Genomic DNA, 110,050 nt, shown 5'->3' with positions numbered 1-110,050 from the left:
TTTTGAAGCAATGATTGAAGTATAATTGTAGGATATACAATGCGTTGACATTAGCTTGAAAAAGGGCGGAATGCAAGACTGAACTTTTTTTGTGATAAAGAATATATCTTATACTAACTGCATCGATTCCCTTGTTTGAATTCTGCAGTTTGAAAAAAAGAGTGCAGTATTTTCTGTTTCTGAAGGTTTAAAAAAGCTCATGATAAGCATTGTATATCCATAATCATATATCCGAGTCTATATTCCGGTGTGGAAAAAAATTAAAAATGCGGACTTTCCTTGACTTCTTACAGAAATTTATTTAACTAATATTAATCAGATTGAGATATACCTCATAAAAACCCTGAAAGTGAACCGATAAATTGTAACCGACAGATAGGTGCAAAAGCTGCGCTTGTAAATAAGATTGTGTATTTTCGTTTTATTTACATTAATTTTATAAAAGATCAGTTAGTATGTGTATGAATATACTTAACATGCAAACATGATTCCTGTCAAATTCAAGCATACCATGATGACTACAGTTACTGGCCTTAATTAAAAATCAGATAAGGAGTATAAAATGCATACATGCATGCATCTTTTTTATGCTAAAGCAAATGAAACGCGCTTGTAGTTTTATACGTGAAAATATACTTACAACTGGATGAATTCATAAAAAATATCTAAAAATTAAATACTATTCAAGCACACCAAAGAATGTATTTGTACAACGTACTCAGTGTTAAATGGAAAATACTACAATTAAATAAAATTAGGGCTTTATAATGCCCGTTGTTGGCATGATTGATCATATATATTGTGTGAAGTCGATTTATTTATTACCCTAGATAATGGAGGATTTATACATGTACTTGTAAAGCAAAGGTATATGAATAGCGTCATTGAGATAACTTTAGTACATGTAGATGTTACATATTATAATTGACGTTTTTTTTTGGTATATAATTATATTATAGCAAGCAGCGCAGTATTAATGGATATTTCATGCATGTTTTCTACAGCCTTTCTTTAATAGGATAACTGTTTCTGGCATGAGAAAGCCATTTTAGGGCAAACAGAAGTGTATATAAATAGAACTGTGATATTTTCATTCCAAAGTAGGTCATACATAATAAAGGCTTTCAGGTCATTGCTCGAATCTGTGTAACATGCTGATTTGATAATTCTCCACCGTTAAAACGTGCCCATTGATCATAATGGGCGGGGGTAGATTGAATACTATAGTATAGAACACCTTTTTGGATAAAGTTATGCCATTGCAAACTTATTATAGATAAAATGAAGTTCACGAGGAGAGCCATTTTAAAAGTAATCTAGTAAATGGTATATTCTTTGAAAATATAGTAACGTTGCGGGTTTATTTTTTTATCCTGATTTTTTTCCATGTAAAATGTTTAAAAGGGAATTTGAATACCTTTCGGAATTTTTCACATAATTCTAAAATCAACTTGTAATATTTGTTAGCGTGTATCCTTCAGATATCATCCTTACATAGTTACACAAAGTTAACTATCCAGTCTATGAGAATGATCTACTGAATAAGTAGACCATTTATTAGACGTTGTAAAATGCTAAATTAAAGCATCAAAAAGACATAAAGATGACTTCTCTGTAGATATCGAAATTCTGTGGCCTCGCATAGTCATTGATTTTCTTCATATTTCGTAATTTGATACCCTTTGGTGAAAAAAGATGAAGGACCACCTTAAAGGGTTGCTATGGTGACTGGTTGCTAGAAGATGGTTGCCAACAAAAGCAAAAGCAAAATGGCCATTTTAAGCTTTTTTGAACAGCTTACCGAATAAAATAATCGCATACTAAATATTGAGATTTTTTTTTTAGATCTTTAATAAAAATTTAATGGGCAATACATATGTATATAAATAATTAATAATTTTATAATGCTACCATGGTAACTAAACAGCACTTTAAAATAATATATTTGTTGTTTTATTCGAACATTCTAACAGTTTGTTAATAGTTTTAAATAAAAAAACCTGTTGTTTTACTTTGGCGACAAAGATAATTTAACTGAATGTTGAAATTAGTTGTTATGGCAACAACAACTAAAAATCACAAAAATCTGCATATTTTGAGGGTCTTTTGAAGACTTTTTACTCATACCTGGATCATGATTTTTTTAAAATAAATTGATTGAAAAGGCTGCATGTGTCCTTAACTTTAATGCAATATCAGCTGAAGGAATGGCCGTTGCTATGACGTTTTGTACAACTAGGAATTTCTACATGACTTTCTTTGGTCCAACCGGTGGTTTTAATATGCTGAAAAATGCTTCAATACATACGATATAAACATTTGGCATATGCATGTTTCCTCGAATAGCAACAAAATGTGGTTCTTAATTGTATTTTAAACAAGCATTTTCGCTTGACAGAATCATTATGGTCTTCTTCATTTTTTCTCATTTTTAACCTTGTTGCCATAGCAAGGCAACAACTGTTTGTTTCAATGAAAAACTTTAATGATATCATAAAAATATGAAAAAAAAATCATGTTTTGAAAAATAAATTTTCTTTTCCATGGTAATATTCTATAGGTTTTGATTTGCCCACCAATGTTTTTCAATAATTTGAAAATAGACCATCTAGTCATTCCAATATTTTATATTTCATAACTTAGATAAGCTGCAATTACTGTCTATATTGCTTTGAAGTTGCTGAGTTTTGTCATTTTTCTATTTTGGACTCTGTTACCATGGCAACTGTAGACCTTGGCAACAAATTTATGGCAGCTCGCTACTTATTACATCAATTTGTATCATTGTATGCAATATTAAGAAAATTGGTGACTGGTTGTGTCGGAACCTCTATATGCAATTTAGATTTTTATATAGAATTGATCTTATGTACTATAAGTATCAGCAACACTTAAAGAGGTTCGTTCCTCTGTTTTTGGGTAGCCATTTTGGGTCACCTCTAGATGATTGCAAATATTAAACGATAAAAATACATAAACGTTGATAACAGTCGTCGGAGTATTATGCATCATATATTAATTCTACCCATAAATTCAAATTTTACAATGCCAATTAAACTATCTTAAATAAAATAGTAATGAAAAAATTACATATTTACAGAGTTAAATATGGGACTATATTTTGTGGCGGAAGGTTTTTAAGAAGAAATGAACATTTTTCATAACTTAGTTGTTTATAGTACCGTAACTTTAGCTTCCTTATTTTCAGTTTGTGCATTAGGATAGCTTCATTTTGTTACAAAAAACATAATTTTACAATTTTTCAATATTTCTACAACACTTATTGGCAAATTTAACTTATATTTCATAAAAGTCAAGGAAAAATGAATCCCAATTTTTGCCCAAAATCAGCTTATTTCATGCCATATCTCAAATTTTACATAAAAGACCTATACTTTTTGTTTTATTTTCTGAAATTTTAAGATTTTTCTGACAATTTTATCATAATTTGAAAAAAAGTTTGAGACTATGAAATAATTTCATTACATGTTGATTTGGTAATGGATAAAAATAGCGTTTTATCAGTTTAAAAAGGTCAAAATATCAAATAGGTGAAGAAATTGTAACATTTTTCTTTATGATAATTTGAATTTTATTTATTTTAGATAGTATAAATTTGTATTTGGTGCCATGGTTCATTCCGATAATAAAATATAAAGGAAAAAGCGATTTAGGTGCAATCTGCACTTTTAGTGCAGAAAGGTCATATTAAATAGACCGTAGCGCCAAATGAAGCATATAGACCACAAAAATTTTTTGTGAATTTTGGTTAAGCTATGTGTGTAGATTTTTAAAAAATACTTTAGGAAAAAACTTTAAGACTTTTGATCGCAGGATCCAACGTCCTTAAAGTGTCGCTGCAAATAAACGTAAGGTTTTCCCTGCTATGATAAATCTTCATTTCGGATATATTACTTCTGTTTTTGTTATACTGTATTTATTTTGTCCTCCATTCCTACATACATCAGAGATGTGTGAAATAAATCTATATTTAAAAGTACATAGAACAAGTCATTAACACTAACTAAAAACAAAACAACAGATGATTTATCACAATGTACTTTAATTGTTTTGGAATTTAATACAAGAGGAAAAAACAACGGAAGTTGCCCGTTAATCTTTTTGAACTTTGATAAAAACACATAACTCAAACACTGTACTTAATAAAAAATCAAAGCAACGGCAAAGAATATGATTAAAATAAACATCATATAATCATGATGTTATAGGAAATTAATTTGCACTTTAAGTAATAATTCTGTCAGCTATTTGAAAACGTTTATTAACAACACAACATCATGTCAAGTATTTCATAAACATGTAATTTATGGGAATGAAAATCCAATAAAATTCTTTGCTACAGATGGTTTTGAATTTGAATGTTACAATTAGAAAGCTTGTTTGATGAGTTCAGACCATTTGGATAAAACTACGTTCATTATCTTCATAACGATTTCGAAGACTCATTTTTTGAACACCTGCGCTTAATAAATACATTTTGAAAATATAAAAAAAGATGGGTGATTAAGGCGTATACAATGCCTATAAATGCTATGAGAATAGATACATGTAAAATACTGTAAAATTTAACAAATTAGATATATTCTTTTTGAAAAATTCATTCAAACAATGTACATTTATATTCAATATAAGATCGATTTTTTACCCTTATAAAAGTTAAATGCTTTGAGTATGTTGATTGAAAGTTGGCGTACGCGTATCAACACAGTTGATACAACGACAAAAATGTTATATGTAGCATTTTTTCTATGCAAATAATTCTGTCACTTGTATATATGAGGAAGCAGTGAAGCTTTGATGCCTAGTCTGCAAATTTCTTTCACATGGTTTTAATATTCTGCATACTTAAATTACTAATCAGTAATTACGCCAGTTTTTGTGCATAAGATATCCCCGATCTTAAATGATTTTGGCCATTTTTAGACTACACATGTACATCTAGCCGCCAAATACTGTCTAGAATCTTTTACTAAATTAAATCAACTAGGCAGCCATGTTACCCCAAATTTTACCCCCGAGTTTAATTCTACTGAAAATTATTGCATTTTAGATAAATGCATTAAATTTTCATGTTTTCGTTCATGGTTGTTTATTTTTTTCTGTTCATATACGTAACTAAAATATTTGTGTATTTTTTAATAATTTTATTATTTTATTATATTATTTTTATTATAATATTATTTTAACTAAAATAATGCCTAGTCCATATTATGGACTAGGCATACACGTTTTGTTAGAATTTGATTTGATTTTTGGGTTAACGTATTGACAGTTATAGCAAATATTTATGAATAATTTAATTACGATGAGAACTTAGTAAGTTGCTATAACTTGTGTTCAAACCCACTATATAATATATATTTGCCGTTAATGTGTTACTTTTGACAATTTTGAAATATGATAAATGTATAATATCTTTCATATTTAACCTCTTTGCAATTAGCGATTTACATGTATTTGATATTTTTCTTTTGCATATTTTATATGTTCACCGTTTTTTCAATGTTTTTGATACGGTCATTGTATATCCTGTCTGTTTTCCTTTGTTTTGGTACCGCTTGTGCTGTATGGGGGCGGTAACAAGCCAGCATGGTTGGTTTTATCTTTTTACACTGATGCCATCATGCTTCCTTGTTACGGTGGCAGATAACGCCCCATATTGTCATTTTTGGTTGTAAATGTATATAAGCTTACATCTACAACATGTTTTTTGGATTATACAATTTTACAACCCATACTCGGGGACATTTGTTAGTTAAATGTACTTTGTTTACTGTGATGCTTCTTTTGTAAAATGTATGTTTTCTAGTCTAAGGTTGGCACCAACCTTGTGTTTTCATTGCATAACATTTCTGTTCCCAGTCTTTTTATTGATTGTGTATATTTTCATTGTCTGTCATTTATTCTGATATGTCTTGAATAAATGACCATTCCTATTCCTGTTACCCACGAGTTACTGTTACGATTTTATAGGAGGGGCAAACAAACATAAATTATATATACAATAAAATGAGTTCAAACTTAACCAAATAACTTCTCTTTGGACACAGATTTGTGTGGCTAATATAGTGCATTTTATTCAAAATTTACGTTTTCAAGATATAAAAAAAAACATCAAGAACAGAATTACTATTGATGCATCATATATAATCCTTGCCTTTTATCAACGATTATACTGTTCCTGTCATGACAAAGCCATTTCAAGGCGAACAAAAGACGTATAGATACAACAGTTATTACCTTTTTATTCAAAAGTGGGTCGCACATGAAAAATATATATAAAAGTTATATCAAGTCATTGATCTGATCTGTGAATTATGGTGGATAAATAATTAGAAACTCTTATAGAGGGCTCATAGATCATCACAGGGCGGAGAAGGCTCGATATAGAACACATTGTAGGTTATTCATGCCATTGTCAATAGGACAATGCGCAAAGGTGCAGTATCAAAAAATTAAAACAAGAAAGAGTCCATACACATGTTTTGTTATTTTCGAAGATTTTGCATTAACACTTTAATTTTTTTATGGGTGAGGAGTGTACATTTAAAATTATGTATGTCAAGAAAAAATAGAAATATTTAAGTATGAACTGTGCAATATTCCATCATCATTATTTGATAAAAATGGATTTCCTCGTGAATCACAAAAGTCTTTGCTTGCAGATGTCCTGTGGGAAAATACAGTTAATGATGATTATTTACCGGAAGCTCAGAAAAATACCCACTACGTATTAGATTGGGGCTCACTTCTACACAGAATTCCTTGGCAGAGAGGTGAACAACTTTCCAACATTATCCAAGCATACATCACTTACGTACACAAACACTACCCATTTGCAACTGTCGTACTTGATGGATACACAGAGCGCCCAACAATAAAGGATACAGCCCGAATTAGGTGCACACATGGAATTTATCCTTTGAAAGTTGATTTCTCTGAAGAAATGCCATGCAAAATGAAGAAAGACAATTTCCTTGCCAACACAATTAACAAGCAACGCTTTATCAATATGCTGGCTACAAGGTAAACTAAAAACAGCTCCACAGTATTACATGCATCTGATGATGCTGATGGTAAGATTGTACAGACTGCTGTGGAGTATGCAAAGTCAAAGAAGGTGACTGTTATTGGGGAGGACACAGACCTACTGGTTTTACCGTGTTATCATGCTGATTTGAAATCATATAACATCTATTTTCGTACTGAGCCCAAACAGACTACAAAGAGAATGAGAATTTGAAACATTTAGAAAAACAAAGCAAGATATGGGGGAACAGATGTGTTCTTTGCTACCTTTTATTCATGCCATAAGTGGTTGTGAAACTACATCCCGTATGTTTGATATTGGCAAGGGAGCTGCATTTAAAAAGTTCAAATCATAAGTATATATTCAAGATTTAGCACAAAGAATCATGACATACTCTTCAAAGGAAGATGTTGTTCAAGCTGGTAAGGAAACAGTAGCATGTCTCTATGGAGGTGTAGAAAATGAAGGTTTAGATTTGCTGCGGTACAGAAAATTTGCATCTAAAATTGTGACTGGAAACATGTATGCTCAGGTTCAAACCCTACCACCAACTTCTGATGCTGCTAATTTACATTCCTTGAGATGTGACTACCAAACCCAAGTATGGCTCGGTCGGGGTAAGAACTTGGACCATACTTAATGGGGGTGGTATGAATCTGATGATCTGATGATCTGATGAATCTGAAGTTTTTACCACTGAAAAGTACTCTGCCTCCAGCCCCCGAAAAGCTTTTAAAATTAATACGATGCAAATGTAAACTGAACTGTGATACCAAGAAATGTACGTGCCGAAAGCATGGTATTGAATGCACACCTGGTTGTGGAGAATGTCATGGGGTGAACTGTTCTAACTCTGTTGGTTTGGTGTCCACTGATTTAGACGATTGTTAGTTGTTTAACTTCAAGTTGTTAAAAACAGTACATGTATATGCAAAACTATATGTTGAAATGATATTTGATATAACCAAATGACATGCAGTAATTTAAATGTTTTCGTCCAATTTTTGGAAAAAAAACCCATTCAAAATATTGTAATTCGTCTTGTAAGTAAAAATAAATTGACAGAAACATGACTGATTATAATAAAGTTGTAAATTGTACATAACAATCATAATAACAAACACATTTGTATGTTAAAATATCCATTTAAAGTACAAACAATATAAAAAAAAATTTCCAGTTTTCTACAATTTTTCACTAAATACTAAGGTTTTGACCCAAAATTTCTTCATTTTGCTGCTCTAGATTTTTTTTAATTTTCAGTATATCATTGTCTAGGCATTATACTGCCAAGCTGTACTAAAAAAATTCTGTTGCAATTTTGTTGAAGTTTGGCAAATTTAAGGGTAGATTGACTGGACTAAAATAGTTTTTTCAAGATTTTTTTTTCGCTGTCTGAAAAATACTTTTTTCATGAAAATTTGAATACCTTACAGAAATTATCTCCCAATTCCTGTAGAAATAAATCCTTTTCACTGAAATTAATCCTCAGATATATCCTTATTGCAAACTTTTAAAACTTTCCAACTTAGCTTCCATTTGAGTTTTCAATTCTAACTGTTCTTTTCAAATATGTCTGGATAATCATATTCTTTTTACAAGAAATGATACATGAAATAATATTGATATTGTTTTGTGAGATTACCCCTGTTACGTCATGCTTTGTGTTATGTGAGCCCCGCATTTTGTTAAACAGGACTTCCGAGTGTTTCAATAAAACAAACGTGTTGATGAACTTCTTGTTTTTTGTTTAAATATTTTTCAACGCCCGAAACATTACAATACAGATCCGGGACAGAGTTAGTTAGACATTATCAGCATTATGTGATCACGATTCAATTTGTGAAAGATTTACACAATAATTCAACTGTCCACTAGATGTACGTAACAATTAACATTAGATTTGTAACATACCCCTCTAAAACATTAGGCCAACACTAGAAAACAAAGTTTTTAATGAAAATACGAGCTCGAAAAGGCTTAAGTTTCCATGTTTTACATCTACAACATGTATATAATGAATTGCCAAGTTAGAACATCATTCACTGAAAGACTATTTTCTGCGTTCATTACATTTTTTGCTTTGCATATTTTTTTCATAAAGACATTAGATTGATTGCTTTGAAATGATTATCAAAAGTAAATAAAACCCTTCGTAACCACTCATTAAAAAGAACGGACGATTAATTTCTTTCAAAATTGTTGGAATTTATTACAAGGGAAATCGGAAGTCGCCTGTTGATCCTTAACTTAACTTTATTAGAAACGCATAACTCAAAAACTGACCTTAATAGGAAGTCAAAACCGCAGTATAGAGAGTGATTATTATAATAAACATCATATTGATATGATTTTTGACAAATAAGTTGCACTTAAGGTAATGACATTTTTGCCAAACACTTCATAACAACACTTTTTTTTAACCCAATATCACATAAAACTGTCTTTTGAATATTTTTTGCAATTAATAATGCATGATTTTATATTACGATGATAAAAACACTAATGCATTGTATGTACATTTAAAATTAATAAACAAATAATTTAGTTAAATTAAGTATATATCTTACATCTAAAGTAAGGTAATGGCTGATTATAATGTATATCTTTTACTCTGTAGTAAAACTTTTATACTCTTTTAAACAACTATAAATATCTTTCTCAAAGATTATAATATGTTTTCGTGCAGTGCATAAAGCAATTATGTCGTGTGGTAATGCATTATATTTAGTTTGCACGAACATCTAAAACAATAAATTACCGGTATTTATGATATAATTTTTTTTAGAAACGAGCTGTTTAGAGACATCTGTTTTTGCTATGTGGTAGGTGCATATCTATCTTTGATCTGGGTTCTTAATAATTAGCTCTTTCTGTAATGAGGGCGGAATACACATCAATCACGCAATAGTTAGACGGGGAAAATAGATTACCGGGATCAATCAATGTTACATGTTTTAGGGAGACAGTGAATTTGCTTATTAATTAAAAAGAAATAATTCATGATTTGTTGCAAATTATGACACTTTTCTGATCACTTGTACTGGTATATAAGGCTGCACAAGAGACCAGGCAGTCAAGCTCAGGAACTTCAACAGAAACATGTAAGTGCTTAGAAAGAAAATTATTGAAATCATTTAGTTATATATTGTAAAAATATATGTTTTAAAAATATTTCCAAAGACATGGTTTTAAATTCAGTTTTTCCCCAAACGTTAAATATTCGTAATACCCTGTATGTGTATAACTTATTTTATGTTCATGCGTAATATACATTTAAAGAAAACATCCGAAGTCGACTTTTATAACATCAAATCTACTAATGGTTTGCATCGAGCATTCTAAAGACGCTTTATCAGTGTCCTTTTATTTTTCAGATCCACACTGGCAGACAGCATGGTGTCCACATGTACAGTATTTCTGACTTCCCTGCTGGCTTCCCAGGCTTTCTCCTATTACAGCGAACTTGACCTTGGACCCAATCTCTCCATCAACGACTTTGACCTTGGACCCAATCTCGCCATCAACGACTTTGACCTTGGACCAAATCTCGCCATCAACGAACTTGACCATGGACCAAATCTCGCCATCAACGACTTTGACCTTGGACCCAATCTCGCCATCAACGACTTTGACCTTGGACCCAATCTCGCCATCAACAAAAACGCTCTTTGGTCATTCCCGTCTTACTTCGGCCAGACGGACCGTAGTCCTCGGCAAAACACGGAGGTCGGACTAAATTGGAGAGACACTGAAATCTACAAAAAGGTGTTCCAAAAACCAGAGACAAGCGGGAAAAATGTCTTTACACCATTGCGAGAATTTTTGGACTCTTTGCAGTACTCTCGGACACAAAATTAGGGAATAGTGATTTATTCTCAGGGACTTTGTACTCGTGGAATGTCAAACATGTGGTAGTTTCAATAAGGTACATAATTATACCTTTCTGTGTCGATTTATTATTATTGGTTTTATTACATGTTTTATATTATTGACGTTGTTGAACAAATCATTGTTGAATATGTTAAATCGTTCTAAAAATTAACCGAGTTATTTTTCTATGTTGCTCAGTATTAAAAACATTATAATCTTTACTTTAAACTGAAATGCGGCTTGATTTATTTAAGTATCTAAGTTATCGAACGTCACCTTAATTAAATAGAATATAAATAATGCCATGATTTATCATAACAACGCTCTCTGTTAATGTTTAGCGATTAAACAAGAAAATTTAAAGCAATTTGAGCTTCAATTTTAATGATGAAATTTGTTAGATAATTTAGATAATGTAATTTCTATTAAAATACAAAAATATCATGGTTTTTAAATGTCTTTTCGCCAAATTTTTTGTGAAAAGAGCCGTTAGGGAGCCTTAATTGGAGCGAAATTGAATTATTGTCGTCCTGCACTAAAATTGATTTGATGTATGTTCCTTAGAAGAGATATTTTTCCCCTGACAAAAATTAATGATTTTTTCCAACCTTATTTATCATAAAAGGTTTATGTTACATACAGACTTAGCATACTAGCAGGTTTTTACAGCAAAATGAAATTCTAAAAAATACAGCTCATATTGCTTTAAGCGATAAAACAAGAAAATTTAATAGATTTAAGGGAATTTTTAAACAAAAATTGTATATATGACGCATGCAATAGACACTCAAAGCTTAGTGTTGGTTTTAGTTTTTTTTCAAGTTTTAAGGAAAGTAAGTGAAAATGAAGGTGTTCATTTCCTTCACAAAGCTATGGTATCGCGTTTCTATGTAGTACTTGTTAATATGTAGTACTTGTTAATATGTAGTACTTGTTAATATGCGATACGAAAAATTTCTGCAGAAATTTTCTATTGAGGAAAACTTTGATTGTGCAGTGGAGTCCCACGCGGAAAAGCATTTTTTCCTGCTAATTACTGGGTGGTCTGACTGTCGTGATTCATTCCAAGAAATAAACATTTGTTTACGGTCGAAAATGGTTATTTCTGGGATTATCATTCCAACGTCAATTATTTAACGCGTTGGTCGAATAAAGGTTTAACCAGATGCTTTCATTAACTCTTAAGAGGAATATATTTTCGTGTTTTAAATTTCAGGCAAAATTAAAATATGAAAAATTCCCTTTTCTTATGAACTTCATCTGGAAACTACACAAAAGCTTGCTCTTGTGAAATTTACGCAAAGAGCATACTTGTATTACATGTATGTTAGAGGGATTACCCGTTCTTAATACACAAATATAGAGCTGATGCAACAGTTGAGAAAAATACTTTGAAAAGGAAAATATAAAAATAAGACATGCAAGCGTTTGAGTGGTCTTTGGTATTGTTTTTTTATCGATGGAACAAAGTATATACAATATTGAGAACAAAAGAACGGGGAAACATTGATGTACATAACCATACATGTATAAGCAAAGATAAAGAAATATAAACATGCAGATTATAACAGCCATGTACAAGTACATATAAGCAAAATTGTGATTGTAGGTTCAAAAATAAAATCGCCTCCAGAACTATGTCAACAAACTGTATATACATACACCCGTTAAAACAATGACAAACACACAATGCATGAATATGAACTATACTGTAAAAAATGTGTTTAATTGTTTGGCTGACTGAAAAAAATTATATTGAAGTGATGGTTTTTATCACATTATGTTGGGTATACCATATTGTTTGGTATACTATAAATACGGTTGCATGAAGAAAACAAGGTAAGGGAACTTCCAGTTCAGTATCACGCATAAGACAATAGCAATTAACACATCATTAACAGGTAGGATTTGTATGTAAAGTGAAAAATAAACTTTGTCAATGAGCATTCACCAGATTCCGGTCCCCTCACAATGAGCATTCACCAGATTCCGGTCCCCTCACAGACACATCACACACCTCAAAAACTTAAAAAAGAAAGGCAAGGTTTGTATATGATCTGTGTAGCCAAGACATTGCTTAAAACATTTAACACATTCATTTGATCCAGGTCAATGTAGAAGTTCAATTATATGATAAAAGACGTTTAACAGAATAATTTTTTCAAACAATTTTTTAAATAATGCGTAATTTAATCGGTATATGCATTTATGTATGGTAGAACCCTTCAAGTTACGTCATTAACATCCAATAAATTCGATTTTTAATTCATAACTATACTTACGTCATCGTACTGGAACGTGCAGTTTCCCGTCTCCTGGCCATGCAACATGGCGTCTCTTTTCCTAAAAGCGTCTGACAAAATAAGGGCATTTTGAAAACTTTACTTCGGACATCAACATTGAATATACGAGTTTGTTTGTGAATATTGCAATATAACCTTTGAGGTAGATAACTGCTGTTTAATCGAGGAGTAATCCAAGGGTTTTGTATTTTCAGCAATTGTTCTAGAATACAAGAACAATATATACTGTACCTGTGTAGGCCCTGAGTCTCACGCTGACTGACACGAAATCATCGAAGGCGCACAGACACGCCTCCCCACCCCCTCGCGGCAGCACGCGGGAGTAGCGCTTCAGGATCGTCTCCGTGGCCTGTGGGGTGATCCGGTAACCTGATAAAAAATTTAAGAGAGAATATACCAAATTGAGTAGGATGATACGCATAGCAAGATCTCACATTTTAGAACAGAGCTCTGTTCAACACATTTCTACAAAATAACGGGTCTATACATGTACATCCATTAACATCTAAACTAAAAGAAATGACAAACGGCTTGTGGGTCTATCATTTTGCTGTTTCGAAAAACAATTGCCTGATACACCCTTGGTACACGCACACTCACCGTACAGGTTGGTGATAACGTTGACCAGTTCGTTGGCCTCAATGAACCCTGACCTGTCGCTGTCGTACTGCTGGAATACACGGAACCACGCCACCAAGCACTGCTGCAGCTCCATGAACTCGTTCCACTGCATGAACCCGTCTCCGGATCGCTGAACACCGGGTCAAGGTTTAATCAGGTTCAAAGTTCATGAGTTTGACCTTTGTCTCGATATATATATGAACACCCACCCCCCTCTCAAGAAGGTTAATGTTACAGTAGAATTAATGATATATTTAGGGTTTTTTTTTTGGTTAAAAGATATTTATAAACAAGCGTGAAAATATGAAATCAAATATTTAGACTCCAGCTTTATCTACTCTCAGTGCGTGTTGAGGGAACGAGTGTTAGTTCTATTAGGTTATTGCATTGATGCAAAGAAATGTAAAGCAAACGGTATACATGCATGGTATAAGTATAGCGCAAACAAAACTACAAACATTAATATTGAAATTGGTACTTAAATTGAAAGGAAGATATGGTACAAGCAAGGAAGAACACATGAGTTGGGTTACAAAACAAAAAATGTTGTTCCAGCAGCATTATATTGATAAGAAAAATTAACACTAAAAGAAATGTGTAATTTAGTTCCAGAGTGGTACACAGTGGATTGTGAAATTCAAGCGTTTATAAAACTAGCTGGATGTGAGTGCATTGCTTTGATGCTGACGTGGCAATATGTGCAAGAGATTTTCTTGGGGTGTGAAACTCGAGTATCCACAAAAAAGGCTTAAATTGAATGTTTACAAAGAGGATACATCCAACATAGCAATCATAATACTGAAATAAAAATCATATAAAAACCAGATATTAATCAAAAATTGAAAGAAAGAAAAACGACAAATAAATTAAGGATCCTCGACACCCCGTGACTTCTACTTTTTATGACAGTACGTCACAACATGGCGATTTTGACGCATTGTGAAACAGTTTAAATCGCAACTTTTGATGTCTAACTCTGTGGCGCAATGGGTGCACCTTAGACCTACTGACTCGCATGTGCCGACTTCGAATACCACAGGGACTTTTATTTTCATGAATAGCGGTAAAATTTTAAAAAGTTGATTCCCCTCCCCCAAATTGAATTTTTCCTGTCATTTTCAATTCGAACGCTTGCTAGAAATCCATATCTTTAAGTAATTTAGAAGAATGGGGTTGTATGCAGAACTTTTCCCAGGTGTGTGGAGGACCTTAAATCTATCAATGAAATGCAAAATACCCCTCTCTTTCTGTCTCGGAATCAATCATAGTTCACTCAGATGTCATTAAATCTTTAAAGCATGTATTATTTAGAATTTTATTTTGCTGCATAAACCTGCTCGTATGATAAGTCTGCATATAGCTTTAACTTCTATGATAAATAAGACTTGAAAAAACATTATTTTTTGTCAGAAGAAAGATTTCTCTTCTAAGGAAAATATAGCAGATCAATTTCTATACAGGGCGAGAATAATTCAAGGCTTCTCAACGTCCTTTCCCACAAAAATATGGCATACATAAATTTTAAAACCATGATATTTTTGTCATTTTAGTAGAAAAAAACATTTTCGTTAAAAAAATTTCAACATGAAAATTGCAGCTCATATTGCTTTAATCTGTATTGTAAATTGTTTTTAATGAAAATCAGAACTTTGTTTGAAAGACATAAATTGTATAAATTGTATTTACTTCAGTAATGAGAATATATGTCGGGGGGTATTTTGCATGAGTTCTAAAATTCCAATGAAAAGCGTCATAAGTTGGAATAAAAAACACTATTTTTTTTTCAAACTAAAACGATAAACAAGAGAGGAAAACAAAATAAATTTCCATATCTCAAAAAAATGTTCTCTTTGAAATCATTCTAATATCACTACTTTTTCAATGTACGATTTGCTCTAAACTTAAAACATTTTCTACACTTATTGAAAAACAAAAAAACTTACTTTGTTAAAACTATTTAACTTAATGCGTACATACTTTAATTTTTCAAAATGATATGAAGAGACAGCGTATGAATTAAGCATACAGTACTATGTAATAGAAATCGTATTTAACTAAATACACACTTTTACTGTTACTTTTAACAGTCTAAATTAACAGGTCTAGAATAATTGGTTAAATCTTTGATCATGCACTGTACATGTAGATTTAAGTTGTTTTTTTTTTTGTTATTTTTAATGCTGATTGTTTTAAACCAATATTTACAAGGGATTCTACAGGTGTTTATGAAGGTGCTTGCAGAGGCGAGGGGTTAGAATCATCTATGCAAACTAGCACTATCAATGTTTATTCCACTAACTACGTAAATACGTGCAAAATAAAATAGATTTTTCTTATCTTTTACGATTTAAATTACTGATTTTGGATTACATCTTTGGCAGTATACATTTAAAAGCAAATTTCCAATACATTGTATAAAACTTTTGATACATTGTAACAAAATTAACTGGTTGAAAGAAACAAGGAATCCAAGATTGTTATAGAAAAAAAAAATTCGAAATATACATGAATTTAATTAGAATAATTGTCTAACCTTACATTTTGTTTTACCTTCAAAATTAACTATTTAACAGACATAGATAATCCAAGACCATTATCCATTTTTCAGGGCCTTTCGAAATTAATACGCATCTAATTACAATAATTGTCTACCCTAACATATTGTTTTACCATCAAAAGTAAAGGATACATCCAACATTGATAACATGATGCTAAAATTGAGAAGTTCATGAAAGTGACGCATTTCAGAACAATTAAAATTATATTATAGAAAATGCAAGTACAAGCTTGAAGGTTGAATCTCTCTCTCTCTCTCTCTCTCATGTGCGCGCGCTTCAACACTTAACGTACCCACAAATACCAGCATGTTTATGAACTCTCTCTCTCTCTCTCTCTCTCTCTCTCTCTCTCTCTCTCTCTCTCTCTCTCTCTCTCTCTCTCTCTCTCTCTCTCTCTCCTTTAATCGTACCTGCATAACTCCCTGCTCCAGTGGACTAGATAAAAAAAAACATACAGGAAATATTAAACACATGGCAAAGGACAATACAATGAATTCATTTATATATTAAAATTATTACAAAAGAAATAATGTGCATTGTTGAATATGCATGTACTATATATATCGCAACTGTTTATTATTTTCAATTATCTCTCTTCGTACAATTATGATACATTGTGCCCACTCGCTGAACATCACCCCCTCACTCCGGGCACCCAGCCCTTTTGCGTTCAATATACTCAATGAAAAATCAATCTGCCCTAGTGTCATTTTTTGTCAATTTTCTGGTTAAGTTTACATACATGTACATAAACAAAATTTAAAATAGTTTTCATATTGTATTTTTTTGTATTTACCGATCCAGCAAGTTTACACAATTTACAATATTATTAAAATTGAGTAAACTCTGCAACTATATAATAATACATACTCAAAAACACACCAGGCTATATATCTATATTTATAAAAAAAAAAACATTTATAAAAACCATTTATGTACGTACTCCTGAAGTAGTTACGGATGGTCTGGCAGTTGTTCATGATGTTCATCAGGTCCTCGGCCTGGATCGCCTGTCTGTGCTGTATAAGTAAAAGTGATCGTGATTATTTATTTTAAACCACTGTTGTAATGAAATTGTGCTCTAATGGAGTTGATGCGTAATAACATAATTAGAAATCACCTGTATTGTTGGAATACAGAATCTAAGCTATTTCCTAATCATAAATAGTAAGTTTACTTGTACATGTACGAATGAAAAGCTCGTGTTTTTTTATGATAAATTCTGAATTTGATTATATCCAATTTCAAAACCGCTAATACAACATCGAGACCAACCGCACTGATTTGAACTTTGACAACATTATTTTCAAGGGTTATAATTCAATTATATACATGTTAGCATGAAATCATTTCTTTGTACAAATGAAATTTGCAAAGAATTGGAAGCACTAAATTTTCAATAAATTTTCAATTAATGACTGTTATATATGACTGTTACCATGTCTGCTGGGTTCTTGGACATCTCAGCGTTAAACACGTGCCACAGGTCATCTTGTGAACCGAATTGGAATGCCTACAAATCCACCAGATATTTAATATTTCATTTATAAATAAAAGATAAATAGGTTTTTAAACTGACCCAAATCTAGTATAAAGTCGAAGTGCGTGCACACTCCCCATTATTAACGTAATATTGTATCCATTGTAATTTATTAATGCATTACATAATTATAAAATAGATGTGAAAACAAGGAATGGAATGGCTGTCAACTACATTCCATAAAAAATTCCTATGCAGACATTCCTTCTAATTTATACATATTTCAATCCTCCTCTTCACACATAGCCAATATATTTACCTGACCCAATCCATTATTACACTTGTGAAGGGGTCTGGAGGACCCCCCCCCCCCCGGAAATCAGTTCAGGTAAATTATCAAAAGTAATCCACACACGTAAACATATTTATCCCCCGACCCCCCCCCCCCCCCCCTCCCCCGCCCCATTCCCACTCACATATTCAAAATACCTGGATCCGCACATGGTGTACATACATTACACATGTACGAGTTTGTACGTGGATAGCTTACCTGCCATGCGTTGACAGAGAACACGTTCTGCTGGAAGTATCCGCCGTAGTTGCCGTACTGTTGGCTGGGCTGCTGATACTGCTGATACATCTGTTGTGGCTGATAGCCCTGCTGATAGCCGCCAGGCTGTTGATACCCTTGCTGATAGTAGGCCATGTTTTATTTTTTTATTTATTTACCTTCGTCGGTCTTCGCTTATAGGGTTATCCGATAGTCAATTTCTGACGTGATTTTTGCTGAACTGCACAACTCTAATTATTTTGCAATGCGTGACGTAGTAGAGAGGTCGAGGTTTAGGCTTTGTTCGTCCGTAGTTTTTTAAAACCTTTACACTAGTTGCTAGGGAAGCCTCGCTGTCGGACACCGAGTTTGTTTTGATTATCAGAGTTACCTCCCGTTTTGTTTACTTCCGGATTATTTCGAACAAAGTGGCGCGGATCCATTAACTTTAACCGCCCACAACCTTCTTAATAAACTGCGGAAAAGTAGTTGTTCTCTGCTAATATCAACCTTTTTTTAATCGAATAAAGTAAGAAAGAGTTGAATTGAAAGAATTTCATTTATTGATTAATTAATTGTCGATTTTTTACCTCCCAAAAACGAAGAAAAATAGAGTAGTTCGATGTTTATTATCTGCATGCATTTAATGTATTTTTAATGAATGTACGAGTAACCTGTATTGTTCAAATAAATTACCATCTGTGACACATGACTGCATAATATCGAATGTAAAATTAAGTCATGCATAACGTTTTTGTTGTTGTTTTTTTTTTGGGGGGGGGGGGGGTGAGAAAGTATAGAAACATTCTTCCTCATTATGTGTACGATATAGTATATATATGTTTTCAATCGTTCCCTCATAGACCCTACTATTCTTTATTGGAAATTTAGTAAAGTCGACAAGAAAATAATGGTCTAGCTATAGAGATATGTTTGCATAATAATTATGATTGGATATAATTGACGATTTAAATTATATAACCATGCTTGGGTCCAGAAAAAAATTCCATTGGACGGGGGTTCGATCGAAGGGATAATTGTGTTTGCCGGGGGGATGTCCTAGGCCTATTTTTGATCAATTTACAATGGGAATTGCATGAGTTTGACTTTTTAGGGAAAGGGGATCCGGACCCCAGGCCCTCTTCTGTATCCGAGCAAGATCACAAATATAGATTTTGATTAGTTATATGTATATACAATCAGTACGCTCTCAAACGAATTTGTTTGCGATTTTTTTTTTTTGCAAATGCCGTATAAAACAAACACTCTCCTATCCTCAGAGGCGACGATCAAGACTAGAAATTTAGACAACAGCTCCCCTCCTTCATCAATTATTGCTTGTTTGAGTCTTATATGTAGGGTACATGTTTTTTTTTTCCAATCATAGGCTTTAATACTGTATTAATATTTTTTTATTGAACTGGTGATAAAACTGAGCTTCCCACTGTTCGACAAAATTTTCCCATAAAAGACTCATAGCAGTTATATGTACAACAATTCTTAATATCATTTTCTTTTTTTTTTATCTAAACTCATTAAATCTTGAATTACTTTTCCGTGGATACAGCCATTACTTTAAGAAACAAAAGTAAAACTTTTGTAACTACGCTATTGAGCCCCCCCCCCCCCCCAAAAAAAAACAAACAAAAAACTAAAAAAAAAAAAACAACAAAACAAAACACCCCCCCCCCCCCAAAAAAAAAAACCAACCTGCACCGTTGTCTTTAGCTGTATGTCTGTTGCTCCCGGTGTGAAAAATTCGGATGGACGACCTGGTTTGTAGACCGGGAGCTACAGACCTACAGCTACGTTGTCTTCATCCCAGAAAAAAAAAGAAATCGGGTAAATTTGTCTTGTTTAGATTAGGAAAACTATAGACTTATGAAATGTTTAAAAGAATTTGTGGTAACATTAATCAACACAAATATGTCGAGCACACTTTTCTGTCACATTTTATCAACTCTAAGAAGACCAATTTCCATTCCATATTTATTCGGGGCTGTACAAAAAACATACTAAAAGAAAATGAATACAAAATTGTAAAATAAATAAAAAAATAATGCTTATAATAAACATAATCATATACAAACAGTAAATTACAGAAATATCTTAAGATATGGTCTTTTTGTTATGATGGCGCGACTGCAAACTGTACACAGTTATGGCGATGTGAGAAGTCACTGTGTTTGAGATGACGTTTCTCAGAGCTAGCCAGCATAATGACGTCAATCAGCCTTTTCTGTTTGACCTCGCGAAGGGCGCTCACCAGCGCATCAACCATTTCCAAACTGGCAATTTTCCCGCGCCATTTCCACAGAATTTCAAAGTTTGTGATGACGGGGGGCTGGTCCAGAGCCTTGATGTCCAAGATGTCTTCGTAAGGAACTCTGAGAGCGACACCTAGCGTGGTGGCGTACTCAAGGGGCAGGGCACCAGCTAACACTAGTAAACTCTGGTGACTCAAGACGGGCACATCCTCTGAAAAATACGTAACATATAAATACATGTAACGCATGAATGTAATGAATCGAAGTATAGTCAATTCAGTAAGTTATCTGCTATTCTTTATACATATACACATCTATATCACATAAAATATTATTTTTTAAGGAATGTTTTCCCCTTCCTTTGTTATATAACGAAAATACGAAAAGTCTCAGGATTGTCAAAACACTTTTACGTGAATGCACGTGAAGAGCGCACGTACCGAACATTGATCGGTAGGCGATGGTTGATCTGACGGAGCGGCTGGACCTGTGTGATCCACGGGACCACGTCACGCGACCCGTCTGGGAGGAGGCTGCCATAGGGGAGATAATGAATACATGCATATATAATAGATAAGTCAATAAGAAAATAAAGAGTCTTACAGTACATACGATTCTGAAATTATATTGTCAAGCAAATATAGAACATATGAATTATATTGTTTTACATTGCTAAGCGATTTTTTTGGTAATTTAGTTTAATGTTACGAAGTAAAACCCAACTTGAAAGCATTCGAAGGAAATATGTTTGAATTTTGCTTGATTTCTATTGATATAGACGTGAGCAGATTCGATTTTTCTATAGTGTCGACTCGAACAAGACTTTGATGGAATGAACTCACGTGGTTTGGCCTCGGAGTGAGAGGTGGGCAGTCTGGGACCGGAAATCAGGAACCGCTCCGTATCCACGGCAACTAGGTGTATACAGACATCCTCTTGGCCCGACTCCCGGTAGTAGTTTATCACGCCGATGTTTCTGCCCCGGGGATCCCGCCTCGGCTCCACCGGAAACGAACGATAGTTCTGGTTTGAACTGCTGAGGTACGAAATAAAATAATGGTCCGAAGACAGACTACGTATCTTCCCCATGTTTCCGTCCAAATCTATTCGAATGACGTCATAATCTTTCATGCGTATGTGCGGCGATCGACTTCCGGGGACTTCGTAAAGACCTTCCTTCATGCGCATGCGCAGAATTCTTTTAAGGAATCTGTTCTCCACGACTTCCGTCCAGAACTTGACGACGCCGCTCTGTAAGGAGGACTTGTCCAACATGGTAATGGCGGTACAGATGTGCTCTGTCTCGTAGTACAGGTTAAACTCGTCAATGATGGCGCGCCGGTTCTTCTTCAACTGTCGTTTGTTCGCTTTACCGAGTGCAAGTCTGTAACCATAAAAAATAACCATTAAAAACATACAACTTCATACAAAAAATACAGTTAACTGCAGTTAAGTAAACATATAAGTTTAATGCCTTTATTGTCGAGATGTGCTTGCATGTATTTTTCAGCCGAAGTTTAAGCTAGCTAGAGAAAAGAAGATCAATAGTTTGAGAATCCAGCATTACACGCAAAGTGTCAACAAAGAGCTTTACAGCGCAACCAAACCCATCCCGTGACAACGCCTTAACAGTGCGCACTAAAATAGCAGTAAATAGCAGCATGTGCAAACCAAATCCACACAATACCTGCAGCTAGAGGCGCCGTTTCTACAAATGAATACCATACTAAGTTCTAGGAGTGTTCTCAAAATGCCCTAAATATCCGCTGTCTGAAAACATCGTCTATTTTTTAAAAACATCATTTCAACCTACCACATGAATTTGTTATCGACAATAACTTCGTGGATTAGATAAATATAGAACTTTTTTCTGACAAAAGACGGGTTTGATTTCTTACCCACAGAACCGGTCGATCTGGAATGTATAGCAGTTTCCGGTGGACTCACAGCGCATGGCACTAGGTCGAGGGATCAGTTCCACCTCACCGTCCTCTCGCTTCCGGAAAACAACGAGTTCAGTCTCGTAGTCGTCCGTGTCGTTAATGATCGGCATATGAACAAGAGCAGGTTCTTTGATTATGACGTCATCATCATGCTTTATGAAAATGACGTCCGATATACAAGTGATGTATTTGCATTCGTCTGGGCATGTTTCCTTATACGAAAATATCCTGTTTCTGTTTAGTTGAATAAGCTAAAAATTCAAAAGAAGGAAATGTATAAGTTTATAGAACAATATTATCAAGAATTATATAAAATTTAATGTTATTAAGGAAGAACAATATGTTCCTTATACCAGGAATCAACTTTGTGTAGATTTCTGATTAATAACTGTGTATATGCACGTATTTTAAAGATGTTTTCATATAAAGTAAGTCCAGTGCAGCTCGTGTGTAAATTGTTGCTCACCCTGAACTGGACAATGCACGGCCGACTGAAACAGTTTTGGGGAAAATTGATCCTGATCCGCGAGTCGTCGTCTGACATGTAGGTGAAACCGGCAGGAGTTATCTCCCGATGATAGGGGCGGTAACCCGCTACAACCACGAAGGCCTCCATGTAACTGGCACGGAACTCACATTTACCGGCCTAGAGCACACAGAAACAAACCAGGTCGTTAACCCATATTCTAACTGTACATGTATAATGTATTTATTCACCATAATATGGAATCATATTTTTTTTTAAATTCATAACTCATTGAATAACAGACGCAATAAGACTCTGTTAAAACAAATGTGAAATACAAGAAAAGTTGTTAACGGTAGCAGTATACATGTCTTAATCTTGGAGATTTTTTAATCAAGAGTACCGACTGTTTGACACAAATAAATAGAGTAAATAATTGCTGCTAATCATTTCTATGCGATTATAATTGAGGAAAAGAATATTGATCTCACAATTATATCCCCATCCACATCAATCCATTTATCCCCAGATTTCGTTTTGACTCGAACAGTCGCAGACGCCGGAAATGACGAATGATGGATTGGTGCCCTCAGAGTTATCTTCGCTTGGCTGTGAAACGCATTTCCATTGACGAGGAAAATGTCGGAGACGTAGTGTTGGCCGTCGTTGAGCTGGATCCCCGACATCAGCAAGGAACGCGATTCTATTGGACACTGGACAAAGTCCACGTGGGAGATGGAACCGAGGCTCTCCAGGGGAGACACGGCGTGAACCCCGTCCCCGAGGTCGATATAGTCCAAGGTCCTGGAATTGTACAGAGATGATAAAATTAAAAATAATGTATAAATTATATCAATTATGATATTTGTGAAAATCGTAAATATTGCACACATATTTTGAGATTGATCGGGTCGTTAATCTATTAAAACTTTTAAAAACTGCAAAATGAAACATTCATTTTATGACAAAAGTCTCAATTTTTATCAAAGGTAATATGTTTATTTTTCAAAAGTTCATCTTTTATGTTATACAGTACTACGCACGCGCTAGTTTTGCCGATGGTGTAGAACGAGTCGGTACATAGGTTCCCAATCCTGATCATCATGTCACGGAGTTCATCCGCCGAGAAACTAAAAATAGAAATCATTAAAAATAATACCATTACGTCATATCATTCACTGCAATCCTCTAGATATCTATATGTACAATTTGGTTTTAAAAATTTCAATTAAAATTATTTGGTTTAGTAAGATGTCATAAACAAAGAAATAGATTGTACATTTAAACGACAGAAATGTGACAGACTTACGAGTGCAGACCATGTGACACTGTTGCGTCACTGACAAATGACGCAATATTTGTCTGGACCAGCTTCTTTTTCGCTACAGAAGCGTCATCTTCAAATCTTACAAAGAGTCAAAATTAACACATTACATAATTATATAAAACGTAAGCATGTTTGTTTTTTTTAATATATTTTCAGATTGAAAATAACTAAAACTTACTTGAGTCTCTTCAATAGAATTTTGGCGCTTCTAAATAGCTGCAAAACTCCTGATAGAAATCCAGAGAATATTCCAGCGGCAGAGTTACTATTTCTATAACAAAATACGTTTTATAATTGTTATAAAAACATTTCCATAGCATTCATGTGACAAGATGTCATCTGTGTAGATCATAGAGACCATGCATGATGATTTACTCCTTTTACTCCTACAAACAATGCTGTGTTACACGCTCCAAACATAGAACCATTATAACAAGACCTTGGAATTTCAGTAGGACTTAGATATCAATTCCTTGCATCATAGCAAATTAAAAAATAATGCGGTTTCAAGCGAAATATGCATCGATTGTGTAGGTTTAGCAATCTTGGGACATGACAAAGAGCCATGGCTGAAAGGCTAGCAATAAAATAGACAGGCCTACGTCACAGTGCTGTTTGACAAAACAATACCAACAGTCGAAGCTCTTGTTAACATGTGGTGAATAAATACATTATACATGTACAATTAGAATATGGGTTAACGACCTGGTTTGTTTCTGTGTGCTCTAGGCCGGTAAATGTGAGTTCCGTGCCATGCTGCATGCGCCTACATATTTCTGACAATATTTAATAGTAATTATGAACAAGATATGCTATAAGCAATTTAAAACATTGAGTTTTGACTTGAAATTGGCTTAAGATCATACATCAGGTCCTTATCCAGACAGTTGAATTTAACGTGAAGCCCTAGGCCATAGAACAGTCCGTGAAGAGGTTTAAGTAGGGGGACGATGTTCAGGTGGAACCGCTGCAGGAGGACCAAGAGGATCTCCCCTACGATGGAAGTGACGTCAGTAGAAAGCTCCATGACGTCACTCACGATCTCGTCCTTATGTCTACAATAAAAAATGTGCAATATATTGATTGTAAGACCTTGAAATACGCAATGAATGAAACATAAACTTTGATACATATGTCTTTTATCGATATATTGTCATAATTCATCATTTAATATCCCAAACGTATGATCCTGTGAGACCTCACAAAAATGACAATTTTCATGAATACTTAAGTACTTACAAGAAACAATTTTACCGATTGTCTGTGCGATCAATTGCCAAACATTTTGAACAATTTGTCGAAAGCAACCTTACGTTTGCATTTCCGCTAAATTCGTTTTCTTAAAGACGATCCAGCTCTCATCATGCACGTTACAGATAAAGGTAAGCAAAATGATCTTAGTTAGATATTTATTCACATCATATCAGAAAGTCTTATAATGCTTTCATCAACTAACTTGCTTGAGTTTCACTTCCTTGTTATTGACTGTAACACATTACAGGCGGCAGTGTCTTAATTTGATTTTTCTGGGTCGGACTATTGGCTGTAACACATCATAGGTGGTATCACTTACTTTGATTTCTGTGGGTCGGACTATTGGCTGTAACACATCATAGCTGGTATCACTTACTTTGATTTCTCTGGGTCGGACTATTTACTGTAACACATCATAGCTATCATCACTTACTTTGATTTCTCTGGGTCGGACTATTGACTGTAACACATCATAGGTGGTAACACTTACTTTGATTTCTCTGGGTCGGACTATTGGCTGTAATACATCATAGGTGGTAACACTTACTTTGATTTCTCTGGGTCGGACTATTGGCTGTAATACATCATAGGTGGTAACACTTACTTTGATTTCTCTGGGTCGCACTATTGACTGTAATACATCATAGCTGGCATCACTTACTTTGATTTCTCTGGGTCGGACTATTGGCTCTAACACATCATAGGTGGTAACACTTACTTTGATTTCTCTGGGTCGGGCACTTTCTGCCAGATCTCCACGATGTTGTTAAACAGGAGTTGTAGGCCGTTCATGTCTCTACAGTACGTCTCCACCTCCTGGTTAGTGAAGCTGGAACAGGGTCAAATACATATGTAAAAACACCAACGTCCATATCAAATAAAGTTTGTTTTTTTTTCCTCAGTTTTATTGACTTTATTTCAACTACCCCCCCCCCCCAAAAAAAAAATCAGTAGCGTATATTTACAATTAAAACGGTATTCCGGTATTGACAAAATGACAGATTACAGGAGATATCAAAGATATCAGTTAAATCAACCAGAGAAAGATATAACACATTAAATATAAACAGATGTACTTCAGTAACTGAAAATAACTAATGTCTTCACATGTTTTCCTCATCCCATCCGTAACTGCTAGAAGTTAATTGTACACCTAAAATTGAACTATATCGATAAGTGTAATTTATGGGTAATCATTGATGGCTTTGGATAGATTTACAGCATAACTTCTTAACGGAAAAAAATACCCCAATAAATCTAAATAAGAGATGCGCTTTAGAAGTAACATACGAAAGAAGTTTCTATAATTTTCATGAACCTTTTAAAAATTTAGATATTTGTCAATTAATCCTATCAAACAAAGTGGGAGAAGCAGGTACATTACATGTATGTATGTCAGGTTTGACATAACGTTTTAAGTCACGTGACTAACTGATACTCACTCTTCGTTTTCCCGGACGAGGATGCGCAGGCGCCCTGTCAAATCAAGCGTGTCGCTGATCAGAGAACGTAGCAAGGTGATTTCCTCCTTTGTGAATCTATGGTGAATTTATTTCAACATATCTTGAATATGAACTGTTTTGCTTTGGCACGCAATAGCATATACATGTAAATCTAACAGTGTAAGATTTAAACGATTAGGGAATATTGCTCTAGCGCTATCATTCACTAGTGTCGAATTTTACCAAAATTACTATAGTATGCAAACATGACATGAATTCAGAAGTTTTAAGTGTTTGGATTGGGAGAGAAATCTACTTTTTGTTAGAAACAGCTTATAATTTCCCCAAAATCCAACAACATTTCATCTAAGTGCACCATGTTCCCAGTTAGACCAAACTTATGATGTAGTTTAAAACTTTGTTTACTACTTTCTACGCATATCTCTAACTTTCAGGCAGGCAATGAGGCCCATATTATATATAATTATATATAGCATATGTAACTATAGTATGAGGATTCTTATTCCATCACGTGACATACTTTTCTTTTTTGTACAGGCTGCAGCGAATTTTCCACAGTCGTTCTACATCGGATTTGACCTTTGCTCCTGGATCCAACTTCCTGTTAAGAATACTACTGCAATGGGAGAGAAACACATATATTGAGACCTATTTATTATACATGAATCAGTTATACGTATATCTTTTATGTTGTCAGTCTATTTGCTATATTTCCGCCTAGCCGATGTATAAGCTTCTCTAAAAATAATTATTTATACCTCTATGAATTGCTTTTGAATTATTGCAGCTTCATGCGCGGATCAGGATGATTTTCCCAGTTGGGGTGTGGGGGCGTAAATATACTATGTGGATTTATTTTAAAATTTCAATTTTTTTTCGGCCGGGGTGGGGGGGGGGGGTCAGACCTCAAGATTTTCGCAAGATCCTCGCATGAGCCTACATCATTGACCAAATGGCATTATGTCACAAAGTAATAATGTCGTCAGTCCAATGTCGTATTCCAGGACATCGATAGCTAAAATGTTATATTTTTTCCAAGCCGTGCAATGCTGAGACATCTAAATGTAAAATTCAAGGGTAATACATATTTTTGCATCCAAAAGAATGAAAGTCCGAGGTATACGTGTTGACATAGTTACCTGTTTAAAGAGCGCGGGGTGTAGGCGCCTGCACTCTGTGATATCCCCATGGTTACCGGATCAAGCTCTTTTTTAATTCCAAATCAATCACTTATTTTCAAAAAATCATCTCTCGATTACGTATGCCTGTGCCATTATACATACATAAAGATTGCAACGGTCTTTAGTGTATAAGGGATTAAATTATTCTCTAATTCACGGATTACCGACGATAAAAACAATCCCATTCAACTGTTTCACTCCTACATGTATTTATAGCAAAGTCCAAAGGATTTTTTGTGTGTGTTAAAGGGCCAAGGTAATTTTTTTGTCAAAAATTATTTTTTTCCGAATTTAATGGTTACATTGCTTCAGTAAGGCAATTTTAATAGGCAACCAAATTTTAGTGTCATTCGCTGAGTTATAAGCGAGTTACAGAGCTTACACTTCTTTGCTATGGAAACAAAGCTTTTGTTTACACTTTAAATGTTGATGTGAAAATTCCAGTTTCAGACTTAAAATGCATGTGTTAAACTTTAGAACCTGTTTATCTATGTTTAAAATGAATAAGAAGATAGACAAATTAGCATGAAACATTTTTTTACTGGTATATTGAACCCATGTAAACAAAAACAGGGCACGAGCCTTGTTTACATGACAAAGAATTATGAGCCCTGTATCTTGCTTGTAACTCTACGACTGACTCTCAAATTTTATTTGGTCATTAGAAACGCATTCCTAAAGCATTTAAAATAATAAAACACATTGAAAATGGTCACATTGTGACCATGCCCCAGAGAGAGAGAGAGAGAGAGAGAGAGAGAGAGAGAGAGAGAGAGAGAGAGAGAGAGAGAGAGAGAGAGAGAGTCTCTAATATATTAATTAAAGGGAGTTTAGTTGTACCAGGGGTAAAGGTTAAAGACAATGGTATTAGTAGTTTTCTTAAAGTATATTTCTTCTCGCACTGACTTCTTAAGCATCAGATTAAAATCTTTTTTCATCAACTGGACAGATACGTTTCTTGCTTAAAACGAAGTGAATAGAGCGCTCACATGAAGCTAATGACGCAATTTCAAAATAATGCTCAATCCCTTAACTTCTGAAGGGTACTTAAATTATTCATTCTAATTAATTAATGTGCACATTGTTTGCATACTTTCTTAAAAGATTCATATCTTACCTTGTTTCAGTTAACTCCATTTATTTGAAAACCGAGTTTTTGCATTTAAAAAGCGAATTTAAATCAAAACTGTTTTTTAATTGAAATTAACACATGTTTTTGTCTTTTGACATAAGAAGGGGTCAGCGAGAGGGCGAGCACCAGAAGTTGAATGTCATGACGGTCTGATCGGCAGGTCTTTGAATCCTCCCCCGATAATCTCTCTCTTATGACGTAAATCTGAAGGAAATCCTATTTGAAATACATGTACCTTTTGACTGAGAAGTTGAAGGTTAAAAAACCTAAAACAGAAACCCCTACAGTGCACGGAATAAACGTCAGAGACTTCTCTGACTTTGCCCTGATTTTGAATAATGTACATGTACCCGATTATACAATTGTACTTTTTATCGTCTCATTCTTGTACCTTGAGAAAGGTCTTTTTCTAATTCTCTAAATCTAATAAAAATCGAGCTTTTTATTGTTTCATAAAAATGCTGGTATTTGTGGGTGAGTGTTGAAGCGCGCACAAGAGAGAGAGAGAGAGAGAGAGAGAGAGAGAGAGAGAGAGAGAGAGAGAGAGAGAGAGATTACTAATTACTTACCCTTTGGACAGTTTGAGGGCAATCTTTTTAAATACAGAGGCCTTTCGCTCCAGGTTAGCCTCCATTTTTTGAGATGCGCTCTCTGATTCGTCCTCTTCAAATTCTTGAAACGAAACCTTCTTTGTCCGGCCATTGGTCACTGTTCTCGCCACGTCCGCCAAGGTGAATCTCCGCTTGACCTTTGATGTTTGTGGTTGGTTGTTCGAATCCTCCTGTGGTTGATTTGTCGTTTGTTCCCCGAGGGAGGGCAGGCGATCGTTGTTTTCCGCGCCCTCGGATCCCCCACCGTTCCTTGCGTTTTTAAATGCTACCACGGTTTTGATTTTAACCAGCTGGACATTTGGGTTGGCAATCATAGACTTGCGTCGAAATATTTCGTGATTTAAGTTAATGTCGCCCAAGGATGGTTTCTGCGCCTTGGTCTCTGACGTCACAGGGACGGGCTCCACCACTCTTTGAGACGACCCCCGGAGACAGAACATTGTGCTGAGACCCTTCAGAAACAATTCAAATATTTGATTAACTAGCTATTGGTTCATTCAATTGTAGGCCAACGCGTTTCTCAATAAAAACATTAATTAAAACTGCACTAGTAAGAAGTTTAAGCTGCTTTTGTTAATTTTAGAAATTTTTAGAGGAAGAACTTGGTGGATGGTAGTGTTAATAGATATATCTATAACTGGTTGCTACAAGTGTATGGTGTGATAAAACCGCCGTTACGTATGAAACTGTGTCGATAGCAATGAAGAACACTTCATTAAGATCAGGCTCGTCTGTCATTCTTTACCTACATGTATATACCGTACGTTAAGTGGTTCGCTAGATTGTTTAAGTCTATTGGATGTCGAAGCACGCTATTTTGAAGTTTTTTTTTTAATACTTAAATAATTTAAAAGTTTATTATACACGTAGTATATCAGTTAACAAGTGTAATGACCAATTGAAACATTTGAACAATATCATTAATATGTTCATGAACATTGGTGAAATTAAATCTCTGTGAGGAGGGGGGCACATGAGCATAATGAAACAGGGGTATGTAAGAAAAGGGGGTTTGTGACTGATATACCGGTAATGATTATGTGTATCAGTTGTCAAAGTAGTTATAAAGCACATGAAAAAGACATTTCTATGTAAAAAAGTAGTAAAAACATGTATTCATTTCCATTTGAAACAAATGAACAGTGATTTGCTTACTAGGTTATAAGGTTAATTTTTTAATACTTATTTAACTTATCAACTTATTGCATTTCATTTTTGTAAATGTACATGTACTTAATTGTAATTCAAAAAAGTGCATAATGTTGAACGTTAAAGCAAAAGTGAAAGGAGTGATGGATTACAAACAGTGCAATATCTTACCGTTACGGATTAACAGTAATTAACAGTAATTGAAATCACTCCAAAGTGCACACTACAAATTGCATTTCCTGCCAAATTCAGCCATGATCACCAAAACAAATTACACACATGGAATAGTTGCTCGGCGAACCACTGAACATATTAATTCCCCGTTAATCCCTAGATTAGTGTGTATCAGTTAATCCTTCACGGTGAATAGAACAAGTCAATCACTGACCAGTCTTTTGTATCTTAGGAGGATTATCTGTTATAGTGTTAACTAATATACATACAACACAAAATTAAGAGTTACAATGTAGCTTTTAGGCATTTTGCGCCTTCTAACGAGATATTTTGTATTTCGAATCATAATTATTTATTTTGTAAAACAACACTGTCAACTGCAAAATAAGAATCTAACAAATATCAACAGCAACATTTAATATTAGAACAATGTTTAAAGAGGTATAAACCCTCTACACAATATAATATCCAAACAAAATTATGATATAAATTAATTAAATGAATAATTGAATACGTAAATGAATAGATAAATTTTCAATTTATTATTTCAATAAATTTCTATTTATTTCCTGGGTATATCGCAATTATTTAAGATAAAATCCTACTTGTGACGTTATTATTTATTTTGTTTGAAAAATGTTAAAAATTTCGTAACTCTTTGTGATGAAAATACAATGTTTTTTGTATTAAATTCATCTGGTGTAATTTGACTAATTTAAATCCCAAATCAAGCTTAAAAGATATTTGAGACAGAATTCCCCCCCCCCCCCCCCCACAATGTTTCAATATTTAAGAGTAGATCATACATAAGTTTAATTAAAAAATAATGATAAACGGGAAAAAAATCAAGTATAGAGACGGGTTTATAATAATAAACTTATTGATTAGTAAGACAAAATCATTTACAAAATGCACAGAAAACAAAGCAGATCGGATTCATTTCACCACGGCAATTCAACGTATGTTTGCACGTCTATAAAAAATGATTGATTTGTTATTCTGCCACAGAAATCAATGACATTTCCCTGCACTTTAAATAAATACAAGTAGTACATTCACGCCGTTTTACTGACACGCTGTGTGTTTAATAAACAAATCCCCCTCCTCCGCTGAAAGTGACGAGTGCGGAAGTAGAATCGATTTCCCCGTGGTGGGCCCCTTTCCGCAGACTCAGCATTTGTAAGACGGATGTGGATTGTAATGGAGTGTTTGTACGTGTGTGCTGTGTTATAAGTAAATTATTCACTGGTGTAGTATATTCAAGATGGATGTATCGATATGGCGATGTTTACTACTTTTAGGTTTTGCGAGTAAGTAGAAATCAAATTGATACATTTATGTGGTGATGATATGTAAGTATACCATTTCTCTGTTTGCTGGCACTTCTGGCAAATAGCATCAGGGAAGTTTTAACAATTTTGAATCATTTCAACCATGTTTACAAAAAAGCACTGTGTTTGTGAATTCAGTATAAAGAGATGAGAGGGATATTCTTTATGAAGTATTCTAAGAATTCCTCGTATTTTATTACATTACAACTGTTTGCTGCGATGTTAACAGTCCGATGTAAATGATATCACAAGATAACGATGTTTATGTGCAAGTACCACGCCTGTAAAATTAATCTCAATGCCTCGGTATACTTGAACTGTTTATTTTTCTCATTCTAAGTAAGAGTACTCTCTCTCTCTCTCTCTCCCTCATCTTAACCGTAAGTAACGCGCCCAATTATTTGTCGGTTTATTATACATTTTTAGCTCACCTGAGCTGAAAGCTCAAGTGAGCTATTCTGATCACTTTTTGTCCGTCGTCCGTCTGTCCGTCCGTCCGTCCGTCTGTCCGTCTGTCTGTCCTTCTGTAAACTTTTTACATTTTGAACTTCTTCTCTAAAACCGCTTATCCAATTTCAACCAAATTTGGCACAAAGCATCCTTATGGGAGGGCGAATATAAATTGCAGAAATAAAAGTCCGATCTGTATTCAAAGCGGAGAAAACCTTGAAACTGTAGAAAAAGGGGGGTGCATTTTTAAAAATCTTCTTCTCTAGAACTACTGATTCCAATTCAACGTAGTTTAGCATAAATTATCCTTATGGGAAGGAAAATATAAATTGCAAAAATTAAGGTCTAATTCTGTTTCAAATCTGAGTTATTACGAAAATAATAATAAAGGAAAGGCGTGTTTCAATCAGTTTAATAGCCTCGGATTCGGCATCCGGTAAAATGGGTAGACAAGACTTGGCCTGGGCAAAACAAAAGATAAGCAGTTATTAATCTGCCAATCTCATTAAAATTTCAGGATATTTGATGGACCAGTATATTTGTATTTGCTGTAAATATTGCTGCAAAATAATGCGTATTTGGAATTGACGATTGCCGATCTGCCCCGGCTTTTATTTTGCCACGGCCCGGTTTTGCTTACCCATTTTACCAAGACTCGTATTCCATACTTCTAAAACGAGGTTCTTTGTTTAAAGCAGCCATGACAAAAAAGGGTCGATCTGACTATGATGAATTTGCTTGTTGTGCAACAGTTCGCGTATGAAGGGAAATTTTTGAAACATGAAAAATATATTGGTGCCGATTTTGTGAAGTAAATTGAGGCTAAATATTTCAATGCGTTGACAGTTTTCACACATGACGTTGATGTTAGCTTGTTCTGATTTTCGTTTCGTTTTCATTATTTATGCTTTGTAACCTGGAAACTGTCGTCTGTATTTCGTGATTTTTACGTATCAAATCAAACAGAGACTTCGGTAAATCAAACAGTTACGTTAACTGTTTACCTGCGCAAATTAAGCAAAATCTGATGTAGGAGTACTGAAATACAATTCATTCTATCGGTAATTCGGCATTATTTTTTGCGTAATGGTAGATTAATGCAATAGGTTTTTGTTGAGATGCTCGGCATTTTCTCTAGTTTATTCAGTTTAAATAGAGTTTGATATCGCTTACGGAAATATGTAGGTATATACATGTATATATATGATTCATTTCGAAAAAATAAATTGTGTTCTTTATTTGTTATACATGTAGTGCATGTTTCTTGTGTTTAATTGTTAACAATTTCTATTTACTAACCATTTTTGAGTGTTTGCTTCGAATTATAAGCAAGATACAGAGATTTGCTAACAATTCTATGTTTGTACACAGATCTTAAAAGCTAAAGATTAAATCAAAGTACTGATAGTACTGAAAAGCGCTAACCCAGCTTCTGTATGTATATAACAGATATATGTATATAGCATTTCTGCTTCTGTATACGCACTATATTTCCTCATCACTGCATGACAGTCCCTGCAATGATGTATGTAAGCCCCGTACATTAATTTCACAATAACCCGTAAATTAGATTCACAATAGCCCGTGCAGTTATGTGCATAAACCCCTGAAACTGGTCCCCTAACCAGTTTAAATGATGTATACTTTTGCTTAGAGGGGGCGGTTATTCGATGCACCGGAAGTTGAAGTCTAACGACAATAAAGGGCTGAGCTATGCTTAGCGCTTTAAAAAGTAAAAAAATTGTCAATATTTATTACGAAAATTTTCAAAATCTGTTCTTCCAGAAACCAACTTATTGAATTGTAAACTTAACCTTTTTAGCTCACCCGAGAATGGGGCCACAATGGGGGGGTCGAAGTTTAACAAATGAATAGAGTAAATCTTTAGAAATCCTCTTCTCAGAAACTAATTGGCCAGGAAAGCTGAAACTTGTGTGGAAGCATCCTCAGGTAGTGTAGATTCAAAGATGTAAAAAACATGACCCATGGGGATAGGGTGGGGCCACAATGGAGGGTCGAAGTTTAACATATGAATATAAAAAGTAAATCTTTAAAAATCTTATTCTCAGAAACTAATTGGCCAGGAAAGCTGACACTTGTGTGGATGCATCCTTATGTAGTGAAGATTCAAATTTGTGAAAATCATGACCCCCGGGGGTAGGTTTGGGCCACAATGGGAGATCGACGTTTTACATAGGAATATACACAGTTAATCTTTAAAAATCTTCTTCTCAGAAACTAATCAGCCAGGAAAGCTGACACTTGTGTGGATGCATCCTCAGGTAGTGTAAATTCAAAGTTGTAAAATTCATGACCCCCGGGGGTAGGGTTGGGCCACAATGGGGGATCGAAGTTTAACATAGGAATATATACAGTAAATCTTTAAAAATCTTCTTCTCAGTAACTAATTCGAAGGCAAAGCTGGAACTTGTGTGGAAGCATCCTCAGGTAGTGAAGGGGTAGGGTGGGGCCACAATAGGGGGGGGGGGGGGTCAAAGTTTAACAAAGGAATTTATAGGGTAAATCTTTAAAAATCTTCTCAGAAACTAATCAGCCAGATGATTCTTTATAATTGTTAAGACTTTGGCCCCAGGACAATTCTTTGGCCTCACGAGAAGGTTGAGAGTTTACTGTACGTTTACATCCCATATATAAACTATTGTTAGGGATCTTTTTGAGAACTGCAATACTCAACACATCATATGACCATAAAATCAACCTGTTAGAAAAGGGACTAATGATTGTAAACATAAGAATATCCAGGGGAAAATGGATTTTATTTATACAGGATTTACATGAATTATTGTATATTGTCCAGATAGTTTGTATTATGACTCCATTGAGTTGATTTTATCATACCTATTGTTCCTCAGGTGAGCGATGTGGCCCATGGGCCTCTTGTTGTTTTATGCAATCACAGGAAATCTTTCAGACCCTTAATATTTGGCGGAACAAAAGCGTTCAGTGCTTTCCATAATTATCACCCACATCTAGTGCGTATCACAATCGATGACCTTTTGTAAAAACAATGTCCCTTTTTAATCTTTAAATAAAGAGTTAACATACGACGTTTGCACTGCGTTGACATTTACCTCTGGGTCAGGAAATAAAAATACCCCGTAAATGGGAAGTGTTATTACATGAAATAACTTGCAACGTAAGTTGCAATGGAGCTATTTCACTATAATTTGTATCAATCGGAGCAGAACTCTCTCTCTCTCTCTCTCTCTCTCTCTCTCTCTCTGTAGTTAAATGGTAAATCATTTCTTAGTGACCACCCCTGTAATATATACAGATTTTCATAGATATGTTCAATGTCGACTCTACATTATAAATATCCCCGACCCATCAAGTTCTCTACCTTCCAGCTAGCTCTTCTCTCACGTGTGTTGTCTGACTCAGTGTTTTGATGTGTCGCTTCGCTGCCTGCTATTGGAGATATGACAAGACAGAAATCGATACATCTTGTATCGAATATCCCACCATCGGAAACTCACGGCCATTTTCCTGGAGTCTTTTAGGCAGCGCATTAGATAGGGGCCACGGGTTCACACAATGCAAATATCCCAGCGACGTCCCGAGATATAGAGACATCGCCAATTAATTGTAGTTTCTCGAGATTAAGTAAAATCGGTTAATTTTTGATGGTTTTCCTTCTTGTTAAAACGAGTAATTAATTGGATCGAAATTTTGTGTTTAAAATCAGTAAACTTGTAAATGTTTTTCTTTCCCAATTTTATTATCTTGTTGTAATGGCTATCATGTATTTTTCAACACTTCTATTTTCTTCTTTTCTTTAATTGTCTCTCAACTCTGTCTTACTAAAAACGTTTTGCCTTTCCCATATTATTTTGTTGACATGTCTATTTAATTTGTTCTACACTTCTTTATTTCTCATTTTCTGTTTCTCAATCGACATTGTCAACATCAGGCCTGTGATTACTATCAAACAGATTCCTGTATAACGAGACCGCTATATGTCAGATACCCCTGTACCGCTTATACCCTCTGTGTTTTAGTTATATGATAAAAAAATCAAACTGATCCAGATCAATGAGGATCAAAGTTTATTTTTTATGGTTAATTAAACTCAGCGCATGTATTTGGATAATACATGTACTTGTATAGCATTAAATGACGTCACCCCTATAATGGGAATGATATGCTCTCTCTCTCTCTCTCTCTCTCTCTCTCTCTCTCTCTCTCTCTCTCTCTCTCTCTCTCTCTCTCTCTGCGTTGATTTGTTCACCATAAAACAGTCTAACTTATATTCTGGTTTTCTTTGTTTTAATAAAAACAGTGTCCTCAGCCACAGAGTTCAGGGTTCAGAAAAAGGTTGTTAATGTTTAGTTCTACAAACAACTAGAACAGTTTGTTTGTTCAAAAGATGACACTACATGTATATATAGATGGTACACGACCTGCACCTAGTGCTGCACCAGTCGACAGGGCATAAAGAAGCAACCAAAAGATAGTTTGTTGTTTGATTTGCTGATTGTATCACTAGAATGTGTCTCTAAGTATCCTCCCATCTCTCCGACAAGAAAAAAAAAATAAAACCAAGTAAGACCCGGATGCCCTCACGTTAACTTTGTCGGTAGATACACGCGTGTACATGTACTTACTTACTTACATATCTACATTATTACGCCACGAGGAATGCAGAAACGGGAAACCAAAGCTTCCGCTAACTACACGAACGACAGTCAATGACCTACATGTGGTTTAACATCCCCCCCCCCCACACTTCCACACATCTTTCGGCATACACTATTCCAATTCCCTTAAAACGAACATATGCTTCGAAAAATCGGCACTCCTGTCACCCAAACAATAGTTAGGAATTGATTTTTTTCAAAGCTACTTGTAAAAAGTTCTGCATGGAATTTGTAAATTGATGCAACATTTCTGACAATTTCATCGGGGGAAGTCCGTTACTGTTGGAGGTTTACTTAAATACGCCAGGTCCCATTATTTGCTAAAAGTTATGAAATTTTTGATAGTTTAAATAAACATATTTTTTAACCTTTTAATCTCTATGATAATTGAACAGATGTCTTACAAATTAAGCGTAACCATCAATTGATAAATACATGATAATTTTAGTAAAATTTTTAGCCGATGAAAATATCTGTTTTCAATGCATGACTTTTGAAATGGTCTTAGACTACATAATAAAATTGAATTTTAAGGGTTTTTTTTTGCTCTGACATTGAAAGCTTTCTAAATGCCCAATTTGTAATATGAAAAATGCAGTCTGAATCTGATCTGATAAGTGTTAAAAATATCATGATTTCTTTTTCTTATGTGTCGTTTTTTCTGTTTTCTTAACTCTGAAATGTCTTTATCAGTTATCAAAATGATTTTTTATATAAAGCTAAATAAATTTACATTATAAATATATCAAAACCTTGATCTTTATTCTGTCGCTGTCTGCTGTTTGATCTATTGTAAATAAACTAATGTATGCTATAAATATTTATCAAGATCAATCTTCTACTCCTATGATCCGATACCGATCGAACTGGGACAGATCTTTTTATACAAAGTGACTCCGGAAGTGAATACAGACCGTGTTCCACTAGAAAACAAATCGGTTCCGATTCTACCCGTTAATGCCTTGCTTCTTTATATCCTTGACTGGTACAGCATTAGCTGCAGGTCGTGCACCAGCAGTAGATGGTATCGTCTTTTGAACACACGAATTGTACTAGCTATATAATTTAGAATGTTTTATGATGAACAAATCAACGCAGAGAGAAAAGGAGAGAGAGAGAAAGAAAAAGAGAGAGAGAGAGAAGGGGAGAGAGAGAAATTGTTTTTGAAAATAATCTTACGTGCATATTGTATGACATATATTCATATTTCGTTGGTACTTTTATAAAGGCATATAACCTATGATTTTTTTAAATGATTAATCAAATTGTATTTCTATTTAAAAACATATATATAATGTGTCCAGTCAAATTTTAATCCATGTATGTTCAATGCCGTGTGCTGAAAAGAAAGAAAATAATTCCTCCAAACAGTCACTAGAGACAACATGTCCACATGGAAATGTTTATATGCATTCATATTTCATGTTAATCAATTTACTTAAACAATAAAACGCTTCTTTGTGATTCATTCTGGATATGAAGGTGGCGACATCGCAGAAAAATACTTAACCCTAACGGTTTATGTAACTTTTTTCTGCAATGATCGCTACATGTACCTTCATAACCTGCAGAAAGCATTCTTTTGTTTATATTTACATTTTTCTTTTATCTAATTAATAAATTGATTATAAAAAGTAAGTAAAATTGACTAAATTTCTGTTAATGTACATAAGTAAGGTGGCTTAAACAAACAGCCGAAACGTCTCCTGTGAGACTTTGAGTCTGACATTATCATGGTTATTTCGTGCAGTCCGTGATTTTTCTTTGGTCGGTGTAGTTTTCGACCAATCGATAAACCGGGCTTATCGATTTCGGTCCTATCAGTTTCCCGTCAGTTTCAGCCGCTGTAGATTTCGGCCAATCGAGAAACAGGGCGTTCAGATTTCAGTCTGGCTGTTTCTATAGAAAAAAACAAAAAACAAAAAAACCCAGAAAACAAATCTCGACGACGTTTTAATTTTCTGATTCTTATGATTAGCTTCTGATGCTTGTAAATATTCTCCACTCATAATAGTAACATATCAATGCAGATGAAATGTTCAAAGATTATCAGGTTTTCAGCATGAATGGAAAGATCACCTACAAACTACAAAAAACAGAACAGAGTGATTTTTTATTGAAAGGCCAACAAACAAGACTTACAAAAACTTAAAACTTGAACCGACAAGTTTAAATAATAATGTTTTTTTGTTTGTTGGTCGACGCCAGACACTCTAAAGTTGCGTTATTCGTTATTTATTTTAAAGGAGAGCCCTCGTTTTGAACAAATAAAGCACCGCTTGCTTGTTTTTTGACATTTTCATCCAAGCAGTTTGTTTCTTGTTTGTTTGACAAAACTAAAGAGTATTTTCCGTCATTCAAAGGAGTTAAGAGTGTTTACATAGATTCAAGTGTCTTGATGTTTTAAAAACGCGTTTTCTGCACAAAATACGCGATAGTCTTACTTGTATTTATGATGTATTTATAGCAAATAAAAAAAACTCCGACCCCCCTCTTTAAAAAAAAAACTCCAAAAAAAAAAAAGAAAAAAAAAAAACCAACAAAAAACCCCAGAACAAAACAGCGTTAATTATCAAATTATAAATAGTTTATTTTTGCATTCAATATATGATTGTATCAAAAAAGATAAACGAGTTTTATCTATAAATATTGGTATACATATAAAGAACAGTGCAAGTCATATAAAGATGTGCCTACCTTTGTCTGAAATTGAAAAGTTTAATGACAATTCCACAAACAGAATTTTTTTAACAGGTGTTTCAAAACATAATCGTATTCAGTGACCCAAAGTAAATGATAGACATTCATCGTATAAATCATTCAATGTATTGAAAAAAATATTTGAAATATGGTTTGAAGATACATGTATATGTCGACGCTTCAATCTATTGTATTTGATTGTAATAAAAAGTCTTTATGAAACAGAAATGACGTATCTCGTGAAATTCATTGGTCAAATGAAAAGATAGTCTTCTGACATATCATAGGATAAATTGAAACTGACCCCTGATGCCTTGCCTACTTCGCTTAACATTTAGATAAACACATCTTCCGATATTGGCATTCAATAACGTTAAAAAGTACATGAATTTATTATTTTAGAGGCTAAAATATAGCCATTATTAGCTGATTGGAGAACCTTATCAAAGAGGTTTTGAGGACTTTTAAAAGTAAGCACATTAGTCACTAGGAAGGCCAACGTTTATCCCTGAAGAGTTTTATTTTTAGTGTTTAAAAAAAGAAATTTCCTTTTTTTTTTTTTTTTTTGTGAAAACGTAAAAATAAATGACAACAAAACATAACATCAGAGTTGCAGGTTTAATTGGTATAACGCAATAGTGTTTGACAATATACTAGAATATAAAATGGATTTGTGCCTTTCAATGCGACAAATAGATTACTAGTATGTTTTAAGGAAGAGGGTCTTTGAAAATAAAACCATTCATGTTATGATTTAAGAGGAGACACTTTACTTAATATAAGCTTTGTTATGACCCATATTTAGCTTAATTAGATTTAAAAAATGTCATTTTTGAAAATAATCAGTGCGGAGTCAATGCGGAAACAGTTCTTAGCTTTTTATTGAACATTTTAATTGAATATATTTCGCCTATGTTTGCCAGAGTATGATTTGCAATGTTCACCAATTTTATTTTTTTTTTATTCCAAGATGAAAGTTAACCTTTGTCTTACAACTACACATCAGTGTATATCATTGAATGGAAATTTAAGAAAATCAATTGACTATACTTGTCGTCCCGAAATAATGGTTTAAACAGAGGGCACACGTTTGCATTTTTATTGCAAATGTACAACTTCCCTATTTGACAATTATTTTTACATGCAAGGTAACTTTTTCATGGTCATGGTTACGATCAAAAAGCATATTTACCATTAGTATGACAACACAGTAATGTCTTTAAAAAAATAATGACCTATTTTTGTTTCACATTCAGTTTATTGTGTACAGTGCAAGTGTCCAAGTGCGAGCAAGAGATGTGGGGACTGCTTGATCACCAAGGACTGTGCCTGGTGCAAGGATCGGGTAAGTGGGGGGGGGGGGTACAACGTCCATGTATCACCCTCTATGTAGTTAAAAATCTAATTTATTCGCTTTTACCAAACAGTAGTACATAAGGAACAGATGTAAAGAAAAAATGCAAATCATTAGAGGTTCATAGCTACATACATGTATCATACGTACCGTAAATGTACAGCATCGTTACAACAGCAAGATTCAAGAAAAAGACGAAGACGCACAATAGTCCAATCCACACTTTACAAAAGTTATTTCCCTTTGCGGGGTCATCCTAAAGGTCAAAAGAAAAAAAACCCAAATTTCCCGTTCTTATACTACCAAATATATGGGCGTTTTGTGAGAAAATTTCTCTGATTTTGATTTATTCCTTCGATTTGTGGGTTGCCCCATCCTGGGGCAATCAAAAGACACAATTGAAACAGGCTTTTAACACCAAATGACAGAGTAACAAACCTCTAAACTCCAAAGGTTACCGTGAGAAATCTATCATTTGTTTCCCAAAAGATTGCGGCCAAGGGAGATAACTTTTGTAAAGTGTGGATTGGTCTATATTAAGGACGTTGTTTACTCAGGGTTTGAGTTCTCATATTCGGAATATAATAAAGTTCAATGTCATGAGTAAAATTTGTTCTAAACACTAAAAGTATTTATGTAATGAATTATTATTGACAAACCATTCGATATTTTTACAATATAATGGAATTAGGCTCAAACAAAGTTGGACTTTAGCAAAACAGACGAAACTCGGACTAAAATTTTTAGATTTTGTTTTTCACTGAAATGTTTTTGGTAGTACTGTAATATTCAAAGTTAAGATTTCATATGTCAGTAAACATAATTTTGCATATTTTCTGTTGGTTTTATCTCACTTTTTCGTTTAGATATTCGAATGGCACACACTACAAAAATATTGGAAAATGCTTAAAAATGATAAAAGATACCATATCTCAAAAGTTTGATCATTGACCTCATATAACAATATGCCTGCAGAGTAAGGTCATTATACATAGTTTAATGCTATAAATGTTTTGGTATTATCATCATTCAGTTTTTTGTTAAACTGAATCAAAAAAGGTAGGAATATGAAAATCGATAGAGGAAATTCGGATTGGAATATTCATAAAAATTGTGATTGAAAACTTAATGCTTTATGTCTGTTTAGTTTAACTGCCATTCATAACTGTATTTCATTTTTAAAAGAATTTAGCAATTTGTATAATTTTAGAATTAAAAAAAATATCAATCATAGTGTAAAATTTTTAGGGAATTTTCTTAAAATTTCAAAAAATATTCAATGGCCATTATTTCAAAAAGTGGGTCATTCATTCACTTTTTTGAAAGTGAAAAACAGCACTACCATGTAAGGTCTATGACACACAATAGTTGGTTTTATATTATCATCAGTGGGATTTTTTTTTTATTCTGAGTAAACGTATACCTTAAAGACAAAATGTATATATTACAATATGATATAACTGTGCACTAATATTAAGAAGTTTTCTCCTCCAGAATTTCACGGAGACCCGGTGTAACACTGTGGCTAATCTAACGACCAATAACTGTGCCAACATTGTCAGGAGAAAGCAACATAGTATACAATATATTAAGGTATGTCAAGTAGGAAAACCGTGGTTGTCTTTTCTTCAATACTCAACCCATAAAAACAGAGTGACTAGCGGTGTTGTATGAAAAATACCATATAAATAGTGCCTGTTTGTGAGGGTAACAGTTGAAATTGACACCCCGAGGAAACCATTGTCAACCGACGTGTTAACTGTTACCCTCTCAAACAGGCACTATTTATTTTATTATATTTACACTTTCAACTGTCTTTGTCTGTAATAACATTTCGAATCAATTTTGAATTCTTAAACCCAATAACTTCATAAATTATGAGTGAAAAAAAATAAAAAAAGTAATAAAATAACATTGTTTTAAAGTGTACAAATTGGAAGTAATATAAATATAAGAAATAATGAATCATTCTTTGAATATTATGAGGTGATAATTTCTGTCTGAGCGTGGTCAAATCTATCATAAAGCCCTTCGAGCTTTATTTGAATTGACCACGCCCCGACCGAAATTAACACCTCATAATACTCAAAGAATGATTCCTTATTCCCTACATACAGAATTTCTTTAGTATAAAGGAAACTTTACTTCTTTGATATAGAAATGACGTGAATTTTATGGCAAACCGTACGCGCATAATCTAGGCGCATGTAGCAATTCGTTGTCTTACCCAGGTGTGTTGCTGACGTTGAAGGTCTATACCAATCAAATGTCAGCATTTAACATGAAACTATGATAAAGGTTATCATGTACTCTCAAACATCAATTAAAATGACTCTTGAAAAGTGAATATGTCGGATATTTATATTAGATTAAAACAAATTCCATTTTCCTATCTCTAAAGAAGAAACAAAGAGTGAAAGAAATATGTAGATTGTAAAAGTTCAATTTTCTAAACTGTAATAAATAATTAAATAATAATCCTTTTTATTAGTCAATCTATAAAATTGGAATTGATTTAGATATGTCTGATTTCAAATCACTTTGTGAGAAACACTTGTTTCATCGATATATTTGGGAATCCTACTAGTGAATTTATATAGTGAAAAAATAACATTAACAAACCGTCAACCATCTCATCCCATCTCAATAGTAAAATTAACAGTTTTAAGGAAACTTGAGTTTGTAGGCGATATTACAATCAATGGAATATGGTTAATGATATATATACATGCAGTTCTTCGAACAACATTTGATTTCCTTGATAACTCAACAATGATTTGAAAAGAAGTTAATAAATACAAATAAATATAACCAAAGTACTAAGGGGAGTTGATTTTATTCTAAATCAACTATATGTAATTTTGCATGGCAAGAAGTTTCTTAATTGTATTCGAATAATTACACACATTTTCTTCTAATATGAATTCTTGGGCCTTTCCGACAACAGCTATAGAACGAAAACCCCATATACAATAAACTAACTTTGATTCGCGGCGACTTTATTTCGCGATTTCCTGGATATGAACTGGATCGCGAAGACTAATGTTTGCGACCAAGCCATATCTAGACCCATGTTATTATAAGAATCAAACGACAAGGAAAAGTTCGTGGCGAGAAATATTCGCGACAACAACGCTCTCGCGAACCTCGCGAAAATTTCTCGCACGCGAATAAAAGTTGGTTTACAGTAAATCATGTTGTGTACTAATTTTAGAAAAAATTAAGACAAACCCTACGATGCGTTATATATTAATAGCCGATATAATCGATATATATTTGAAAAACTGTATTAAAGCAATTGAAAAAACAACACAAAAGTAAAGTCCAATCTAATTTAAAGATTGAAGTAAAGTCTAGTCTACGTCATTACTGGTTCTATTTTTAGATTAAATAGTCTGTCCTTGATTCCAAACGCTACCTCTGTAGACATAGCGCTTTGGTTATTATTTGAAGTATTTATGAATATGTTTTCTTAGAAAACAATGCTTCTGAATTTATTACATCGAATTTATTGAATATTTTAAGTACTAAGTCTGGTCAGCGATGCTGGTTTGTGCTTAGGTTCATACACTTTTTCACTTCCGGTTTTAGTAACTGCAAAAATCGACTCCCAAAAACTTACTACAGATGATGTCTTAACTGTGCTTATTTTTTATTGTTAATTCTTCTCCCTTGTTTTGATGATAAATCTTATATTCAAAACATTATTTATTAAAAAAAAAAAAATAAAAAAAAAAAAAGAATCCACATAGGTCCAATTGTTTCTTAACAGTTATTTGTTTCAATATTTAAAACAAAACTTTAGCTTCGTTGTTTTTCTTTATTGCAGAACAGTAATTTTTCTGATGGCGGACCAGGGCAAGACTCTGTACAAATCAAACCACAACATGTCTCAATCAAGCTTGTTCCAAGTGAGTTAAAATTACGAAATCAAACAAATCATGCCAGAATTCAGCTGCTCCACTATTCCACTTTAATTAACTTATAATCTCACCAGTAAGTTTCAGTTTCAGTCTACTCTTCAAACCACATCCGGTGTCAATCTAACTAGTCCCAGCAGAATTAAGGTTTTTCTTCATTATAGAAATTTTATTTATCCTTCAAACGTAATAAATGAAATTGAATTTAAAGAATGAGTGATGGTATCTATGCATTTTATGAGGTTATTCAATTTTGCCCACGATGGATAAAATTGAATAAATATATAAGTTGAAATCAAATAAGAAAAAATACGGAGGTACATGTACCAGTGTATCGGAGAATCGAACCCTTATTCCAGTGCGCCGTCCCTTGAAACCACTAAGCTAAGCAGTTCGTTGAGTAATACTACAAAACTAATTACATTTGTCTATATAAAAGGCAGACTTATGGTACGAGTAAAATATTTCCGGATGAGTTAGAGTTATCGAACATTGCTGAGGATCGGAGTAGTTTAGTACACATCATGCCTCAATCAAGAAAGTCCATTGCTTGACCCTTTTTTTCAACATTAACAAATCCGACATACGTACTAGTAACGGGTTAACCATTTTTTATCGTGCATAAAAAAAAAATCAAACTGTATTTTAGAATGGTATTTATTCAGTAAAAAATTAAATCATAATAGAACACGTTTAAATAAAGGAAATTCACTAAATGGAGCCTTAAAAAAGGGTATAAATAAATATTAACCACAACACGTCAACATTTATATTGTAAATTGCATAATTATGAATAATAAAACAGTTAGTAAATACAAATGAAGGTTCTCTCCTTCATGATGTATTTTATCTTACAAATAGAACATAAATAGTCATGTTGTTTTTTTTTTTAACTTTTTGAAATAAATTATAAAATGAAGGACACTATATTTCATACTGTATTAAGAAGAATTAGACAAGTCATTTACAAACTATATTGTAAATTGATATGGATGTAAGAATAATATCACAGCAACTAACAGGCAAGCTGTATTTTAAGGGATTAGTTAGAATAAAACTGCAACACGTCTCAATCAAGATTTAAAAAAAAAACCCAACTTTGTCAGTAAGAATAAAATCTTAATAAGTCGCTATCGAGGTTAGCATTGCTAATAAAAATAAATACACCATTTTTGGATGAGGTTATATTTTATTAGATGTAAACCACAACATTGCTCCTCAATTAAGTAATCCTATATTTCAAGGTACATGTAGTGTAAGTAAGAGTCAAACCACGGCATGTCATAATCAACTCGCTCCCATTTATGTATCATTCAACTTATATCAAGTTACAGTCTGGCTTGTTTAAAGTACATTTTTAGAATATTAATCACAATTGCCAATCATTGAATGTGTATTAAATAGTTTAAGTGTGACCAAATATGTTAATGAATTACTGTTGACAAAACGTCAAAATCCAAGCCATAAAATCATTGTAAGGCTTTGTATTTAGAAATTTTGAAATTTGCAAAAAGTTAAAAACAATACTCCACGTCCAAGTATTTATCAGACACAAAACCAGTGCATTAACTATTTGATTAAAATCCAGGTTGCTTCATATATGTCATTTTGGATCATGTTGTGTAGAAAAGCAACCTCTTAACATAACCTATAATAAAAATCCAAGTTTATGTAAGAGTACAACCGCTTACCCATAAATAATTTGAACGTGATTTTGATGAAAGAATACTGTAGCATAACAAATGAATCAATACTGAGGAATGGTAACAGTTATTGTTCTTTATCTTTTTAAGACGTGGTGCTTACGGATTTCCAGGTTTCCTATAAAATTGCCAGGAATTTCCCCTTGGATTTGTACTTTTTGAATGACCCTTCTTTCACAATGTTACCTCTGCAGGCTTCTTTGAAATCGCTGGCCAAATCTATTGGTGAGTTTTAAATATTTATAAGAACGATTTATGCTGCATTTACTTAGTGTTCCCTTCTGCACACCCGACATACACGTATGTTTCTCTGTATTTAAACTTTTTCTTGTTTCCAAAATAAGGCTATTTTGTAACCGTGTCTTTTTAAAACAAAATAAACAGCATACTTACTGCCTTACGGATTTTCATAAAAAGATTTGTGTGTGTGTGTGTGTGTGTGTGTGTGTGTGAATGGCGAGAGAGGTGCATTGCAGTTGTAATCTGTTATTTTCTTTGTGACAGTAAGTGGAGAATGTAAGTAAATCGCGTGAGGCAGTGTTTGTAATATATAGGACTGGGCTCGATGGTCGTGGTCATTTTTATAATGTTTTGATCTTTTTTAGAAGAAACGTTCCATACATAAATATAGGAAATTACAAAATCTTATCGCTAAGATATAAGGATTTTAATTTTTACCAAAATAGCACAGATATAGAATATACTTGTATACGTTTATAGCAAAACAAACCTTGTCCTAAAATCTATTGTAGATCTGATGGTTAATTTTTTGGCCACCCAGCCTCCTTGTATCTACAATAATAAAGCCAATATTTCCATCATTATATAAGGAATAAGGAATCATTCTTTGAGTATTATGAGGTGATAATTTTGGTCGGGCGTGATCAAATCCAATAAAGCTCGAAGGGCTTTATGATAGATTTGATCACGCCCCGACCGAAATTATCACCTCATAATATTCAAAGAATGATTCCTTATTACTTATATTTATATAATTTTTAGCCATCGTACGATTAAATATTTAAATATAAATAAGCAAACCGCGCTGGCGCCTCAATTTGGCTTTATGAGCTATATAGTACAAAAGCGATACATAGTGTTATCACAGGCAAAGGTACAGGAAAATGTAAATATAATCGTATAACGTACCCAAGCTACACATCACAAATATATCGGATGCTTGCCATTTTATATCTACTGATTTGATGTATTTTACATTTATATATTTTTAAACGACATCTGTGCTATACATTTTTATTTGTGGAAATTGTAAACCAAAAAAAAAAAAACGTTAGGTGATACATTAATATGCTGTCAGTTAAAATTGTCTCGCCCTTAAAACAATAATATATTATGCACATGTACGTACTGTTGTTTATGACAGTTTTTCATTTCACTACGTGATAAGGCAAATCTGTATCGGGTATTTGTAAGTCCGATTTATGAAGAAAAAAAACTCCTTAAAAATTAATATAAAACAAGACAAAATTAAAAAATGCGTTAAAATTATTTTAAAATATTATTTAGCACATATATAAAACGAAGAACAAGTAATAAATATATATTTTATTTCTTTTCCGCTAAAACAGTTTGAACTTTTAAAGACTCTAATCTTTATTTCAGCCAATGAAATACAGAATTTGACGACTGATTTTCAGTTTGGTCTGGGAACTGCCATGGATAAGGTTATTCTCCCATTCACTCGAACATCTCCAAAATAGTAAGTAACGAAATTAAAGTCGTTCTCCCATTCACTCGAACATCTCTAGCATAGTGAGTAACATGAAGTCATTCTCCCATTCACTCGAAATGTCCAAAATGGTGTGTGAGTAACATGAAGTCGTACTACCATTCACTTTATCATCTCCAGTATAGTGAGTAACAAAAGTAAAGTCGTTCTCCCATTCACTTGAACATCTCTAGCATAGTGAGTAACAAAAGTAAAGTCGTTCTCCCATTCACTTGTACATCTCTAGCATAGTGAGTAACAAAAGTAAAGTCGTTCTCCCATTCACTCGAACATCTCCAGCATAGTGAGTAACAAAAGTAAAGTCGTTCTCCCATTCACTCGAACATCTCTAGCATAGTGAGTAACAAAAGTAAAGTCGTTCTCCCATTCACTTGTACATCTCTAGCATAGTGAGTAACAAAAGTAAAGTCGTTCTCCCATTCACTTGTACATCTCTAGCATAGTGAGTAACAAAAGTAAAGTCGTTCCCCCATTCACTCGAACATCTCCAGCATAGTAAGTAACAGAAGTAAAGTCGTTCTACTCGCTTTCATTTAGTGTTTAAAAGAATGTTAAACGTGTACTATTAAGCATCAATATACTTCCATGTTAAATACTGAAATCTAATTGGTTTTGACGCAGTTGATAATCCGTTCTATTACCCTCAGCTCTGGAAACACACTTGGCAACGGGTAACATTATATAACTAGTGCCTGTTTGGGTGTCAGTTTCAACTGTTATCCTCCCAAACAGGCACTATTTATTTTATTATACTGAATGTCTTAATTCTAGAGAAATTTTTACTGCTTTTAGACAGAAAAGACGTTAAATCTACGGCGAACCGTACGCGCATAATTTACGCGCATGTAACAATTCGTTGTGTTACCCGTTGCCAAGTGTGTTGTTAACACTGAGGGTAATAGAACGGATTATCAACTGCGTATAAACCAATCAGATTTCAGTATTTAACATGAAAGTATAATAAAACGAATTGTTACATGCGCTTAAATTATACGCGTATGGATCGCAGTAAGATTCATGTCATTTCTATGTAAGAGCAGTAAAATTTTCTCTAAACTAAAAAATTCAGTATACTTTGTATAAATAGTGGCTGTTTGGAAAGAATTAGTTAAAATTGAAACCGTTTGCAAAACCATTGTCATCCGCCACTAAGCGTTGGTTGACAATACTTTCTCAGAGTAACAATTTCAACTGTTACAGGCACTATTGAAATATTGGTGAGGTCGAACCTGCATCTAAAATTGAAGCTTTGCTATCTTAAATTTTATAACAAAATTATGAAGGCAGCAATAACTTTAAAATTCATCACACGTTTCTTCAGATATGAATTTCAATTGATTTCTATGTACAACAAATGCTTATGTCTTTGTGCTACAGTTTAAACGATCCATGCTTCGGAACCATAGTCACGTGCGAAAAAGCCTACTCCTATCGCCATCGTTTGAAACTGACGCCAAGGATAGAAGATTTTGAGGTAAAATCGAGAAACAAAGATTATAAAAGTGGTTGGAAGAAAACAAACTTAACCCATTATAAGACAAATTAAAAAAAAACAACAACAACATATTTTTAGTGTTTAAACTGCTTTAATTTGGAGGAAAATAAAGTTTACCCTTATATTATAACAAGTTAACACATTTTTTTTTGCTTTTGAATAAAAGTATAAAAAATCACTTTATATGGCGTTAAAGTATTGTCATTTGCATTTGATGACGTTAAGAAAAAAAATCTATTTTACAAAAAATGGTGTTCATATTCTAGAGTCACATTTAAAGAAGAAGGATAAAATCCAAAAGATGGGTGATCTAATGAGCAACAATGCCATTTCAGTTTACAAAACAATATTATTGGTTATATTTTTTCTATTAAAATAAATATTACAATCGATGGCCATTAACGACGATAATTGTAATAGAAGAAGTCTTTTTCTTTTGATAGGCGGCTGTCGATGACATAAGGACTACGGCTAATTTCGATAAACCTGAGGGGTTATTTGACGGTCTGTTACAGACTATGGTGTGCGGGGTAAGTCACTGTCATCGCCGAAAGCACGGCGAAGTAACTTAATTTCTATTAACAACAGCTCCGTCATTCAGGCGACTAAAGGGAAACTGAGAAATAACTTCCATTTGGCTGAATGGCATAGCGCTGTCATTCTGGTAGTTAAAATGTGATTGAAAAATAAGATACAGTTGACCAAAATATGAATTTCAGGTGACCTAATTATAAATGACATGTGACTGAAAGATAAATGACAGCTGATTGCCGAAAGAGGAACTTAAAGAGACTCAAAGATGAGTTAAATGTGATTAAAAGATACAAATATGGCTAACAAGTAAATAAAGGATGATAAACAGGAGACCGAAAAATAAGTTTTTAAAGACTGAAAGATTAATGACAAGAGACTAAAACGCAACTTACCAGTGACCTAAAGATATGTTTGAACTGCGTTTTGCATAAGAATTTACGACTTACGACCAAATTTATGAATGTTTATTGAACACAAACTAATAAATATTTTATTTTTAAATATTTTAATATATGTAAAAATAATTATCAAAATCAAAATAATTATTAATTATTATTTATTTATTATTAAATTGGTTTGATATAGAGTTTGTTCATTAAAGACCGTTCTAAGAGAATGAAAATGTTTACGACTTTGTCGTAAGTTCTTTTTTAAAACGTAGTCCAGGTTACCGAAAGGTAAATCTAAGTGAAATGAAAGATAAATTACGTGATTTCAAGATACATATAACTTAAAGGTTACTGAAGACAACCTACAGGTGCCGGGAAGATAAAAAACAGGTTACCGAAAAATAAATCTTAGGGGGCTGAAATATAAATGACATGTGACTGTAAGATACCTGTAACTTAAGGTGACTAAAAGATAAACTACAGAGACATTCTTCTACCTTTCAAGATATATCGGTTAACATTCAGTAGATGAAATAGTAGAGTTTCATCCTGTGTTTGAATTACTTGTTTTTATATCATACTTCATTATAAAAAAAGCCCAGTTTTTGATTGTTAAATAAAGTACTATTACTAATAAAAAAAAAATAATATAGAAAACAAGTTCCATAGAAAACAAGTTCCATTTTAAGAATGATTTCGATAAAAATCAATTGTGTACTTTGTACATAATTCCATATAAAACATGTCACAATCTATAAACATCGAATCAGTGTTATCCTTGATTTCCGTAATTAAAATTAACAGAGAACATTTCTTAAATATTCCTTATTGTGTTTGAAAAAGAAACACTTTTAGTAAAATGCCAGCTGCTATAAACTGGAATTCGTATTTTAAAGACCAAGATTGGATGGAGGGAAAAAGCCAGACGTATGTTGCTGTACGCCTCCGATATTAACTTCCACCAAGCTGGAGACGGCAGGGTAAGCATTGATGTGGTCGTTTAGTAATTTGTATATATGGCAGTTTTGCTTAGTTTTAAATCGGATTTTTCATAGAAAATTTTAAATATTAAAATGTTGAATAAAGCGGGCGGGCGGCTGGCAAACGGGCAATAATGTACAAGTGAAAACAGCTTTTTGAAGTTCAATGTTATATTATATATGTTTTTGTCCATGAAAAAAATTGTTTTTACTTCTTGATTTCAAACATTTATCTGTGCTCTGACAGCTGGCAGGAATTCTAGAACCAAATGACGGAACATGTCACCTTAATGGTGATGGGTATTATACCAAGGCTGAGGTCCAGGTAAACTTTTCTTTTTTCGTTCTAATATTAAACAACTGCAAAAGTATGTTTTCCTTTATTTCATATCTTTATAACAATTCTTTCTTTACTTTTCAACTCAAACCAATTCTTTACTTGAAAAAGGACTACCCTTCGATTGGTCAAATAATTCAAAAGGCCAAAGAAAACAACATTAACATTATTTTTGTAATTGGTGGAAATTCCTCGGAGTTGAACAATCAACAGGTCCGGAATCTGTTTTATGACAAGTTGGCTACGTTACTGCCTGGGGGGACACCTCGAGCTTCAGAACTGTCAACAGACGCACGCAACATCTTGGATATCGTCAGCGCAAACTATAGGGTAAAGTGATGAACATTAAAATTGATGAAAAAAATTTAGTTCTGTGTGTCATAAGGAAAACTCTTGTATAACATATTGTTTGATATCCCAGGTCTCTTTCCTTCTTTTAGCGTCTAAGAGAGACTGTTAAATTAGTTGTGAATGAAGACAGCGAGGAAATACAGGTGGTAATGTACACAAACTGCCAGACCGGTGGGTAAGTGAACAAATAAGAAGATTTCATAATACAACTAGTGGGTGACAATAACAGTTTAGTGCTGGCTAAAATAACATTTTAGCGTTAGACAAAAGAAAAACTTGATAAGTGAACGTAAAAGAATACTTTTTACTTAGTACCATATTGAAATACCCTAATGATAACACTTGTAGGTGACACTGTTAGATACTGGCTAAAAAAGATTTAAGTGCAGGCTAAAATAACGGCTTAGTACTGGTAAAAATAACAATTTTGTGTTGGACTATAGAAGAACAATTTTGATAATGTTGAGTAAGCTGATTGCAATTTTAATATCGTCGAGTGAGATGTTTAACTAACCGTTTGCCGAGTCCCATAGTGGATTCGATTGATGCCAATTTGAGTACCCGCCGTGGAATAGAACCGTTTTAACAAAAGCTTGGACTTTGGGCAGTACGTGATAAACTCCGATTTGATGAAATCAGGGTCTACTTAAGGTTAACTGTCCAGCCATTGGTTAATAGATATGCATACATTGAACGCAATGACACTCGTCCGACTTCATCCAGGGATGTATATTTTGCTGAAAGAGCGCCAGTTTCACAGAGTAGGGCAACGGTTTTGAGAGTCTTTGAATATTAATGAGGTTCTCTGAGCGAATTAGAAGAAAGGAGGTCAATGTTTGACAGCTTGATTTGATAAGCAAACTAGATAGAAACATCCAACCGAAAGTCCAAGCTTTTTTTAAAACGGTTCTAATGAAAATTAATAACGTTGAAGGAATTAAGATATTGTAATGACTTTGATGTTACAATAGTAATTCAAAAGTGGTTATAACTGACAGTTGGCTAAAAAGTTATTATGAAAACTGTTTTGCACAAGGATTGTAACCCCTTTCTTATTGTATACAAATATGCCATTTCTATTACAGTCGACTTAAAGACCAGACTAATGTATGTTCAGGACTAACCACGGAAAAATCGGTAAGACGGTGTATGGTCCAGTGTTTAACAACCCTTTTATAAGTGTTGGTATTAATAACATTTGAAACCATTAGTTATTTGGTTATATTTTTTTAAATGTACAATATTTTTTCAATCTTACGAACGAAATATTTAAACATTTTAAAAATGTCTAATTTTTGTCGCCATGACTATAACATCTTTTACTTGGAGGGTTGGATATTGCGGGGGGGGGGGGGGGGGGGGTTAATCTCACAACGTCGAACACAATTTAACGATCCTCTTAGCTAAGATTTGGTTCCTATTTACGTTTTAGGCTACTTTTTACCCTTACATTATGTCTACCTTTAACACTTGTCCGGAGAAAAGAAATGTGACGTTCACCATTTTCCCCGAAGGCCTGGAGGAACGTGTTCAGGTGGACATAGAACACGTGTGTGACTGTGACTGCCAGCTCCAACCAGAGGCTGTAAGTTCAGTTTGAAGCAGTCAGGTGCAATCTCATATAAATATGGAATTATTTTTGTATTTATGTGTAATTGTCCTGGTAAGTGGACACGTAATTTCATTAGTGACAATTTAGGGATAATTTTAATGAATATAAGAGAAATTCTTGTTTATACGCTCGTGGGGATGTAAATTCATGGGCAATGGTTACAAAAGAAAGCCACGAACAATGGTCCCCACGAACAACAATGATTCCAATGTACGCAAAAACTTTGTAATATTGGTTTATATCTGATCTACTGACTATTTGAAAGTCATTAAGCAAAGCTTTATATGAACTCGAAAGTAGATGTTTCTGTGAAAATTGACACTTAAAGGATTAACATCGCTATTCAGTAAACCTAACTTAAAGGTTTCGAAATGAAAATACTTTACATACTAGAAGTTATATCATTAATTTCATTTTAAGTACATATACATTCTTGTTTTAAAAGACTAAACGACACATTTATGTATAAAAAATAATCAATGAATTTTTTAAACAATGCATTAGAAACTGATGATATAAGTATAGAGACCTATGTTTATCAAGTCTTAGTGAGAATAAAAAAAGTCCTTCATTACTTATCACCAAAGTTTCAAGTTCCTCAAACTGTTTTAAATTTGTGGACTACAGAAAACTATACATGTAGTACATTTTTAATAGCAAACCAATGCTTATTAAAAATTTAAAAATAATTTTGATAGAATATAAATATTTAGACGTTTACAATGAAGTATAAATGTAATCAATTTCTGACATGTCCACGATACCATCTCCTTGTTAAACATATATATCGTACAACATGATAAAAGCAAACCCGCTTATAATGAATTGACACTTACATGGAAGGAATTCCTGGGATCTATTTTACATGTTAAAAGCTTCACGGATATTACAAATTACCCTTAGCAAAGCAAAATTGTCCGTTCCGGACACCTCGTTATAATCGTGTTTACTCGACTTACTAGGGATGTCAACGAGTACTCGACTACCGTCGATAGTCACATCGACCATCGACTAAAATTTTCGTAGTTGGTTACTCGTAATAAGGTGAATAGAATTTAAAAATTAATATTTTTCTTAACACAACAGTTTTTGGGCTACGAATGTAAACAACAAATCTAGACATATTTTATTTGTAAGTTACAATCTTTTCAATTAGTGTCTCTGGTGTATTTTTAAGCGGCTAATAATTAATCTCTTTTGATTTACATAGGCAGACATAGGCAGACATTAACATGTACTTGTGAAAAATTTGTGTTTTTACTAATCAGTTATCTATTAGATTAGATGGTTATAATAATTATAATGTTCTTAAGCGTTTGTTTTAATAATCATTAATCTTTGATTACTGATTAGACAAGGACAATTATCTAATTAACAAGGAACAGATTACATTTAAACTGCCTAAGATGATAAGGATCTTAATAATGTGTCACTAGAATAATAAAAGTAAAAGCCAGGACATTTTTTAACGGACATGTAAATAAAATACTGTTCAATTTTTTAAAAAATAAAATACGTTTAGTATATATCATCATACTTTTAAAAAATGCTTTTTACGTAACAGTAGCATCATTTAATTTGAAACCTGAATCACATTTTCAAATAAATCATTGAGTACTCGACTATAGCTCGACTAATGCTCGACTATAGCTCGACTAATGCTCGACTAATGCTCGACTATAACTCGACTAATGCCCCCGATTAATAGATTAAGTTAACTGAGTTAAACTGACATCCCTAGTACTCACATTTGAAAAACATGAACGTTTGAGGACAGCATCATTATCTGACCTTTTTTCTCCTTTTCAACAGGAACCAGACAGTGAGAAATGTAGTTATAACGGGACTTACGAGTGCGGTATCTGTAACTGTAATCCTGGTTGGATAGGTGACCAGTGCGAGTGTGACGACAGGGGCACAGCCGAGGAGGCCTGTGGCACGTCCAATGGGTCAGTCAAATACAAGTTATTGTAAACTAACATTTAGTCACGTGCAAAGAATATTTGCGAGTTTCGCCAGAACCTTTTCATTGCGAATATGTCCTGCCGTGACCAAATTCAGAAATGCCTGGGTTATTTTGTCCAAAAGGCCTACATCTTGTTCGCAAAAATAAGTTGCCACGAACCAATTCCGATCTCTGGTTAATTGAAAAACAAAGTTTTTATTGTATCAAAATCAAGCATGATAACGTCAAACATTCATGTATTCTGATGTCATATCCTTAAAAATTGTGAAAAGGACTCATAAAAAATATGCACATTATATTAGTCTATTTAGCTATCTATAAAGTGTATATTTATTTTCTTAATGCCGTTTCTTGACGTGCTCAATATGGATATTTTTTATTGTTTTACGAATAGCAAAAGTGTAACAATTGCTTAGTTACACGCGAGTTAAACAGCACAAATGACTTTGGTATACTTATAACCAGATCTTTTTGTACACAGCATTTGCAACAACGCAGGGAACTGCACCTGCCGAAAGTGTGAATGTTTTGAAGGATACAGTGGTGACAAGTGTGAATGTAATGATAAAAATTGCAGGAGCTACGAACGGATGCTTTGTGGAGGTTTGGTGATTCACATGTCTTTTTAAAATTAATGCGATTTCTTGCAATGATTTTATTTGAGAATTCTGATATACTCAACTAAATATATTTTCCGCTAAATCAGGACCAGATCGTGGTCGGTGTGACTGCGGTAAGTGTGTGTGTAACGCCAACTACACGGGAGAGGCCTGTGAATGTGCTGTGTCCACAGCTGACTGTCAAAAGGACAACGGGGTGAGTGAAGTTTCAACCACAGCATATTTTTCAAACACCATTTCAGACGAATAAATAACCATTCTAAACTAAATGTACACTTGAACATTTTAGGTTTACTCAATGATCGGCATTAGTTTATGTCAACAAGTATTAGTTTCTGAATATGGAGTCAAGACTTTTCATTTGTTGTAGACGATCTGCTCTGGTAATGGGGAATGTGTGTGTAATCGATGCCAGTGTAAAACTGGTTTCCGGGGAAAAATTTGTGACCAATGCACAGTGAGTATCTTTTACAAAACTTTATTAATAGTTTATTAAGGTATCCGATCCATATTAGGACCAAATTTTTCCAAGCTTGAATATCCACCATGTATTTTACATGTATACTTTGATATTTTTTTAAAGCATTTAAGAGTAGAAAAAGATTTACCGAGAGAAATTCTCAGAAATATTATTAACTAAGCAATAATTAATTAATGAAGATTGCATTAGGGTCTGAGGGGACAAGCACATTTTCAAGATAATAAAGTAATTACAAGAAATATATAAAAAATGCTTTGGTGGAAAGATATATTTTATCACTAAAACTATTAAAAATAAATTTTATACCATGTAGATTTTTTTAAGAATAAAAGCAAACGGGGCAACTCTTCAAAAAAGGAAAAGGTCATTAATTAGGACGCATTCCACATTTACATATTGATACTTAAATTGGAAAATTATGTCCAAGTATACTGAGTGGTTTATACTGAGCTCATACATATAAGTTATATAAATATATGTGTAGGTTGTTGTTAATGTTATAAATTGATGAAATATCAATGGCATTCGTTATTATCTTTCTTTCATTTGATTAAAATATCGCAAATGTTACAATTCTGTAAGAGCTCAAGCATATCAATTTTACTTTCAGAGTTGTCCAGGCACCTGTAAAAATAACAAGGACTGTGCCGAGTGTGTAGCATTTGGTACTGGACTGTATAATTCCACCGTCTGTGAGAAGATGTGCACCAATGTCAAAACTGCCCCTTTATTGGAACCTGCAAGTGAGTACATGAAACATGATAAACTGACTTTATATGGGCAGTTTCACTTTCAATATTTTCTTTATTGGAACCTGCAAGTGCATACAAGAAAACTGATTAACTGACTGTATATGGGAAGTTTCACTTTTAATATTTCTCTGTGGGAGGGCCTGCTGAGGTATGTCCAATCCCAATAGTATCTTTTTACAATAAAAAAAAACAATGTTAAAATCAATGGTATTTACTCATGATAATCTAAACCGAAACTGAAAACTGATTTAACTGACGTGATGTGGACAGTTTGACTTTTAAAGATTTTTACCCATGATGATATCTCTTTTAGCCCCCGAGGGACAAGTTGTCAATATAACTATCAAGTCCTGCATCACAGAAGACGACCAGAAGTGCATCATCAATTTTAATGTTTGTGAGTATTACATATATTTGATATAAAAAAACATGTTTTTATAACAATCCAAATGATTAGTATAAAATCATATACAGGTTTGCAAACAAACACACCTGATCCAGTATGGTTACATTAATAGAAAGAGAATTCTAGTTTTTATTTTAAAGTTTAAAGGCATTTATATTTTGCGGTTTTCTTGGTTAGATTTTCAAAGGGGGAACTTTCTTGTCCTTACGTTACAATATGTTTTCGAAGTATTTATTTGTGTAAATATTCTGAAAATATCTTTACTCTAGTTTTACACAGTATTGTGACAGCATACTCTTTTTTTTTATTTCTTTGGAAATAAGTTACAAATTACCACAAAGACATATTTTTACAGAAGGCAGAAATACAAGAATTATATTGGCTTTCATTGATTTTTACAGATGATAGTGACAGTGGCAAGGAGGTGATCGTTAAGGACACAAGACGTAAGCATTGTGAACTTTTCAATATCTTCTACCTGACCAAAATGTATTTTACACACATTTCAAAACGTTTGAGACATAGAGAAGAACAGAGACATTAAAAATTGGTCATTTACTAAATGCATGGAACTACCTTTATGATTTGGTCTTGATCAAAGGTGTTTTGATTTAAGTCAAATGTCTTTATGATTCAGTAATTATTATTATAAAAAATGCTTATAATCATTCAGTGATGTCTATGAACCTATGAGCAAGAAGTTGGTATTCACTATCTTTCTTATAAATTGAAGAAAACAGGCCCTTCGGGGGAAAACACTTGAGTTTTATTTGCTTACATCTTGTCGATGTGTGTATATGAAAAGTCATGCTAAGTCAACAAAACAATTTATTTAACTGAATATTGATTAAAGGGTGTCCTCCTGGTTCACCGGATCCGATAAAAATAGGACTAAGTATTTCCGGAGCGATTTTCCTGATAGGACTCTTGTTGTTATTGATCTGGAAATTGCTGACTATGTTGTACGATAGCATGGAGTATTCCAGATTCGAGTCCGAAATCCAAAATCCTGCATGGGAGAGAGTAAGTAAAAGCGTTTCTTGCCTAAGCTTATAGTTGTATGTTTAAATGTAGGTATTATTTTTGCATCTATAATTTTTGTCTTGATTTGCTGTACATACAAGTAATGTTAGGAAATCAAAGTAAAAATGCAGTCTTTATGATTTGATGTTACTTAGATAAACAAACAATATTACTGTATTCAAAATAACAAATAATATCTGCAGTTGCTCAATATTTTTATCTTTTATGTATATTTTTAAATTGAACATTCAATTAAAATTACAGGATGTTATTTTTTGATTTTTTTCTGCACACACTTAACACTAGAACATTCTTTTACTCATGATAATTAACACGAGCCAACAAATAGAATGAAGTTCACAAAATTTTTTTTTTAAACCAAAATCACTGCTGGAAACGATCCTCATCCCTTTGCAGAAGAATAATTACGATTAATAAAGACAGAAAGTGAAGACAATATTAAGTTATAAGAAATAAGTAATCATTTCGAGCAAATATAAAACGGACAAGCGTTTTCATATTATTTCATTATGGAAAGTTTTGTACAATTACATGTAGATAATGAATCAAAACAGTCAACAGACATTAATAAACGTCCATCTAGGTACTGACGATATATATATATATATATATATATATATATATATATATATATATATATACTTTAGACTTTTTAATAACAATTCTTTATATTTCTATTACAGTCGGAGAATCCCATTTACAAGGAATGTGTTACAACCGTGCAAAATCCAATGCACGAAACGCAATTCAAAAACGATAGTTCAGATGAAAAACTGATGCAATGATTGAAGAAAATACAGACACGTCTTTAATATATATATATATATATATATATATATATATATATATATATATATATATATATATATATATATATATACAATTGCACGATCTTATCTATCACCTTGCATCGATATTGAAACAATCGTGCAGTTCAAGTTATGAAGAAGTGACTATAATGTATCCATTCGCACTAAGATGTTTATGCGTATTTTAACCGATTATAAAAGAATGATTTTAACCCCAAAACAATAATACCGTGTTATTCAACGCATGTGGAACAAACGAAACTTAAAAAAAGAAAAAAGGGTAGAAAAATGAAGTTTGGTGATATTAATCTAGCAGAATACTCAAAAAACATATGGCGCCTAAAGGGACCAATTTGGCTTCAGTGATATATGTTTGTGATGAAAGAGAAAAAATCATTACATTCTTTTTATGAGAACGCAAGTTGCAATGTCATCTGTTCGTATAAAAGTGTGTGTTTGTTTGCTTAAAGTTTTATTGCCATTAAACAGTTTTATCCAAGGGATGAAGATATATATTGGTGCTGATTATATTCGTTACGGAAGAACCAAACCGTGAATTTTACCATTTATATATTAAAACTTAGCTTGTATTAAATCGATGTGAACCTTTTTTTTCGTTTTTATGTTCCTCTTCGGCCAAGCAGTGCAATAGAAGTGTTCAATTGTTTTTTTTCTTTTCTTTATAATTTGATGTCTTCCGCTGTTTATTTTTAAATGATTGTTTTTTTCTGATTTCGACTTTTGTTCAACGAAATAAATAAATTCTGAATATATAGAAAAGAATAAAGTTTTTTTTATTTTGTTTGATTATACCTTACTGTCTTCATTTTGAAGAATGTGGATTAGTTGACTGTGGTTTTTTTTTATTATATATATTGCGTGCGTATGTAAGTTGCATATTTCATTACATTAACCATTGCTTAGTATGTTTTAAAAGTTTTAGACAGTGTATGAATGACTTTTGATCATTGATTCGTAATAGCTGGATGATTTTTATCTTGATCTTTTATGATATTGTATTTTATTAAGAAAGTTAATTTTGTGTACCAAGCCCGTGTTGCATAAAAGAATGTGACAAGATGTTTTCACTGGGAATGAATCACAAAACACATCATCTTCATTGTCATAATTTATTACACTTGTGATACAGTAATATAAACTTATTTAAAAATCAAAAGTGCCTGTGCACGGCTATTGCTGAACTCTTGTTTTCTTGCCTAACACGTGTGTATAGTCCTAGCAGTCATTTTTTAAATATTTTCTGTATAATTATGCATATGATATATTTTAATAAAATATTTTATCTATCAAGGATAGTAAGCCTGTTTTACTTCTTGTTTCTATTCTTTAAAGATTCATATTTTTAAATTTGATACAGTTTTTGTTTCCAAATTAGTATACTAACATACCGAAAGCTAAAATTTACTCAATTTTCCTTGCAAAAAAAAAAAAAAAACAAAAAACCAAAAAACCAAACAAACAAACGTTGTGAAAAGATGTAAAGTAGTATTCAAAAGAAATGATATCTTTCTGACACTGTTTCAGATAGAAGAATCTAAATTGGTGTATTTCTTATACTCAAAATCGTTTCTCGCTTATAAAAGATTTAATCTACTTTCTTTTGTGATTTATCTGATTTATCTGATAAAGACATAAAATCCTAAATGCTATCTAATAAAAGAAATCCACTCATTAAATATTGACCTATATAAACAATGTAGTTTATTTTCCAATTTTCATTTAAAATGATATTGGTACTTATCAATTATCAAGATGCATTAATGTTGAATATACATAAAGAGAAACCCATGAACACTTTCTTAAGTATTCCTAATGTATTCCTAATGTAATGAATATTATCATAATTTAAAAATTCTGAATCAACAAACAGTTTATCTTTTTACACATAATTCGAAAATGTGATGTATTAAGCGCAAATGAAAAGGTTATGTACTTTAGGAATGTGACTTCCAATTATATAAAGTAATAGTCACATGACTTAATTAGACAAACATTAATAAGATAGCACAAACAGTTCAAATGTTAACTAGATACAGCTCAGTTTTTTATCACTCATGAGCATGACTCATAACTAATCTAATGTGATATTGTAACTAGATATGCACAAAACAAACACAGTGCTAAATATTTTTCAGCCAAACGTGTTGGATTTTATATCATAACTTAAAAAAACCTCCCAGTGGGTAGAAAAAAGGCTTCACCTCAAGACATTTTACCACAGCTCTTTCAGGAAGTATTCAGGTATGACAGGGGGAAAGTAGCGAAAATTGTCTATCTAAGAAATAGGCTGACACTTCTGTTTACTTAATAACAATTTCCGAACCAATTCATAAAAGGTCAAAATAGTGGCTTGAGTCTTTAAAAACCCGAACTGGAATGTTTAACAATATCCAAGAAGGGGAAGAAACCTTTTATTTCTTCATTGATATGTATTAATGTTCACTCTAAAAAGTTGAAAATCACACATTTTTAGTGGTTGTTGATGAAATAGTCAAAAGAGAGTCTTCTCAGTCCTTGATATGCTGCGAAGAGTGAAATACATCCTAAATAGGAACACTTTGCAAAAACTATATTTTTTTGTACGATCAGTCTAAGAATACCAAACCAATATATGGGTCAACAATTCAGAATACAATGTACCTGGTCAATAAGATTGAACACATACATGTACAGTTGAAATCAGTAAGAATAGTCATGGGGGATGGACTGGCATCTAGATATCTGTAATATAAAGCAACAGAATGTAAACTATTGTCAAAACGTAGGGAAAAGTTCCGTTTTATCCAACTTCTCAAAATATACCACAATATGACTCCTAATCACCTATTCAGTATCATCCAGTCTAAAAATAAGTCAAAGTTATAATTTAAACACTAAAGCAGCGCACCCGCTGCGGGAAATCAATTCAAAGAAAATTCTTCCCAGCAAAAAACAGATGGAGTGTATTATTTCAAATTGATTAACTAAAACCTTCATAATATTGCTTTAAAGCATATCTTTATATCCGTGGAATTTAAACTTCAAATTTGATTTACTCAGGAACTAGAATAGGCCAAACTCATCATTCCATATTAGATTAGGACTAAAATGTACACATTTTATGTTTCAAAGAAATTAAACAACTCACCTTTTTGTATTTGTGGCAAAGTTGAACGAACTCACCATATTCATTACACTATATTATATATCCTAAAGTTATGATTAATACAATTCTGACATTTTCACAGAGATATATAGTTTGTATACAGACTAACTCAACAACATAATGGTTCAATATTAATGTCAAGTAACGTTAGCCATTTTGTATAAACATTATTTTTGATTTGTTACAAGTTTTTCAATTCTTAATTCTAAATATTCTGGGTTTTTCCCTTCTTTTTTCTTTATCAATGTATATATGCAGTGTTATTGTACTCTGGAACTTCACTTACCTATTATTTGTAGAATGACGACAGTGAGACTAATATAAGCCCCTTGGCCTGTTTCTCAGTTTATTATGTTTGCATTGTTGCTGTAATGTACATGTACACCTACTAAGTATTGATCTTACTTCCATGATACCAATGTCATGAATACTGTTTAAACTAAAAAAAAACCAATTGTTATATGTAATGTTTATTTGATTTTGTAATTGTTTGATAATAACATATAAACTTATTATCATTAAATGTGTTTAATAAGCAATATAACACGATGGAAACATTCTCTTAAATGCTTGGAGGAATAAATATAAAGTGTACGAGACAGTGCAATTGAAATTTCATATTGCATACTTTCAGTTACTAATTGTGATCATAAAAATAATTAATACGAAAACTGATATTTTAATAACCTCAAGAAAGTACTAACAACAATAATTAATCTTTATTGTTGAAGTCTATGGGAATATTAGTGAAGTTCTGTTTTCTGAAAAATTAAAAATGCCCCTAATTTATTGTTAAAAAAAATAATCGATACTTGGTTTTAAAAAAAAAAACACGTTAAAAATGTCATATTTTCATGCTCGGTAGGTTTTTAATGGATATTGAATAACACAAAGTGTTTATACTGATATATCCTTGAGCGAAGAAAGTTGAATTTAAATGAAAGCTGGAAGTAAATAACTACTTCATGTTTGCTATGGACGGAGTTATTTTGTTCCTCGGATTAATTTTGCTCTACTCGATGTGTAAGTCCTTATTGATGATGATGATGATGATGATGATGATGATAAAACAATGACCATAAAATAACTATATGTATTAATTGTTTTACGGCTTGTTAAAACAAGGTAAAAAGGAAATTAAACATAAAAATACTTAATAAAAAAGAAACAAAATATCATCATGCAAGTTTTTGAAAATAACCTTCCAATTACTTATTGCTTTTTATATTTAAATACATATCATTACTATCTAAATAAAGATAGAAAAATATCCATGAATTTGAAATGCATATTAATACGTAGTGAGTTTACGCAAGTGTTAGAAAATTGTTTATTTGAACTTCTACGTGATTTAAAATTAACAAAACTGAATGAAAAAAGAAAAGATAGAAACACGTTTATAAAATTTGCAGTCATAAAATATCATATTATTTATAATGTTGTTATTGTCTTTTAAAATTATGTTGATTTGAAAAAAAAAAAAACTTGTCAAAAAATACTGTTTTCCATCAGCTAACGTTTGCACACAATATTGTACTGGAGCAAGATGCGGAGACTGCCTGATCAATGATGGATGTGCATGGTGCAAGGATCTGGTCTGTTTTTATTATTTCATTTTGTTTTACCTGAGACACACATGTTAAAATTGTTAAATAATTGCTTGATATATGTTTTTGATAGTTTAACTAAATAGAATAAGTAAACTATGTGGATATTAAAAGCAATCAGCTTTTGTCTTGTTAGTTACGTACTTATACATTTTGTGATCAGAAACATATGGTAACAAAATTAAAAAAAATTAATATTTTACCTTTTCTTTAAAAAGTAAATACTGTTTCATATTGTTTAATCTGAGACACACCTAGCTTCAATTTTTTTGGTCTTGTTATTAACGTACTTAAACATTTTGTGATCATAAAAAATTAGTAACAAAACTAAAATATTGAATGTTTCACCTTTTCATAATTGTTTTTTAAGTGATTTAAAAATATTCTGTTTTAAGGTTTGTTTCTTGGTACATCTTGGATCATAGGCTAAACCCTTATGGCATAAATACTGCAACACATTACTTTGATTATAAATCTATCTATTGTGCTTTAGTAGCGCAATAACCACATTTAAATAGTTCGTTTTCTTCTCGTGTAAATAAGAGAAGAATTAGCTTAACACTTATTCACTTCCCTTTTTAACCGTGAAACAGAAATACTCCTCTAGGCGATGCGCAACAGAAAATCAATTAGCTGTTGATGGGTGTAGTGCCATTGTGAAAAGGAAGGACCACATTGTTCAATTAGTTCAGGTAAGTTACTCACCGACACGAGGAAGATATAAGAGGTTATTATGTACATACTTTCATATTCTAATACACATCATATCTAGCCTTTCACCCTTGCCTACCATATCACTTTAAAATTGAAATTAATTGAGGAGTGCTACTAACAAATGTATTGAACTAACTTAACAAATTAAATTAAACCTACATAATCTTTCGATTTACAAACATTTTATTTGGTTTGTAATGTTGTCTATATACCTCGTGTTGATTAGGATGACGACTTTTCTGATGGAGGACCAGGGCTCGAACCAGTACAGATCAAGCCACAAAAAATCAAAATAAAATTAATCCCAAGTAAGTAAAAAAGAATATTCTGATGATAAATGTTATAAATATAATATTATAATAAAACTTATGAAGGGAAAGCCTTGTCTAATACAAACAGTGCTTTTGAACCTAACATTTGTATATATGATTGTGTGACACTTAAGTAATACTTTAAATAGACAAACGACTGAATAATGTGATGGTGTTCTACAAGATAGCAAAGAACTTTCCACTAGATCTGTATTTCCTTAACGATGCATCTTATACTATGAGACAACTGGCGTCCAGTCTCAATCTTCTAGCCGATGACATAGGTAAAATCTATTTGTAACCATCAATATTATTATCATAAGGGTAATAAATGATATATACTTTTACTTGATTTAAATAATACAAGTATAAGCAAAATTTAATATTTAATTCAGTGCTTTTGAAAATCATATTCTAACGTACAGTGAGTGTCAGGGGTAGATTATTTCTAATTTATAGATGATATGAATGTATGTTATAAATCATAAGGCAGTCATTATATGTAATTACATAAAAAAGTCAAATATTAATTATTGGTACATGTATTATGTAGTTAATACTGTGGTGGCTTTTTAAAGATTTATCAGTTATATGTCACTAATCCAATATATTACTGTCAGTTATTTATGTATTGTACCTAAGAATTTATCTTCAACAGCATCGGATATTGCCACACTAACGACAGACTTCAGATTTGGACTTGGAACAGCTATGGACAAAGTCATTAATCCTTTCACCCGCCAAGATCCAAAATAGTATAAACAAATATAATAAGAATAGACCTTTTTTAAATTTTTTTCCTCATTCTATCATAGATTTGATCATCGATTATCGAAGTTCACTTTTATATGAAGTCAATGATTAGGACTTAGTTAAGAAATAGATTTAGAGGCACACTTTTTGGTAACTTAGTCATAATATATTTGGAATAAAATACATTTTTGAAAGGATAAGGAAAAACAAATGAAAACAGTGTAATATTTGTAAGCATAAGATAAATCATTTTTTAACACGTTGAAATAAAAATTGGTAGTGAGAACTTGAAACTGTCCGAAATATAAAGATATAATGTTTTAAATCAGATTCTTAAAAAATGTTTAGAATATTGAAGTGGATACATTTTATTAATTGTTTTACATTCCAGTTTGGTCTCTCCATGTGGAGATAGCCCTATTTACTGCGACCTCCCTTACTCTTTCATACATCGGCAATCACTAACCAACAACATTGCAGCGTTTACAGTATGTAGTAATTTTTGTTTTTAATATATTCAAATATTCATTTATAAAATTTATCTTTTGGTCTAAAAAAAGTCAGTTATAAAAGATTACTATACATATATATACATATAATTACATATAATGTATAACTACTATTTCCCTGGAAAATGTTATGTTTTTAGCGACCTGTTTTTAATAGCTGAATCATTAACAACAAACAATGATTGTTACGCTTATTAGTGTAACAGTTTACAAATAATGATGTGCATCAATAATTACTTCCTTTCAAATGTACTGAATAATGCTACTCTGACTAACTTTAAAATAAAATATCAATTAGCTTGACACTTATTAAATTAACATTCAACATTTGAAATCATGTAGTATGATTTTACATTGTATAAGTAAAAAACATAAATCGAGTAAACGTTCATTTTGGTTGGAAAAGTTACTGTTAAAACAACAATGATACCATTCAATGTTAACGTTATGCCTTAGTGATTTGGTGATTATATCTTATTGTTTTATCAAGATTTTTTCTTGCGTTGTGTTCAACCTTAAAACATAATTCTTTGGTGACTGATTTGTTCGTGAATTTAACGTAGAGGGCTGTTCGTAATGTCAACACGACGGGGAACCAGGACACCACAGAGGGGTTATTTGACGGGCTGATGCAAATCATGGTGTGTGGTGTAAGTAACAAACGAACATTACATACGAAGAAACTCCTTCACAGAGACGTACTTCATAAATGATTTCATTGAAAGGGCAAAATATTTCATGGAATAAATATTTTGTAGATAAATCGTCAACGATCTCTGATCCTCCGCAATGTCCATTAACTCTTTATCCGGAATTGTTTTATTCGTACCATAATTCTGCTGCTTTTTATTTAGATAAATTCAATTTGTTTTGTAGTGTTAATTTTACAATTATTTAAATTATTCAACGAACTTCTTAGCTTACTGGTTTCATGGACAACTACAATACCTGGGAAAGGGGTTTGGACCTCCAATACACCTTACAACCGTGTTTTTTCTAATTTGATCTCAACTTTTAATTTATTCCATTATATACATATTAAATAACATTTTTACAATGAAAAAAAAATACTTTGAGGCTGAGGGTTGGGGGGCCTTAAGCACAGCTTTTCCAAAATCACGCAAAACTTTGAAAAACATTGATATATATATGTAATATTGTAGGACCGAATAGGATGGAGAAAGAAAGCCCGGCGTATGATAATTTACGCCACGGACATCAACTTCCATCAAGCTGGAGATGGAAGGGTTAGAAAATTCATTTAGCTTAACTACTTAAACAATTGGTTTTTAGATAAAGTAAAAGAAACATTTATATGCAAATTTTATGTCTAATTAAACGATTACGAGTGAAAAAATAAAACAGCTGTTATAATGATTTAAGGAATGATTTTGGGTTTAAAAAAATCCAATTTTTTATAACGTTATTTTTCTATTTCTGTTTCCATTCCATTCTTATTTGCACTGCTAAAGGTTGCTGGTATTTTACAACCAAATGACGGATTATGTCACTTGGACAGCCAAGGAAAATACACGATGGCCGAGATTCAGGTACATGCACAACTCTATTGTGTATTAGTGTAATCAATGTCTAGAACTTTACTTTTTAGGGTACTACACTGCATACATCCTAAACAAATTCAAGTATAAAATGTGTAAAGAATGCAATTTCCGGACAAAAAAATAAGACCATTAAATGAAAAGGTATTCATAAGCAAAGAAAATAAAATATAGCTAAAAGCTCATTATCTTTTAAAATAATGAGGCTAAGCCGCGTAACATATTTGATCTTTACTCAAATTAAGTTGGAGTTTTCCATAATGAACGTTCAGAGTATAGGGTAAACAACTGAAGAGTACGAACATGTTAACCAGAGAACTGGTAGTGATATATGAGTACCGCTCCTATTTCTTATCACTCTTTGATACACGGGTAAGGTAGAGAATGAATATCACATTTGGTAATTGATTAAAAATTGGAGTTTACAACAGAAAATTATACTATTTGAGCTTTCCGTTTCCGTGAAATATCTCAAAAGTAAACGTCTTCAACAAGAAAGCATTGTTTGTGTAGAGCAAATTTATACAATTTAACAGTTTTTTCTTTAAAAAATCTAGGTTCCCTTTTATTTTTCTATTTGAAGGACTACCCATCAGTTGGTCAGATATTGCAAAAAGCACGCGAAAACAACATCAATGTAATCTTTGTGATCGGCGGAGCAAACAACAAATTGGTAAGGAGTCTTTACTACGATAAACTGGCCGCCCTCTTGCCTGGTGGGTTCAACAATGCCTCAGAGTTAACCACGGATGCTTCAAATATTCTAGATATAGTCGGCAACAGCTACAGGGTAAATCATTTCCGGTTTTCTAATTAGTCAGGTTTTGATAAAGCAATGTTTCCTTTCTTTCATGAATTTAATTTTTCATAAACGATTTTCCCGAAATATTTTTTAATGTAAATTTACAAAAAAAAATATAAAATGACAAAAAGTTCATGCTTTTAATACAACTAGCTTTTAAAAGAAGAATATCCTTATAAAATTTAAAAAAAAAAACCCCAGAAAGGGTGAATAAAAAGATGGTCCAGGAAATTAACTCCTATACGAAACGGGTTTCTGGTCAAATACGATTGAAATTCTATTAGTCCTAATTTAGAAGTAACCTCCATTTACTTTCTTAACCTAACTCTAAATGGTTTCATTAAATTGTAATCATCATTCAATGATTCATTCCATATTTTTTATAAACGTTTTGTCATTTAATAGCGTCTACGAGAAACAGTGAACTTGAAGATTGGTCAAGTTCCTAGTAGAGAATTGGATGTTGAAATCTACACAAACTGTAGAACCGGGTAAACAAACACATCATATTACTTTACATAACCACAAACGCCATCAAAACACCCCATCACAACACTGCTTTTCAATAATATACCAAACCAATTATATGATTTTTATAAACATTCAAGTTTTAAATTCTTCACCATAGTTATAAAATGTTAGCTTAAACGTTTAATCATTTAATTTTGCTGCAGCTCAATATCTTTCACATCAAATCATCATTTACAATAATTAGTGTAAATGTTCTTTCTAAATTAACTCAATAAGGAACTCAATACAATTCATTTCCTCATGAATTCATGTTGACAATTCATGTATGTCTAACTAAATTTGAAATATTCAAAGGAAGATAAAAGATTATTTACAATTGTGGTATAAGTTTCAAACATTGTTTTCATTAGACAAGAGGTGGAGAAGACGCAGACTTGTACCGGATTAACTCTAGAGAAATGGGTAAAAATGGCATTAGAACACTAATATTAGTTTAACGTTTTAAAACTTACGGTGTAATTTTCAATAAAAGTATCTATGAACAATTAAGATTTTTCAAGACCATTTAACAGTACGAAATTCAGTTCAATTTCTTATATATTGTTGTATATGCTAACCGAAAATTTTGTCACCATTGATGTTTTATCTTAATTTTAGATAAAAGTGTATATCTTTTGTATGAAATAATTACTATCTTTGGATGGTTTCCCTTTTTAAAGTATTAAGTTAATATCATAGTTTATCTTATATAAACATATTAAATTGAATGCGTTAAATTAGATTTTACACTGAATATATCATCCAAATTAATAAATGTTTGTCTTTTTGAATGAGTATTTAGTGAACCATATCATTTATGGTTGATTAATAAAAGCATATAAATACTTTTTCTTTTTTTAGACAAACTTTACTCTAGATATTATTTCCAACATAACAAGATGTCCCGACCAGAGGGTCAGCAATTTTACCCTTTTTCCCGAAGGTCTAGAAGAGCTAGTTGAAATTGAAATCGAACACGTGTGTGATTGTGACTGTCAACTTGAACCGGAAGTGGTAAATTATATATAGTACTCTGCAAACTTTTAACATTGATATTTTGATATCATTGGTGTTTGTTAACTGATTTTGACTTGTCTTTGTTGTGAACTATCTGTAATACCCGTTACCGAACTAATTGTATTGTATAAAGGTATATTTTATTGTTAGTTGGCAATATCGTGTGCTACTTTATATTTCTAAATAAAGATAGAACAAATGCGTGTAGTTTGACATCATTGATTTAAATTGTCATTATCATTCTATTTAATAATCCTCCTACTTTATTTATCTTATTTTCTTCCACTGGCTCTGAATTATAAAATAGTTAAGTAGCGTTATTGTGAAGTTCGTTCAGAGCATGATTGTCGCCCTAGAAGCATTTTCCATATATTTTACGACTGGATGCTTGAGAACAATCTAGATAAACTCACTTTCTTACTTTTTCTCCTTTTCAACAGGAACCAGACAGTGAGAAATGTAGTTATAACGGGACTTACGAGTGCGGTATCTGTAACTGTAATCCTGGTTGGATAGGTGACCAGTGTGAGTGTGACGACAGGGGCACAGCCGAGGAGGCCTGTGGCACGCCCAACGGGTCAGTCAATTGTACCAAAACTGATGATGATCATGTTTTGAATACTTATTTGGTTCGTAAGTAGTATGGGAGGTCAAGCTCATATTAAAATTTTTCAACATAGCATTTGCGTACAGAAAAACAAACAAACAAGCGAAAAAAAAAATTAAAAACAGTCTCTTCAAGTTAACCAATGGAAGGTTAAATTTATTTTTCGAAATTTCCTTTTTTGAAATTTATGTAGGAGGTATATACATGTATTGAACTTATTCTTCCTAATGGTGTATTTCATTATTTATTAGCTCACCTGAGCTGAAAGCTCAAGTGAGCTATTCTGATCACATTTTGTCCGTCGTCCGTCTGTCCGTCCGTCTGTCCGTCTGTCCGTCCGTCCGTCTGTCCGTCTGTCCGTCTGTAAACTTTTTACATTTTGAACTTCTTCTCTAAAACCGCTTATCCAATTTCAACCAAATTTGGCACAAAGCATCCTTATGGGAGGGCGAATATAAATTGCAGAAATAAAAGTTTGATCTGTATTCAAAGCGGAGAAAACCTTGAAACTGTAGAAAAAGGGGGGTGCATTTTTAAAAATCTTCTTCTCAAGAACTACCGAGGCAAATTCAACCTAGTTTAGCATAAATTATCCTTATGGGAAGGAAAATATAAATTGCAAAAATTAAGTGGTAATTCTGTTTCAAATCTGAGTTATTACGAAAATAATAATAAAGGAAAGGCGTGTTTCAATCAGTTTAATAGCTTCGGGTTCGGCATACGGTAAAATGATTCCATACTTCTAAAACGAGGTTCTTTGTTTAAAGCAACCATGACATTATACGAAAAAGGTCTTTCTGACTATGATGAATTTGCTTGTTGTGCAACAGTTTGCGTATGAAGGGAAATTTTGAAACATACAAAATATATTGGTGCCGATTTTGTGAAGTAAATTGAGGCTAAATATTTCAATGCGTTGATAGTTTTCACACATGACGATGGTGTTAGCTTGTTCTGATTTTCGTTTCGTTCTCATTATGCTTTGTAACCTGGAAACTATCGTCTGTATTTCGTGATTTTTACGTATCAAATCAAACAGAGACTTCGGTAAATCAAACAGTTAACTGTTTACCTGCGCAAATTAAGCAAAATCGGATGTAGGGGTACTGAAATACAATTCATTCTATCGGTAATTCGGCATAATCTTTTGCGTAATGGTACATGTAGATTAATGCAATAGGTTTTGTTGAGATGCTCGGCATTTTCTCGAGTTTATTCAGTTTAAATAGAGTTTGATATCGCTGACGGAAATATGTAGGTATATACATGTATATATATGATTCATTTCGAAAAAATAAATTGTGTTCTTTATTTGTTATACATGTAGTGCATGTTTCTTGTGTTTAATTGTTTACAATTTCTATTTACTAACCATATTTGAGTGTTAAGCTTCGAATTATAAGCAAGATACAGAGATTTGCTCACAATTCTATGTTTGTACACAGATCTTAAAAACTAAAGCTTAAAAAATTAAAAAAATTGTCAATATTTATTAAGAAAATTTACAAAGCCTGTTCTTCCAGAAACCAACTTTAACAACTTATTGTATTGTAACCTTAACCTTTTTAGCTCACCTGAGGGTGGGGCCACAATGGGGGGTCGAAGTTTAACAAATGAATATATAGAGTAAATCTTTAAAAATCTTCTCCTCAGAAACTAATCAGCCAGGAAAGCTGAAACTTGTGTGAAAGCATCATCAGGTAATGTAGATAAAAATTTGTGAAAATCATGATCTCCGGAGGTAGGGTGGGGCCACAATGAAGGATCGAAGTTTTACATAGGAATATATAGAATAAATCTTTAAAAATCTTCTTCTCAGAAACTAATCGGCCAGGAAAGCTGACACCTGTGTGGAAGTATCCTCAGGTAGTGTAGATTCAAAGTTGTGAAAATCATGACCCCCGGGGTACGGTGGGGCCACAATGGGGGATCGAAGTTTAATATAGGAATATATAGAGTAAATCTTTAAAAATCTTCTTCTCAGAAACTAATCGGCCAGGAAAGCTGAAACTTGTGTGAAGGCATCCTCAGGTAGTGTAAATTCATAGTTGTGAAAATCATGACCCCCAGGGATAGGGTGGGGCCACAATGGGGGATCGAAGTTTAAAATAGGAATATATAGAGTAAATCTTTAAAAATCTTCTTCTCAGAAACTAATCAGCCAGGAAAGCTGACACTTTTGTGGATGCATCCTTAGGTAGTGTAAATTCAAAGTTGTGAAAATCATGACCCCCGGGGGTAGGATGGGGCCACAATGGGGGATCGAAGTTAAACATAGGAATATATAGAGTAAATCTTTAAAAATCTTCTTCTCAGAAACTAATCTGCCGGCAATGCTGAATCTTCTTCGGAAGCATCCTCAGGTAGTGTTGATTCACAGTTGTGAAAATAATAACCCCTGGGGGTAGAATGGGGCCACAATGGGGGGTCGAAGTTTAACATATGATTATATAGAGTAAATCTTTAAAAATCTTCTTCTCAGAAACTAATTAGCCAGGAAAGCTGAAACTTGTGTGGAAGCATCCTCAGGTAGTGTAGATTCAAATTTGTGAAAATCATAACCCTGGGGGTAGGTTTGGGCCACAATGGGAGGTCGATGTTTTACATAGGAATAAACAGTGTAAATCTTTTAAAATCTTCTTCTCAGAAACTAATCAGCCAGGAAAGCTGAAACTTGTGTGAAAGCATCCTCAGGTAGTGTAGATTCATAGTTGTGAAAATCATGATCCCCAGGGGTAGGGTGGGGCCACAATGGGGGGTCAAAGTTTAACAAAGGAATATATAGGGTAAATCTTTAAAAATCTTCTCAGAAACTAATCAGCCAGATGTTTCTTTATAATTGTTAAGAATTTGGCCCCAGGACAATTCTTTGGCCTCCCGAGAAGGTTCAGAGTTTGATGTACGTTTATATCTAATATATAAACTATTGTTAAGGATCATTTTGAGAACTGCAATACTCAACATATGATATGACTATAAAATCATCTTGTTAGAAAAGGGACTAATGATTATAAACATAAGAATATCCAGGGGAAAATGGATTTTATTTATACAGGATCTACATGTATTATTGTACATTGTCCAGATAGTTTGTATTATGACTCCATTAAGCTGATTTTATCATACCTATTATTCCTCAGGTGAGCGATGTGGCCCATGGGCCTCTTGTTTATTGTGCAATTTTACAAAGTCAGAAATTAAAAAGAAAAATATATAATGAAATAATCCTAGATATTGCTTGAAAATTTTAAACACTCCAAAATTTAATAAAATGATGATAAAATGATTTTTGCTTTCTCAAAGCATTTGCAACAACGCAGGAAACTGCACCTGCAGAAAGTGTGAATGTTTTGATGGATACAGTGGGGACAAATGTGAATGTAACGATATGAATTGTCGAAACTACAACAAACTTTTATGTGGAGGTAGGACGTTTCAAACATCTTGAAACAGTGATTATAAATGCACACTGTTAAGCATTATGCTTTCTAATATCTTTATTGCTTGTTGGGACTAAAATGAATTGCATTGGAAAAGTGTCTATCATTATAAAAAATAGCTAAAATCATCTATCGATTCATATATATGTCCATTATAATAGGATATTATTTTACATTATCCAATATATTAATTCAGTGGCTTTTTTCAATCAGGACCAGATCGTGGTCGATGTGACTGCGGGAAGTGTGTGTGTAACGCCAACTACACGGGAGAGGCCTGTGAATGTCTGATGTCCACAGCTTCCTGTCAAACAAACAATGGGGTTAGTTAGGACTTCGCCAGATTATATATATATATATATATATATATATATATATATATATATATATATATATATATATATATATATATATATATATATATCGTGATTTTTGTCTTTGATACGCAGGGGCATGCTCTTCATATGAGCAGTTTCTATGGCGATGCAAGCTACTGACAAACAATGATAAAACAGGACAATAAATAGTCTCGTTTTAAGTCATCTTTTCGTAAGTTCTACGGTAGATACAACGACATTGTCAGCAAAAACAATCTCCCACTTGGTCGCATGCTGACCGACGTTTTTCTCACTAATTGTAAGACCAGAATTAATCACCTAATTGTCTACGGACGTTTCCGTTTTTTTCCCGATTACGAGGAGGTCCATGTTGCTCTGCTTTGACTTTGTCTTTCGTTTTATGGATTTTTGAGATGTTTGACGGTTTGTTATTAACATTTTTTGGACAGATTTGATATTACCAATAAGAACTTCGGTGACATCAATGACATCGTATACATAGACTGACCTCGTTTATTGTTGTAGACGGTGTGCTCTGGTAATGGAGATTGTGTATGTGGTCGCTGCCAGTGTCGATCTGGTTTTCGGGGAGAAGTTTGCGACAAGTGCACTGTGAGTGTCAATGATTTATCAGAGTGACGAGTATAGGTTTCATGCACCTGTAAAACATAAGTTAATCAAACTTAGAAATTTTTTATCTAAAACCATTTGTGCAATAGTGCATTTTGTAATCAAACAAACATTAATGGTATCTATAAGTCTATACGGTTATTACTTTCACTTTTCCAGAGTTGTCCTGGTATTTGCCAAAACAACAAGGATTGTGCCGAGTGTGTGGCCTTTGGAAGTGGTATCTATAATCCTACCGAATGTACACAGCTGTGTACCAATGTAAGAACAGCGCCTATTTTGGAACGGGAAAGTAAGTAAAAGCAAATCAACTATAAACCAAGTAAATACGTGAAGACTTTTCTTGATAAATTTTATATAATATTGATATGCCCGTGTTATTTCTCGGCAAATGAATCCTATAAATAAACTCCACCAGTACTAGTTATCAAGAACACATAAATGTCATTCATATCAATTCAATCCCAGAATCAATATAATTTGAAATTTCATTTACATTTATTTTTCAAAAGTTTTTCCTGGTCAACATACCAATATCACCATAAAATCCTGCATCATAGAAGACGACCAGAAATGTTTCATCAGTTTCAATGTTTGTAAGTATCACAAAGCTTTAAACATTTTCAATGTTTGTAAGTATCACAAAGCTTTAAACATTTCAATGTTTGTAATTATCACAAAGCTTTAAACATTTTCAATGTTTGTAAGTTTTACAAAGCTTTAAACATTTCAATGTTTGTAAGTATCACAAAGCTTTAAACATTTTCAATGTTTGTAAGTATCACAAAGCTTTAAACATTTTCAATGTTTGTAAGTATCACAAAGCTTTAAACATTTTCAATGTTTGTAAGTATCACAAAGCTTTAAACATTTTCAATGTTTGTAAGTATCACAAAGCTTTAACATTTCAATGTTTTTAAGTATCACAAAGCTTTAAACATTTTCAATGTTTGTAAGTATCACAAAGCTTTAAACATTTTCAATGTTTGTAAGTATCACAAAGCTTTAAACATTTTCAATGTAAAAACCAATTAACGTGGAGTTTTGGTTTTGAAAATCTCTCTTATTTGTTAAACAATAAAAAAGATTCATTAAAACATGTTGTGCTACAAGATTCCCAGTTTAATAATGTACCAAATGTATATTTAATTACTTTTCATTTAATTTTATGCTTAAACATATTGGTTTTCTTGTGTATCACCAGTTGGTTGTCATTATTTGAATGTAAAGTTGTCAATATAATTACCACAATGATTAGGATATAATTTACAAATAAGGAAATTCGATTCTGCTTGTTAACGCGCTACTGGTTTGTTAAAAGGAATAAGCTGTTTTTCATAAGCATACTTTTTCCTAAGTCACAATGGCATATAGTACAGTCAGTTCAAGCATATCTTTTACAACATACACCATAGCATAGCAAAGCATTGAAATCTCCTACCATAGCATTGGAATCTCATAGCATAGCATTGGAATATTATAACATAGCATACAACCTCATAGAATCTCATTCGTCATGTCATACCATAGCATACCATAGCATAGCATACAACATTATTTTAAGTCGGTTTTAAATGTCTTTATTTGAAAAAAATAAATGTTTACATTGCAGATTAGTGGTAAACTTTGGCTTTTTATCATTTTATTTAGAAATGTGTGGAACTCTTTTGTGTATGGAGGTGTTTTTGTTCAAATCTCAAAGCATACTATAGCATAGCATATCATACCATATCATTGAGCCCTTCATTTCAATCTCTCATATAGCATAGCATACAAATCGCATAGCATAGCATTGAAATCTCATAGCATATCATTAAAATCGCATACCATAGCATAGCATAACATTGTAAAAGATATGCATGAAATGACTGTATCAATCTTTTGTTATTTAAAAACAAACCTTTTCTTCAGCCTAAACTAATGAGGACTAAATTTATTAATAAGGAATAAATGCAAAAGCTATCAAGTTTATGATAATTTACAATCATGATGTTTACTCCTTCTTATTAAATTCTACATTGTTAAGCTAGCTGCTAAAAATAGTAATGATAGTTTAAACTAAACAATTTTAACAGACGACAAGAACACGTTCAAAATTAATGAGATAACTTAGTCTACTAATTCACACGAACTACACGTAACGTTTGTCTATAAAACTAAATGTACAATTCAAAAAGATTTGTTGAATATTATTTCAAGTAGATAAAAAAGGTCATCATTTTACACCAAATGAGACATGTATAAGTTTTCATATCATTAGGGCCCCGCAAGGATTTGCGGGTGCCCTATAGTAATCACTCTGTCCGTCCGTCCTTCTGTCCGTCCGTCTGTCACTCTTCCGTCCACAAATTTCCTGTTTTTTTTTCTAATAACTTTTTTTATGGTTGCCCAATCAAGTTCAAATTTGGAATGGTAGTCCAGTAGGCAGAAATACATATTTTGATGCTGAGTTTGGTTCTCTATGTCTTCTGGTTTGGAGCTGGGGTGGTGGGGTAGATTCCTAACTATGCATAAGAATGAATGGGCAAAGAGAGATAACTGCTGAGAATGAATGGGCAAAGAGAGATAACTGCTGAGAATGTTACCATTGTATACATGGAAGGCTGTGCAATATTTGTCCTTTGGGATTAATTAACCTTCCACAGGAAGAAAATCCTAAGCATTATCTTTATCTGTCACATTGAGATTAATTACTGCACTGCCTGTGTCTGCAAATGAAATTTGTTTTGAAGTTAAGGTCAATTTTGAATGATGTGCAGTATTGTGTACATTCTTTGAAATATGGATTAAAAAATATAATATTCATATTTCTTTTTTGGTTAAAATACCGTACACAATGATTTATAATAATTTTATTGAATTCTAAAATCAAATTCAACTCAAAATTAAATTCTAAAAAAATTATTAGATATCAGTTTTTTGATTCTTTTTTTTTTCTTTTTTAATGGATGTTTTGGTGTTGTTGTTGTTTTTGGTTGCTTTGTTTATATTAAAGGAAACTTAAGAATAGTACCTGAAAATGTTCCTTCTGTAAGACCTGATTAAATTCAATAAATGGATGAGAGCAGGATAATTAATCCCCTGAGATTAATTATCTTGCCTGCATGTTTCAGAAAATCTAAGGTCTGTCTTTATCTGTTATATGTATTACCGTACACACGTGTCTGCAAGTGATGTTTGTTTGAAGTTGAGGCAAAGCCTAGGTATCATTGCATTGGTATCAATTCTTTGTTTTTTTAACAAATTTTATTTCATCCCATGTTAACCCACTTTATCCCGTGGATATGACTCATTGGATATTTTTTTGATATCCCACAGTTGTGACTTTACAATGGGATTTGCCTAGGCATAATGAAGTAAAATAATGTAGAGTTTTATAACAGTGTAAACATTGATTGTGGTGTATAAAACATGGGATAAATAGAATCTCATATGATTTGTAGTATAATATGATTTTTATCCAACTTGTGTGTTTTATCCCCTCACTAAGGCTCAAGAAAAAAACACTTTAATTGTTGGATGAAAATCATATCCAACTACAAATCACGAGATCCTATATATTCCAGTTCTTTACATCTTCTGCAGGGCATTTATTTTTCATCATTGTTAATATTAAGAGGATGGAATTCAAAGTTTTTTTCACTTCTCTATATTAATTGTCATAGCGGGGCCCTCCTGACTGGTCAGTTTTCTAGTTATCATTAGAAACATTATGGCAGTAATAGTGTTGTGGAATATCATTAATTGTTAAATTGTTTGTATCCTTATTTAGATCTGGTAACAATAGTTTCATGGATTGTTATTTCTTTTACAGACGATAGTGACAGCAGCCAGGAAGTTGTAGTTAAAGACACAAAGCGTAAGTTCTGTTTGACCTTCTAGCTTAATATAATCAAATAATTATATTTTGCCAAATAATCAAATAACATACAATCTCAAATCATGAAAAATATTATAAAACATTATTGGAAAAAGACAGCTTATATCCGTTGAATCGTCCGTTGAATCGTCAAGATTTATTCACTTAGTCATCTAGCAATGCATTTCTTTTAACAATACATGCATAAAGCACTATATATTCAATCAATTATCAAATGATGCTTATAGGCTGTCCAGCCGGTTCTCCGGATCCGTTAACGATAGGACTAAGTATTTCCGGAGCGATATTTCTCCTAGGACTGTTGTTGTTATTGATCTGGAAGTTGTTGACTATGTTGTACGATAACATGGAATATTCCAGATTTGAGTCTGAAATCCAAAATCCTGTTTGGGAGAGAGTAAGTTAACAATCATATTACTTACTTGTTTCGGTAAATTATGCTTTAAAATATCAATACAATGTTAGTAAAAGCTAAAAGTATATTATGATCATGAAAAAACTCTTTTCAGATATTTTTGGAGTTTGGTAGGGTTGTTTTTACTATAGTTTAGAATTAACTCTATTGATTCAACCCGTCTATAATTAATGTAGATGGTTACACAAAGAATTCATATAGTATATTACGTGTACGTTCACTGTGAATTAATGTACATATTAAAATTAAAGTTTCAATTTTTTGTTGCAGTCGAAGAATCCAATATACGAAGGATGTGTCACCACTGTAGAAAATCCGATGCGCGAAGAGCATAGTTATGAAGAGCTGATGAATTAAGGATAACGAAAGGCTTTATGTTCTTTGTGTACATGCATTTAATTAATACATAATATATTGAATATTTCACCATGCTGAATTGTTGTGATTTATTTGACGAATTATCATACAGTGTTCCTCCATTTTAAGAAAACAAAAGAATTGGTCAGTAATATTATTGCTTCTGTTTTAAAAAGGGAAAGGTCCTGTTTTGTCTGAAAACTCATGTCTGCTGGCGATGAAGAAAGATTAATGTAAAGTTTAGCATAAATGTATTATAACTAATTGATTTTGTTCTGCATTACAATTAAATGTGACCCCTTTTAAACATGCTTGACTACAAGATATACCATATTTGGGGTGAACTCTGTCTTGATAACAAAAATAAATACTCGCTTCCGGGGCTCACTTCCGGAGGATAATCGTGTTCAAAATCCAGACATGTAAACTTGTAAATTCAAATAGGCAATTGCGTTTGTCTATGAGCATGCAATTCTGATCATGTAACCTTTAATAACTCGGAGAAAACACTTCTAGATTTGATTCTAATCCTTCGTATGATGCATACCATTCATATGAAGTGAATTGAGGTCAAATACTTCAACGCTTTGTCATTTTCACTCGTGACAGTGGTTTTAGTTTTGTTTAATTCTCATTTCATTTTGCTTTTTTAACTCTGGGAACGATTGCCTGTATTCAGTATTCTAGTATTTGGAATTGTAGGTATCGAACCAAACATAGACTTTGGTAAATCAAGCAGTTGATTGTTTACCTGCAAAAATGATAAAATCTGATGTATTAATAACGTACTAAAGGACAATTCATTGAATTGTAATTAGGTATGATCTCTGAGCGATCCTTGGGATCGCAATGGTGATTAATGCAATGTGTTTTATTAAAATGATTAGCATATTCTCGAGTCTATTTAGTTAAAACAGACATTATTTTTGTTGATGAAGATATGTAGGTATATAGGCCTATCTTACATGTATTCTATAAATGAATTGTGCTCTTTCTAATTAAGTGCATGTTTGCTCTTTTTTTACGAACAATATTTGGGTGTCAACAAGGACTAAACAAGGGGGCGACTTGGTTGAATTAAACGCTTTTTGATCGGTAACTTCACCGGAATGTTCTTCGAAAGAGAATTTGAAGTCGTCCTGTATTCTGAGTTCACGAACTAAAGACAATAAATTGATGATTATGTAATTGAAAAGACGTTTTCACAACCTCAGTATATCCCTGTTGTGATCAATCACCCGCGACTGGTTTAATATCTTTAGAGGTAATAAATACATTAAATATATAAATCTTTAAAAATTACAACCGATATTTATTACATGTTTCGTGTTAATATTACAATTAGTGAGAAACTTGCAATGAGTTGATCACCGTGCCAAAGACAAGGGGCGGCATTGGCCAAAATATGCCTTGTTTCAAATATGCACAAGACTGAACTAATAAAGATTAAATCAACAACTTTTAGACGAGATCACGGAACGAACTTTATCTATCGATCTACTGTTTCTATGCGTTAAAAATACAATTGTAATGCACAGTAAGGGAACGGAAGCGTACAATGTTGGGTATCGCTGTTCGCCGAAGCGAATAAACAAATAGAAGAAGTAGCTCTGCAAACAGTCGAAGATTTTATCAAATGAACTGATAAACGGATGTAAAAAAACTTCCGTAACAATTCAATTCGTTATAGTAATAAACTGGCACAAGTATAAATTTTTTTTTTCCTTTTGCAACATGATTTTCAATGAACATTTTGACAAATTTCCATCAAGAGAGCTTGATGGTTCCTCCATTTGGGGACTATAATCTACGTGAAAAGAATAACTCTGTTTTGAGATATATAGGAAAATATTCAAACTCATAGGCTTTATAATTTGGATTATTTTTTGTAGTAAATTATAGTTTATGTTCAAAACTATTATGTTTATGATGTTGAGTGAATCTAATGTTTAATATAATGACCGCCAAGTCTCCTTCAATATTGGCTAGCTCTGATGATTAATTCAATGATTATATTAATGCTCCTCATTCATACAATGTGTTAATTTTGATTTATGTGAACGTGAAAAAATTCTAGACGGAATTATTTCACAGGTAAATGCATGCATGTGCATATTGTGTAATAAGTTTATGAACGAATTACAATGGTATTCTAAGTATGCGGATACTTTACAAAGGCGTTGCGTAACAATATCAAGGGTTTAAGAATAATGACATTGCCTGCTATTTTAAGCGAAAACAGGAAGATATGTATAAATTATAGTCTGATATCAATAAGCCATCACAAATTCTTTGAAGGATACAGGTTTACGTGTTGAAAAATAGTGTAACATGCTTAAAAAATGAAACAATTAATCATCAATAAGGATTTTCCTAAACCTTGTTAAAAATCAAAAAATATACGTTATAAAACATTACTGGCCGGTAAATGTAAACATATTTGGCTTATGTGACTGATCATGGCACAGTGTCATAAAACAATCTTTTCCGTGTAATTCAAAGTTTGGACAACTATTTTGTGCTTGCCTGTGTTATTTTGAAATGTGTTTAAGACTAGAACAATACCAATCAGGGCATTCACAAAGGCATAGCGTTTCAGTATTAAGGGTTTGTGGCAACGCACTTTGAAAAAGTTTGGGACCAAATCAGCGCACTTTGATTTTTTTTCAAAATGCGTTATATCTGGGACCAAGTCACCCACTTTGAAAAAACAATTTGAAGTGCGTTAAGAAGGTACATCGACATTTTTATTATCGAGACTCTTAAAGCACTTTAAAAAAATATGTATAAATCACAAATTTTCCAATTGAATTTCTAATTTGCTGATAGTATGATGATTTGTAAACACTAGTGAATCTAATTTACCTTTACCGTATCTGAAAACGGGATGGGGGTGAGATACAGGCCAATTATATATCTATATATTATATATCTTTGGTTCATGAACTCAGAATACAGTATATCATTTAATTGATTAGAGGAAGAAGGTTCCCTATCCCTCATTTTTCCTTCCAAAACATTTGATTTTCAGTATCATTTAAGATGGGAAAAACAGATATGCTCTGTTGTAAATTAAGTAAAGGCAGTGATATTGAAAAAAAAACGAGTTTGTAAAACAATAATATCTCCACTGATATGTTAAAGAATATATTAAGGTCAAGATCTAGTAAATGAAAGGTGCCTACAGGTTTATGAAATTCAAGAGATAAATTCTTTTAATGATGCTTTATAACAATATCTTTGTTTAATAGGGTGTACCGGGGCTTTAATTTTTGGTAAACTCAATGAAAAATCATGTTTTATACAACCATTTTCTATGAAATATGAGGGATAAAAGTAACAAATCTCGGACTTTTGTCCATTTTTGACTTATGAAATATATCTAGAATGCCTACAGTTTCTCGAAAAACGGCATTAAACAAGCTCTTGACCTCCTCTTTAAAATGATGTCAAATTGAATATAGGTACCGGGATTACTTTTCACGTGATTAAATATAGAATGTCAAAATATTGTTTTATTTTCTACATAATTCCTTTAAAGCCGTAAAATACGGGAAAAGATTCATCAAAATCAATTATGACGTCATAATAGTTCTAGCACCAAAAAGACACTCTGGAATCATTTACTAGATCTTGACCTTAATGTTTCAACATTAACCCTCTTTTCATTTTCTAATCAAATAAATCACTTCAATACAAACGAATTACATTATCAAATATTAAATCATCATAAACATAAAAAAGCATTAGGATGCGGGTTTTTTTTCTCCCACTGATCTTCTAAAATATATTGTTTTTGATAAACATAACTAACGTATCCTTTCTGCACATCATGTTTATTTAAAAACACATGCAATAAGCCGGTTAAAATATATTATACATTGATTTCCAGTATTAATATAGTTACATAAATCTTATTCGTTCTTGCATAGCCCAATATACCAGATAATAAGTACATTTACTGTATGCTAAAAAAAAAAAAATGCAGTTACTTAGCGATGAAGTTCATTTCATATTTGGAAAAATCAAATCTCCCAATGAACGAAAAGGAAAAAAAATCTCATCTAGAAACTGTTTATCAAGTTAGCTGAGAATGCAATTGGTTCTTTTTTTAAATAAATCACATTAAGCTAAACAAGGATAAGACAATCATTTAGTGTATATAAAAGTATCAATTATTTTAACTTTACCCTGAACATTTTTTTTTCAAAGTGCGTTAATGTTGTAACAAGGGTTCAAGATAAATTATAGTGCCTGTTATGTTAAGAGGTATCAAGGGTTCAAGATTAATTATAGTGCCTTCTATTTTAAGAGGAAACAGGAAGAGATGTTTAGATTGTAATCTGATATCAAAAAGCCATTTCAATTTCTTGGAAGAATAAATGTAGATAACATTCGTTACATAGTTTAAAATTTGAAATATTTTATTATCTCCAAAGTTTTTATCCAAACTTTGTTAAAGGTCGTAAAATGTGTTCCTTATGAAGTATAATTGAATGGTAAATATAATAAAACCAGTTTTTGGTACTTTGAAGGAGGAGGAAAAAATATGATAACGACGTTGAATTTAAAAGAACCCTTGATATAAACTTCCTCTACCTTAAAAAAACGCTGAAAAACAAATACATTTACAAAACAAGGAAATTTACATTGAGATTTCAAGTTAGATACATGTAAGGGATCTTCTCTAAGAAAAACGGTCATCAATATCCATAACAGTTGGCACGGTTTAGTTCATCAGACATGATACATATATATATCACAAATCTTGACTTTAATAGTTAAGGTCTTTCAAAGAGATTACAAATCAGAGATAAAGTTGTTGTTATTGTTTAGTTTGCAAATGGGAGCAATAAGAAAAAAACCATGCTTCTATTAGTAACGTACAATGAAGTCTTCATTTTGTTACACATGGGAGGAACGGCTACGGACCAAAAAAAATGAATACATATAAACCGTTTATACTGTAATTGGATCTGTCCTCAAATTGTCACAATATTTTATCCGTATGAAGTAATGCGTCTGGTATGTAAACATGATTATCCGATTGCGAATAATGCATACAGAACTTTATCTCATTCTGTTTTAAAAATCGAACATTTTACAACAATATAAGTTTTATAGCCATCGATTATAAGCCGCTTTGGCGGTGAGATACGGAAGTAAGACGCAAAATAAAGTCCGTATTGGATTATTCAAACACTCATGTGCTATCAGTTTATTTTACGTGTGGCATTCAAAATGAAAGTACCGACATGGGGACGCCTAATTTTCATATGCTGCTCAAGTAAGATTTTTTCTTAGTTATGTAGTTGAAGTTATTTCAAACAAATTATTTCATAATTTTTGTCCAGGAATCCCATTTTGAAAGTTTTAAACAACAATCCATTAATCTGAGGCATTTTAAAAAAAGCTTAACCAGTAACAAATTTCTGATGAACTCCAACAAAAAGGTTATGAGTCTAAGCAAAGACGCAATTATCTTCGTAATTTTGTCTTTATGAGTTTTGCTCAGTTCGATTTTTATCCTGAAAGTTGTATTTGATAAGTTCAAAAAATTGGTCAGAAACATTTGTTAGACCTACTTCGAGTGTAAATAACTTCGGTCTGGCCTTTGAAAGGATCACTCCGATTTGTAGGAGACCTTTCAATCATCATCCTTATCACGCAAATGGGTAGAAAGAACATTTATAGGTGGATATTAATTGATATAGCGTGCTTTGAAAAGTCTATATTTTTAAAATACATGCTCCAAAATATATCCATATTATTTTCTTAATGTACATACTATACGATATATTTAACGATCTGAAGAGTGACATACGTTTATTCAAGATATGTAACCATACCGACTCATCTTTATCAAGTTAATGAAAAATATAAACAATGCATTGCTTTCGTTGGATATTCATGTGGGATGTAAAAGATGCGACAGTACAATGGTCGTCATCACAGAAACAAGCATGAATTATCAATTAAAGAATTTAATGTTTATCTTTACACCTTTCATCAACAAATTAATAAATTGATCTTAGAAGTAAGTTAAATGAACTAAACCCCCAATTTTTAATGTGCATGATTACATTAAAGAACGAAATAGCCAAGTCTTCATGTATGGGAATTTGAGCCTGTCATCATCATCTTTATTCCGTGCAGTCCGTGATTTATTTTTTTAAGTTCCTAACGGTTTCGATTGATATATTAAACTAGTTAGAACTGGATCTTGTAGATTTAAGTCCTGTCAGTTTTTATACAGCTGTAAATTGAAATCAATTTCCGTAAAAAATGCAATACAAGATGGTTGTTAATAGATATCAAATGTATCATATTTGGTATCATGATCAGTATTCATAAAAAATTCATCTCTTGAAGTTGAATATTAGATGTAAGTATAAGGAAATCATCTAAAGTTTGATTCACGTATTTAAATAGCATGATCATTCGAATTGTGCTTTTAAAAGTGTGCTTGCTATTCTTCACAAATTTTGTAATTCCTAGCACAGCTTCAATTATAGTTAGATGTAATTGTTTTTGCACTCGTTTATTGTTCACCGTAAACTTAAAACACAGTTATTTCACTTCGTTATACGTCTATCCATGTTGTTTTCCCCATTTGTGTATTACCTTAATACAGTGTCTCTTCATATTTCCTCAAAACAATGTCTTAAAATGATATTTAAAGATCTTATCAATGTCACGTTATAACACACGGAGGCTAAAGAAAGTTGAATACTGATTATTGTTCTAATGGCCATATATATATATATATATATATATATATATATATATATATATATATATATATATATATATATATATATATATATTCATGTCAATACAAAAAGGTTTTTTCCCACGTAAAATATTTTTGTATTAAGTATTAAGAAATAATTTTATATAGCAACCCGGAAAATAGTTTTTCAATAACAAAACTTTTCTTCCTTTTACTTGACATTTTTTTATATTTAGTTTGCTGTGTAAACAGTCTATGCTTTGGAAATAGGTGCGGGGAATGTCTCATTACACATCAATGTAGCTGGTGTAAAGATCAAGTGAGTAAAAAAAATGAAATTCTATTGTCTGGCTTTGCAACGCAGTTTCTATGATACTTACATTTATTTATAATTACCAGAACTTTACGAAGACTCGTTGTGCGAATAGAACTCTTAAAGCGGATGGCTGCATAAACATTGTCCACAGAAAGAACCATGCCGTAACGCCAATCAAGGTAACTGTTAACATAAACTAAGTCCCAAATTACTCTCCTACAAAACTAAGACAAGTATTTGTTATTTACATTTATGAATAAAGTCAAAAAGAAATATTGATGTAAATTAAGTTGGCCTTACACATAACCTAAACGACTAGCCCCCACTTCCTGTAAGAAAAACAGTAAACAAATGCAAAACATGGCACACAATTAGAAATAAAATATGAGATTCGGTGGCTGTCCTATCTAAACTGTAGAATTGAATGTCTTAATTTCAGAGGTTTGAATTAAGGCCTGGATCTTATTACTATAATTTATACAAATTGTATAAATAATTTTTCGGTAGTGCATTTTAGCTGACAAATTATGTTCCAAAATGGACTTAAGTAGGGCGATTTAATAAATCATCAGTTCATCAGTAATTCATTTTTTTGCTAATGCAAATTAATGTACTTTAAAATGAAAACATTGTATGACATCGCTTAAAAATATATTCTTAAAAGGGTATTAAGTAATCTTCTTCAAACTTGGAAACGAATGCTTCATGTTAATTTTGGCAAATTGTTTGGCATTTGTTAGCACAAGATGATTTTTTAGAACAGTGATTTTTCTGATGGCGGACAAGGTCAAGACTCGGTACAGATCAAACCACAGCATGTCTCTATCAAGTTGGTTCCAAGTGAGTATTTGTCTTAAAGGGTACATGCAGTGCCGATCAATTTTTGATATAATGGAGATCTATGTGTAAAAACATCATCCTGAAAATTTTACAGCAATCGCATTGGTAGTTTTCGAGATATTTGGGGAAACCCGATTTCACACCTGAACGAGTTTTGAATCAAGCCGATTTGGCGAGATGAACTGTGACGTCACGGGGTCAACGCCGTTATATGAGAAAGACGAATATCGTATGAAAACTGTTCGTTTTCTGCATTGTTTTATTGATGTATAAACATTTGTTTCTGTTGTTTTATTTCATTATCAACCCCGAATGACTAAATATACTGTTGTTTGAGCTTAAACCCGTATTTTATCGAACAAAAATGCTGAATTCGGAAAATTGTTTGCTTTATGAATTTAGTCAAATGTTAACACATTTTGCTTATAAATGCACAGCATATGTAGCAAAATGACAATTAATCAAAGCATTATTGTTATAGGAAACATATTTTGTTAATATTGTCATTCTTTCGAATGATTTTTCCGTGACATTATTAAATGATTAATAATATTGATAAAATCATAATGCATATTTCGTAAAAGGTAACGCGGGGTCTATTCCTCGTATGAGGCATAAAATTACAAATGATGTTGACCGATTATTCCATAATATTGATATCGGACCAACAACAATCAAAACAGTATGCACTCTTTAACAAACCAACACGGGATTATAAACGAATCAAGGCAAAAGTCCAAGATGGCTGCATGATTTAAACTGTCTCGTATTCTTTTAAAAATACGATAATGGAATTTCATTTTTACATTAATTTACATTCTTTGTCAAAATGTTCAAGTTTATTCAGATTTCATAATGATTCGTTGTCAGGATAACAATTTAAGCTATATGGAGTTATAGCGTTAATATACACATATACTAGCTTACGAATGCTTGATTTTACATTGTCTAATTTATTTTTCTGTTTTATTTTTAACAGTTGAGTAGCTAATTATACACAAATTAATTTACCAGTCTAAAGTTGTGAAACCATCTCTTTGTTCACCAGACTCGTGTATCATGTGTATACATACCCCAGATACAGTCACGTGTGTCTGGAGCAGTGGCTTCGTTAGTTTTCCTGTTTACCTGTGTCATTTTTTGGAATTACTCGTGTATGAAAGGATATTATGTAATCAAAATATGAATAATGAACATAAATCTGCCCATGCAAGCGTTTTAAGATATCGTATTCATCGGTAAAAAGGCGACGAGAATAGCAAATTTTAAATTCCTTTAAAAAGAAATCTGACTGTAGGCTAATATAATAATTACGGATACAAAATTCTAAATCTACAATACTTGAAATAACTAGATACGTCAAAACACCAGACACATATCAATCATTTTGGCTGAAAAATCGTATTTTATTTGTATAGGTTTGTAAAGAAATTTCCCTCCTGTTGACCCCGTGACGTCACTTCCGCTGAAGCCTCGTTATCGCCTTATTCTGTTTTCTCTTGATTAGATTTCCCAAAGTAGGTAAAAATAGACACTTTGAAGCGGCGTAACTCCGTTCTTTTTGCATCGATTTCGATGCGGTTATTTGAATTATATTCTGGTAAATAAACTCTTTGACATATGTTCCACATCGGCTGGTGTGCAAACTTTATTTGCGACCCAAACCCCCGGAGAGGGTACAAAACTGTAACAAGTACAATCAAATAATAAAATTATTTAGATACATTTTACAGAATCAAACCCATTTAATTCACATGTAATGTCAAAATACACCTAATATTTCAATATAATATATGAGCTTATTACAATACACAAGTCCAAAATAAATTGTTGATACCCCTGTGTTTGTTTACATTTGTTTGTTGTCGATAAAATTTACATGAAAATTACTTTTAAGTTTTTAACCAATAAAACATGATACATGTATATATGAACTACTGTGAAAAGGTATACATAAAACTTACTCCGTGCATGGCCTAACACCTGAGTTTAGTTAGGAAAAATGAGTCCTGGGGGCAGCAGCATGTTTTGAATTACGTTCCACGTACGTTCTAACAACTTCCGGTTTGTTACTAAATAAGGAAATAACAAAAACAAAACATAAAATTCCGGATTGTGTACCACCACAGCTGGGCTGCAGGTACCCTTTAAACAATTTTAAAATATGATCGTCAAGAGTTTTGTTAATATCAATCAGGGTATCTGTCCAGAATTTTTCTCATTAATATTACTTTTTGACAGTGTTTAGAAGATAAACAAACTTTGGAGCAGAAAAGAATTTAAACAAAAATAATGAATCGAAATTATAGATTTATTTATCTTAAAATAACATCTCTTTATATACATTAACGAAATTTAAAATGAAAACGTAATTTTTGCGAAAAACAATGCATAATCTCCAGGTCATTCAAACAGCTAAGAAAGAGAAACTTTTCAAAGAGATACCTAACCATGGAGACCTGACATTCAGTCTTGTAAATGTTATCCTTTGAACTCTTGAGTACTATTTACATGTACATCGAATAATTAATGAATATCAAATGCAGACCAGATTTGCTACAGAGTGTACATGAAATGGATTTTAAATATAATTTGATTACCATTTATCCGACAATGCATCACGATTTCCTATAACAATAAAATGATTTAAAATTTAACAGATCAATGTGTTATTTTCTGTTCAATTTTCGCAGATAAAGCAACCGCTTCCATTATGTATATATACATTTTGAACAATTGTATTTTATGTTTTTACTTTTTCTTTCAGATCTATATCTTAAAACTTTTTCGGTGTGGTATAAAATTGCAAAAAACTTTCCATTAGATCTGTACTTTTTAAATGATCCATCACCTACTATGAAAACATTGCAGAGCTCTTTAAAATCGCTGGCTAAAGATATAGGTGAGTTTTATAGAAAAAAAAATGACTTAATATACCAACTAAATACTGATTTTTTTTATAGTCCCTATGAACACAGAGACACAATAGAAAAGTTTGTTTAAAATGTCGACACTTGATATTTTAAGATTGTTCCATAAAATTTTTTAATTCAGCGACTCGCATATGATGAATAAACACAATGAAAAAACGGACTAACAATCTTTTATTCTCAGAGAGTGGAATAAAGAATTTGACGGACGATTATCGGTTTGGTTTAGGGACCTCGATGGATAAAGCTGTTCTCCCATTTTCACGAACCTCGGCTGAGTTGTAAGTACCTAACTGAACTCAGAAAGAAACGACATTGTCTAGATGTATTCCTTAAAGCTTCTAGATTAAGTTTTATCCACAAACTAATCACATGTATAATTATATATATGATTATATTAATATTGATAGACTTGTAGCCTAAATTACTAACTAATTATTCATTTTTAAAATCATATTTTGTTATTCATTTTTATGGAGGCTATGTGCTCGAACATTTACCCTAATGTATACAGTATGTTTGAATTTGAGCTTTGATATATATATATTTATGAAATCTCTCCTTCTAAAGCTGTAAGAAAATCAGTGCAGTGCTGCCATTAACGATGTAAAACAAGGAAAGACTAAGATGCGGCACTGTATTGATTAAAAGAGGTCACAATCAGCCCTGGTTTCAATATTCATCGGAAAACACCTAATAATTTCATGTCTTGAAGTTAAAGTGGGATTACACATCATCACAAAACGGCTGACCTCAGATTTAGTTTTATTCAAAGCATTTTATTGACGGAAACATGTATCTAACTCCATAGCAGTTTATTGATCATTATTAGATTTTATAATCAAATAATTTTCTGTTAGTTTGAGAGACTTTTTTCCTGGTGTATTATTCCATCTTAATGAATACTAGTTTATTTTGTGCTACAGCCTAGATGATCCCTGTTTCAATACTATCGACAGCGTTTGTGAAAAAGTGTATTCATTTAAGCATCGCTTAAACCTAACGGACGACATTGAAGCATTTGAGGTACAGTCTACTTCAGAGAATAAACATTAAGTACGCAGATATCACATTCATAAAGCGATTTTGGACACGTGGGCTTTTATTCAGCTTTTAACGAGGAACATGGCAGAAAGAAAACGATACCATACATGTATTTTGACTTTATAAAAATAATCAGCTTATGATACTAGTAAATATATGTATGTTTTCTTTCAAATTATATTTATATTTCATCTTTTAGATGTAACTTTTCTATATTTTCTGTTCAATCCAGGGTTACTATATAATTTTGGGCTGTTGATACAAAACCGATATTGGCTCACTTCTTCATTATAAAAGATAAAGAGCAAAGTAATAGTATTGATATTGAATTACACTTGAAACAAGAGTATAGTTCCTGAAAAACATCATTTAAAAATATATGGAATTCATAAAATGTATGTACATTCCTTTTAGCTCGTCGATAGCTATAGTTTAATTTTAGAATGTTTCATTAAAACTGTTCTTCTCCCTACCCGTTTGTCGGTTTTGTTTTACAGTAAAGTTTTTTTAAGGCCTTACTAAAATGAAATAAAATAGTTAAAAGATTATATTCTCAAATGGTGACGTCAATGTTTTTAAAGCAAGACTAGTGGCATATAGAAGCTTGTGATTAGCCCCAAGACGTATATGTCAATGGCTGAATTTTCCTGCTTTTGTTTTGTACAAAGTCTTTTAAGGTAAAAAAAAAAAAAGAATAGATAATTGCGAATTTTTCTACTGTTAAATCACCTCTGAATATAGTGTTAGTACGGTACTGTATTTATTGTGATTTTTTTCTCAACAGTTTAGCTTACCATAGCCCATTGTTATTACCCATGCTAGTTACACTTTTATTGTCATGTCTTTTTTTAATAAATGATATGTTATTTAATTTTATGATTTTTCCGTTTAGAAAGCCATTGATGACGTAAAGGTGACAGCTAATCATGACAACCCTGTCGGAATGTTTGACGGCTTGATACAAACAATGGTGTGTGGGGTAGGTATTCACAAATTGATAAGAATATCCAGACATGACAAACCTGAATGACTAATTTCTGTAAACGTTCTTGTAAAACGATTATTTTTATTGTTTCGTATTTTTTAGAAGCTGTTCCATCTATAATTTTTTTTCAAGTCAATGAAGTTGCGACCAAACCCCAAAATTACAGAAATTTATATTTGTATCCGGAACATGCTTTTTGCGTCTCCTTACAATGCCATTTGACCTGAAAATTTAAAGGCCCTTTTGCTACTCAAAACAGCAGTGTGGAATCAAATTTAATTGCAATTTTTTCAAGGTTTATATATTCTGCTATAAACGAACGTATTACGTCTTGAGAAAATAACAAACAAACAAGCAGAAAAACTGGCATCCAACACTTATAATGCTAGGGAACAACGTTTTGTAAAAAAAAAACCCCAAAACATTTTACATATTTTTTCATGCCTATTTAAAAGGAGCATATTGGATGGAGAGAGAAATCCAGACGAATGTTAGTGTATGCCACTGATATGGCTTTTCATCACGGAGGAGACGGTTGGGTGAGTCATATAGTCTCTAAAGGAAAGAACAATTCATATTCTCTATCTTAACTTTTGATATCACTCCGTTATTCAAAGAATACATTGTTATCATCGTTACATGTATCTTATCGTTTTTTGTGAAAACGTATTACTTTTACAATATAAAAATACCTATTTTTAGACATCCCAGTTCACTAATTTAACCATATTTTCCTAGTTTGTGTACATATCATTTAGACATCCAAGTTCACTTATATAACCATATTTTTCTAGCTTGCGGGACTACTTGAACCTAATGATGGAAATTGTCACTTGGACAGCAAAGGGTTTTATACTAAAGCAAATGTACAGGTTCTGATTTCTATTTGTTATATGAAGTAAAAAAAAAAGATGTTAAAAATGATATATTTGTTTGTAATAACAGTTCATGAACGATAATTCAACGTTTTTAAATTTGAGTGTCAAATTTTTAAACAGGATTATCCGTCCGTCGGACAAATAATCCAAAAAGCCAAGGAGAACAACATAAACATCATTTTTGTCATTGGTGGAAATTCGTCACAAACGGTTCAGAATCTCTATTATGACACGTTGGCCATGTTAATGCCCGGAAATACTCTTCGAGCATCTGCACTCTCAATAGACGCACGCAACATCCTGGATATCGTCAGCGATAACTATAAGGTATATAAATAAATGTAATATTTTAGAATATCGTATCAATTATCTAAAGAAAGAAATAGTTCTGAAATCTTTTTCTCTGAAATATTGTTTTCAGACAAAATTAACTATTAAGACGTTTCCGGTGATTGTATAAAGAAAATTATCGAATGAATTGCGCTATATACCATATAAGTAACAAAGAGCAAATTGCTGTTAGAAGAACATCTTTGTACATGTGCATAACAACTCTAACTTTTAAATTTTGAACATCATATGAATTTTCTTCTTTTCTGTTTTTTACCCCCGTTTTTGTCACATGTGAATTTGGCAAGTTATCATAAGAAAAAAAGTACATGTCAAAAATGCATGGTTGATTTTTTTTCTTCAGACAATTTTAAAATGGTTAAACCTAGAACATCATTAATATTTCACGTCGGTTAAACTTGACCATTGCACATTTTAATACTTTACGTATAATATGTAATATTAAAACTGTCAAAGTGAACTATACTCATGATTGTAAAATCATTACTTCAACGAACACACTACGCAGCCAAAATTTAAAATTGAATGAATAAAATTCGACTGGGTTATTACATGTATTTATGCTTACTTTTGTTGTCCAAACAAGGAAGGAAATTGATGGTACAGATCACAAAAGATTTTTCCAAACCGTCGTAATCACAAAGCAAGTCTAAGGCATCGTTTTATAATATTTTTAGAGTACAATTGTCAGCTCTTAAACCGCTCAATAACCCGTTATAAAATTCTGCCCACGTAAAATCGGGATAGATGTTCAGGAGTTATCTACTTCAATGTAAGAGTCTCTTAAAACTATTTATAACATTTTTTTCCGCACTTTTCTCTCATGGACTTGAAAGAAATATCTCTACAATTTGCAAATTATGAAAATGAAAAAAAAAATAATGTACACCGCATATATATATATAGCAGGAAAAATTCCCACCTTTCAGGTTTTTTTTCTGAGAAAAATCATCCAGTTTAAGTTCTGTGCACACACGGTACATTTGCAGGCTTTTAAAACGCCAAATAACCCGCTATAAAATTCTGCACACGTAAAATCAGGATAGATGTTAAGGTGGCAGGGGACAGTTTTTTTGATACAATTCATTGTAGCCAAGTGATGCATGTCTTCCGAACTCTGAACTAGAATTTCCTCAGTTCCCATTCAGCACAAATACCTTTAATTCACTCTTTATAAGGCCAATCACCATTTTCTGAAGAAAATTATTAGTCAAAACCTGTAAAATTCTCTACATACTGGTTTTTATGAGATTTTGACCGTTTCATATTTTGCTAATTTTTCAGGATTTTTCAGCTTTTTAGACCTCCCCCAGCTAATTCCCTGCAGAGGGTTGACCTTCCGTACCGCGTGCATGTTGCACTATCACATGTCAGAAACTTACCGGTGTATAGTTTACAATGTCCCATCCACCTACTTTTCGTGTTATTTTACCTCCCGTCTGTAACTTGCAATTTCACTGTGTAAAGTCAGCACAACAGTCATAGCCGCAGGTTTCGCATTTTACTTCTGATTCTCATGTACTTAACATAAGGGGCCTACATATTGCATATCAATTTCAACAACAGACACCCCTCTAACTAATGATAATCAGTAAAAATCATTTCATGAATTTTAGCAACACTCATAAGCCTTCAAGTACAGCAACTCTCAATTTTTAAAAAAAATATTGACGGGTACTTTATTCGAAACTGTCCCTTGCTACCTAAGGAGTTATCTATTACTTTGTTAGAGTCTCTCAAAACTATTTATTCGTGATTTTTTCTCATGTACTCGAACGATAAATCTATATATTATGCAATTGAAAAGGAAAAAAAAAGATCATGTATACCGCATATAGATAGCAGGAAAAATTCCCACCGGTCAGGCTTATTTCTGAGAAAAATCCCCTGGATTTACAAAACTATGTTTGAGTACTATATATCAAACAAAGTTTTTATTCACAAACACACATGTTAAGAAAGACAAAGGAACAAAAAATTATGACGGTTCTAAAAAAAAATTTGGGTATTTTTTTTTTCATTTAATTTTTTTGAGTTGAAAATTTGTGAATCATTATTTATCTCATATATGTGGTGTATATTACCCGTGTGATAAACCTTTGCTATATCACACGGGTGATGCTATATCAAATACTTCCGGTCCGAACTATTTTTGACACAACCCCTCGCTTCAACGTTTCAGTGACCTATTTTCGAAGATTTGCTACTACACACACAATAACTATATCTACTACAAAAATTAATATAAAATTGATTTGTCAAAGATTTATATTACAAATATGAAGGAAAACGCATAACTGCGTAGCACAGGCGTCGAAACCGGGGGGCTATTGTGAGTTGGGGGGGGGGTAAGCCCTGCCCCCCCCCCCACACACACACCTTTTTTGCAAAGTTATTCATAACCGTAACCACAAGACCCTTTTTCTTGTTTGTCAAGATTTTTGATAAGTTTAGCCCACTTCCATTTTTCAATTTGCTTTGTGAAGTTAATAAAACTGCAAGTTACGTTAACTATCAAGTTCATCCTGACGACGCGACGCGATGAAAACAGAGCGCTCTGGTTGTGTTTATACAAGAACTTACCGAAATAATGTTTCATAAGACTTTTATTCCACCACCAGTAAGCATCCTTATTCACTATTTTCAATTTCGAATCATAAGGCTAGCCTAGTGTTTGTTTTATTTAACATCAACAACTGTTCCTCGTTCGAGTCAATTCAAACTAACGAGCATTCGCAACTTTGTGTATGTCAACAAACTTGATTATTCAAGTCTTCTAATCGGATTTTCCATTTAATCAAGTGAATAAGCTCTGAGAAAAATTATTTAGAGCTAAAAAATAATTTTAAGGTTTATTCAAGTGAAACATTACATTAAAACAGTTAGATTTATCTCAGGGATGACGTACTTAATTGAATTGCGCAAGGTCACAATAGCCGCATAACACAACGTTGCATCATTTTTTTTATCTTTGAAAAAAAAAACCCAATTCGGGTCACATAAGGGACTGTCTTAAAGCTTTATAATATAAATCAAATTATTGTATGAGATAAATAGAACAACTATAATTGTGTGATTTTATATTTGCTTTATCCAACTCGTTGAAATGGTTATATTCGCTCGGCAAGCCTCGCGAATATATACACCATTTCAACTCGTTGGATATAGCAAATATAAAATCACACAATATAGATATCCTCTATATTTGTGTTTTGCAGTTTATCGATATGAATTAAACGAAAAATTTAAATGAAAAAAAAGTCAGAACATCTCTATAAATTGCTGATGCAGTTATTGTAGAATTCATTTTATATTTATAAATTTTCCACGCAATTAAAGAAGAGTGTATTGATGATAGTTATGAATAATTACTAGCGAATCTCAAAGACCACCAGGACGCTTAGCTCTGTAAAGTAAAATTAGAACCATTTCAATTATATCTTAAATGTAAAACTTTCTGACATCGTTATTTGTATGCACGTTGTAATACACCCAGTGATTGCATGCTATAGGCAGACAGTATTTAATCAAAGTACTGAAGAACTGACGGGAGTTGATTTTGTCGATGTTTATTTATTTTAAAATCAATGATATGTTATTTTGCATGACAAGTACATGTATATGTAGTTTGTAATTTGAATTATGCATATTTTTATAATATGAATTTTTGAACTTTTTCGACTAGAATGTCGAGAAACCTCCACATAAACCATGTTAAATAATATTTAAAGATAAAATTAATTCAATCAAACTATGTATCAGTGGTAGAAATATTTCTCGAAAATTGTATGGATCCAAGCAATATTTAACTCTAGTCTCGTTCAACCAAACGCTCAGCTGACACCGACAAGGGTTTACGGAGACAGCCGGGAGTCGAGTTGAACGAGACTATATTGAACTCTGGCGTAGGAATACATACGACTACAAAAATATTTAAATTGTTCGAACCATTTAAAATCTGACTATTTTTAAGGTATTTGTAAATAAGTTTCCTTGAAAAACAACGCTTTAGCATACATTACATCGAATTCATCAATTATTTTCAAGAACTAAGTCTTGTCAGGAGCAATGATTTGTGCTGAGGTCCAAACACTGTTTCACTTTCGGTTTGTCCGCGTGACTGCATAGGAGAGTTGATTAAAAATCAACTCCAAAAAATTACACAAAAGAATTGCATTCTGTTGCAGCGTTTAAGGGAAACCGTAAAATTGGTGGTGAACGGACAGAGCGAGGATTTGACAATAAAACTATACACAGAATGCGGAACAGGGTGAGTAAAAATATACCCTATTGTAGAACCAATTAAAGAGACAAAGTAACCGCCGCTTAATCAAACATTTAATTTTTACACGATTTTCACATTTTATGAATAGATGAACTATTAAAATGTTGCGGTGTTCTAAACTTAGTATAATGATTCCGATTGAAAAGGACACAATAGTATTACTTGTTAGGTTTGTTACTGGCTGAATATAGAAATATATTGTGTTGATCAATCTCACAGATGGCGAGGCGAAGTAACAAAACTAATAGGTGTTTTGTTTTCACGAGGACTATCAAGTGACACATTTATTTACTAAAAGTGATTATCTTACAGAAGTACGAGAATTTGTGGTATCTTTTTTTTAAGCTCACTGGGATATATCGAGTTAACATGAGAATGAAAGCTATCATAGAATATCAGAAGTCTATCAGCTTATACTACTAAATTGGAATAAATATTGAAACTTAAATTGATATGGCTTAGCCCGCATTTCCTCTAATTTTCTTAAATTTTAAATATATTTTTATTATTTTTTTATGCTTCCAATATTTCTTAATTTTTTTACGTATTTTAAAGACTTTATATCAAGAAATAAATTTACAGAAAATCTTATATATTGACCACCTATTCAGAAAGAAAAAATGAATATAGTGATTTTTTTCAGTCAAATCAATGTTTAGAATGAGTGTTTTAAAAAGGTTATAAAAATGTAATCTTATTTTCAAAACAAATTCTGAAACTCAAGTATCATATCGTTAGTTCACAGTAGCTAAGAAAATTCAATTTTATTGTTATTGTTTCAAAAATGCTAAAACGGGCTCATTAATCTATACCAATTCTGAATTGCGAAATATGTGATTTTTTTCCTTTGCCAATATCCCGCAAAAAAATATAGTCCTTGTTAGATTCTAAATATTGATTGCTATTTCTTATGCCAAATTGTATGATAGTAAAAAGAGAAAAAATGTACCATATTATTTTCCTTTCATTATGACTTAATGGACAATTAATCAAATTTACTTTTGACAAATCGAAAACCAGAAAAGACGCCTTTCTTAAATGAGGTGATCAAATATGGGCGACATGATCATATTCATTAAAGCCCGAAAGGCTTTATCAATAATAGATCTGATCACACACGGCCGTATTTGATCATATTATAATATTCACTTACTGACTTCATAATTTGTAAAAAAAAAAAAAAAAAAAAAAAAACAAACAAAAAAAAACAACAAAAACTGGTTATCAGACGGGTTCTAAGCCCCTTCTTATCGTATACAACTATAACATTTCTATTACAGTCGATTTATTGACCAGACCAACATATGTTCAGAACTAACTACGGAAAATCCGGTAAGATGGTGTAATGTCCAGGTATAATTATTCCTTTAGTTGATAACTCTTATCATAACAGTTGTAAACTATTAGTTATTAAATTAAATGTTTTTTTAAATGTACACCTACTATCATGCGCATAGATGGAGCTATTTAAATCATGTTTCGTGGTTTGACGCGTATCTAGAGCGCATTAGACTTATATTTGAATAAGCAAATGAAAATGAATATAAACATTGACAAAAGTCTCACTTTTGTCGCCATCGATATAATCTTTCTCATTGAATATTAGGGGGAAGGGTCATCTCACAACTTCAAACGCAATTAGATAATCTTATCGTTGCTTCATATCTGAAATTAAGTCCTTTTTTCTGTCGTAGGTTAAGTTCTTCCCATACATTTGGTCGAACTTTACCACTTGTCCGGAGAAAAGAAATGTGACCTTTACCATTTTCCCCGAGGGCCTGGAGGAACGTGTTCAGGTGGACATAGAACACGTGTGTGACTGTGACTGCCAGCTCCAACCAGAGGCTGTAAGTTAGGTTCTGTTTGAAGCAAAGAGTGTAACATATATCAATATACCAATCATCACAGTGACTTCCTTAATTATAAATATCTATCAAAGGAGACGAATAACATCTTTGACTTTTGAATTATCTGAAAATCGATTTGTTTTCAAAATTGAAACTGAATTTACAGAGATGCACATCGTTTAAATAGTCTTAAATAGTTATTGCCAGCTGCCAATTATACATTGCACTGTCACAAACGTTGGTCATAACCGTTTTCATCATAAAAGACGGCATTAATTGCAAGACTGATTGAGAACAAACTTTTTTAATAGTATAATGTTGTTTTTTGTTATGTTAACTTTTGAATTTTCAAACATGGATAATATCTTTACGGTGCTACCGTTGTGGCGAGCGCAGCAAGAATTTCATTATCTTGCACCAACGAGCAATTTGTGATATTTTGACAATTATCAACTAACATCAAACATGTTAGAGAGAGAGAGAGAGAGAGAGAGAGAGAGAGAGAGAGAGGGGGGGACGAGTTTTCTATGTTTAAAAATAAAATTTTACAAAATACAGTTGCTTGCTTAACCCTTTAAAATCGAGGAAATTGATCAGTCTGTAAAATATAATTTCTGTTTAATTTGATCAAGTGTGTAAATGGTATATATTATTTTACTTATGTACCTTGTTGTTATCTGACTTTTCCCTGGTTCATAAATTTTGTTTTCTTTTTATTTGCATATTTTAATACAAGTTTAAATATGTGTGTCTTTCCCATAATTTCATCCTTATCGATGCTCCTAATAAATAAAAGCAATTTGTTTATTTTCTTGGTAAAGCTTTTCGTCATTTATTTAAGCAATGATTCAAATAATTTTTATTTTGCTAATTTAGCAGACAGATGAGTTTTTTTTTTAAATATTTGACAACAGATGCAAAAAGAAATTGATAGAGAATGACATTACTACTCATTAAATTAAATATGGAGCAAAGAATTTCCTCAACATTTTATTTGTAGGAGCCGAACAGCGATAAATGTAGTTATAACGGGACTTACGAGTGTGGGATATGTAACTGTAATCCTGGATGGGTTGGTGACGTTTGTGAATGTGACAATAGAGGAACAATCGAGGAGACTTGTGGAACATCAAAAGGGTTAGTTATTAAATGGGGAATCGATATCATTGGAAATCGTTTGCAATTTATACGTATAAAATTATATCTGCATCGGAATGTATAACATCAGTGTATAAAACCTTTTTAAAGGCATGAAACGAATCTGTATGTGTATATTTACAAATATTCCAAATAAGTAAAACACAAACAACTTATTTGCTTCATATATAAGAGCTGTGACAAAAGACACGCATTTGACATCTGTGCATTTTGTTGTTTATTTTTTGTTTTGTTTTGAAGTTAGATATTTTATTTCTAAACAGCATTTGTAACAACGCTGGAAACTGCACCTGCAGAAGGTGTGAATGTTTGGAAGGATACAGTGGGGACAAGTGTGAATGTAATGATAAAAATTGTAGGAGCTACGACCGGCTGCTTTGTGGAGGTAGGGTAGTTTCTGATTTTTAGCTCACCTGAGCTGAAAGCTCAAGTGAGCTATTCTGATCACATTTTGTCCGTCGTCCGTCTGTCCGTCCGTCTGTCCGTCTGTCCGTCTGTAAACTTTTTACATTTTGAACTTCTTCTCTAAAACCGCTTATCCAATTTCAACCAAATTTGGCACAAAGCATCCTTATGGGAGGGCGAATATAAATTGCAGAAATAAAAGTCCGATCTGTATTCAAAGCGGAGAAAACCTTAAAACTGTAGAAAAAGGGGGTGCATTTTTAAAAATCTTCTTCTCAAGAACCACCGAGTTCAATTCAACGTAGTTTAACATAAATTATCCTTATGGGAAGGAAAATATAAATTGCAAAAATTAAGTGCTAATTCTGTTTCAAATCTGAGTTATTACGAAAATAATAATAAAGGAAAGGCGTGTTTCAATCAGTTTAATAGCTTCGGGCTCGGCATACGGAAAATGGGTCGGCAAGACTTGGCCTGAGCAAAACAAAAGATTGGCAGGTATTAATCTGCCAATCTCATTAAAATTTCAGGATATTTGATGGACCAGTATATTTGTATTCGCTGTAAATATTGCTTCAAAATAATGCGTATTTGGAATTGACGATTGCCGATCTGCCCCGGCTTTTATTTTGCCACGGCCCGGGTTTGCATTTTACCAAGACTCGTATTTCATACTTCTAAAACGAGGTTCTTTGTTTAAAGCAGCCATGACATTATACGAAAACGGGTCGATCTGACTGATGAATTTGCTTGCTATGCAACCGTTCACGTATGAAGGGAAATTTTTAAAACATGCAAAATATATTGGTGCCGATTTTGTGAAGTAAATTAAGGCTAAATATTTCAATGCGTTGACAGTTTTCACACATGACGTTGGTGTTAGCTTGTTCTGATTTTCGTTTCGTTTTCATTATTTATGCTTTGTAACCTGGGAACTATCGTCTGTATTTCGTGATTTTTACGTATCAAATCAAACAGAGACTTCGGTAAATCAAACAATTAACTGTTTACCTGCGCAAATTAAGCAAAATCTGATGTAGGGATACTGAAATACAATTCATTCTATCGGTAATTCGGCATTATCTTTTGCGTAATGGTACATTAATGCAATAGGTTTTGTTGAGATGCTCGGCATTTTCTCGGGTTTATTCAGTTTAAATAGAGTTTGATATCGCTGTCGGAAATATGTAGGTATATACATGTATATATATGATTCATTTCGAAAAAATAAATTGTGTTCTTTATTTGTTATACAAGTAGTGCATGTTTCTTGTGTTTAATTATTTACAATTTCTATTTACTAACCATTTTTGAGTGTTAAACTTCGAATTATAAGCAAGATACAGAGATTTGCTCATAATTCTATGTTTGTACACAGATCTTAAAAGCTAAAGATTAAAAAAGTAAAAAAAAATGTCAATATTTATTACGAAAATTTTCAAAGTCTGTTCTTCCAGAAACCAACTTATTGAATTGTAAACTTAACCTTTTTAGCTCACCTGAGGGTGGGGCCACAATGGGGGTCGAAGTTAAACAAATGAATATATAGAGTAAATCTTTAAAAATCTTCTTCTCAGAAACTAATCCGCTGGCAATGCTGGAACTTGTGTGGAAGCATCCTCAGGTAGTGTAGATTCAAATTTGTGAAAATAATAACCCCTGGGGGTAGGTTGGAGCCACAATGGGGGGTCGAAGTTTAATATATGATTATATAGAGTAAATCTTTAAAAATCTTCTCAGAAACCAGCCAGGAAAACTGAAACTTGTGTGGAAGCATCCTCAGGTAGTGTAGATTCAAAGTTGTGAAAATCATTACCCTCGGGGGTAGGGTGGGGCCACAATGGGGGATCGAAGTTTAACATAGGAAATTATACAGTAAATCTTTAAAAATCTTCTTCTCAGAAACTAATCCGCTGGCAATGCTGGAACTTGTGTGGAAGCATCCTCAGGTAGTGTAGATTCAAAGTTGTGAAAATAATAACCCCTGGGGGTAGGTTGGAGCCACAATGGGGGGTCGAAGTTTAACATATGATTATATAGAGTAAATCTTTAAAAATCTTCTCAGAAACCAGCCAGGAAAACTGAAACTTGTTTGGAAGCATCCTCAGGTAGTGTAGATTCAAAGTGAAAACATGACCCCTGGGGATAGGTTTGGGCCACAATGGGAAGTCGATGTTTTACATAGGAATAAACAGAGTAAATCTTTAAAAATCTTCTTCTCAGAAACTAATCAGCCAGGAAAGCTGAAACTTGTGTGAAAGCATCCTCAGGTAGTGTAGATTCAAAGTTGTGAAAATAATGATCCCCAGGGGTAGGGTGGGGCTACAATGGGGGGGGGGGTCAAAGTTTAACAAAGGAATATATAGGGTAAATCTTTAAAAATCTTCTCAGAAACTAATCAGCCATTCTTTATAATTGTTAAGACTTTGGCCCCAGGACAATTCTTTGGCCTCACAAGAAGGTTCAGAGTTTGATGTACGTTTATATCCCATATATAAACTATTGTTAGGGATCTTTTTGAGAACTGCAATACTCAACATATGATATGACTATAAAATCATCCTGTTAGAAAAGGGACTAATGATTATAAACATAAGAATATGCAGGGGAAAATTGATTTTATTTATACAGGATCTACATGTATTATTGTACATTGTCCAGATAGTTTGTATTATGACTCCATTGAGCTGATTTTATCATACCTATTGTTCCTCAGGTGAGCGATGTGGCCCATGGGCCTCTTGTTAGTGTTGTTATAGTCTGTCCTAAGATACTGCAGTACGTATAGGTGATTTTCAATGAAGATTTACATAACTGTGAAAGAAGTGCAATTGAAATCGATAAAAGGGAAAAATTTTACACGAAAAATTCACGTGAACAAAAACAGTTTTATTACGGAGATTTATAATAGGTAATGTTTACATCTTTCTCCATTCGGAGGTCACTCGAAATACCTCGCGCAATTTGTCAACGTTATCATCCGGGCTTGCTGCATTACAAACTCCCGTACGTAGACATCACATTTTTTTTCAGCCGTGTATTGAAACCTGATACCCTAAAGGGAGCGTTTTAACTGAGAAATCTTGGAAAATTTTCATTTTTGTTTTAACGAAATTCATTTGAACCCTGAGGTAGTAATATCGAGAAATTAAGCAGAATGTGAATCAAGGATATCTTGGGACTTAGTATCGTACAATATTAAAAAAAATGCTTATAATAAACGGTTAAATTGATCTTTTATATTTGACATCCAACATTACTTATTCTGTAAGGACCAGATCGTGGTCGGTGTGACTGCGGGAAGTGTGTGTGTAACGCCAATTACATGGGAAAGGCCTGTGAATGTCTGAAGTCTACAGCTCCTTGTCAAAACAGCAACGGGGTAATAGAATACTAAATCGTCAAAATAGTTAATTTATCAGTAACTGCATGATTTATGCGAAAGTTAACGTTAGTAAAGTTAAAAATAATAATTTAAAAAATGTGAAGTTTTGAAAAGTTTACATCATTTTTTGTTGCAGACTGTCTGTTCTGGTAATGGAGAGTGTGTGTGTGGTCGCTGTCAGTGTAGGTCGGGTTTCCGGGGAGAACTTTGTGACAAGTGTTTTGTAAGTTTTTGTGTGTCCTCAGACATAGTTTAATTTTATTTGTTTCGAGCCGCAGTTAACACATGGATAGATTAGTCAACAGAATCCGAGATAAACTGTTTTGTTGTTTGCATTTTAAGTTGTTGAAAGAAAGTCTATGTTCCCGAATGTAACTCATAAATTTATTTTAAATGTAACTATTTTATATCTTATTAACAATCAGGATAGGATTTGAAACTTAATTTTAATCGTCTTTGAAAACGACACATAGTGTTTATTTCATTAACAATTCGTATAAGTTCCTATCACACAGTAGAATTTGTCATAAATGTGAATAACCAAAAACAATATTTTACTCAGAAAAAAAACATTAATTAAAATATTCGGAACTATTTTAAAACTATGGAATTCTATACATTCTATTAAAAACTCTCTCAGAGTTGCCCTGGCCTCTGTAACAACAACAAAGATTGCGCCGAGTGTTTCGCTTTTGGTACTGGTATCTATAACTCCAGCGTATGTAAACAGCTGTGTACCAATGTCAGAACGACCGATGAATTTTACGTGGCAGGTAAGTACATGCAGAAGTACACACACACCAACTAGATTTTTTTTAACATGCGAAACGATGCATTAATGTGGTTGAGGATACTCAACATGTATACATTTTTATGGGAAACTCAAAGTTGTCAAAAAAAAATCAAGTCAAATATTGTTTTTAACTTTTTTTTATCAAGCACCAGAAAACCAAGAAACAAATTCGTCCAGCACATTTAAATCGTGTATCACAGAGGACGAACATAAATGCATTATAAATTTTAATGTGTGTAAGTATTTCAACACTTAATTTGGTTATCTCAAAACAATAAATAAACAAGTAATTTTTTATATCTACAAAGTTGTTAAAAATTCAAAAAGTGGAAAATTTAGCGACTTTTAATGACAAAAAAATATATGTACATGTCCATGGTAAAATGTCAATGACATATGAGTTGTTTAAAAGAGCTTTTAGAATTTTAATATTAGATGGTCAAAGGCATTATAAGACAATTCTTTAATACATTTATATGGTCTATACAGATGACCGTGAGAACGGCTTGGAGGTAAAGGTCAACAAGAGGAAACGTGAGTTAAGATAATAAGTGTGTTTAGTGTTCTATTTACCTTCGTATGGCATTTTTGGTTACTTACCTTTTAATTTTCAAAGTTTTCCAAATAAAATTTTACATGCATGTGACTAGTTATTTTTTTTTCATCCACTCGCCTCCGTTTAACATTTCCATGGTTTTAGAAGGGTAAACTCACCTTATCACAGCTTGTTGTTTTTTTTTTAAATAAAAAAATAACGAAAAAAAAAACCCAAACAAACAAAATCCAAAAATAACCCAATGATTATGATTTTAAAAATTGCTATACTTTGTGCTTGAGACAACACTTTTACAATTTCTCCTCTAGGGTGTCCCCCCGGTCCTCCGGATCCACTTACGATAGGTCTTGGTATTTCCGGTGCTATATTTATCGTAGGAATCTTGCTGCTAGTGCTGTGGAAAATACTGACAATGGTATACGATAACTTGGAATATTCCAGGTTTGAGTCTGAAATAAAAAACCCAGCTTGGGAAAAGGTAAGTACAAAAGATAAAATACATCTTTCTAATATATATATATATATATATATATATATATATATATATATATATATATATATATATATATATCCCTTAGTATAAAACATAATTTGAGAACATATTCGGGTCTAGACAAGTCTTCAAAACTAAGATTGTGTATTTCGATTCAGATTGATAGAAAAATCTGTTTTCCTGATTGATAGAAAAATCGAACAGTGACGGAACTGAATTTTTGTTGTTTTGTTTTTTTATATATTTCGTTAATGTGTGTGTTTTTTTTTTTTTGGGGGGGGGGTGTAATTTGAATTGTTTCTATTCAAACATTTAATAAAATACACAATGTATTTCTTTTCTTTTGCAGTCTGAGAACCCAATTTACAATGATTGCGTACAAACTGTGCACAACCCGATGTGTGATTTGGGATTCAAAGTGGAAGATATGGACGACCAGCTGATTGGGGCTACTTCTGAACGTATTTAAAAGGACTGGGTAGCTCTTGACTTCAAAAACAAAACGCATTAGTAAATGTGAAGAAACAATAAGTCATGTTAGTATATCGTGGGAAATTTTAAAAGATTAGGACACAGTTATACGCGTATCACAAGGTTTTTGTATTTGTACTTCAGAATTTTGTTTGTGTAATTTGAGGGGATGATACTAAAGAATTAGCTCCTTTTTTCTCATATAATTGTTCTTAACGAGGCCGGGTCTAATTTGTTCTGCCCTAGATTTTTTAATGAATTTTTTTTACATGAATTTCTACTGATATAATTCTTATTTTAAGATAATAAAAAATAAGACATTTACCACACCGTTTGTTTAAGGGGTCATCGCAAAGTTTGTTAATTCTAGATCTTAACATAGGACCCTGTGGGATTTTGCTTGAAATGTATCAATTTTGCACTTTTTTACATATTTTTTAAACTTCTGCCCTAGGAATTTCTTTTTCTGTTCTACATATTAAAGTTATTGCTAATAGGCATCAAATGGTCACATAAAAAAAACCCCTGGTTTGTTCCAGGGGTCTTATCAAAGTTGTTTTTTTGTATGCCCAAATTCCCAGATTTGTCAGATAATGGCTATTTTTTTTTATTCGAGAAAGGCGGAAATGGTGATCTTTATAGTATTTTTAAAACATTCAGACATATTTAAGTAATAAATAAATATATAACATGACATAACAAGGGTCATTAATATAACATACATGGTTACTGTCTTGAAATATATTAATTAAGCTATATTTAGGCGGGATACGAAAATGTGACAGACGGCTAGGCTTGCTGATCCCTCTTCACGTTTTCGACCCGAGCCCAAATATAGCTTATACTTCGAGACATTTATGTTTATAGCTCAATATGATATCAATTTTATGCATCTAACGAGGTATTTTCACGCCATGGCG

The 110,050-nt window shown here is 32.6% G+C and overlaps 5 protein-coding genes across 10 annotated transcripts; 3 read left to right on the top strand and 2 right to left on the bottom strand.

Annotated features, from left to right (window-relative positions):
• The first annotated feature begins 10,279 nt into the window (after positions 1-10,279).
• On the top strand, positions 10,280-11,042 carry LOC128163609 (uncharacterized). Its single transcript, XM_052827241.1, has one exon. It carries the CDS (start codon positions 10,448-10,450, stop codon positions 10,910-10,912), a length of 465 nt encoding a protein of 154 aa, XP_052683201.1. The 5' UTR covers positions 10,280-10,447; the 3' UTR covers positions 10,913-11,042.
• Positions 11,043-12,351: 1,309 nt separating this feature from the next.
• On the bottom strand, positions 12,352-18,819 carry LOC128163608 (sorcin-like). Of its 4 annotated transcripts, none has more exons than XM_052827239.1 (10): positions 18,437-18,819; positions 17,845-17,919; positions 17,350-17,425; positions 16,817-16,841; positions 14,625-14,646; positions 13,828-13,978; positions 13,459-13,596; positions 13,207-13,277; positions 12,928-12,949; positions 12,352-12,895 (listed from the first exon to the last, which is right to left on the bottom strand). In XM_052827239.1, the coding sequence occupies exons 1-10, from the start codon at positions 18,590-18,592 to the stop codon at positions 12,891-12,893; spliced, it is 741 nt and encodes a 246-aa protein (XP_052683199.1). In that variant the 5' UTR covers positions 18,593-18,819; the 3' UTR covers positions 12,352-12,890. The 4 variants fall into 4 exon arrangements, with proteins under 4 accessions (XP_052683199.1, XP_052683198.1, XP_052683197.1 ...); XM_052827238.1 differs by having other exon boundaries at positions 12,352-12,884; positions 12,918-12,949; positions 18,437-18,818; XM_052827237.1 differs by lacking the exon at positions 14,625-14,646 and adding an exon at positions 16,538-16,559 and having other exon boundaries at positions 12,352-12,949; positions 18,437-18,818.
• A 1,574-nt stretch (positions 18,820-20,393) lies between these two features.
• LOC128163198 (uncharacterized) lies at positions 20,394-31,521 on the bottom strand. Of its 3 annotated transcripts, XM_052826726.1 has the most exons (15): positions 31,401-31,521; positions 30,039-30,532; positions 27,677-27,772; positions 27,136-27,231; positions 26,412-26,522; positions 25,306-25,494; positions 24,618-24,710; positions 24,422-24,517; positions 24,156-24,242; positions 23,604-23,916; positions 23,113-23,292; positions 22,602-22,897; positions 21,546-22,087; positions 21,144-21,236; positions 20,394-20,914 (listed from the first exon to the last, which is right to left on the bottom strand). In XM_052826726.1, the coding sequence occupies exons 2-15, from the start codon at positions 30,518-30,520 to the stop codon at positions 20,565-20,567; spliced, it is 3,024 nt and encodes a 1,007-aa protein (XP_052682686.1). In that variant the 5' UTR covers positions 30,521-30,532; positions 31,401-31,521; the 3' UTR covers positions 20,394-20,564. The 3 variants fall into 3 exon arrangements, with proteins under 3 accessions (XP_052682686.1, XP_052682688.1, XP_052682687.1); XM_052826728.1 differs by lacking the exons at positions 30,039-30,532; positions 31,401-31,521 and adding an exon at positions 29,455-29,603; XM_052826727.1 differs by lacking the exons at positions 30,039-30,532; positions 31,401-31,521 and adding an exon at positions 28,296-28,426.
• Positions 31,522-32,555: 1,034 nt separating this feature from the next.
• LOC128163110 (integrin beta-3-like) lies at positions 32,556-62,365 on the top strand. The gene is made up of 23 exons (XM_052826616.1): positions 32,556-32,713; positions 41,799-41,887; positions 43,391-43,489; positions 45,726-45,807; positions 47,610-47,744; positions 49,143-49,239; positions 50,647-50,743; positions 51,208-51,294; positions 52,584-52,667; positions 52,915-52,992; positions 53,116-53,334; positions 53,445-53,530; positions 54,441-54,492; positions 54,788-54,940; positions 56,780-56,916; positions 57,415-57,536; positions 57,640-57,749; positions 57,924-58,010; positions 58,645-58,777; positions 59,100-59,183; positions 59,594-59,638; positions 60,046-60,215; positions 60,920-62,365. The coding sequence occupies exons 1-23, from the start codon at positions 32,668-32,670 to the stop codon at positions 61,019-61,021; spliced, it is 2,394 nt and encodes a 797-aa protein (XP_052682576.1). The 5' UTR covers positions 32,556-32,667; the 3' UTR covers positions 61,022-62,365.
• Positions 62,366-66,484: 4,119 nt separating this feature from the next.
• On the top strand, positions 66,485-109,454 carry LOC128163253 (integrin beta-1-like). Its single transcript, XM_052826795.1, has 44 exons — positions 66,485-66,510; positions 66,759-66,840; positions 66,993-67,127; positions 67,502-67,598; positions 67,988-68,084; positions 68,669-68,755; positions 69,269-69,352; positions 69,578-69,655; positions 70,248-70,454; positions 70,872-70,957; positions 71,348-71,399; positions 71,838-71,990; positions 72,434-72,570; positions 75,904-76,025; positions 76,254-76,363; positions 76,904-76,990; positions 77,168-77,300; positions 77,521-77,604; positions 80,823-80,867; positions 81,116-81,285; positions 81,574-81,632; positions 86,841-86,947; positions 88,630-88,712; positions 88,793-88,888; positions 89,468-89,549; positions 92,317-92,451; positions 92,664-92,760; positions 93,406-93,505; positions 94,416-94,502; positions 94,964-95,047; positions 95,303-95,380; positions 95,507-95,713; positions 99,925-100,007; positions 101,303-101,354; positions 101,717-101,869; positions 102,870-103,006; positions 103,291-103,412; positions 106,705-106,814; positions 106,954-107,040; positions 107,458-107,590; positions 107,757-107,846; positions 108,100-108,144; positions 108,475-108,644; positions 109,009-109,454. The coding sequence occupies exons 3-44, from the start codon at positions 67,013-67,015 to the stop codon at positions 109,126-109,128; spliced, it is 4,461 nt and encodes a 1,486-aa protein (XP_052682755.1). The 5' UTR covers positions 66,485-66,510; positions 66,759-66,840; positions 66,993-67,012; the 3' UTR covers positions 109,129-109,454.
• The last annotated feature ends 596 nt before the right edge of the window (positions 109,455-110,050 follow it).

The sequence above is a fragment of the Crassostrea angulata genome, chromosome 9 (genome assembly GCF_025612915.1).
Source record: "Crassostrea angulata isolate pt1a10 chromosome 9, ASM2561291v2, whole genome shotgun sequence".
Lineage (NCBI taxonomy): Eukaryota > Metazoa > Mollusca > Bivalvia > Ostreida > Ostreidae > Magallana > Magallana angulata.
This window is presented reverse-complemented; position numbering and strand designations above follow the sequence as displayed.

Coding starts and splice junctions, on each gene's coding strand:
- LOC128163609 (XM_052827241.1), top strand. CDS start 10,448: ATGGTGTCCACATGTACAGTATTTCTGACTTCCCTGCTGGCTTCCCAG.
- LOC128163608 (XM_052827239.1), bottom strand. CDS start 18,592: ATGGCCTACTATCAGCAAGGGTATCAACAGCCTGGCGGCTATCAGCAG. Junction 17,920..18,436: donor TCTCTGTCAACGCATGGCAG/GTAAGCTATCCA, acceptor GTGGATTTGTAG/GCATTCCAATTCGGTTCACA. Junction 14,647..16,816: donor TGGAGCAGGGAGTTATGCAG/GTACGATTAAAG, acceptor TTTTTATTTCAG/TATTATGATTGCTATGTTGG.
- LOC128163198 (XM_052826726.1), bottom strand. CDS start 30,520: ATGTTCTGTCTCCGGGGGTCGTCTCAAAGAGTGGTGGAGCCCGTCCCT. Junction 27,773..30,038: donor GCCCTCAAACTGTCCAAAGG/GTAAGTAATTAG, acceptor CTCCCATTGCAG/TAGTATTCTTAACAGGAAGT. Junction 23,917..24,155: donor ACCATCGGCAAAACTAGCGC/GTGCGTAGTACT, acceptor GTACAATTCCAG/GACCTTGGACTATATCGACC.
- LOC128163110 (XM_052826616.1), top strand. CDS start 32,668: ATGGATGTATCGATATGGCGATGTTTACTACTTTTAGGTTTTGCGA. Junction 54,493..54,787: donor GACTAACCACGGAAAAATCG/GTAAGACGGTGT, acceptor TTTACGTTTTAG/GCTACTTTTTACCCTTACAT. Junction 58,778..59,099: donor CCCTTTATTGGAACCTGCAA/GTGAGTACATGA, acceptor TATCTCTTTTAG/CCCCCGAGGGACAAGTTGTC.
- LOC128163253 (XM_052826795.1), top strand. CDS start 67,013: ATGGTGTTCTACAAGATAGCAAAGAACTTTCCACTAGATCTGTATTTC. Junction 86,948..88,629: donor AATTTTCATATGCTGCTCAA/GTAAGATTTTTT, acceptor TTTTATATTTAG/TTTGCTGTGTAAACAGTCTA. Junction 103,413..106,704: donor CGACCGGCTGCTTTGTGGAG/GTAGGGTAGTTT, acceptor TTATTCTGTAAG/GACCAGATCGTGGTCGGTGT.